This window comes from Peromyscus leucopus, chromosome 4 (genome assembly GCF_004664715.2).
Source record: "Peromyscus leucopus breed LL Stock chromosome 4, UCI_PerLeu_2.1, whole genome shotgun sequence".
Classification (NCBI taxonomy): Eukaryota; Metazoa; Chordata; class Mammalia; order Rodentia; family Cricetidae; genus Peromyscus; species Peromyscus leucopus.
The window spans coordinates 108,087,828-108,228,955 of NC_051066.1; the positions used below are offsets into that span (position 1 = coordinate 108,087,828).

Genomic DNA, 141,128 nt, shown 5'->3' on the forward strand with positions numbered 1-141,128 from the left:
GTGGGGACAGTTCTGTGATCAGTTACCCTGGAAACCAGGGTTGGATTAAACAGTCATCACCCAATGAATAGCTTGTGACTCTGTACTTTGCATTTTCTAATTTCTGGAATCTGGGTTGACTGGTTCCAGTAACTCAAGGCCTATACCTAAAATAGAGAAAGCTTAGGCCTTGTTTCTAAGATGGAGGCATTTTGGTCTCATTTTGCCCTCACAAACTGACCACATTTGCCAAGCCTAGTTTGCCTCATTTTCTTCACTTAATGAAATAAAAATAAACGACGGTGGCAAATAAGCTCTGGCCAAACCTCCGAGCATTCTCATGTTCTCCTTTGCATTCTGCCATTCAAAACAGCCAACAACAGCAAACCTGAGACACTGCCTGCTCTGCCCTGCACCCTAGAACAGCCACCCCACAGCAGAAAGAGGACCCCTGGCAGCCTTGCAATAAACCCCCCCCCCCCAGCTACACGCTGCTTTTACAATGCGTCCTTTCTCCCAGCAGTGACTGCTCAAATACTACACCACCATGACCAGCTCTGCACAGCAATAATAACCAGGCAGGCTGCCTAGCAGCCAATCCCCTTTCGTTTCTAATCCCCCATCCAAAAAGCCTTTCAGGACACTTCCTGATGGGTAGAGAGCAGCCAGTCAGTAGATAATTGATTCATTTGAAGAAAAAGCTGAGTCTTGATGTCTTCTCACCAAGTCTTTCGGAGCCCCTGGGGGAGGGGGGCGGCGCTGGTTCCTTACCTAACCTAATCTGGCCACCCCCTCCCTCTCCTCCCCTGCCCTCCTGATGGCAAGTGGAAGACCTTCAAGACATTCAAAGATGTGTTCACCCCGATCCAGAACGGGCAAGTGGGTCTCTTCACAGCGTACTCTCTGAGGCTGGAAGGCCAGGCTCTGAGAGAAGGTCAATGTGTTCATGAAGACAGACCAAATGTCAAGCGGCCTCCAGCGCTGCCTGTTTCTAACCGGCCGAAATCTAGTTTCACTGTAATTGAATCAGCTCAGCCAAAGGCTGTGTTTTCCAGTTTTCCTCAGCTGTCAAGAGCTTACACACACCACACACACACACACACACACACACACACACACACACACACACACGGAAGGGGGGGCTGACAAGGTTACTTTATAACAACTATAAGTCTTTAAGTCTCCCAGCTCCTACACTCCCTTACCTTAACTACATATATATATATATATATATATATATATATATACATATATATATATATATTATATATATATATATTATATGCTGCTTCAGGACACGTGCAGAAGGAGCTGCTAAATTTTTCCCTTTGGACAAAATAAAAGCAGAAAGTGAACAGATGAGCTAGGCATGCCTATAATCCTAGCACTCGGGAGGCTGGGGCAGGAGCGTTGCTTTGAGTTTTTGAGGTCAGCTTAAACTAATTAGTGAGCAGTCCACGCCAACTTGGGCTACAGAGTCTGTCACCAAAGACAAAGAAAAAAAGGAGGGAGAGAAAGGAAAAAGAAGAAAGGAAAGAAGGGGAAGGAAGGGAAGAACAGACAATAAACCAACAGGCAGTAGCGATGCACTTTCTAGGCCTCTGATTTTTATAGTTTATGGGAAAATGCCTACATATTGAGCTAGAAAAATCTTCCTCTTTGGCAATTTCTTGCTACTAAAGTTCCAGCGATGGCTTTCTCGCTCCGTTAGGTAACCTTTCATTCTCTCGCCTTCCCCATTATGTAACGGGAGCACTGGGTTCTGGACCAGTCTCCCATTAAAGATGATTTTTATAGTCGGTGACCGACGTCAGGGAGTGATGACACCTGGAGGTGGTTTAAACAGATACGAACGAGTCTTTAAGCCAGTCCGGAGCGGTGACTCATTTCCCCGAGGGAGAAGCGGCGCGGCCATTGGTGAGCAGGCACGCCCCGCCCCCTCCGGCCCCGCCCCCTCCTGACTCCCTGCCCCGCCCCGCTCCCCCGCGGCGTCGGAGCAGCAGACCCGGTCCGCAGGGCGCGTCGGTGACAGGTAAGCGGCTTCTGAAGCCTGGCCTAGGAAAGGAGTGCTGGAGCCAGGCCTCGGCGAGCCCTCGGCCTTCCCCGAGCCAAGCCCGGCTTGCTCCGGCTGTCGGGCCGCTGAGGCCGCGGGGCTGAGGCCGAGCCTGGCTGGGAGGTGACCGTGCGCCGCTGCTGCGCGTCCCCTGGAGGGACCGAACCTCAGGAGAGGCCCGGAGCCAGCCCTTCCTCCCGAGCCCGGTTCACTGCCCAGCATCGCTCGGGAATGGGGGGTGAGGGGTGAGGTGGCATCTTTTGACTGTCGTTTGCCGTTTTCTTCTCTCTTTGTAATAGCTACAGCGAACATAATTTGACACCACCGTGGTCTCGTCAGTCCTTAGCATCTCTCAGTCCCGTACCCAACGCCGTGCCCAACGCCGTGCCCTGCCCTGCCGCGGGATTTCACTGTCCTACCTCAGCGTTTTCATGGCTGTCTTATTTTCTTGTACTTTGAATATCGTGGTTTAATAGCAGTTGCCCGTGTGCCGAATTCCCCATTTCATTAAGAGAAACTCCTGGTAGTGTGGAATTAAAGACTTGTGCAAATCTAATTACATAACAAACAGCCAGAATTTTGGATTAAAATATCAGACATCTGGAAAAATTAACTATTCAATTAACTACTTTCCCTACACACACACACACACACACACACACACACACACACACACACACACACACACACACCTGAGAGCTTCAGAGACGGGAAGGAAGCAGAAAGCTAAGAGGTGATTTGTGTTTTATTTGTATCTGGCACAAGCTTTCCATATTATTTATAACAGGGACTAAATGATGAGTCATTTTTCTGAATAAGATGCAGAACAAGATGCAAATTAAGGCAAGTTTGTTTGCTGTGTTTACATCTACTAAATAGACAAAAACAATGTCAACAGCAACCCTGAGAGGTTGCCTGAAACCACCATTCAGGTTTGGGCACAGGTGGCTCTACTTTAAGGCTAGAAAGATGGCATTACAATCAACTTTATGACGTGACATTTCCTGAGGTTCCTTTTTTTTTTGGTCTTTTGAGACAGGGTTTCTCTGTGTAGTTTTGGTGCCTGTCCTGGATCTCGCTCTGTAGACCAGGCTGGCCTCGAACTCACAGAGCTTCACCTGGCTCTGCCTCCGAGTGCTGGGATTAAAGGCGTGCGCCACCACCGCTCAGCCCTGAGGTTCCTTTTGTTCACTTTTTTAAGACTTAAGTATTTATTTTATGTGTATGGGTGTTTTGTATCCACATATGCATGTATGTGCCTGTGCTGTGGAGGTCTGAAGAGGGTGTTGGATGCCCTGAAACTGGAGTTATGGATGGTCGTGAGCCCAGTACCACGTGGGAACTTGGAACCAAATCCAGGTCCTCTGGAAGAGCAACCAGTGCTCTGAACTGCTGAGCTAGCTCTGCAGCCTCTTTGGTTCATTCTTAGGAGAAAATGCTACCTGTGTCTGGCATTTATTGCAAAGATGAGTGGTCTGTGTAAAACTTGATGTTGAATGTATACTATTCTGTTTTCCATTCACACTTAACAGGGTATTGTAAGTCAGTAGGGGCTTTTTTTGATTGGTTCATTGGTTAGTTTGGAGTGTTTTCATCTTTCTGAGTTCATAACAGTTCATAACAGGCTCTCAATATGTAGCCCTGGCTGGCCTGGAATTTGCAGTGTGGACCAGGCAGGCCTCCCTGGTGCTTCCCTGGTGCAATCCTCCCTGGTGCTTCCCAGAATGCTGGGTTACAGGCATGAGCCCCTGTGCCCTGCAGTGGAACAATCTGGTGAGGTATTATTAGTTGTGAGCTGTGACCCAGAAACCCTTCTGGCAACTTACCTGTGATAGGACAAAGGGCTATGGGAGCCATATGCCAAGCAGAGACTTAAAATTAGAACCAACTGAGAATCAATCTAAATGTTTAACGGCCGAGCCGCTAAGAAAGCTATGGCAGGTTCGTGAAAGGAACCTTGGGGATCCTGAACACTCTTCATTTGGGATCCATGTGTGTCACTGGGGAAACTGAGAGTCAGAGTATAGGTTAGGAGACCTAGCCTCTCCTGGACTCCGTGTGAAAACCCAGGAGAGCAGGAATGAAAGAGCTCGGAAAGTGCCTCTGACCTTAACTGTATGCTTGTGGAGGACTGTTTCCTCTGCTTGTTAGGGGTGGGGGAGACAGTTCACAGACTTCTTTCTTGAAATACTAGGGATTGAGCCCAGGTATAGTTTTTTAGTTTCTAAAATGACATAGACCATGCCATGTTTACATTTTGGAATGTATTTGAGCCGAGCTGAGCTTATATTTCCGTTTTCAAATACTGCTCCATTTTATGTGACTGTATTTATTAGTGGTTTGGTAATTTGTATATTAGACTAGATTGTCTTTCGATTCATAGATTTATTTATCAATTCTAATTTTCCTTTTGTGTGTGTTTTGAAGGACTCCTGAATATATTTCAAAACCGAACAGTTTCAACTGAGCTGAAATACTCTGCCTTCCTGGTGGTACCGGTCCAGGTTAGGAGAACCGCAGCAGATTGTAAGTGCCCTGTGAATCTTGGTGGTCTCGAGGGAGGTCTGTCTGGGGTGTGGGGACCATGGAAGACTAAGCACCAGGCTTGCTCCAGAGGCTACCTAGTAATGTGGGACTTACGCCTCGATGTGCGCTGATCTCTTGTAAAGTCAGCTTGATTCCAGAGGACAAAGGCCACAGCTTTGTCTGGGACTGTGCTGGGCTAGGGAACTGCAAGCATTAAAAAAAAATAATAACAGATAGACATTTCTGTGCCAGATCTCAACTGAGTAAGAAAGGTAGAGTGAAGTTTTTTCTTTTCTTTTTTTTTTTTTTTTTTTGCAGTGGGGTGGGTTGTGGTTTTAATTTAGGTTTTTCCTTTTGTTTGTTCTTGGTTTGTTGTGGTGGTGGTGGTGGTTTGATTTTGCTTGTTTTGAGGCAGGGTTTCATATACCTGGGCTGACCTGAAGCTCCCTATATACAAACTTGCACTCCTGTTAGAAGTTCAGAGCCAAGCACCAAACACCACACCCAGCTGGGTTTTCTGAATGATGGTTTTTACTTTCCCATTCCATCCTCTCAAAGGATCTGTGAGCTACTGCATAATAAACACTTTAAAATGCATCCTGTCTAATGCAGAGATGGCTACAGTGTTACACAATAACACATAAGTGGATAGTGTGTGCACTCGCTCTTAGGCCAGGAGAGCTTCTGTCCCCATGTGTTAAGCTAATCCTTTTAGTTGGAGGATATTCTGCTCATTGCTACCTCTGTATCATGTGGTTGCTTCGAGGGAGCTGCACCCTCTTAACAGAAAGCAGAATAAGTGTAAATGTGGGGTTCCATAGCTTAGCAAGGGAAGGAGGGCAGGTGGGTGGTGGCCTTCGTGGTAGGCTTTTTCCAACCTCTCAGATTCCATCATTCAACACTTCTAGACTGTCCTGGGAGGATTTCTGATTTTTTTTTTTCAAAAGTTCTTTAAGTAGTTCTGATGATGAGCAAGCTTAGAGACCCTTTATTTACCCTTGATCCAGAGATGGGCCTTAAGATGCCAGTTAAAACCACTAAAATGTTTTCTGTCATCTTACATAGCTTGATCCAGTTCCTTTAATGATGAGAAATGAATCAATTCTACTGAGCATAAGAAAGACAGGAAATTCTCCCCAGGAATGGAGGAGGAGTGGAGCACTGGTGTGTGTGTGTGTGTGTGTGTGTGTGTGTGTGTGTGTGTGTGTGGTGTCTGTGTGTGTGTGTGTCTGTCTCTGTGTGTGCCTGTGTGTGTGTGTATTGTGTCTGTGTGTGTGTGTCTGTCTCTGTGTGTGCCTGTGTGTGTGTGTGTGTGTGTGTGTGTGTGTGTGTGTGTGTGTGTGTGATCCTCTCTGCTTCATCATTTAACTGATTAAACTTCAGGTTGTATGTGTTTTGAATCTCGGAGCACTACTTAGTGGACTGCAGAAACTGCTCAGTAATGTGGATCCCAGCAGCAGCATCTTACACCCTTGGGACCAGTTCTTAGCAGCTCTGCCCCTCAATGCCATACGTAGCATGAATAGAATAACTGGGAGAGTGTGGACCGTCTGTGCTCACTCTCCTTCTGTAGCTGGACATGTTGCTCTTACGATGTCTTTGCAGTTTTGCATTCTAAGACATGGCCGGCCAGTGTGCTCTGAATTCTCCTCCCACACGATCATTTCTTCATTTTTTAGGGCTTTTTATTTTATTTTATTTTTTCAGTGCTGGGGACCATATTCAGAGTCTTACATGTACCAGGCAAGTTCTCCAGCCTTGAGCTACATCCTTCATCCAGTCCTTTTTAGACAGGCAGGCAGAGAAGACTGAGCCTGCCCCACTCACGTAGCCCAGCCTGGCCTCCGACTCCCTGTGTGAGCAGAGCTGGTCTTGAGTTCCTGACCCCTCTGCATCTACCTTGCAGCCGCTGGGATTATGTTCGTGGGACACCATACCCTGCATCCTTTTTATGTGTCATGGCATCATGCTTCTTAAAGTCCTCTGAATTTAGATAAGAATGATGACTCTGAGTCATTTTAATGTAATTGGAATCTCTTTTATATTGATTTCTAAATTCCATTAATACATGTCTTTTTGCTTTTTCTAGTCTTTTTTTTTTAACATCTCAGCAAAATTGTATAGCTTCTCTCAGTAAGTCTGCTGTTTATTTTGAGGATGAATCCTAGATAATTTTGAGTTTCTTAATGTCATTGTGAATGGAATGTTTACCCCACTGTTGTCTTTTTTAAAATAATTTATTTAAATTTATTTTACGTACATTTATTATGAAGGTGTCAGATCCCCTGTAACTGGAGTTACAGACAGTTGTGAGCTGCCTTGCTGGGAATTGAACCTGGGTCCTCTGGAAGAGGAGCTAGTGCTCTTAACCACTGAACCATCTCTCCAGCCCCCGCCCCACTATGTCTTTAGATGCTGCAGATTTCAAAGACTGCCATTCTAGTGAACCCACTTAATCCTTACCCCCAACCCAGCCCCTGGCCAAAGGCCTTTCTAGGTGATTTTCCAAAGTTTTCACAGAGGAAATCACAACTCTGTAAGGTCCCAGAACAATCTAAGAACGGCATATATGTTGTTTTCATCACACACATTAGTGAAAATTCTTTCTCGTACTAGGATTACAGGCATATGCCACCACACCTAGCTCTACTTTTTAAAATGCATATACTAGTTACTCAATAAAGACTCGTTGAATAGATTCATTGTGGTAATTTATATATTAATGGAAAGGGTGCCTATTTCACAAAGATTTCTAATTCATAAAATAAATAGTTACTGTCCCTCTAAACCAGCAGTTCTCAACCTGTAGGTCACAACTCATTTGAAGGTCAAATGGCCCCTTCACAGGGGTCACCTAAGACCATCCTGTACATCGGATATTTACATTATGATTCATAACACTAGCAAAGATAGAGTTCTAAAGTAGCAATGAAAATAATTGGATGGTTGAGGCTCACTATGACATGAGGTGTTAAAGGGTCACAGCATTAGGAAGGTTGAGAACCACTGATCTAAAGCTTTCTCTTTCTGAGGCTATTTTCCCTTTCTCGTGTCCAGCCTACAGCCGCCATGTTTAAGGGTGGTTTTTGTTTGTTTGTTTGTTTGTTTGTTGATGCACAGCTGCACAATCTTCTAACCCAGCACCAGGAGGCAGAGACAAATGACTCTCAAGAGCTCACAGGCCGGCCAGCTTGGCTGAGTTAGTAAGCTTCCGGTGTAGCAAGAGCCCTACTCCATCAGGAAAATAATAATAATATGGAAAACAATAAAGGAAGACACCCAGCAGTCATTTCAGACCTACACATCCACATGCACACACATGCATGCTCACCTGCATGCACACATGCATATACCATGTACATACACAATAAGGGCGGTAGTAGGGCATACAGAAGCTTTTGAATTGACATAGTTACTGTACGTAGAATTGAGTTATATAAGGACATTTTCATACAAATATATAATATACTCAAACCATGCCTCCTACCTTCCCTTTTCTCTTCCTCCTGCCTCTCATTAGTCCCCTAGATAGGTTCACTCATCCTTTCATGTCAGACAGACAGACACTGTTTTATGTATCTATGTCAAATCTAGGAATTATATGTGAGAGAAAACATGCAACATTTGCCTGACTTAATTGACTTAAAATGTTAATCCCTGGTTGCATCCATTGTCCTCCAAATGGCATGATTTTGCTTTTCATTATGCTGAATGAAGTCCCATTTTCTTTATCTCATTTCTCTGACAACCAGTGATAGTGAACCTTTTTTCAGATGTCTGTTGACCATTTGTATTTTGGACTACTAATCACTTCAATGACCTGTTTATTGTTCCACTTTTTAGAGCTGGGTCTCACTCCATCGGACTGGCTGAAACTCAGCAGTGTTATCTAAGTTCCTGAGAGCTGGATTCTGGTGGGTCGCTCTCTGCCTCACTCACATTTAGGTCTTTGGTCCTATCTAGAGTCTACTTTTGCACATGGGATTAGGGATCCCATTTTTATTTTTCTTCCGTTTCTCAGAAACGTCAAAGCTTTCTTCCTTATTGGTTTGTGGTACCCATTGGTATATCAAGTCCTTGTTACAGAATGTATGCATGCGTCCATATTTGAACTTTAGACTGTTGGTCTGTTTCTGAATTTTAATGGCTTTATGGTATGTTTTTAGTGGTATGATTTAAGTCTGGTGTGCCACATTCTCCCCTCAGTTCTCTTTAAGGGTGGCTTTGTAATTAATAGACACATCTTTTTTTCCATGTGAGTTTATTAAGCTCTTCAGAAAATCAACCTGGAATTAAAGTTTAGAATTTTCTGCCAAAAAACAAAAAACAAAACAAAACAAAACAAACAAAAAAAAAAACCCTCTTTTGTTTAGTTTTGTCATTTCTAGATGTTTTATAGTTTGCTTGCTATGTGGATATCTTTTTTCCTAGTTCATTATATCTGGTATAGAAATTATGTTGGTTTCTGTATACTCACTGTGGTGATTTGAATGAAATGTTCCCATAAGTCTTAGGCGTTTGAGTGTCTGGTTCCAAGTTGATGGCTATTTGGAAGGATTACGAAGTGTGGCCTTGCTGGAGAAAATATGTCACTGCTGTGTGATTTCAAAAGACTCCTGCCATTTCAAATTCTCTCCTCCTTCGTTCTTCCCTTCCTCCCTCCCTCCCTCCCCCCCACCTCCTGCTTGGGGATCAAGATGTGAGCGCTCAGCTGCTGCTGTAGTTCCATACCTTCCTGCCTTGTGCCATGCTCCCCACCCCACCCCCATTAGTGATAGACTCCTACCCGTTGAAAATTAACGCCAAATAAAACCTTCCTTCTTTCAAGCGGCGTGTGGCACGCTTTATCCAGCACTCGGAGCAGAGCCTGGCGATTTCTGTGAGTTCGAGGCAGCTGGCTACAAGTGAGTTCCAGGAAAAGGCGCAAATCTACACAGAGAAACCCTGTCTGAAAAACCAAAAAAAAAAAAAAAAAATCTTCCTTCTTTCTATTCATCTGTAACTTGCAACCTTGCTAAATTTTTGTTTGTTTGGGCTTGGTTTGGTTTGGTTTCTGAGACAGGGTTTCTCTGTGTAGCCCTGGCTGTCCTGGAACTCAGAGAGATCCTCCTGCCTCTGCCTCCCGAGTGCTGTAACTAAAGGTGTGGAACACTCTAGCCTTATCTACTTTTGTATTTTCTGTTGGGAGCTGGTTAATTGCAAATGATGTCAGTTTGCCCTTTCCTCGTGGTTCCTGCTATTTCTTTGTCTTTACAAAGGCATTGGCAGCACCTTGAGAACAATGGAAGTTTGTTTTTTGTTTCTTTTTTCTTTCTTCCTCCCCCCACCCTTTTTTTAATCTGCTTCTGATCTTGAATGTTTTCAAAGATCATTATGTTTCCTGGTTTTATTGTAATGTTTATCAAGTTAAGGAAACTTCGATTGCTATTGTTCTGGGAGTGTTCTTCTTAGTGAAAAATAGTTTATGACCTTTATTAAGTACTTACTAAAATATCTCAGATGACATTACAACCAGCCATGGACTCGGAAACCTAATCTCTATTCCCAGCAACCTAGTGAACCAACAATCTTTTATAGTGCTGGAGCTGGAAGCCAGGCAAATGCTCTGCCACTCGCCACATCCACAGCCCAGGAACTGCTCACTTGGGTGGCCCTAGTTGTAGAATGAGGGCTTAGAATTCAATATCTAAGCTCGCCTAGGTCTTGTGTAAGGTTTGAGGCCCTCTTTAGAAATGATTCTGTAAACGAATTTCATGATTTTAAATGTTGCTTTTCTTGCTCTCAATTGATTTTGAAATGATCCTGTCTTGATATGTTTTACAGTTCTCCAGCATCATCCAATGTCAGTTTCAGTACTGGCGGGCCGTGTGCCCGTGGCTGTGATGTCCTGTTAGGTGTCTAGGGGACAACTCCCAGGCTGATGTCACGGCTTGGGGGTGGTTCCTCATCCCTGGACACTTGGAGCTCTTGGCCCACGTGTTGGTTGACAATAGTGTAGCCAGAAACAACCCCTTTTCCCACCTCCCCCCAGACTGGACACGCATTCCACGTCCTGTCCATGTGGCTGCCTAGTCCAGAAGCGGGGGTCCCACATGGCTCATTCAGTTACATCTGCCACTGCACGCCCCCCAGAGGCTGCCCACGGACTCGCGTGGCTCTCCTCCCACCTCAGCTGCCTTACCTCAGTGGCCTAAGACTCAGCCTCCCTGCTCTGTGTTCACATACATGCCTAGACATGCACGCGTGTACACACAGTCCCTGCCTCATGAATGTTCTTTCCGAAAAAGAACCCAAACTCTTCAGTGGCTCGTGATGCCTCCAGAGCCAGGTCAGGCCTTTCACAGGCCGAATCGTTAGGGCTGCCATAGAACCAGCATCCAGACCGGAGGGCAGGCTGCAAGGGCACTTCCTATTGCTGTCTCTGTAGAGCAGGGAGTCGCGAGACTAAAGGAGACAGACGTGGTAACGTTAGACCAAGAATGGCGGGTGTAGCCTGTCCCTGAGGTCCGCTCCTTTTGCGTGGATGGCCCTGTTACCTGACCCCCGCCTGCCTTTCCACTGTACTCTACAGCTCCAGGCTCAGGTGTCCTCAGATCTGCCAATGTCCCTTTAACCCCACCCTCTCTCTCTAACGCTGTCCCTCTTCTGTCCCCCCTTCTGCATCCGTTCCCCGCCCCTTGTGTCCTTATGGCTGTGTGGTGTCATTTCCCACACCCGTATCTCCCCAGATCACAGAACTGTACCTTTTCTTTGCAGCGCTGTAGACAGATACTAGGGCATGTGTAGGCAAATGCCCTTCCGCTGAGCCACACCCCGCTGGCTCCCACACAGCCTTAAAGAAGCATCGGCAGGATTCCCAGCAGCCTCCTCTGGCTCCCACCCTTCTGTATCATAGAATACTGCATCTTCAGCCAGCCCGAGCCTGCCGCAGTGGCTGGCCTGCGAAATAAATGTTTGGTTAGTTCAGTGCAGTTGTTAGCTGGCCCTTGGAGGAAAGCCATCCATTGCAAATACTTATTCCTAGTGGCTTGTTAGTTCGTTTCAGTAAAGATGTCTTTGTAGCCATCCCTTCAGCATTGACTGTGCATGTTTATGGATCAGGCACTGTGTCTGGGGACGTTGCTGTAAACAGACCCAAGACTCTGCCCTGGAGGAACCTGCCCCTGGTGGAGAAAATGGACAATAGGTCCACAAGAGCTAGTGTGTCACGTGTATTGTTTACTCTGGAAAGAAATGAAGCAGAAGTAGACAGGAAAAGGGGTGCTACACCACATGGTATGAGGAGCCTCTCCCCCACCATCTGAGAGCCACGTGAGTGGTTGGGGGGGGGCTACCTAGGCCAAGGAAGCAGCAAGTGCAAAGGCCCAGAGGCGGGACCCACTTTTGGGGTTTATGGGGAATGTTTGCTTCCTATCAAAGACAGCGAGCCAAGATTCCGTAAGTCACCCCGCACACCTTGTAAAACATCTTTACAGATCTTTGCATCTCCCCCACCCGGTGAAGCCTTTGTTTACACACAGCCCCCTACAAATGCCACATTCCCAGACCTTGATGGCCTCTGACAGCCGACCTTCCTCCCGTTCTTTCATTCCCTTTGTGCTGATTCTTTTAAAACTAGCCCGTCTGAAAAGACTGTGAGGTAGGACCCCAGCCAACGAGGAAAAGACACAATCACCACCTGCCTTAGAATAAAAGCCAAGCCAACTTCTGGCTGCCATGTGCTTGCTGGGGCTCCATTTTGGTTCTGGCATACCCTTCTTTCAAAAAGAAGTTGCTTTGTGCATATGTTTCTTTGTGTAACTCTGAGGGTATTCTTTGTTTCTAACAGGTTTGAGTAGGCTGGGGGGGGGAGGGGGGGGAGTCACGTCCCGTGTTTCCCAGCCAACGTGGCCAGGACTTTGTATTTTAAACTGGATAGAGAAGAATGCCTCTTGGGGAACCAGTACAATGTGACCACATATTACAAGGAAAACACATGATAGGAACTGGGGCAGGGCAGGGTTAGGGGACAGACAAGATTCTAGATGGACAGCTGTGGAAGGACTCACATAAGCTGTGATGGAGGCGTCCGCTAAGATAGTAGTAGCGTTGAAAGATGTAGAAAGCTGAAGGGCTTAGGATTCAGTGTAAAGATAGAACTGAAAAGAGTGGCTAGTAGAATTTTATGTGTGCTGTGACAAAGAGGAAATTCAAGAACTTATGGGTAAGCTTGTCTCAGCAGCATAAATGAAGTGCTGTACATAAAAGCCCTTTAGACTGAGAGGTTGGTTGGTTGGTTGGTTGGTTGGTTGGTTGGTTGGTTGATGAATGATTGATTGGGGTGCTGGGGATTGAACCCAGGCCTCGAACATGCCAAGCAAGTTCTCTATCACTGAGCTCCTTCCCCTACTGTTATACTGAACTTTCAATCATCCTGTCTCAGCCGTGTCCTGGGATTATAAGGCTTATCACCAAGTCCAGGATAGACTGAGGCCTAAAATGAGGGGACAGTTAGGTTCCCTGAAACATGAGCAGCATGAGACCAAAGACTGGGCCATGAGAAAATGGGACAGACCAGGGAGCAACTGAAAGACGGAGACTGGAGGTGTGGGAGTGAGTGTGTCCTGCCCTCTGACCTTCACTAGAAGAAACTTCCAGAAATCCCAGTTGGTATGGACTCAGCCCTTAAATCTGACTTGTATTTTCTAAATGTATTTTGATTTACTTATGACCCCATTTCAATAATTTTACTAGAAATATGAACAGAATGTTAGCTCATTGTTTATTGGCTTTTCTCATATACATTATGCAATTTAATTGAAAGCTAATTTTCTAATTTTTTCAGTGTAACAGGAATGTCAGTGGTGGAAGCGGGACTCACCAGAGTGTGACTGTGCGTGGCCTTTTACCGTTTTATGGCTTAGTGGCATTTCAGGGCGTGTGGTTTGGCCTAGGATGTGGCAATGCAGTTTGGTAATCTCTTGCTCTTCGGCCCCTGTTCTTGGATCCCACTGCTGCACTTGGAAACTCAGCTCGATGTCTTCCCACTCTCGGCAGCCCAGCCCATCTGTCTCTCTTGTCTGTAGAGAGAATGAGGAATTCTCAAGCGAGCCTGCTAACTCCTAGATGTTTCCTGTCTCTAATAAACTTGGGTTGAGAATTCCTTAGAGGAGATTCTTGGCTTCAGTATGCTCAGAGGATGTTAATTCCTTCACTCGACAGCTGTCTGTTATGGCCCGCTCTGTGCCAGACGCTGCCGTAGCCCAGAGAAAAGGGCAACAGACAAGGGACTCTGGGTTTGGTTTTTGAGACGTGGGCTACAAAGCCCAGACTTGTCTAGAATTCACAGTCCTCCTGTTTCAGCCTCTTCTCCCAACTGCTGGGGTCAAAGGCACGCCCTACGCCATGCCACGCCACGCCACGCCCCATGGCCCGCACCTGGCTTTTGAGAGACTGATCCCTAACCTCCACAGCTGCAGGGAGACACGGAGTCAGCCATCTTCAGTGTCTTTGCTCCTGCTACAGCCACTCAGTCTTCCTGACTGGAGCCTGACTCAGGGTTCCTCGGGACGGGTGTACTTTAGAATTATGGGAAATGAGGTCTCCATATGTGGATAGAGGTTGGCCTTGGTGTAGAGGCACGCACACACCCACAGGACCCAAGGTCCGTTATAGCTGCCTTCTGAGTACAGATGCCAGGCTCTCCACAAGATCAGACCCAGTTCTAAATTCCACTGATCTAAAGAAGCTCAAAGCCAGGGCATAACCCACCACGCAGTGCTTTCCCCCCAGACCAAATCTAGTTTACCAATTGTGGGGAGTAATTCTTGTTTCCAAGGAATAGAGACATTTGTCGTACAAGAATGAGTATGAGTTGTGTATCTTTGGTTTACGATCATTTTTCTCCTAAATGCTGTCAAGGAAACGTCCCCCCCCAGGGGGAGGCGGGGGCAGCGGCTGATGCCATGACTATCACACTTTTGTTCTGTAACAGATGTCAAGTAGCTTCAGCCTGAGTGCAGGACAATGATGCCTTGTTCTTCATTTTGCAGATCAGCCATCATGGCGAACCTTGGCTACTGGCTGCTCGCACTCTTTGTGGCTACGTGGACTGATGTTGGCCTCTGCAAGAAGCGGCCAAAGCCTGGAGGCTGGAACACCGGTGGAAGCCGATACCCTGGGCAGGGCAGCCCTGGGGGCAACCGTTACCCACCTCAGGGTGGCGGCACCTGGGGGCAGCCCCATGGTGGTGGCTGGGGGCAGCCCCATGGTGGTGGCTGGGGACAACCTCATGGTGGTGGCTGGGGTCAGCCCCATGGTGGTGGCTGGGGTCAAGGAGGCGGCACCCACAATCAGTGGAACAAGCCCAGCAAGCCAAAAACCAACATGAAGCATGTGGCAGGCGCTGCTGCGGCTGGGGCAGTGGTGGGGGGCCTTGGTGGCTACATGCTGGGGAGCGCCATGAGCAGGCCCATGATCCATTTTGGCAATGACTGGGAGGACCGCTACTACCGTGAAAACATGTACCGTTACCCTAACCAAGTGTACTATCGGCCCGTGGATCAGTACAACAATCAGAACAACTTCGTGCACGATTGCGTCAATATCACAATCAAGCAGCACACAGTCACCACCACCACCAAGGGGGAGAACTTCACCGAGACCGACGTCAAGATGATGGAGCGCGTGGTGGAGCAGATGTGTGTCACCCAGTATCAGAAGGAGTCCCAGGCCTACTATGACGGGAGGAGATCCAGCGCGGTGCTGTTCTCCTCGCCCCCTGTGATCCTCCTCCTCTCCTTCCTCATCTTCCTGATAGTGGGATGAGGGGGGCTTTCCTATTCCTCATACTCTCTCGTTCTTGTGGTCTAGGCTGGGGGAGGGGTTACCCACCTGTAGCTCTTTTAATTGAGGTGGTGTCTCATTCTTGCTTCTCTCTTTGTCCCCCATAGGCTAATGCCCTTGGCACTGGTGGGCCCTGGGAAATGTACAGTAGACCAGATGCTATTCACTCCAGAGTCTTTTGACTGAGTCCGTTGTGGGCCAATGCTAACACCAGGCCAATAAGAATATAACAACAAGTAATCGTTGCCTAGTCGGGGTTTTACCTTGGTCTAGTGAGTAAATACTGATGTGACCCTCTGACTTCTACCCCGAGTACACAGTGACAGACACACATGACTGTTAAAATAGGCAAAGGGTTCTACAACCAAAGAAGTCATTGTTTGGGCACGGTGCCCTAAGAAACATCCTCCCATTCGGGATATGTAAAGCATCCATATGTGGCATTCTTTCTTTACTAACATAAACTCTACCTGATTAAAGCAACAGAAAAAAAAATTACCCTACTAACCTTGAAAGCAATCCTTTGTTCATTTCCTAGGAACTAGAATGACTTTTTAACCTTGCTTGGATTGAACCAGGAGATTTTGACTCTGAGGAGATCCCACACTGTGAAAGCGTGGGCCTCCTGTGAAGGGAGAGAGGGTTAGGACGCAAAGTCAAAACACAGCATTTCTTCATTTCTGTCTCATAATTGTCAAAAGCCAGAATTAGGTCACCCCCTTTGTTTCTATACTTGTATTTGAATCGGACAACAAAGAGACAATCTAAACATTCTCTTGGGTTGCAGATGAGAGAAATAGGCGCCATTCAAAGTGGAAAGAGAAATTCTGTTAGCGTTGTTTAAGTAAAGCAAACTTTGTCCCTTAAATTACTCCATATTTCCCTGCGCAGACGTACACCACTCTGCAATAGCATCGGCCTGCACCGCAGGTGTTCTGTGTAGAATATATGAAGTATAACTACAAGCTTAAGCCTTCTGTTCTGATGCATCCGAAGTATGTAACACACTGACCCTTTCGTCCGGTACTAAATGCTTATTGTGTGGCCCTTAGGCTCAACATGCACTCAGTTCCGTCTATGAATCCAAAGTGGACCCCTCGCTGGTCTTTGAGATCTGCATGGACTTCACATTTTCTATATTTGTAACTTTGCATGTACTTGTTTTGTCATATAAAAAGTTTATAAATGTTTGCTATCCGACTGACATTAAATAGGAGCTATGATGAGCGCCCTGCAGGGTTCGTCTCTGTTTCCGTGCTTCTGGTCCTGGGCTTGTTGCTAGGGTGGCTTGGGGCTCATCCAAGGCAGGGAGGGATGACTAATTTCACATACCTGCCTCTGTTGGCCTCGGTTCTTACCTCTGGTCATGGACTAGTTTATTTCCACTGCCTTTTTATTTTTCCCTTATGTGACTCAATGGACTCAGCCCTGCTGAGCCACAAAGGCGCTCCTGGGGGTGGGGGTGGGGGATGGGGAGTTGGAGGTAAGGCTCATGCTGTAAAGGAGGTTTTCTTCTTGCCTGCTGGCCCACCCGTCTTCCCTCCCTCCTTCCTCCCCCCCTCCCGTGTGTCAGTGTTCTGCCTGCATGTATGTCTCTGTACACATGCACTGCCCTCAAGTCAAAAGAGGGGTCAGACCCCTGAAACGGAAGTTACAGATGTTTGTGAGCCACTATGTGGGCTCTGGGACTTAAACCCAGGTCCTCTGCAAGAACAGCCAGGGGTCTTAACCACTGAGCCACTGCTCCAGCCCCAGTGGAAGTGTTTTTCTGTCCTGAATTCAGATTCAGTTTCTCCCTTCCTCCTCCTCCTCTCCCTCCCTCCCTCTCCATTTGTTTGGTGGGCCACAATGACCTCAGACAAGAAATCTGTCCCTGAAAGTCAGCAACTTCTGTCCTTCCATATCCAACAATTCCAAGGAAGACTTAATCTAATTTTCAGAGTTTCTATGAAAGGAAGCTCACCTTTTCTGGCAGCTTCTTTTAATCTAGGAACCCAATAAAGCTTGTAGCAATCAATCACTCCATCAGTTGTCACGTTAACTCCACACTCCTTCAGGAGGAATAAAAAAGTATCTGAATTAAAGTTGCCATCTCCCTTTCTTGGTGGAGACCACCATTTTCCTCCTGTTCTAGGTTCCCACACTTTTAATTTGTCATCCCATCTGTATGTTACTCCATCCACAGTCTTCAGCCAATACCCTAGGGTCTCAAGTTTACACAATGCCCTTGGAATATCCTCAGAAGCTGAATTATTCATCATGGCCAATTTGAGTCCAGTGTATTGATACACAACATACCATGTGCTATAGTTGACCTCACATTCAGTACAGTTTATCCAAGCCTAAAAAGCTTCCCCAGGCTGCAGGTTCTTTCCCATGAACTACATAACTGCCTTAAACCAAGCCAGGGTGATCACCTCTGTATAATTTCCTGTGAAATTTACTTCACTCCTTTCCTGCATCACAGAAATCACCATTGATCTAGGAACACAAAACATGAAGATCAGATAGAAGAAAAAGACTAGCGTTACAAGAAGTATTTATATGGAGGAGGACATGGCATGTGCGCGCCATAAAGCATGACCTTGGGTCACGTAGGCATTTCTGCCTTGGCCCTCTAGAGGCATGCTAAGCAGAAGATCCGGATGGGAACACACGGAGGGTTGATGGTCCACAGTCTCGGGTCCCCTTTTCTCCAGTCTCTGCTGGCAGCACGTCATCCATCTTATGCTGTCCCCGGCAGTCCTCCTGTCCGAGTCTCTCCCAAGTGTTGGGATTACAATGGTCAACTCCCATACCTGGTTTAGAAACAGATTTCCTTTTTCTCCAGAGACAGAGTATCTCTACATAGCCCTAGCTGTCCTGCAACTAACTATATAGAACAGGCTAGCCTTGAACTCACAGAGATCTGCCTACCTCTGCCTCCTAAGTGCTGGGATTAAAAGTGTACATCACTATGCACAGCTTAGAAATAGATTCTCTTGATTAAAATGAAACTTAAGCTCCAAAGCCCATTTAAAACCCCCATAACTCAGGCTCTGCAATTTCAGGTTCAACCTTTTGGCCCCAAAGGCCACACTTGGCAATTGACTCTGTAAAGGTGTCCATTGTAAGGGAAGGCACCCAGCCAGTCATATGCTTGCTCACCTGGTGGGAATTTCCCTGGGCAGCTGTCCCGTACAAAGGCAAGAAATCATGAGAAGCCTTGATGGAAACCACAGCGATCCCCTCCCACAGGTGCCCCCCACAGGTGCCCCCGCTGTGACAGTGCCACCAGCCGGCCTTTGAGGATCACCCAGCCCTGCTGAGGGAAATCCCACTCCAAGAGGCCTGAGGAATTAAGGCACTCATGACAGTCACAGGCCATATAGGAGAGCTCTCTGGGAGCGACTCCACCAAGCAGGAGAGAAGCCTAGAGACAAAGACTTCAGCAAGTGCCTTTAACTTGAGGTCAGGGAGGAGTCCACAGGAGGTGTGGGGTGGGGCGGGGAATTTGTGGGTGTGTTTCAACGCTGATAGTCAACAGCATAAGGAGGCACCATGGACCAGAACAGGTCTTATCACACTGGCGCACTTGTTACCTTGGACAGAGTACATGCCTGTTTGTAAAATGCTGAGGCATCAGTGAAACCCGAAACTGATACCCATCGCCTGCAGTAATCAGTCAATTTTGTACCTCAGATGAAAGGATAGCACCTTGAGACATCCTTCACAAAACTAAAAACAACACAAAGTCTCAACAGCACGACTTAGCTGAAAATGCACCTCAGAGTCAAATCTTAACAGAAGTTCGCACAACCATTTCCACCCTACCTTTTGGGCATTTTTCTACTTACTTAGAAATAAACTCCATTATCTGACAATCACATTTTCTCGGCTGGCCTGCTAAACAATAAGACGAGGCCAGAGTGAGCAACTGGGGTCACCACCTGATCCCGCCTTTCATGGGCTCTGACTCCGGTTCTGCATGAAGAATTTTTATCTGAAAAGTATCACTGGGGAGACAGCTCAGACAGTATTTGCTGTGCAAATATGAGGACAGACTGAGTTCAGTGCCCAGAACACACATTAAAAAGCCAGGCATAGGCGGGCAGTGGTGGTGCACGCCTTTAATCCCAGCCCTCGGGAGGCAGAGTCAGGCAGATCTCTGTGAGTTCGAGGCCAGCCTGGTCTACAGAGCGAGATCCAGGACAGGCACCAAAACTACACCGAGAAACCCTGTCTCGGAAGAAAAAAAAAAAAAAAGCCAGGCACGATGGCGTTCACTTGTAACAGCGCTGTGGGTTAGACTTGCTGGCTAGCCAGTCTAGCCTACTCAGGAAGTTCCAGGTCAATGAGAGAACATCACAAAAGTGGATAGCTCCTAAAGAATGACACCCAGTGGTAGCAGTTAGTCTGGGATACATTTGAAATCATGATCCTCATGTGTCAGCCTTCTGAGTAGAAGTTCAAGGGTAGATGATACACCCCCAATGTTTGCTGTCTTGTCAACGTGTTTTTAAAATGTCAATATTAAAATGCTTAACAGAGGAGAATATAAGAAATATTAAATACCTCATGTGTGAAAAAAAAAAAGATACCCAAGATTGATGGCAAGCCTCTACATGCACCCAAACGTACACACCCACCCACGTAGAGACAGAGAGATAGAGTTGAAAAAAAAAAAAGACTTAAGTAAATACCCTAGGTCTACCCCGTCTCTCCCCTACAGACGGTTCTTCTAGAGAACTGCCGGATGCTGCCTTTATCCTCCCCCTCCACCCTCTTCTCCTTTAAGGACTTAAAAGTGTCCTCTGCCTCTGGAGGGAAATAGCTCTATACTGCTGTCTGCTCCAGTAGGAGCCTTAATCCAGAACCCCAGCTTTTCCAGACCTTTGGCCAGCTGACCCAAACATTTTGTGATTCATTTCCACCCAAGCCAGGTGACCTCTCTGGTTCTGCAGAACTCTACCCCACACTGGGATCTGGCTACACTAATCTATTTCCATCCTTTGCCTTCACCTATGAGTCCTACCCACATTCGCCAGGGAAACTACAGCCTAGCCCACATGTTTTCCTGGCTGCCTCTTGACCTGGAGCAGAGCTCCTTGACTTGAATGTACGCATGAATCTGCCAGCCCCAACTCCTGTTAGAACCAGTTCCTAGATGATGCTGTGCTGGACTCAGGCCGCTCTAGCACAAGACCTTAGGAGTTCCCACACTGGCAGCTGAATCTGCAACTCTTGGAAGACTCATTACACAGAGGGATAGGGTCCCACCCAGAGGGTTGCTGATTTCTGAGAATGGGGTGGGGCCTGGAAATTTACATTTTTAACAAATTCCCAGGTGGTAAGTTGTTGCTGATGCAGACATTCTGCAGAGAAATCTACTCTCTGGAAGATCAAGGAAAGGAAGGCTGCCCAGCTCTGACATACAACGACCAAGACCAGATATCTGTCTGGAAATATTCTTAGAAGGAAAGAACTGGGCAAATGACAGAAGTGGGGGAAGGGATGGCTGAGTCCCTCTGTGTGAAAGCCTTGAAGTTCAGCCCCAGTCCTGAGGTCTACCATTAGTGAGATGCTTAGCTAAATCAGGATGGGAGCCATCCTAACGATGAGCTTCTCACACATGTGCCGCAGTCACTCAAGGATAATTAAATGCAGGCCCTGAGATGACTGTAGGCAGGTGGTGGCCTCTGCAGTCCAGAGTCTGTGGAGTCTGCAAGACCAGCAGCTGAAAAACAAGGAGGCCAAGGTTGGAGTCATTCATTCTCCTCTAGCCGTGGACAGGCATTTGGTGGAATCATAGAGGGCTCAGGACATGGCAGAGGTGTCTTTGCCTTCTCTTGTTTTTTTGTTTGTTTGTTTTTGTTTGTTTCTTGTTTCTTTGTTTTGTTTGTGGGTGTGGCTTACGACAGGATCTTATATAACCCTGGTGGGCCTCTAACTGGTGGAAATTTGCCTACCTCAGCACATCCGGCTACCTTCTCTTATTTCTAAGGAGTCTCTCCTGGTCGACAGGAGTACCCTACTGGCAGTGAAGCTTGTAGCTTATTTGAGAGCTGACATTGTTGTGCCCAGACCGAGACCTCGAGAGATAGACCACCAAAGACGAGCATGCAGGAATGCAAAAGCAAGGTTTATTGAAGCAGTTCAAGCCCTGCGGCAGGAACCTTGTCAAGCCATCCAACACAGTAGAGGCCGGAGGAGGTGCCCGCCCCTCTGCAAGCTCAGGTTTTAAAGGCAAAAACCACAAGGTTACATCATTTAGGGGTGCTAGTATGGGTACAAATCTGATTGGCTCACTTCTAGGGACTTTCTAGAAATCATGGCTTAATCTTACTTCTAAGGGGGTGTGTAGCTTGAGTTTTTCTGCCTTGCCCACAGTCAGGACAAATCTCTGTCACCGCCAGTCCCACAGCCGCTCAGACCCAACCAAGTAAACACAGAGACTTATATTGCTTACAAACTGTATGGCCGTGGCAGGCTTCTTGTTAACTATTCTTATATCTTAAAGTAACACATTTCTACAAATCTATACCTCGCCACGTGGCTGGTGGCCTACCGGCATCTTCACATGCTGCTGGTCATGGCGGCATCTGGCAGTCAGTCCTTCTGCCTTCCTGTCCTTTTATTTCTCCTCTCTGTTAGTCCGCCTATCCTTCCTGCCTAGCCACAGCCGATCAGGTTTTATTTATTGATCAATCAGAACAACTTGACATACAGACCATCCCCCAGCACAGCCAAGTGCAGACCATCTCAAACACCTGCACTCAGGCCCATGGTCCTAATCATCCTCTATACGGACCTGCTGGGTAACGCCACAAAGAACCCAAGAAGGGCTCCCACAGGACATACATTAACATCCCACAGCAGGGGTGGTTGCCCATCACCATTTCTCATTGGCTGCCGTCAGGTGGGGACAGTTCTGTGATCAGTTACCCTGGAAACCAGGGTTGGAATGTTCCTTGGTTAAACAGTCATCACCCAATGAATAGCTTGTGACTCTGTACTTTGCGCTTTCTAATTTCTGGAATCTGGGTTGACTGGTTCCAGTAACTCAAGGCCTATATCTAAAATGGAGAAAGCTTAGGCCTTGTTTCTAAGATGGCGGCATTTTGTCTCATTTTGGTCTCACCACTTCATCGACTGACTTTCCTGCAGGCTCTCTAAGACTCCACTCACTTCTGCAGTCTGTTAACCCCGAGACCACACACAGTCTTTTTGAACCTTTGGAAGACTCGCTTGCTCTGTGTAGATTGCCCACAGTTCTTGCAAGGGACCAAGGAAGGTGACATTTGGGGCCATGTGGGTTCCTTAAGACGGATATAGGCCTGAGGGGTTCAAGAAGCATATGTGAAATAAATAGTCATTTTCTTTAGAATTACGGGGGTGGCTGCCTCAAAGTCAACATTCAGCAGAAAGAGGCCTCTGCCCATGAGCCCAGGACTGATTCTTCAAGCTGCTGCTTCTGGGTCCAACATCTCATGATACTTTGACAACCCAATAGGGTAGGAAATTAGACCTCAGAGGTCCATTGCTGTCCCACGTGGCCCCGGGTCACACTTCTTCTGAGACACTGGTTTCTCCAAAACAAAGTCCTCAGATCCAAGTTGTCACACACTGAGTGCTTAAAGAGTCCCCTGCAGGCCTCTCCTCCGATCTCATTGTCTTTTTCCAAAACCATATCCAGGTACCAAGGATGTTGGAAATCAAAGGTCAGGCCTCTTATATCCACCTCTCACATCAGCCTCTCATGTGTTTGTTCTCTCCTGGGTGGATTGCACCATGTGAATATTTGACTGTGTCCTATAGATAGCTGAAGTGCGGCTGTAAGGAGCGAGGAGATTGAGAGAAAGCTTGGGTCTGTGAGCCTCGAGTGTCCCAGTGTCCACATCTGTGAACTCCAGACCCTTACCCAAGGTGCATTACGGTAGAGAGAGGAGGGATGAGCACAGGCTGGGGGCCTCCCTTTAAATTCTTCCTCTCAGCCCTGCTAATACCACAGGCAACCCTGTCCCTGCCCATGGGAAAGAAAGTGAAGGATTTTTACAGTAGCATCATTACTTCTTACAAATGCCCCAAACCATGAAAATAATTTGAAGTTTTCCCTTAGGATGAACTGGTTGTGTTATGTCCACTCAAGGCACCTCTCATACCTAGAAATTTGTAGATTTTCACACTGGTAACTTCCAGCCAATTCAACCACCCTAGACAGTCACTTCTCACCTGCCCAGGGACTTTCTTGGTGACCCTCTAGAAGGTGGCTGGCGCTACAGAAGTTTCTTAGAGTATCTGCGTTAGTTAGTTACACTTCCCATCACTGTCACAATACCAGGTGACAGTTTGATGGGGGAAAAGTTTGGTTTGACTCGGTTTCTGAAGTTTCCGTTCACGGTCACTTGGCACCGTCGTCGTCGTCATGGGTGTCCCATGGCAAAGATTATGGTGGGAAGGATGTTGTGGGGCAGGCTGCTCACCTCATGGTCAGAAAGCAAAGAGAGACAGGCAGACAGGAAGGGGCCAGGAATAAGATACCCCTCCAAAGGCCTCCCCAGGGTCCTGCCTTCTCCAAGGAAGCCCTACCTCCTAAGTGCCCATTCAGTGTGAACTTAGTAATGGATTAGCCCATTGATGCGGTTGGTGTTGGCATGACCCAGGCATCTCTCAATGATGGCATCCACCAGAGAGGGACCAAGCCTCCAACACGTGAGTCTTGTGTAGTGTATAAACCATGACAACGTGTCTCAGATTGTTAGGATCCCATTGATCAGATGGCCAGAGCATACTTGGTCCCACTAGAGAATCTGATAGCGCTTGAACTCTGACCTTCAGAGCCAATTTGATTTTAACATTACAGTAAAACACAATTTAAGTTTTAAAATACCTGTACAATCTACACATGTGATAGAATGTTTCACAGCAACTAAAAACTGCTTCAAAAAACACTCGCTACTTAAGTAACTCCACAAACTAAAAGAAAAAGCGAAGAAACAGTAGGGCTGTGGGATGGTCAGTATGTCAAGTTGCTCTGATTGGTCAATAAATAAAACACTGATTGGCCAGTGGCCAGACAGGAAGTATAGGCGGGACTAACAGAGAAGAGAACTGAGAGAATTCTGGGAAGTGGAAGGCTAAGGAGGGAGACACTGCCAGCCACCACCATGACAAGCAGCATGTGAAGATGCCGGTAAGCCACGAGCCATGTGGCAAGGTATAGATTTATAGAAATGGATTAATTTAAGATATAAGAACAGTTAGCAAGAAGCCTGCCATGGCCATACAGTTTGTAAGCAATATGTGTTTACTTGGTTGGGTCTGAGCGGCTGTGGGACTGGCAGGTGACAGAGATTTGTCCTGACTGTGGGCCAGGCAGGAAAACTCTAGCTACAGGCCGCAGCTTTGGCTCCAAAGAGGGGTCCTGAGCACGGACATGGGAGGATTATGATAGTGTCAGGAGGATGGCGATGAACCTGGACCACAACACCCTGCTGAAGGTTGGATTCTCTTTGTCATTGGAGTCCACAAAGAAGCCACTGAAGAAGATGTCCATGACAAAGGCACAAGATCTAGGGAAATAAAAAACATCCACGTTTAACTTAGACTGGCACACAGGATACTTGAAAGGGAATCCTCTAGTTGAGGTTGAACACACAAAGAGACTCAGACTGCCGTGGAGGGACTCAGTGGTCAAGATTTGATGAAACAGTCAGTGTTGACTGGTTTTGTTCTGAGTCCACCAAAGGGCAAGAGGAGAGGTGGCCGAAGATGAAACAGGAGTCCAGACCAGAGATGTTGTTGATAGATCCTCTACTGACCAGGGGGTCTCTCCATGAGTCCATTTGGTTAAATGTCTTGGATAAATAGGGCTGGTGTAGAACTTGTGTTTATATTAATTTCTTACCCTATCTTCTTAGTATTGCTTTTGAGTCTAAAAGAAAAGTTCTACAAAAAAGGGAACTGTATGTAATATAATATACATTATATAGTTTTTATACTTTTTAAGTTATTTTTTTAATTTTTAACTTTTTAAATTTGTGTATTATGTTATAAAAATCAAAGTACAAATCTGTAAATATACATATATAGATGTATATGTATTTTTTTAGAAGACAGAAATGAAATACACAGGGAAAGGACTAGAAATGATGTTATCAGTGTTGGTTAATGAAGGGACTCTGGCAGCTCCAGCATGGACATGGCTCTGGCAGGTCTTGCCCGTCTCTACCATCCCCTCTGCCTTGCTAAAAGTTGTTAGATCACATTCCTAAAGCTAGCCATCAGTGTCTATTCCCTTATTGGCCACTTCCTCCTCCCGAGGCTGACTACCAAGGTCCAGCTTTCAAAGTATTGAAGTCCAGCAATCAAAAGCCCCCTTTGGCTCACCTAATTAACATGTGCAATTAAAATTAAACACCTCATCCTAACAGGGGGTTTCCCCCTTTGCCTTTATAAATTGCCATTTTTCTATGAGCCACATCTGTCTCCTCTCTAGCCAGAGGCAGTCCTTTGTCCTCCAGGACATATACCCCTGCCTCCCCCTGTTCCCTTCCCTCCCTCCCTCATCCTTATCTCATGTCTTTGTCTCTTACTCTCTGCCCTCTGTCCCTCTAGGACAGATAAATCTCCTTTGTGCTGAGAACCTGGTCTTGGGGTGTCCTGATCTGATACCAATCTTTCAGTTACTGCTAGAGGGTGATTTCTATTTCTTCAGCTAGCAGAGAACAGATCACGGGACTTCTAAGCCTCCATCATTATATGACCCAGTTCCTCATAGTGAATCTCTGTTTCTCAGGAGAGCTCTGTTTTTTTTTTTTTTTTTGTTTGTTTGTTTGCTTGTTTTGTTTTGTTTTTACAGTGAACAGACATTGCTCCTGTAGAGGGGACATTAGCAATTATTACTTCCAATCCCCTCAGAGCACATATAATCCAGGCCCACTGCCTTCAAGGGTCCTGTCTAGTCTCTGTGCCTTGCTCTTGTCAGGTATGGCCTTATCAGGTCCTCACTATGGTCTCCAATGTAAAAAGCTGACATCCAGGAACAACCATCTGTCACTTGCCCCAAGTATAAGCTCTCCCAGAAGGTTACTATGGAAACCCTTTGTCATTAGTTTACAGTGGTGCTCAGGAATCTGGTACAGAGGTCACCTTCTCCCTGCAGAAGACTTCCCTCTGTGTATGTCTGTGTCATAGTCGTCTCTCCTTATAAGGACTTGGGCTGTGTTTGGATTATGGCTCATACATATGACCTCATCCTAACTACTTAATCTCTCCTTTACGAACCCAGTCTCCAAATACAGTCACATTCTGAGGTCCTAGGAGTTAGAATCTCAACCTATATGTTCTGTGAGGACATGATTCAGTTGACACTATCTCTTTGTAAGCATCTGAGTAGTGTGCCTGTCATTTTGTGCAAGTCCTAAGACATTCTCAGAACTGTGTGGGCTTTCTGGGCTCTCTCCCAGGTCTCTACCAAAGATACTGCTACCTGGTATACTCTGTGCCCTTGCACAGATAGAGGTCACTGCTCAGCATTCACTTTAGGATTGCCAAGGGTGCCACCTGCTTGTGCCCACTGAAGGATAAACGTAAACATTTCCATTCTGTATATAGCTCAATCCCTGCACCACGATGTCTGGCACCAAGTGAAAAGTTTCATGTTCAACCAAATTAATTTAGTTTGGCTGATGTCTGTGAAGATGCAAAAACTCTAAGCCAGATAGTGTTCCTCCCACACAGATAATGTGGCAAACAGTCCTGGCATAAAGCTGGACTAATTACGAGTTAACATGAAGCAGTGAGTGTTGGCTGTAATTCAGTGGGAGCTGTGGAAAGCTGGCAAGGTCTCTGCCTTCACAATACAAAGCCCACCCTGTGGTCATACCTACCACCCTGTTCACCAACACCACTCAGGCAAGGGATGTGTCCTTACATGCTGGAGCCATCCATTCAGCTTCATAATAAAGCTCACCTTCCAAGGCCCCAGCTTCAATGTAGAAGGAAACCCACTTGGAAGATGCCTAAGCCTCCAGGCCCTCTCTGCTGTGTGGCATCTCCCCTGGCCCACTGTGGACTCAGGGACCAGAGAAATCAATGAAAGGGAAGACCACAAGCACTGGTCTTTTCTCACAATCCAGTCTGAAGACCCTTTCTCCATATACCAGCTTACTAAACCGAATAATGACCCCTTGGAGGCTTCACAGCTGAAAGCAGGGTCATGAAGAAAGTAGAAACAGGTCCTTGAACGTGCATGGACCAAATTTCATTCATAGTCCAGCTAATGTTTTTTCTGAGGTCAAGCTCTGGACCATGAAGGCATGAATGTTGTGAGTTCTGGGACTGTGGAGGTTGCTTCAGGCACCTCACAAGTCCAACACCACCTCCTCTACTCATTCTTAGTGACCCTCGTAGCGACTATCTCCTCACCTTCCTTCCACCTGGTGGAAACTTGGTGTTTTCCCCCTCCCGACTTCTCATTCTGTCCAGATGTTGCTTCCCTACCTCACAAGGAAATTATGCAGGTGAGCGAAGGCGTACCCTTATCACACTTAAGATGTTTGGCAAGCCTGGGCTATGTGAATGCCAGGTATTGCAAGAGGAGGCTTCCCTTGGGGCTCAGCTTCTCAGAAGCCCACATTGCAATCCTCCTCACTCATCCTCACCTGTCCCTCTCCTCTGGACCTTGCTGAATCTCTCAGGAATGTGTCACCCCGTCTTGAGTTGTGTCTGGGATAATGTGGCCTTTCCTGCAGTGACTTTCATTCTGGTGTTCCTCCCCATGTGTACCCTCACATCTGCTTGTCACTTCCACTGACTGGTGGTTCATATCCAGATGCAAAATCTGACATCTTCTCATGCGGCAGTTAGAGTGAAATGAGGATTTAGACAATCCTTTACATTGAGGCCGTCCATGTTGGAAGTGGGTGTCGCCATAAGGGTACACCAGGTGCCACACCAGTGGCCAGAATTCCACTCCTGAGTATTTGCCCAACAGAAATGGAAACTCTGTTTACCAAGAGACCTTACAGAAGAATTTTCATTAGCAGTAGATTCATTCACAAAAGAGGAACAGACAAGTAGATTGTGGTCTGTGTATATAACCAAATACCAGCAATGAGAATCCAAAGTTCATGTCTCTAAGATGACAATGTTGGTGAATCTCACACACATGATGTGGAGCAAAAGAAGCCAGCCATAAAGAAGAGCCTGCCATGTGATTTCATCTATATTCCATACAAAAGACAGGAGAGTCTAGCCTGACATTAGAAGTCAAGACATTAGGTACCATTGAGGACCTGAGTGCTAGGAATAATATTCTGCATACTTAGAGGGATACAGTTTGTTAAAAAAAAAAAAAAGACTAAATTTTGTATTTGTGTGTGTGCACTTTTTTGTATGCTATACTTTAGTAAGAGCACTTGAAATATTGAGTCCCTAATTTCTATTTCTTGCCAGATTTAGTCCCAAGCAGTGACAGCCTTGGCATTTTTCTGTCCAGCTCTGCAGCTTGGTAATTGCTTTCTCCACCAAAGCTAACCAGCATAGAGAGCTTTGATTTGAGACCAAGGGTTATCACAGATCCAATCTCTGGCACCCACCCCTCTTATTCTTTGCCAGTTGCTTTTCCAGCCCGAAATACTTCATTAGTGATTCTGGTAGGTCAACAATGAACATGTTAACACATGCCTGTGCATTCAAAGCAGCCATTGCAAACTTACAATGCTTTTTACTATTTCAGGGGAAGGGTGTACATGGAACTCTGCCCTCCCAAATGTATGTGCCCAACAGCGTTTGATAAGCCTTCATTGTGGCAGTCCTGAAGATAGAACTTGTGACACTTCTGCATGGATATGGGAACTGTCATTGTCAACTGTGGCCTCCCAGAGATGCCCAGAAGGCACAGCAGTGTCTGTGTAAGGCAGAGGGTTCTTCCCAGGAGGGAGCAAAGCAAATGCCCTCCTCTAAAGTGATAACAGGAGTGGCTGTAGGCAGAACTCATGGCCAGCACCTGAAGACCTTCCAGAGAGTAAAGACCACCCAGGATGATGATGGTGGCCATGAGACTCCCTCAGCATCACGAGTACCTGTTACAGAGTCCTGGTTCCTTCGGCACTTCTCACCCTGCCCCAGCCCTAAACCTCTCCAGCCCCTGACTTCGCTTCCCCCAGCTTCTCTTTCCTATATAACCCAGCCGTTTTTGCCACAAGTTCCCTTGGGCTCTTTGTTCTCATTCTCTTGGTTCTTCTCCCTTTCCTGGTCCACTCACTTGACTCCCTCTCTTTTCTTCCTCTCTGGCTCCCTCTCCCTGCCCACCATGGCCCAGTCTATCCTGCTGGCCATGTTCAGTCTTCCAGATGTCTCTGGCTGTTCTCTCCCTCGTATCTACAATAAAAACCTTCTCCTCAACCATACCTGGGGACAGTCATGTCCTCGTTTTATTCAACACAAACTACAGATCAAGTTGTCAGCCCATCACTTGAGAGGTCTGAGTCAAGAGAATCTCAAGTTCAAGGCCAGTCTCGCTTAATCATGCTTTCAAAATTCTCAGAGACGCCGGGCGGCGGTGGCGCACGCCTTTAATCCCAGCACTCGGGAGGCAGAGCCAGGCGGATCTCTGTGAGTTCGAGGCCAGCCTGGGCTACCAAGTGAGTTCCAGGAAAGGCGCAAAGCTACACAGAGAAATGCTGTCTCGAAAAATAAAAAAAATAAAAAATAAAAAAAAAAATTCTCAGAGACAATGAGAAACACAGGACAAGGAATTCTAAACTGATGGAGGAGCATGGTATTGTCTGCCCCTCCTCTAATCTTCCAACTCTCAGCTAGGAGTCTCCACCCTTTCTTGGTCCATTCATGTCTGGACAGCCCAGAGGTCGCCTTAAACACAATGCCCACTCTGGTCCTGCTTTCTAAGTCTCCACTCTTTTCCCTAGAACCAAAGTCTACCTCCCAAGCACCTGCTCCTTCCTACATGAGATGAGTAGCAGCCTTTAGTACTCCTGGCTGCATATCACAGTGCTTCTAAGACGAAGTACCAGAGTCTTTGTGGGTGGAATGTGTTAGTCACTTTATCGTCACCATGACCAAACACCTGGCACAGAGGAGGGAGGAGGGTTTATTTTCCTCATAGTTTGAGAGGATGCCATCCATGATGTCTTTATTGACCACTGTTGTGTGATTTTTCCTAAGGAGGTGTGAACAAATAGCTATTCACCCCCAAAAGGCCACAATGACAGACTAAAGAAAGTATTCCACTCAAGTCTACTTAGTGACCAGTGAATTTTCAGAGGCTGTTAGAGGAGTGTGGGAAATGGGGTTGCCTACAGGAGTGTGGCTGACTAAGGCAGCTGTATGACCCTTCTTGTGGGCTGGGCCTTAAAATCCAACTGGAAAGCAGTTGGTCACACCCTAACAGCTGTTGTACCAATGAGCAATCTTGCTTGGCGTGTGGTCATTGTAGACCTAAAGTCTACATAGCGAAGGAGGACAGTTGGTGACAGTTCTCTCCCAGCAACCCACATGGGACTTTCTGGCGCTATCAAAGCCAGCCAGCATGGAGGGAACTTTCAGTCCACCCCCATCTTGATTTTCCCATATCCTGAATCCAAAGTGTACAATGCCTTTAGCAATAGGTGCTTACCATCTAGTTCTGGCATGCAGCCAACCGCAGTGGCAACAGCTTTTATAATTTATGAGAGCTTGAGGGCCTCCCTGGCCAACAGCTCCTAAGAATCTCCCTTCCCACTCACACGTGTCTTCATTTAAACTCTTCAGCTTCTTTTTTTTTTTTTTTTTTTTTTTACTGTCCTTTCAGATGCTTTTCAAAATCTGTAAGACTGCCAGTTGTGGTGGCATGCCTTTAATGCCAGCACTCAGGAGGCAGGCCAACCTGGCCTACACAGTGAGTTCCAGGCCAGCCAAAGCTACATGATGAGACCTTAGCTCAAAAATCAAAAGAAAAAAAAATCTGTAAGACATAAAACATTTCTAATTATATAGTGTAATCTTCTTACGGAGGATGGACGAGATCTCTAAGGGCCCACTGTCATCCATTCCAATGATCTTGGGCAGCTAAGGGGATACCAAGAAAACACTGCTAGCAAATGTCCAATATAGCACGAGCTCATCATGTCTGTCAGCTGTTTTGTCTAAAGGACAATCTTGGGTACGGCAGCATGGACGGAAGCCAGCACCCTTTCTAGCTCTCCACATCAGCCACCTTGCATGAGCCACCTGACTTCTCGTTCCTTGCTCCTGCTGCTACAGCGAGGCTGGCTGCTGGCTGTCTCCTCCCTTTTGACAGTATCAGCAGAGCTCAGCCCAGCTCAGGGCCCCACATCCCTTGGCCTCACAGACCAGGCTGTGATGCTTTCAGAACTTGTTTAAAAGCCCTTCCAGTCCAAGCAGCTCAGACACTGAGCATTCCCTGATTACACACTGTTTGGTACAGGGTCATTATTAAGGTTCCACCTACATGCTGAACCATGGATATTCCCTTCCTTTGTATAAAAGGTCACTCACAAAGGGTATCTTTTATTGTCTTCACCTTGTTCTTTTCCTCCTTGTTATCAACTCTTCCCCCCAGGCTCCAAGTTTTGGACCCCAGGAAGGGCTCTTTAGCATAGATCTAATTTGTATTCTCTTGTTGCGCCCTGCTCGCTATAAGAAACAGGAAGTCAGCGTCTCCATCTCTCCACTTCTACTTTCCTTGACAAATTGGAGGTGAGTGTGTAGGCACGTCCATCTTTTCCCCATTGTAAACCTTCCCCCCTTACACAGGCGGTTCTTTCTGGGAAAACAGCTCAGACTTGTTTACATGTCTCATTACCCACAACACAAACCATGTACCTGATGCCACAGTCTGCTTTCAGTCCCATATGTGATACTATAGGGGTTACAATATATTCTCTGGTTCCCCGGAGGTTTGAGGGGAATCCCCATAGTCACATGGTAGCTAAGTCACTAAGACTCCCCGCAAAGGCATCCATTCTCTGACAGCTTAGAATTGGTTGCATGTCCTATCACTCATCTCAAGGAGCATTCGACTACCGCCATCTCAAGGAGGTGCATTATCTCATACCACATGGGCAAAGAGCCTTGGGGGACTGCCTGCTTCTTGGTGCTCCATCTCATACAGACTGGCCTTGGCTGCGTATGTCAGCACACAAAGCAGGACCGTGCAGCTGTTCCACCCCAGTGCAGGGGCCATGCAACCATCCCTCCCCAGTGCAGGGGCCATGCAGCCACCCCTCCCCAATGATGCAGGGCCATGCAGCTACTCCTTCCCAATACAGGGCTGCCTGGCTTGAGCCCCGCTTCATCCGAGCCCGGCTTCATCTGTCTGGCATGGTCAGACTAATGAGCACTAGCTCGACCCAGGGAGGTCTAGCATGGGTGGGACCAAAGGGGATCCCAAAGGACTGCCAGTAAGAACATCCGGGAGACTGGAGGGGGGCAGGGACATTTACACCCTAGGAAGAATGGCGGTAGGATTCATGTGGTGTATGTCACTGGGGCAAGAACATCGAGGGTGCTTCATCTGCATACTCAGGGGTAACAGGAGCCAGAAGGAACTTTATGAGGTCATATAGGAAGTCCAACCCATATAAATCCAGTGCTCATAAGGACTTCTTATTTGACCTGGCAACCAGTCCCTGTAGCCTGGAGACACATGAACTTATCAGTTGTTATGTGCATCGGGGCACATCAGCACTCACCAGGGAAGCCTGTCTGCTGGGGTCTGCGGGCAAGGCAGGGGCAGCCCCCCGCCACTCTCTGGATGAGAAAATCTGGGGTTTAGGCATGCTCCGACCCCTTCTTAGCTTCTTGAAGGCGCTTCTCTACTCGTCTTTGGTTCTGTCGTCCCTGTTCATGTGCCAATTGTGTTGTGTGGCTCTTCCCAAGGAGGCACAATGAATGTCTGTTCACAAAGAGAGTCACTGATGACAGACTCAAGAACAGCTCCACTCAAGCCCACTCAGTGCACCCTGAGTTTACTGACTACTAAGGAATATGATAAGACACACTGACTGGCTGAAAGCGGCTGATCACCTGAACCATCCAGACACAGGTGACAGCTGGGGCAGCTGTTCCTGATCCTGCACGTGAAAGCTGGTGGCAGGTAATGTGTCCCCTACCAGTCGCATCTCCTGGGGGGTGCTGGTGGCTCCTTTAGGTTTCAGCTTTCTGAGACTTGTAAGTTTTGATCAGTTCCCAGGTCTTCACCAGCTTCCCTCTCTCTTCCCGGGCAGGGATGCGACATTTGGAGGATTCACTGTACCACGGCTCCATCCTCACCTCACAGGAAGAGACAGGAAGAGAGAAGGGGGCCAAGCAGGAAGTGGCCAAGGCAAGGTGAAGCTCTCCAGGACTCTTCTTCCAACCAGGCCTGCCTTGTATCATCCCACCTCCGGCTATAACGTGAGTCCACCAAAGGCTGAATCCAGTCAGTAGGTCAGAGCCCTCGGGATCTGAGCAGCATCGGAAACACTCTCAGACACCCCAGAGGTGACTTCACCAACCCCTTGAGTGTTTCTCAAGCCAATCAATTTGACCATCGAAATTAAGCACAACAAAAAAGTTCTCAGTGAAGGTGACAGCAGGTAAGTGCCTGCTCCCTGGTTCGTAGTCAACCGTCTCTTGCTTGTTTCCCTTGGCGGAAGCAATGAGGGGCTTCTCAGCCTCTCTACAAGGGCACTAACTTCACACATTGGGACTCTTCCTTCATGATCTCTTAAAGTCCCCCCTCATCTTGGAGACTAGGATCTCTCTCTCTCTCCTTCCCTCTCTCCCTCCCTCCCTCCCTCCCTCCCCCTCTCTCTTTCCCTTCCTTCCTTCCTTCTTTCCTTCCTTCCTCCCTCCCTCCTCCGTCCCTCTCTCCTTCCCTCCCTCCCTCCCTTCCTTCCTGGCTGCATTAGTGATGGAGCTTGGCTAACCCATTCCTTGCACGTATGCGGGAATGATCTTCTCACACAGAAACCTTTTGGAGCAGAGTTTATTTGACATCACAGGTTGTGCCTTGATGGTCACTGTATTTGCTAAGTGTTCTCAACTAATCCAAGATCTAATCAAAATGAGGAATTTATCGAATGAAGACCCATTGGGCACACTGGAGTTTCCCCTCTTCTCTGTCACTTCTTTTCAACACACTTAAATGTCTGGTATTTGTGTAATGACAAGACATGTGCCATAGCCCCCGGGGTCCCGAACACCCACACCCCAGGGGTGGCCCATTGCACCCTGGTAGCCTGCCCATCACTGTCAGGGTGAGGAGACCTGAGGCCCTGGTCTCTCTGCTCCGGGAAAGAAGCCTCCCTCTTGCTCACTTGTTTCCCACACTTTAGAGCTGGACGGCCGTCTGTGAGGCAGGGCTGGCTGTGCGGCTCACAGCTGCCTCGCACACTTTCCCTGTCTTGTTGGCTGCTTCCAGAGTCCTCCTTCTTCTCCAGCATGTTCTGTCCTCCACACTTCTGGGTGTCTTTGAGAACAGCCCTTTGTTCACTATCAAGAGGAATCTGCAGTCTCTTCATTTGGACGTTGCCTCCTACTCTGCCAAAGCCCTGCTCAGAAAAGAAATGGAGAGCCGAGGGGGTGGGCAGCGGCGGCGGGGGCAGTACACAGACTGTGTGGAGGGGTGAGGCCCCAGGCTCCATTGCTGCCAGGCTAAGTGGCCTTGGAGCTGTGCGAGCCTGTGACCCAGCTAGTACAGAGTTTCGGTAAGACTAGAAGATTCTGGGTCCTTCTGCAGCAAACCCTAATTATGTCCTTACGTATGTATATAACCAACAAGTTTTCAGTGATAGATGTCTTCGGGTAGTAAAATATTAGAAGTGGGTTTTTTTGTTTGTTTGCTTTTTCTTTGTTGGTTTTTCGAGACAGGGTTTCTCTGTGTATCTTTCAAGCCTGTCCTGGATCTCACCCTGTAACCCAGGCTGTCCTCAAACTCACAGAGATCCGCCTGCCTCTGCCTCCCGAGCGCTGGGATTAAAGGCCTGCACCACCACCACCACCACCCGCCTGTTTGTTTTTTGCTTCTCTGTATTTTGCAAATAATCTACACAAGGACTACTGCGGGTATGTGTGTGTGTGTGTGTGTGTGTGTGTGTGTGTGTGTGTGTGTTTGTGTCGTGTGTGTTCACGTGCACAGAGTTGGTAAGTCTACAAAGAAACGCAAACATTTTTTAAAAGAAGAAATGAAACAATTTTTTAAAGTCAAACAAAGGTAAGGGGTGGGGTGGGGTGGCGCAGCTGGAAATCCTCAATCCAGCTACAGTCGTTCTGCTGCGACAGCCTAAGGTCACCGCCAGGCAGAACTCTTTGCACGCTCTTCTGGCGCCATCTGCTGGTTATTACAGGGAAGACAGCTTAATTTAGTTGGCGAAGGCGCCCAGAACTGCAGCACAGTGAACAGCAGTGGGATCACACTGAAGACTGCACTGTTCACAGGCAACCTTACCTATCCTTACCTACAGAACTCACTGTCAATTTTGCTTTTCTGTAGTGAGCACTCCAGAAAGTCCCAGTGTTTAAGGCCTTGGGACAGTCACCGCTACCTGTGAGCCTCCCGCCGTGGGCTGGAGGCATGATTTAACCCCTCCCTGTGCCTGAGCCTCTCAGGTAGTAAAGGCCCCCAGGAAATAGACTTTCAGTCATCATCTGTGCACGGTTGCTTTCGGCTCCATCTAGCTCTACCTCCCCAGTTCTCACAGGTCTGGAATCTATTGGCCTTGGGGCGAACCTTGACCCTTAAGTATCCCTAGGGACCCCAAACAGCCCAAAGTCCTGCGAAGTCCTCAAGTCTGTCTCCCTGCTCACTCAGTCCTGCTTGTCCATCTAACCAGGAGAAACCTAGCAACACTTCCACCTTGATGGACTCCAGCTACAGGCATGAGAATGCAGGCAAATGCCAGTCCTTCTTAATTGCTTCTTCCCCTAGAGGCTGCTTGAAAGAGGACCCCCCCCCCCCGCGGCCACTGGAGGCTTGTCTTAAGGGGCAGGACAACAGATGTGTCCAGCAAGGCTTCCTTAAGTCGCCTTGAATGCGGGCAAAGGAAGACGCCCAAGCTGTAGTTCTGAGTATTGTTCTCAGGTCCTTCTTAACTTCCAGATCTTCACGTGGTCTCATCAGTGAAGAGTAACGAGAAGCTCGAGTCTTCCAGGATGGAGGAGTGACCCGGGAGCCCTTGATTGGTCCTGCCGCGGAGGGAAGGGCTGCCCTGTTTGGAGGGCGGCAGAGAGGCCCCCTCCCCCCCAGCAGCGCCTATATAGCTGAGTGGTGGCCTGGAGAAAGTGTTCGGGAGCAGTGCCGGTCTCCAGGCTCCAGAGGTCACAGTAGCAGAGAACTGAGGTAGGTGGCAGGGTTTTCCCAGACCGAGCGGTGGCTTGTGACTTCCCTTCCTGCCTCGGGATCCCAGGCAGGGAAGCTATGAGCACCGCATGCCTAGCTGCGCCCCTGCATTCCTAAGTTATGATGCTACTGGGAAACGCTACTTCAGGGCTAACTGGCGGGAAATTTGCTTTTAAGCCCTTATCTGTGAAAGCTAAGTCCTTTCTCAAGACATCTGTGCTTGCATTTTTTTAAAAATATTTGACTCACTCTTAGAATTCTTCCATGATATTACTCTTAAAGATTTCTCCTACCACGATGTGGTCTGATAACATGGGGGTGCAACCCCTATCGGAAGATCAATAAATATTTACTTCATACTTGGTCCTCTTTGGGGAAAAGATGGTTTGAGTTCGTTGTGATTGGGGTGGGAGGTGCTAGAGGCTGGGTACTTTAGCCAACCAAGGGCTGAGCCCGGCAGTGCCCATGGGGATGGGGCAGTGAAGCCCCTCTGCGTCCCCCAGAAGTGACAGGATATGCTCGTAGGCTGGGATGAGCTTGGGTCTTCTTTTGTTTTTGTTTGTAAAATAAGCATCAGTGTTACCCCCAGAGTTACACAGCCTAACAGGAGCATCGGGCCTGTCTAGGGATGCTGCAGAGAGGGGGGGGGGGCAGGGGGATGCTTGCTGTGGCGCTCCAGGGACCCGCAGTCAATCTTCATCTAGGTGATAGTCCCGCCCCATTGTGCTGTAGGAATCTATGTCCCTGGTCAAGATAGACAAACAGCTTGGTGCTGGAGTACTCTGGTGCTGGCCTTCAGGGTGGATTTCCACAGTAACTAACTTCAGGAGCAAGAAGTCACAGCTGACACAGCTGGAGATGACAGGGATGAGGGAAAGTCCCCGAGATCAGCAGCTCTTTGGACCCTGGGATAATCTTGGCAGTCACCCAAGTCTTGCTAACTAACATCCCTTTCCTCTAATGCAGTGGTTCTCAACCTGCTTAACGCTGGGACCCTTTAATACAGTTCCTCGTGTTGTGGTGACCCCCAACCATACAAATTTTTTGTTGCTACTTCACAACTGTAATGTTGCTACTGTTGTGAAATGTAATGTAAATAAGTGAGACACAGTTTATCTGAAATGTGACCCCCCAAGGGGGTCTGGACCCACAGATTGAGAACCCCTGCTCTAATATCTCTTGAAATCCCTCACCAGCCCTGATTTCTGTTTGCTTTAGGGGCCATCGTGTCCCCAGCAACACAGACCATCAGCAGCACCTGCCCCTGACTTCCTCACAGGCAGTGGGGCAGTTAGTGGTGTCTGCTCTCAGAAGCAACGCTGAATTCAAACTGGCCACCTACTCCAGTGCAGCTCTGGGCAAATTACTTGATATCTCTCTGAATCCCAGAGCAACTTCTTATCAAAACTGGATAAAGTGCTTTCTCCTTGTGAAAGTTAGATATCACAGAAGGGCTTGACGTAGTGGCTAACACTTAATAAGTGTGTGACTAGAAGCTATTAGGATGAGCAGAGGGCACATTGTCCCCTGGGTGAGATTGGAGAGGTTGCCAACAGCACATTTTGATGGTGATGGAGGAGGCGGGGGCCCCTGGCTGCATGTCCATCCTCCTCTCACTGATCTCTTTAGAATCAGCAGCCATGTCTTAGAGTAGAAAGGGGACCATAATGGAACAGTGCCACCTCGGGACAACACAAAGTAAGGATACTGAAAAGACAGCCCTGATCAGGCCCTTTGGTTCCAACTCTTACCTCCCAGGGGTCGTTGCCTTGAAAGACCTGGGCAACACAAGGAAAAGCTGCCTTCATTGTGCATCTGTTTTCCTATGCATGGTCAACAGCTTTCTAATCTTCTCATCTGCCCCAAACAGCAAAGATCAGACCAAGTGGAGAAATCCCTGGGCAAAACAGAAAGCTGCTAGCAAAGGTGACCCTGGGCAGCCTGTGCATGAGATGTCATTATGAGCTGAGGCTTCCTCTAAAATCTGTCACCTCTTGGAGGGTGGGAGACTGAGGCCTGTGGGGAGGGTGACGGCCCAGCCTTTCCCTTGCAGATTCTCACACCATGACGAACCGCCTGGGCACATGGGGGCTGGCCATCTTCTGCATGCTGCTTGTCAGCCACTTCTCCACAGTCAAGGCGAGGGGCATAAAGCACAGGTTCAAGTGGAACCGGAAGGCTCTGCCCAGCAGCGGCCAGATAACCGAAGCCCGCGTGGCTGAGAACCGCCCGGGAGCCTTCATCAAGCAAGGGCGGAAGTTGGACATCGACTTCGGAGCAGAGGGCAACAGGTACTACGCGGCCAACTACTGGCAGTTCCCAGATGGGATCTACTATGAAGGCTGCTCTGACGCCAACGTGACCAAGGAGATGCTGGTGACCAGCTGCATCAACGCCACCCAGGCGGCCAACCAGGCTGAGTTCTCCCGGGAGAAGCAGGATAGCAAGCTCCACCAGCGAATCCTCTGGCGGCTGATCAAAGAGATCTGCTCCACCAAGCGCTGCGATTTCTGGCTGGAGAGGGGAGCGGCACTGCGGGTCACTGTGGACCAGCCAGCGATGGTCTGCCTGCTGGGTTTCATTTGGTTCTTTGTAAAATAAACAGCAACGAGGCTGGCAGCCACAGAGGTAAGCCAATGGGCAAAGGTGGGCCGAGGTACCCCAGTCCCTCTCTCCAGCCCCAATGTGTGATGATTCCTGGCACTTCAAAAGTCCCTCCCAAGTACTCCCCTCCCCACATGTGTTTAATAAGGTGTTTCACTGTCCCCATGCCCCACCCTTGTGGGACCCAGCTTGCTCCCACTTTTACACTAGGTGATAAACCAGCGAAAGAACACAGAAACTGTGCCGTGCACTGCATCTGATTCCCCAGCTCGTGGTCGTAGCCAGGAAACTGGGGTTTACATTGCTGAAGTCATCCTCCAGTACAGACAGGATGCAGCAGAGCTGGGGTTCCCCTGCCCTGTCTCCCCTCAGGTTTTCTGCTCTGTGTAGCCTGGAGCTGCCTCATGATCCCTTCAGGATTCAGGTCCCAGTCCAGGCCTGTGTGTGGAGAGGAAGTCCCACCCTGAAATAAGTGGGGATCCCTGGGCAACAGCTATGCACTTGACACCTGACAGTGAGACTGAAATATCACCAAGAGGTTAAACTGAAGTAGACACTACCCTAGACGAAGGGTCAGAAGTCAGATTGCAGGGGAATTTGCCACTCACCCCCAGAGAGCAACTTCAGGGTGGGATGCATTTGTAGGGCTAGATACTACTCCACAAGGATTGGTGCTGGCTGCTCTGGTCCCTGCCTGCAATGACCTGCAGGGTTAAGAAACCCCTGGTAAATGACACATTTGCATCTTTCTTTTTTTTTTCTTTCTTTGTTTTGTTTTTCTAGATGGGAATCTATGTAGCCCAAGTTGGCGTCAAACTCAGGATCTTCTGGCCTCTGCCTCCTGAATGCTGGGACTACAGACATGCGACCAAGCCCAGATTCTTGTTTACCTCTGATGTCCCCTGGTCCTGTGTGTGTGTTCTTGGGTATCTTGTGAGCATCTTCAAACATGCTCCCTTTATACAGAGCTCTCTGCAATATATATATATATGACTATTATTTAAATTTTTAAAAAATCTAACCTTTGAAGATCCTTCCACAGGCCCTCCTCCCCTTTTGGGGGGCCCCAGGAGTTGCTGAGGGTGTATTCTCTTTTGAAAGGCGCATCTGTGGGGGCTTAGTGGGAACGTTATTGTCAAAGGATTCATCTGCAGCATTTCGGGACATGAGAGCTGATAACAGTACCTCATGTGCTGAGTTCCCACTGCTTCAGTTCTTCTCAAGGACATCTCTGCGAGGCTTCACACGGTAAAGGGCCTTGAGGCGGGCAGCCCAAGGACACACAGCCTACCACGGGACCTTTGGCCACTGGTCAGACAGCGCAGAGAAACCAGCCTGCCGCTGCACTCTGGCGCCAACCCCAGACTCCTCGACTCCAGACGTCTGCTACTCCTAAACCAGAGAGCAAGGAGAAGCCCCGGACCACAGTCTCTTCTTTGCATGCCATTTTAAAGAGCAGGTAGTAAAGAAAGATGGTTCTTAGATGGTGACGTTGGTGTTTCAGCTCCCGGCTCAAGGCTTAATTACTAGGGTGGGCGCACAAAGCAGTTGGCTACCAACTTCATTCTGATGTGAAAATGTTCAGACTGGACATAGTCCATGCACCATGATTACTGTGTTCTCTCATACCACTGCTTGTCACACCCAGCGAACCTAACTGTGACAGCAAATGAATGTTCATGTGGGATTTGACTGCAAAGTTTGCCTGTTAAATGTTTAGCTGAGACATCCTTGCTCTTACAGATCAGAATGAGGATATTCGAGTCTGGCTTTGACTTGGCCAAGAGTTTACTGGCTGACCATTAAGAATAGGGCCCCAAATGGCACTTCTACATTATTCTAGTAGTGACTTGATAACATGAACAATTTCACCAGCCATTGCTTTCTTATCCCTTCTGAGCGTTACCAAGTTAGCATGTGTGTGTGTGTGTGTGTCGTGTTGGTGCTTAGGCAAGCTGGAGCAGAGTGAAAAGTGGCCACACTTTCACATCCAATTATGTCAACGCCTTCCCATTTCTCCTGACTCCCCTCTCATTCACTCACTTGCAAATGCAAACGTAGAAATTTGCAATCCTAATACAGAGCGCTGGATACCTTAAAGCTTTACTTAACTTCATTTAATGCTTTCTGTCCATTTTTTAATGACTTTTGTTTTCTTGTTTCTCCAGCCCCATCTCCCTCCTTCTACCCTGGTTTGAGACCTGCACCCCTTTACTGTATGTATTTAAATATAAAGACAAGGATTTTTATTTTGCTCCATTACAACCTTTAAAACACTGTGATCAAGTGTATAATACGTGTTTCTCTGAAGTTTGCCTTCCTGACTTAATAGAATGCCATTAAACTCTCTGGATCACTATCTAACTAGTTAACATGTCCTTCTAGATGACTGCGAAATATTCCACAGCACAGATGTGCTGGGACTGACATAATAATTTCCTTCTTGATAGAACTCCAGATTGTTCTTATCTGGCAAACAATAAACACCCTTATAGAGAGAGCCACGGTGCCTGGTGGTTTATTTCTCTAGAAAAGATTCACTCCCACAAAACCCCTGCAACAAAGCAGGTCTATAACTCAAACTTTACTTGCATCCTCTGTTGTGTGGGAACACAGCTGGTCATGCCCTCTGTCACAGCCTGAGAATGATCCCTTTGCAGTGTGTGAAGCTGATGCTCCTTCCAACACTGTTTCTGTATCCGCTGTCCTCAGCAGAGGACACACGAAAGCTTCCTGAGGACCTGGAGGACCATTCAGACAGCACAAAACCACTGGTCCTTGGCTCAAAACACGAGGAAGAGAAACCTCAAAATTTGGCAGTGAGACTGTGGGCCTTCCACTCAAAGAGCAGTGTCTGTGGGCAAGAGGGGACTCCCGGGGTTCAGTTTGACCCTGCCCTTTGGACAGACTCAGAAAAGTTGCCCATGCCAGTCCTGCATCCCAGTGAGGATGCTCCAGAGTGCAAGGCTCAATAGAACAGGATGGAGCTCGGCCACAGTAGCCACCCTCCCCTCTCAGCTTAGGCAAAAAAACCAATCAGCATCCCTCTCAAGCCCCTGTACCTGACACAGCCCAGGAGGCAGCTGCCAGCCTGCAGAATCTCCCCCTCTGGGCTTCGTGAGATGTGCCACTGGCAGTGGTCATGATCCTCCCTGCCCCAAACTCTCAGTAACTGGCTTAGGTGGTGGCACATTGTATCGGGAACCTCAAGGGCTGCTTCACTTGCAGTACGGACACACCCACACCTCTACCCAGTATTTTTCCTCCATTACTGTGTAAAGCTAGACAAGGGTGCCCTAAGGTGCCTGAGTATTCCCATACTAGCAGGGTCTGTTCTGAAACACTAACAGAAGGCCTCATGTGATGCCCAAAAGCAGACAGCCTTGTAACAGAACACACTTGCCAGAACAATCAAGATCTCCACTGATGTGCCATTGTGACCAGTTGCCACCAGAAGCTTAGACACGGGTCTTTTGGACAGTGAACCTGTTGGCAAGCCTAGCCAGGCAGCAGCCACATGCTTGTCCTTCCTGCCCCGAGGCTATGAGTCAGCCAAGCACAGGGCAGAGATCCACTTCAACTGGGCACCCACATTTCTTGTAGAAGGCAAAGGATCAGACCAGCCTACCACTGGGAATTCGGGACCCTGTCAATGGAGTAAATCAGGACTTCCTGGAACAGTGGGGGTAAGCTACTGTGCTTCGAGACATCTCTAAGCCCATCCTAAACTGTCCAAAGAAGGCCCCAAGGAAACACACTCAGCTGGTCCCTTAGCAAGTAGGAATCATTACTTAGGCTTGGAGGCTCAGTGGAAGTGTCCCCTCTGAGCAGAAATAGGCACCAAGAATGCTCAAGATCCCACCCTGTGGACCCCAAAGCCCCAAAGCTATCACACAACAAGCATTGAGCCCAGAGATGGCTGGAAGAATTGGTTTCTCCGATACTGTGTTAGAAGCTTCAGACCAGGATAAGCCACATGAGCTGACCACCCCTCACCCGTAAAGACCTTCCTGGTTGGCATCTCCCAGTCCTCAATCATCACCACCTCCCCAAGAAACCTTCCCTGTGCACTGGTCTCTGCTGGACCGACCACCAGGGGATTCCCAGATTCTATTTTGGTGCCAACCCTTTTGTGGAAGTGTAGCCTTCTTAAACAATGTAGATTGTTTTAACTCCAGATGACTCGACCAGAAAGCTGTGGAAGGAAATTATCGGGGGACAGACAGGAACTAGAGGAAGCCGGAAACAAGCAGGTCAGGGCCGGAGGTATTAATTACCACAGCTGGCCTCCCTGGAGGGAGGAGAAAGACAGTGTTGGGGAATGGTGACGGGCAGTGAAGAACGCACCCATGGGTGTCCAAGGAAGAAGTTCCCCCACTCATGTTCATTAGAAATGAAGTGAGTACTAGGACTTACCAGAGGAGGGTGTCAGCCCCAGCCACGCACACAACCCCTGCGGTCCAGTTCAGCACCTCAGAGAAGGGTCTCAAGTCCAAAGCAGAGAACAGATAGGGAAGGGCTGCATCAGTGTGTGGGTCTGGAATTTCCAAGCCTATATTTAAGCTTCCTACATTTTTAGCTGGCTCTTTTTTTTTTTCTTTCTCATTCTGTGCTACCTCACACTCAAAAACAAAAAGGAATGGGGTGTAACTTAATGGTAGAGCATTTGCCCAGCATCCATGAGGCCCTGGATTCAACCCAAAGAACAAAAGAGAGAGAAAGAGAAAGGAAAAAAAAGAGGAGGGAACAAGGAAGCTTGAATAAGCCAAAATATATCTTTGGAGTCTGAAGAGATGTCACAGCAGTTAAGAGCATTGGCTGTTCTCCAGAGGATCTGGGTTCCATTCCCAGCAACCACATGGCGGCTCCCAACTGTCTGACTCCAGCTCCCAGATCTAATGCTGTCTTCTGGCCTCCACAGGTACCACCACACACACACACACACACACACACACACACACACACACACACACACACACACACACACACACACGTTGTTCCCAAACATACACACAGGCAAAACACCCATACACATAAAATAAAACTAAATCAAAATTAAACAACAACAACAACCATGTTCTCCCCTCTGCCTTCCTTTGAACAAAAGGCAAAGGGGTAGTGGATTTTCCTTAGCCTTTGGCCCACTTAGGATGACCAAAGCCTGGAGGCCTCTCCCACCTCCCACTTCTGCGTTAGTGATGTTTTCTGAGTTTCTTTGGTTTCTGGGCAGAATCAAAGAAGTACCCCTGGTTGAATTTGGTGTTGTCTGTAGTTTCAATCCTCTTAGCTGAGAAGAGACTGGCCGGTGCAGACAAATGCTCCCAGAAATCCAGCTGTTGGGCCCCCACCGGGGCAGGCTTTGACTACCATCATTTTTCTGGAGGGCCCCCATGTCCAAATCTCAAGGCCATTGGCCCTCTGCCTTGGCAGATGGATTTTACTTAGATCAGATGGGTACCCAGCACAACTCCTCACTTAGGATCAGTGTTTCAGACGATGTCCACTTTTGCCTCACCCTGGGGTTCCACAAGCTCACCTCGTCTTCATATCCATATCCATAAATTCTGCCCACATCTGGAGCTCCTGTGATGTACTAGACCACAGTAGTGGAGGACAGAGACACCACCCCCACATATGTACCCGTGGATAACCAGAGGTGTGTTAGTATACCATTTGGGGGGTGAAGATATACTATTTGTCACTTTCTACAGTGTAAATGGCGACGTGGCCAACTTCGAGGCACTAGCTTGACATACTAAATGTAGAGTGTGAGGGAACTAATATGTGTAAAGCTCGAGAGCCAGTCTGACCAGCTCCCACACAATTTCCAATGTCAGTTTAACGTATAACCTTACACATATTAGTTAATCTCCATAAACAGTTTCTATAGCCTTCCCAAGTCAGAGCTCACAGCAGCTCAACTGGATGGATGAAAGGCTGCCCCCTCAGCCAGCTGGAGACCCAGGACTAGGTGGGCCTAGGAAGAGCTGAGCAGAGAAGAGATGTGGCACAGGCCACTGCTGGAGTTGAGGACAATTTAGCAGTGACTGTGGACTTATCTTACATGCCCAACGGCCAACCAGGCTGTTGTGATGTCACTGTGAGTGACTCTCTACCACCAGCTTCCTGTCTTCCCGGCCTGATGGAGACCTGAGAAAGTTCTAGCTAAGCCCAAACGTCCTCAGGTGTAGCTCAGTGTCAGAGGGGAGAGGAGAGGCATGGGGAGCAGGGCCCAAGATTTTCTAGGAAGCCTTGAAGGCTTCAGCAGCTGCTCTGTGGACACCTTACTCGGCGAGGATGTTGGTGTGGGAGAAGCATGGCCTTAGGAAAGTGGAGGCTGTGGCCAGGCTTGTATTTCTGGAGATGACTCCAGGCACTGTGGGCGTTGGCTGCAGCACACAGCAGAGACAAGGCAGCTGAATGTGGAACACATTGAGTTTGGGAGGTTCCACTGGGATCATGCTTCTGTCTAGCTCCTCCATTGTCTATTTCTCCTGCTAAGCGGATGCCAGAGCCCAGGGTTCCTCCAGCTCCAGGCCCCCGCTCAGGCCTCGTGCACCAGCCAGGCAGCCCCAATAGGCTTTTGCATCTCAGGGTCTCCCACCCCCACTGCACAGGGATTTTCAGAACGCCTGTCCGGGGAGTGTCTATTCAAGACCTAGCAGGGATGGCCTGTGTTTTCCACCTCATCTTTGCTGAAAGGGGCTGCTGCAGGGAAATCCCCAAAGATCTTAAGCCCATGTCCCACAGGGAGGGAGAAACAGCAGAGGCTTAAAGAGTCTGACATGTGGACCATGGGAGCTCAAGATGGGGGCTTTTAGCCGGCCCTTGAGTCATCAGAGATAAGACTTGGGCACAGTCCAACAAGAGCAAAGAATGGGACCACGAGGACAGGTTCTCCTACAGAAGAGAACATGCCCGGGGGCCTGAAGGGCCAGAAAGGAAGAACACGTTCTGTACACCCAGCACTGCTGGTGTATGTCCAGCGTAGACGGACTGGAGAACGCTGAGAAATGGACCAGACAGCAGATAGCAGGACACAGCGAGCCTCCCTTACAGACCAAAATGAACCCAGCCAAGCTGCCCACCGCTGGCCCCACCCAACTCTTGGGAATAGGGCTGACTGGGCTTTGTCTATGAGCTGGCCTGGCCCCGGACACACAGCGAGGGGTCCACTGCAGAGCATCTTCAGCAGGCCAATGGCTGGTGAGACTGGAGCAGTGACCCGGAATCTTTAGTTCCATGTGTGGTAAGGGCCTTTAACAAGTACAGGGGTTTGGGGTAATAAATAAAAGGCTTCCACCGTCTGGAGGTCAGGGAAGACCTTCCTACAGAATGATGTTTGGGGGGTGAGACTGAGGCTGAATTAGAATGAAACACCTTAAAAACTCACTCCCAACCACCTTGAGAACCTCCTTGGCAATTTCTAATAGTTAAAACATGTGGTCTGTGTAGCAGGAATCTTAAAGATTCTTAGTAATAAAATCAAACTTGAGGCCAGTTATTGGGGTGAATGCTGGAAGGTCAGAGAAACAGAACAGGCCACAGCTAACCTCACCTGGCCAACTTCTCAGCTGGTCTTGTTTCCTCAGACTGGAAGCTTCTGTGTCCTCATCCCAATGGCTCTCAGCTGAACTGCTGCTCGAAAGCCTGAAGCTTAACCAGCTAAAAGCTTCTAGTTTCTGGTCCTCACGCCTTATATATCTTTCTTCTTTCTACCACCACTCCCTGGGATTAAAGGCTCACTTTCTGGGATTAAAGGCGTGAGTCACCATGCTTGGCTGTATCCTTGAACACACGGATTTCTGCCTCTTTAATGCTAGGATTAAAGGCGTGTGCTACCACTGCCTATCCTCATGTTTAATATTGTAGCTGTTCTGTCTCTGACCCCAGATAAGTTTATTAGGGTCCACAATATTTTGGGGAACACAATACCACCACAGGTCTGAGCAATCCCAGTCCTAAGCATGTATCTAAGAGAACTGTTCACAGCAGCCTTCTGCAACAGCTGAAACCTGAATAAAACATAAATGTCCAGTAGTAGGGAGTGGATTCTCATCGTATAGTGACTCCAACAGAGCTACTCAGTGACAGAAAAGAGTGAAACTCTTCCAACTGATGAGAACCATGTGCACAAATCTCAGAGTTTATCACTGAGCAGAGACAACACTCAAAAAATACACATCGCATGACTCTGGTTTTCACGGGGTTCGAGAACAGACAAAACCAACCCATGGCAGCACAGGGCAGAATGGAGCAAAATGGCTATTTAAAAAGATGAACGACATCCCTGAGGAAGAGATTTCTGCGTTTTCATCGGCATAGTGGTTCTGCAGATGCACACACGCTGAAATTTTTTCCACCTTCCTGCTCTTACATGGGTGGTCTTTGATTAAATTATGTAACCTCTTTGTTTTGTGGTGCTGGGGAGGAACCTAAGCTCTTGCACACACTGGGCCAGTCCTCCATGCCCGAGCTGCGAGGGCAGCCAACTCTGAACTTCAGCTTCTTCGTCCACACAGCGAGTGTGGCTCACCCTCTCTGGAAGCCCTCGAGAAAGGCAAGCAAGAAGTTGCCTCAGAACTGAGGGTTCTGCCACTGTGTCAAGATAAAAGTGTAGGGTCCTAAGTGAGAAGGTAAACAAGCTTATTCTGGTCTAAAGAGGTCTCCCCTTTTCTCCCCTCCGCTCGCTGCCCTGTACTGGGGTCCCCCACAGTAGGTCCCCTGCCATGCCATTCCTGGAAAGAATGCTGTGGGCCAATACACCAGGGAAGTTCAGGGAAGGCTTTCGGTACTGGAAGTGCTTGCAAGTTCACAGTGTGCACAGCTGGGGGCCTCTGGGCTGTGAAGGACACCTGCCTCAGGGTCGTCCACCCACCAGCATCTCTCATCTTTCAAATGCTGATTGAGGACAGTTCCCAGGAGGCCTTCCTTCCACAGCCCATTGTGAGCCTGGGCCCAGAGAACCTCAGATCACACAGGTCTCATCACCTAATGATGAGAGCTGGAGTCACAGGTGCAAATAAATGGCAAAGACTTTAATCTCTGAGGAAATGATCCACCTGACCCTTGACCTTTCTGGCAGTCTATCAGTTCTTACCATGTTTCTATTTCAGGGATTTTGACAAAGGATAGGTGATTCCACAATGCCAAGTCTGGTGAGCAGGTTAACCAACCTCTGAAGTTCTGGAATACCAGTTGTTGTGGGAATTTGCTCCGTTCAGCCAATGGCTTTGAAAGGACCGAGCAGATGCCATAACAGGCTGCTCAGTCTTCTCTCAGAGATCAGGCCTCAATTTCAGTTTCCTGAGGCTTGAGCAAGCAGTTTCTGGGAGCGCCATGAACAAAAGACATAGTCCTTGCAGTAGCTCCCTTTCTGCATGTACTCTGACTGCTCAAGGTTCAGCCAGTTGTTTACTGTCTGGGACCCCTCACCAACTTAGAGCTACGTGCATGGGTCAATGTGAACGTGCAAGGCCAGCCAGCCTCCATGGCAGCTCAAGGACAGAGCCTGGGCCTCTGAGTCAGCCCCCACAGTCAGTATGTGTGAGGCCAGCCAGCCTCCATGGCAGCTCAAGGACAAAGCCTGGGACTTGTCCAGGCCTGCCCAAAAATGGTAACTATAACCCCCCCAACCAGTAAATTCAAAATTACACACCCTCACCCAATCATATGACGCAAAGGCTTGTACCACCCTGCTTGCAGTTTTTCCCTTTAAAAACCCCTCACCCTGAGAGCTCAGGGCCGTCCTCCTTCACCTGCTGTTGTCAGAGTGTTGGACAGGGACCAAGCCCGGGCTTACTTGCTATCAATAAACACCTGTGTGTTTTGCATCAGATATCGGCTCTGTGGTGGTCTTGCTTGGGGGGTCTTGAGATGAGGGCACAACAGCTTCAGGCTAACAAATCCTAGGGCACGGTCTTGTCTGCTTTGTTACCCCTTAAGAGCTGAGGGAGAGGGTCAGGTGCTCTCTCTTGAGTGGCGAGAGCCGATTATGATTGGTCCCCTGGCTTCATTAGTTACTCTTTTGGTTGCTGCAACAAAAATGTCTAACAAACAGAATAAGAAAGGAAAGGCTCATTTGGGCTCACAGTTAGCAGGCACAGACCATCATAGAAAGGATGGCGTGGGCAGCAGGAGCCTGAGTCAGGGCCACATTGCATCTTTAGTTGGGAAGCATAGAGATGAACGTGGTGTTCTATTCCTATGACAGGTTAAACGACATTGGCCCCCATAGGTCCATACGTTAGAACACTTGGTTCCCAGTCAGTAGAACTGTTTGGGAAGGATTAGAAGGTGTGGCCTTGTTAGAGGAGGTGTGTCACACCATTCTCTTTCTGCCTCCTATCTGCAGATCAAGATGTGAGCTCTCAGCTGTACCTGCCACCATGCCTTTGCTCTGCCATCATGGACTTTAACCCCTGAAACTGTAAGTCCAAATTAAACACCTTCTTTATAAGTTGCTGTGGTCATAGTGTCTTACCACAGCAATAGAAAAGTAATGAAGACAGCTCACTTTCTCCTTTTATTTAGTCTAAGACTCCAACACACTGACTGGGGCTACCCACACAGTTAAGGTGGGTCCTCTCATCTTGACTAACCTAATCTAGATCATTCCTCGCAGGTATGCCCAAAGGCTTGCCTCCTAGATGGGTCTACATCCTGTCACATTAATAATCAATATTAACAATCACACCAGGTGATCAACATGTTTTAGGCATTCATTTTTTTAACTGAAAATATGCACCATAGCTCAGCCCAAAGACCTTATACAGCATATGCTGAAAACATCTGACACAGTACTTAACTTGAAATCTAGGGCAATTGCTTTTCTTTTTTTTTAAAGGTGTCATTCTTAACATGCACCATACATGGGATTCGAGTAGTTCCAACTTCTAATTATAGAAAGATCCGCTTCTTGGCTCACCCTGAGAATGTGGAAGAAGAGAGAGCTGCACCCCAGGCTCCCACAGCCACAGCTTAGGTCTATGAGATGCACCTTGAGACAAGAAACGGGACATACCAAGGTGTGAGGGCTTGCTGGTGGGCACAGGCCAGCCAGGAAGCCCCTCCCCATGCAATCAATCCCTGAACCAGCACAAAAAAAAAAAAAAAAAAAAAAAAAAAAAAAAAAAAAAAGCCTGGCTAGCTCAGTCGGTAGAGCATGAGACTCTTAATTTCAGGGTCGTGGGTTTGTGCCCCACGTTGGGCGCCAGATATTGGTGAAATTATTAAGGCCACTCCACTTAGTTAAAAGGAAGATTTATTTAATGAGTAACTTACAAAAAGGGAAAGGTAGGTCGCAGGGTCTGGGGAAGGTGTATCGCAGTCCAGCGGTGTTCTCTGGAGCTCTGCTCTGTCCACCTCCACCATTCAGGGTCCTGGCACAGAGAGAGCACTCGCCCAACCAGCTCTCGGGTCTCCAGGCACCTCCCCTGGCTCTGCCTCATAGGCGTGACAGTTGCCAGAGTCTCAATGGGGGTTGGAACTTTCAGATCCAAGCTGGAATGGCTACCCACTACAAGACCCCACACCTAGAATTCTCCCCCACTGCTCCCTACCTGCTTCAAAACCAGCCAAGCTCATCTCTGAAGTCACAGCGTCCTTACATTTACCAGGAGGTTATGCTGCCCTGTCCTAGCCAATGGCTTTATTGCCTCTCTCAGGCAGACAGTGGGTCCTTGAGTACAAGGACTAGAATCCTGGCTCCCTTCATGTCACTACTGCACGTGACACAGAGCGAAGCACATCAGGCCTGTGAATGAATGGATGGATGGATGAGTCAGTGAGCAGATGTACTGTGGAAGCCACATTTCTTCCTTCCTGTTACTCCCACCACCACTTAGGAGACTCTGGTATGTATGTCGTTGCCATAGCAACTTATTTTTATAAGTAGCTCAATGTTATCTGGTATAAATTTCTTTCCCTTCTTACTCACACAAAAGTCCGATTACTCCAGAGCTTAACTTCACCCTAAAAAGTACACAATTGTTGAAAAGAAACATGAATATTTATGAGAACATCCTTTCATCAGAGACAACTCAAGCTATAAACATGTAAGAGTCTGCAAGGAAAACAGAATAAATTGATCTCACATCTATTCAGAATCCTTTCAGGGATCCACTATGCACAGCCCATAATTCCTTCAATAAGTACAGGATTTAACCTAAAGCCTGTCTGGCTCTCCAGGCTCACCAAAACCCAGTATGTGCCTTATGACACACTGCCCAGGTCCTCCAAGCCCTTTCCCTACCCTATACTTTATTATTTTTTAAAGATTTATTTATTATTTTCAGGTGTTTTGCCTGCAGGTATATCTGTGTGTTGTTGTCAGGTCCCCTGGAACTGGAGTTACAGACAGTTGTGGGCTCTCATGTGGGTACTGGGAATTGAACCCAGATCCTCTGGAAGAGCAGCCAGTGCTCTTAACCCCTGAACAATCTCTACACACACACACACACACACACACACACACACACACACACACACACACACACCTATACTTTATGCAGTATTAGGTCACAAAGAAACATTTCTGTCCAGGAATGAGTATGAATTTCTTTTCTTCTTGTTGGGACCAGGCAGGGTGGAGATTAGGGGGTTGAGACACAGTCTCACTGTGTAGCCCAGGCAGTGAAGGCAAACCCCCAGCCCATACTTTTAAGGAAATGAAATGGGTAAACCTGGTGCAGGGCACCTCCTGGGGAGATCTGGTCTCTAAGTGGCCACGGTCTTTATTAGACTTCCAGGCATACCTGGAGTTCAGTTTAGACTCTCCACAGACCAACTTGGGGGTTGGCCCCATCCTTGCTCAGCCACCAAGGCCTTCTCTATCATATGCATTAGTACTTTGCCCATGAAGTTGTTCCCACGAAGGCCTAGTATAACAGCCTGACACAAACCTAATGGAAATGTGTGATTAATTAAGTGGATGGTGGGTCATTTTCTCACTGCTGTAGTGGGGATTTACAGAGCAAGAGGAGGCTCCAATGATCCGTGTGGAAATTGAGTGGTGACGGAGACATCCTAACTGGGCTAGCCTAACACAGCTACAGAACATTACACATGGAAACCTGTGTGTATCTGTGTACATGCCATCAGTACATACACACACATGTCCTTGCTCCATCAGCTAAGAAGGCCTAAAAGGAATGCCATCACTGGATTCCACCTGGTTTCCATTCCCAAGAACCCTTAGAGAAATGGCAGTTTTTCTAACAGGCAGAATATACAAGGCACAAGATGCTGCTAATCCCACTGGTTGAAAATAAGACCATTACCACAATTCAAAGCCAAATTTGAAGCAAGTTTTAATTAAATATTGTCCAGGTTGATGAACTTTCTGACCAGGTCCATCTCTGGATTCCCAGAAAATGGCCGTGAGTCATGGCTTGTAGACATTTAAAAAGGCAAAACCACAGGGTCACTGAATTCCCCATCAGGTCCAATCAGGGATAAGCATATATCCTGTTATACTTCCTGCCTGTATACCTCCCACCTACACCCAATCAGGAGCAGGTGTACATGCTGACATATTTCCTGACCACATACCTACTGCTTACATGTGTTGTGGGATGGTCTTTCTGTATGCTGTGAATATATGTTGCTCTCATTCATTGATAAATAAAGCTGATTTTGACCTATAGCCAGGCAGAATAAAGCTAGGCAGGAAAGTCTAACTGAATAGAGGGAGAAAGAAGGGCGGAGTCAAGAGAGATGCAAGTCAGCCACCCAAGAAGCAAGATGCCAGCAGACTGGTAATGCCATGGCCATGTGGCAATACATAGATTAATAGAAATGAGTTAATTTAAGCTACAAAAGCTAGTTAGTAATAAGCCTGAACCATTGGCCAAACATTTATAATTAATATAAGCCTCTGAATGATTATTTAGAAATGGCTGTGGAATGGGTTGGAACAGAGAAACTCTGTTTACATACATGTGATCAAGCATATCTGGAACAGATAGGTCAACATGAGGGACAAACAGGAACTTGTTCTTAACAGCAAACATCTGGTAACCTGCAAGGTATATTTTTCCTGTTTTGGTCTCACAATGCCTGGAGCATCATACAGGGCCAGAAAATAAAAGAGGTATCATGAACAAATAGACACAGACAAATGCCTCGTGACAGCTTGGATCTCGGATGTCCCCAAAGCACCATGTGTTAAAAGCTTGGTGCCCAGTCCTGCAGACCCAAAGCTGCAGGATCTCCATGACACAGGGGAACAACAGGATGTCCTAGGCCCTGTGTCCCCAGCCCTGATTCACACAGGCCCAAGAGCAGTAGGGCTGACCTTCAAGGACTGAGAGACAAAATGAACTCTGTCTTATAAATCAATTATTTCAGTGTGTTGTTGTTGTTGTTGCATTAACAGAAAGCTAGCACACCCATACTCACAGGTCTATGTCAAAGAAACACAGAGGCTATGGAAAAGTCCCAGGTGACCAATGACCAAAGCGGGAACAACCTGAGCCACAAAGGGAAGCAGGCTGAGTTAAAGCCCCTCCCACAGTGTGTGAGCCCCTAGTGATATGAGCAAAGGGGAAGGAGAAAGAAATCTCCCAGGCAGAGGGATTTCAAACAAGTTATGCAAATGCCTCTCCATCCCGGGGGAGGGGCAGCATATGCCACCACTTAGGAAGTGTGGAGCAAGCTGAAGACAGAGGGCAGGGACAGTCAACAGGATCTCAGCAAGTGGTCAAGGTCAACAGCAAATCCTGCTAAGGTTCTCAAATGTTCTCCTGACATGGAGAATACTAGCTTTCCCTGTCACTCCTGGTCTCAGCACCAGAAAGCATAGACAGTCAAAGAGACAGTTGCGAAGCTCTTCAAACTCTCAAGCCATCCACAACAAGGAAAGTGTCAGCAGCCCAGGGGAGCCTGAGAAGACATAACAGTGAGAAACACAACCAATGTGGGGGGCCTGCGTGGGTGTATGGGAACTCTGTACTGTCTCCTTGATTTTCCTGTAAATATAAAATCATTCTAAGCAACAACAACAACAACAAAAAAAATCCTTAACACACACACACACACACACATACACACACACAAGCATTGGGAGTGGGGGAGGTGCTGGCTCAGTGGTTAAGGGCTCTTACTGCTCTTGCAGAAGATCCAAGTTCTGTTCCCAGCATTCATATCAGGTGTCCCCCAGTCACTTGTAACTCCAGCTCCCAGAGGATCTGATGCCTCCAGCCTCCACTGGCACTTGAACTCATGTGCACACACCTATACAGTGATAAACATGTATAGATGATTTAAAATAGTAAAAATACATCTTAGCAAAGCAACCACAGACGATACAGAGATGTTTGCGGAAACTGAGAGATGGCAGATTGCTGCCCAGCTTCCATAACTGGGGTGAGTGTGCAGGCTGTGTGTGAGGAAGGATGACAGTGTATTCATCCGATGCTTGTGCAATTAAATGTAAGTCAACGAGGGTGAATGTTTAAGAAAATTTGAGATAGATGAAGGCATAATTTTTGCCATAGTGTAAAAGAAAATACAAATAAAAGGTGAGGGGGAGATTTGAAACTGTAATCCTTAAGACTCAAGACGCTGAGGCAGGAGGAACTAGATGCCAGCCAGCTCCCGCAACTCAGAGGAAACCCCCGCCTCAAAAACAAACAAGAAAATAAGCAGTGGTAGGTGGATGTCCAATGGCCAGTGAACACACAGGAAGGCACTCAGTCTCACTGGAACACAAATCTACAGTGAATGCCACACTACACAGCGAAATGCTGATACCAATACAATGAGTAAGAGAGCTGAGTCATACTCATATACAGGGACCAGGGCTACAAAAGACACACCGAAATGTTCAGAGTCACTTATCCACAATAGCCACAACATAGAAGCTGCCCAAAGACCCAGAGTAGAGGAATTGCTGCAGTGATGTTGTTTTTCTGTTGGCACAGAGGCTGCACTTTAATCTACTGCTGCTTCAGACAGTAATTGTGGCTCCAAAGTTACTGGCCTGCTTCTCTGACAGCAGCCTGGCTGCTCAGGCCGAGGCCTGGAGGGAATTCTGTCCCCCAGGCACCGGCTCTGTCGCTGCTGCCAAATATAGCTTTTAATTAAATCCCTATGTTCTATTTATCAATAAGACTCAGGAGTCAAAGGCTGGGGTGAAAACCTGCTAGCTCAGAGAGGTTGAGTAGCAGCTAGCTGACCTTCTCTCTTTAAGACACATGCATACTGACCTGAAGACGCATGCATACTGACCTGAAGACGCATGCATACTGACCTGTAGACACATACATACTGACCTGAAGATGCATGCATACTAACCTGAAGACATGTGCATACTGACTTGAAGATGCATACATACTGACCTGAAAACATGTTCATACTGACCTGAAGATGCAAGCATACTGACCTGAAGACATGTGCATACTGACCTGAAAACATGTGCATACTGACCTGAAGATGCATGCATACTGACCTGAAGACATGTGCATACTGACCTGAAGATGCATGCATACTAACCTGAAAACATGTGCATACTGACCTGGTCCAGCCTTGGGGTAGCAGAGCATTAGAAGGGAGCAGGACATTGTATCAGAGAAAACAAAATGGGGTCTTCATGGGAAGGGGAAGCTATTGCAGTCCCAGGGAACCAGCCCCAGGCTGCAGCAGGGCTCTAAGAGAAAGCCACAGCATCATGAAACTAAGATAATTTTTTTCTATCTGAGGGATTTTTAGGGAATAGGGAAAAAACTCATATATACTCTAGCTGGTTACTTGTCTTTATTTTCTCACATTGGCTTTTCTCATCTCTCTGTTCTTCACAGCTATATATACCCAACAGCATCCTTCAGGCAATATAAAAGTTATATTTGAGGGCCACATTTCATTTCTTAAGTAAATGATAAGAAGCAGAGTCGTCCTGACAACATACATGTGATAAATCTCAATTTCTTAACTAGTGGGGCTGTAAAGTGCCACTGCAGCTTTAGAGAATCAGTCTTTATGTTATCTAAAGAGATAATCTTATGAAGGATTAAAATGAGTTATAAAGCTAAACTATCGAGGAGTCTAAGAAAAATAAAGAAATTGTGCATATATTCTATATTTCTAAGTGTAGTAACATTTTAAACTAACATTTTGTGATTAACAATCATAAAATGTCAGTTTCTCTTGGACTGGGAATGTTTACAGAGCTCTGTGGTAAATGCTTTGGTTGGAACTCAAGTTTACCTTAATTCTCTTAATATGAGCTCATTTTGGCACTCTCCAAGGCATAGTGACACTAAAAGTATTTTAAATCTTAAAATACATGTATATATTTTTGTCCTGGGTATAGCTTCTAATTATCTAAGAACATATACAGCCCTCATTTGGGACTACAGAGTCAAGTTATTTTCTGTAGTCTTGGATAGTCAGAATACATTTTCACAAATTGAGGTCAGGAATGGGTAGAAGGACTTAATCACTTGCCAGCTAGCAATAATTGGGCTTTTTGTATTTGCAACCTAGCCAGATAGCTCAGTATGTCCTTGTGAACTAAGACAGGGAATGTTTATCTAAAAAATCGTTATCAAGACACCTGGTCTAATCCGAAGTTACTTTGAAGCTTTAACTCAGCTAAGGGTATCAAAGCTGTCTTAGAGCTGAGGAGATACAACTATTTTCCTATGTCAGCCTGAGCTATGATATAAAACAGCTGTCAGGGACTTATAATTCCTGACTTGTGTAGCATTACTTTGTATTCAATTACTCATCAAAACTCTGTGTAAGCTAACATTATTGATATCAAATGGACAATACAGCTTAAGGAGGAGTCCTCTTCACAGATAAAGATCCCAATAGATGGGGCTGCATTCATGAGATAAACACACTACAATACAGGCAGTGGGGGATTTCCCAGAGCCAATGTGGGGGAAATTGCAATAATGCATGTGAAGTTACAGACAGAAGCAAACGATATTCTGGGGTCTGTGGCCCCACAGCCATGCTTAACAAAGTTTCCCATCAGAGAATTATTCACCTAGTGGGTTGGCATCTTGAATATTAATTGCTACCTGCTGTACTATGTCGTGGCCCTTGGCAGGAGGCTTTGCTTCAAGACCTGGAAAGGAGATTCATTAAAGCAGCAGTAGGAGAGGTGGCTGCCTGGAGGCAGGACTAGGGAAGGGAAGCCCAGGAAGACCTCGTTTGCTTTCTCTATCTAGGCCTGAGAGCCAGGGGCCCATCAGGTATCTCACCTGTCCACACTCAAGCAGCCAGGACTGAGATTCAGAGGAGCCATTCTTGGTCCTGGTGACCTAGTCATGGGACACAGAGGTCAACAGCTGAGGTCTGCTGGAGACAGGGAACAGGGTGGCATAGGGACAGAGAAGAGACCCTCTACAGGGAGTCACCCCTAAACAAATCGTGTGCATGCTGGGCCACTTCCTCCTCTGTCGGGTGTTACACAGGGACCCACAATGGCCACCCCCCACACCCCCAGTGCCCTTCAGCTCCAGACTGTATAAAGAGGGAAGGATGAAGGCCAAGGCCAAGGCACCCATCATCTGTCCAATGACTTTAAAATTAGCAACCAAAATTGTGAGGCAGCAGCAAAAGCAAGAAGGTCGCAGCAGGTTCTGCAAGCCTCCTCCAAGATCGGTGTGTCCTGTCCAGGAGTGCTATTGTAGCTGCTGAGGGCAAGGCCAGCCTCAAGCAGGCCCCAAAGTACCAAGCCACACTGCCTCATGCTAGTGTGAACTCGGGCTGGGGTGAGAGGTGACCACCTTGTCCACAAGGGAGCACAAGGACCAGAGAAATGGAAGCCTGTGTTTTGCTCAAGGTTTATCTCTGCCCCACCCCAATCCACTTTCCATGCACTTGGCTTGCTTAAAGACTGATGGTCTGAGGAGATGGCTCAGTGGGTAAAACAGTTACCATGCAAACATGAGGACCTGGGTTCAAATCCCCAGAACACATCTAAACATCCAGCATGGTAGTGTGTGTCCTTGTTCCCAGTATCTCTACATGGGATGGAAGTGGGACAGTGGTACCCCTGGGAGCTCAAAAGCCAGCTAGCCTGGTGACACAGCACAGTGGCAACCAACAGAAGAGCAAAAGAGATACTATCTGTCTGTCTGTCCGTCTGTCTGTCTCTCTCTAGAGAAACACTTTTTATAAAAACTTTGCTAAGAGAGAGTAACAATTTTATAAAAACTTTAATGTGACAAATGAAAACAAAATATTTAACAACGCAGATGTTACTGCTTTGAAAATGGCAAAGAGAGCTGCCAGGTTTATTGAGTGAATACTATGTGCCAGGGTTTCTTCTACGAGGCAAGAGGAGTTTGCTTCATTCACACAACAACCCACCAAGTGGACCCTAGTAAAATCAGCCCGTCTTACAGAAGAGGGGAGCCTGAGGCTCGGTGATCCAGGCACCACTGACCATCAGCAGGAACACAGGCTTCGAACCCACACGCACTCTTTTGTTCTTTTTTATGCTTCTATCACATTTTGTTTCCTCCTTTTAAAAGTCTTTTACATTCTAGCCAGGTGGTGGTGGCACACACCTTTAATCCCAGCACTTGGGAGGCAGAGGCAGGTGGGTCTGTATGAGTTCGAGGCCAGCCTGGACTACAGAGCTGAGTTCCAGGACAGCCAGAGCTGTTACACAGAGAAACCTTTGTCTCAGAAAAAAAAAAATTACATTCATTTATTTACTTATTTATTGTGTGTGCATATGCTTGTGTGTGTGTGTGTGTGTGTGTGTGTTGTGTGTGTGTGTGTGTGTGCGAGGTATGCACATGACACAGCATGCATGTGGAGATAAGAACTCAACTTGAGGGAGACTTGAGGGAGTCATTCCTCTCCTCTCATATTGTGGGTTCTGAAGATTCAAACTCAGATCTTCAGGATTGGTGGCAAGCACCTTTCCTTGTGGGGCCATTTTGCTTGCTGCTTGTTCTCTTTTTAGTAAACTTTATTGCTTTCTACTCCTCACCAGGAAGTCTGGAAGAGCTGCTGGAATCTCCCATCAAGGGTGTGGAGGTGGAGAGGGGGAGGAGACACCTCTACCTGTGTGCCTGCCCTCCCCCACCCAAAGCAGGACAGTGAGGATGGCGGGAGCCCTGACTGAAGGTTTGGAGATGCCAGATGAGAAGGATGCTCTCTGTCATGGTAGTGTGCCTGGTCCTCCTACTTGTTGGCCCTCTCTATCTGAGGCAGCCTCTCAGGGAAAACTCTGGGCTCCTTCTCCATCATGGAGGCCCTGCTGGTTGTGTGAGACCTGGCAGGCTAGCTGAAGAGCAGGCTGAGATGACTTCTGACCTCTGTCATAGGTCATGTCCGGATCTGAATAAAAAACGTGGCTGGGACTCCCAGGAGTCCCTCCAAATACTGTCTGTTGGGACCACACATGTCTTTATCCTTTGCTCAGTCTTAGAGGAACTCTCCATGTTGTTCAATCCATTCTTGTCATGAATAGAATCATCTTCTGTCCTTTATCACTACATTCAAAACCCAAGCTTACCAACAGTGAGGATACAAGCTGGGGTCTGCCCCACCACCAAGCCTGAGGCAGAGTTCAAATGCAAATGCTCCGGGCGGGAGCACCGGGAGGAGGGGGCATCGTGCTGCAGGAAGACCCTTGAGAGAATGCGGAACACACCTCAGGCTTTGCCCAGCCGGGAGCAAGGGAGCCTTACCCACCAACCTGGTACAAAGTAAGGTGGTTCTGGGCTGCTTCGCACAACTCCAGACAGAACAGAGATGGGCAGAGACAGGCAGAGATGATGGAGACGGGCAGAGATGGAGACGGGCAGGAACAGAGACAGGCAGAGGCTTCTGCTGTGGTCCCCGGGTGGGACTAGAGTGCTGAGGAGATCTGACAGAGCGCATGGATAGGGGATCTTAGAAAGCTGTCTACAGATACATAGAGGAAAAGCAAGGCTTGGCCGGCCTTGCCCTCTGTCCTCTTGTTTTGAAGAATGGGAAACTCCAAAATCACACAGGGAAATTCAAGTTCACAGCTTATCTCCCGGATTCTTGGCAGAGACCTTCTCCTGTGCTTGTCCTGTACCTTAGAACTGGGAAGCCTCATTCCTCCAGGCCAGAATTCCAGTGGGCGTCTCTGCCGGAGAACCGAGCGAAACCGCTTCAGTCCAAACAGGAGGTGAAGATGAAGGTGTCCGTCCTGAGGAAACAGAAGGCAGACTTTCTCAAACGCCATTGTTCTCAAGTCTCCAGCACACCAAGGCACTGTGGGGGCCAGCTGAAGGACACCCTGGCTCCGGCTTTTGTCACTGTTTCCTGATATTGGTAAGATCAGGGGCTAGCCAGAAAGGAAACCCACCGAACAAAGAGAGAGAGGAAAGTCGGAGCCCCCCGGGGAGAAGCTGCAGCTGGCCCAGCAGCTCCTCTGCTGTGCAGGGGTGATGACTCTGAACACAAGCCTTTGCCTGGGAATAGACTAGAGGTGACATCACTGCCCAACTGGGCACTGGCTCGGAAGACAGGGACTGAGCTCAGAGGAGGGGATTTTTCCATATGTGTCTAAAACCTTGAGAGACGAGCGTGGAGGCGCCCATCCCCCCGTGAGTCTCCATGCACCTCAACACTCCCAGCTCCTCTGAAAGAGTGTTTGGAGGTCAGGCCCCACGGGTAGGGTCATATGAATCTGTCAAGATGAGCCCAGATCCGATCTCATCCACGTCCTTTCGAGAGGGGGAAATTCTGTGTTTTGGTGTCCCCACACAGAAGAATAAATACTGAGGTTCTCAAAGACAAGGGGTGGTTAAGGAAGTTAGAGGTAGACAAGACAGAGCCCCTGCTGAGGACCACTTGTCCCCAGCCATCTCGAAAACGAACACCCACTCCGAAAGCATCCCTCATAGGTACTGATGCTTACTCATAAATAACAAGTCTTATTAACTTGTGTTTTTAGTGTGTGTGTGTGCGCACGTGTGCGTGTGTGTGCGTGCGCGCGCGCATGTGCATGTGCGTGCGTGCATGCGTGTGTGTGTGTGTGTGTGTGTGTGTGTGTGTGTGTGTGTGTGCATGCACGTGCTTGCTCATATATGCTACTATGAGCACGTGGAGGTCAGAGGTCAACCTCCAGTGTCTTCCTTCAGACACCACTCTCTCTCCTGTGTGAGATAGGATCTCTCACGGGCCTGGACCTCACCAACCAGGCTCAACTGACTGGCCAACGTGCCACAGAGCTCTGCCCGCCTCTGCCTCCCTGGCACTGGGATCGCAAGCATTTACCGCCAGGCCTGGCCTTTTTTCACACGGGTTTCGGTGATCGGCCTCAGGTCCTCATGCTTGCCTGGCCAACTGAGCTGTCCCCTCAGCCCGGTTTTGCAATAACTCTGGCGGCTTTCCAGAGTTTTGTGAGGATTTTAGTCTAAGTAAAACCAATAGCAACAGGGGTAGTCGCTTCCAGTGGAGGAGGCCAACACTAAGTGTCTCTACGCAGCCCCCACGGGATGAGAACAAATGCTATACCCATTAGGCTGATGAAGAAATGGAGGTGGATGGCATAGACTCACAATGAAGGGAATCAAGATTTTCAACCTGAGAATTCTGGCTCAGGAAACATCAAAAGAGCTGGGGGTGGTAGTGATGCACACACTTAACCCCAGCACTCAGGAGGCAGAGGCAGATGCTTGGTCTCTATGGTGAGTTCCAGGTCATCCAAAGTGACATAGTGAAGCCTTGTCTCAAATGTATTCACTTATTTATTCAGTCATTGGTTTTTTGAGACAGGGTTTCTCTGTGTAGCCTTGGCTGTCCTGGAACTCACTCTGTAGACCAGGCTGGCCTCAAACTCACAGAGATCTATCTGCCTATCTCTGCCTCCTAAGTGCTAGGATTAAAGGTGTGCACCATGACCACCTGGCCCTTGTCTCAAATTTAGGAAGGAAAGAAGGAAGGGAAGGAGGGAGGGAGGGAAGGAGGGAGGAAATTAATAAGGAAGGAAGGGAAAATACCAAAGTGCAAAATGCACCAGAAATGGATACAAACTGTGTCCAAAACCACTAAGTTTGGGAAAGCATAGCTCCAAGGTAGGAAGCGATCACATCTTTCCTCTTATCTTATGCAAGGTGCTATAGAACAAATGCACAAACCAAGTAAGGACATCGAGGTAGAAAATGTGGCTAACCTGGGCTACAATCAGAAGTACTAGGGTGCCAGGTGGTGGTGGTGCACGCCTTTAATCCCAACACTCAGAGGCAGAGGCAGAGGCAGAGGCAGATGAATCTCTTTAAGTTTGAGGCCAGCCTGGTCTAAAGAGTGAGTTCCCAGACAACCAGGGATACAAGGAGAAATCCTGTCTCAGGTGGAGAACAAAAAATAAAAATAAAAATACTAACACACACACACACACACACACACACACACACACACACACACACACACACACACACACACACACACACACACACACACACACACCTCTCTTCCCAACCAACTTGGCCTGCCCTGCTAAAGCTGAGGAATAGCTGTTATGGTATATCATCACCACCAGGGGGCGTCCTAACACCGCCCAACTCCAGCTGCTTTCACAGGTGATAGACTGCTGGAAAGATGCCTTCCAAGGAGTTCTCTTTTTCTTTTTCTTTCTTTCTTCCTTTCTTTCTTCCTTCCTTCCTTTCTTTCTTTCTTTTTCTTTCTTTCTTCCTTCCTTCCTTTCTTTCCTTTCTTTCTTTTCTTTTCTTTCTTTCTTTCTTTCTTTCTCTCCTTTCTTTCTTTCTTTCTGTCTGTCTGTCTTTCTGTCTCTCTCTCTCTCTCTTTTTCATTTTCATAAGCCATCAGGTCTAACCAGGTTGAAAGAGAGGCTAATCTCTCTTTAGCTCCAAATCCTTCTCAGGATAGACAATGACCTTGAAACTCTCCCAGAGCCACCAGGATAGGAAGTAAGGCTGTAGTACCCTGCCTCCACAGGTGCCCTCTGGAGATGAGTTCTTTAGACTTCCCTGGTGAATGCTGGAAGAACATCAGTTGGGAGGTCCTTCATGGTCAGAAATCGATGTGAAGGATGTCCGTAAGACACATACACTGCCTCACACATTCATCCATCACCCAAAATCCCAAAGGGAATAAGAAAGAGGGAGGTGCTCCAAGATGTCACAACTTAGCACAATGACGTCACAATACAGTGTTGTGATGGGACACTTGCGTTGGGATGTCACCGTGACACACTGGTTCACTGTCATGTTAACGTGCAGCATGGTGATGGCACACAGGGGCAATGTGATAACACAAGGCCACATTATGACGTCACAATGGAGCATTGTAACGGCACAATAGAACGCCGTGATGTCACCATTCAGCTTCGAGCTGTCAGGGTGGGATGTCGTGGTGGTGGCAGAAATGCAGCAGTGTGGCGACACAGTTCGCATTGTGAGTTCACACGGAGCATTGTGACGCCACCATAGAGCGCTGTGACACTCACTAAAGCCTCGAGGTGGTCCAGTGGAACTGGCTGGGTGGCACAGGCATGAAGGGGTGACGGGAAACAGAAGAAAGAACTCTGATAAACTCTTACCCAGGAGCCACAGGGAGAGGTCCCCCCACCAAGGCATGTGTGTACTTGAATTCCATCCCACCAAGAGAAGCCTGTTTCTAAGCCCGCAGATCCTTGGGTGAGTTCATCCAGAAATCAGGGCCATGTGAGCTCATTCCATTGGGAAAACCACTCACTCCCTCAGCATAGATAAGAAAGGTGTCTTGAACAGAGGGAATACAGCAGTGAACAAAATAGAGAAAGCTCTGTTTTCCGGGATGGATTCTCTTTCTACAGAGAAAGGAATGGATAATAAGCCAAGTTCTACAGCTGCATGGATGGAGGAACAATGTGTGGAGGATGCCTGAGAAAGGCTGGGATTTGGGCTGCAATGCTGACTGCATGGGGGTGTTTGGTTGTTCTGATTGTCTGGAATAGCCTCACAGTGCATCTTGGGCTAGCTTCAAACTCACTATGTAGCCTGGTCTTGCTATCCTCCGACCTCACATCCCGCCCGGGTGCTGGGATTACAGGTACTTGCCACGATCACGGTATATACCCAGTGAGAAGAGTTCCTGGGGATGGGAGGCATTACCTGGGCTGTCAAGATGGGCTGAGTCCTGGGAAGTGAGAACAAAGTGGAATTAGTTGGTCATGCCAAGATCTGCTATCTCCTCCTGCTGTGGGGGTGTGGGTAGATGGAGGAGCAAGATCACAGGTGTGCAAGATGTGTCAAGGATCAGCTGGGGGCCAGGATGAGATCTTGAAGACTATGTAGGAGTTCTAAATTCATCCTTGGTACAACTGGAAGCCACTGGGGGTCGAGATGAAGGGAAGGTAGAGAGACTCCTAATCTGATCAGTCCTGGGACCACGGCCAGGCAGATTAAAGAAGGGCAAGGAAGCAGCCGTAAAGGGTCCGGAAATAGGAGAGGTCTGGAAAGTAGATGGGCACCTGGGAACCAAGCAGTACCTTAGCCACAGTTAGGAAACATGAGCAGGACCAGACAGAAGCCAGGAAGGTAAGAAGCGCAGGCTCACTGGAAGCACCCAAGGTCTGGGCTGCTCAGCAAGTAGACAGCAGCGCATGCTCCCAAAGACTGCCAGCAGTACTGCTACAAAGTGAGTCAGGAGAAAAGAGACTCAGCTGCAATCCATGAGAAGGAAGGCCACTGTCAGGCTACTGGCCTGTACTCTGCTCTTAGGGCTCCACAGAATGGGCTAAGGAGGCCTGGTGAGCCAGAGCCCAGACACTGGCTTGGCCCCCACAGAACAAGGTGAAGCCAGGGCTTCAGGAAATACCTGTCAGTAGTCTGTCTAGCAGTTACCTGCAGGCTCTGAGCTCCAAGGCAACCACAAGCACCAATGGCTGGGCCCCTCCAGGCAGGAGAGCCAACCCGGGACTGGAAAGGACCTCATGGGAGGTGAGGCGGACTGGACCAAGTCACTTAGTTGAGAACAAGCAAACGGGTGATTGTGACATGTCCTTCATGCTTGCAAAGAGCAAGCCGGCCTTCTAAGTCACTGCCTGGCTCCTCCTCCGGGACACGTGTCTTTGCAGAGGTGACAATGCTGTAAATGCCCTTTTTTGTGTCCATACCCAGGACCTTAATTGTTCCTTATGTCAAATTCCGGGGTGGGGGAAAGAACCCAAGCTTTCCCAGCTGTGTGGGGAATGCCCCAGCATTTTGTGTGCTGACAATGGAAGAGAGAGCTGCCTGAGAAGGGAAGCCAGGAGCTGGGACTACAGTGCGCACCAGGATGTTTATGGTCCGATCTGCCCGTGTTGTGCAGTTTCTTGTCCACTGAACAAGGGTCAGCTGACCAAGGGCATTCTGTATGTCTAACCTCATCTTTCCCAAACAACTCTGTGTTTTCCAGAGCACAGTGATCTGGAAAACATCCCTAAAGCTATCAGGTCCAAGCCCTGGGACCTGTGAATTCTATAGGGAGACTGGCCTTGCAAGTGAGACGAAGAGGGACCAAATATCCAGAATTATTTAGGAGGACCCTAAATAAATATGTGTAGTGTCAAACCAGACGTGATGATACACGCCTTTTATTCTAGTGCTTGGAGACAGAAGCAGGCAGATCTCTGTTTTCGACGCCAGCCTGGTCTACAGAATGAGTTCCAGGACATCTGGGACTACTTAGAGAAACCCTATCTTGATGGGGGGAAAAAAGGATTTGGAATATCACCTGGAGTGGAGGTGAGTATTATTTTAGGACATCCAAGAAATTCTGAGATGAAGAAATGATGCTAAAGTAAGTTTACAGACGTGCAGAAGAGTTGAATTATTTACCTTGTATGCACTACTACTTTAAGCAGCTATAACCCATGCTGCAGACCCGGTCCACACCCACATCCCTGCTTAGGGGAAGGAGTATTAAAGTGGAGTACGACCGTCTTCATCAGGGGCATCAGGCTTGGACTATCCCATGCTACTTTAAGTGTTGGATGAAGTTTAGAGTTAACTTTAAGCTCACTAGACTGTAGGGCCTTGGGATCAGAGTCGAGCTTTGGAGCTGGGACGGCCTTGAGCATCTCTGTGGCTCTTACGTCATCAGAATTCTTTATGAGGGCAATCTGTCATTAAGAAGGCAATGTAGGTTAGGGCTCTCAGCAGGGTGTATGTGGGCTTATGAAATTTAGTTTAGTAATTAGTTCATGGTTAATTAGGCCTTAAATTTTTTGGTATTGGGGCAGGGGGAAGTTGAGGTCAATCATACATTAATCCACCATCGTTGGGAATTCAGGGTCTTCAGGGGCAATAGCTCCCTAAGCACAATTAAAGTCAAAGAATATAATCAGAGCTTTGCTTGAAGGCATGAATGTGTTCAGTCATAGGAAGTGATGATGGGCCGTTGTCAAGATGGCTACTCCATTGCATGTTGGAGCTGAGGATTCTTGAGTCATTAATGTCCAAGTCTTTGAAGTTGTTAGCTTTAGCATCCTTGAGACTGGAAAATTGGTTGTCAGTCACTATGGCAACATCCCTGAAATAAACAACCTGAAATGATGAAGTTGTTATTTGAGTTCCTGGTTTCAGAGGGCCCAATCTGTGGCTGGTTGGTTCTCCTGCTCTGAGGCCTGGAATGAGGCAGAACATCAGAACTCACCATGTGGTAGCCCGGGTCTCAACATCTGCATCAAGCAGATATTGACCTACTTGCCCCACCCCCCAAATAGTGCCACAACCCTTTAGTGTGGGGGCCTTTGGAGTGTGTTTAGGAACCAAATCAAAACAGTTGAGACTCTGGCTTCATTGAAACTGCTTGGAGTCATTTGAGGTTGAGGGTAACTTTTAAACAATTACAGTTCTGGGTGGTATGAGAATTTTAGGTGCATTTAAGATCTCTTGGGCCTTTGGGGTTTTTTTGAACTATTGGACTTTAGAGTCATTCACATAAACCTGAAACTTTATGGGCAGGTGTAGGATAAGATCTAAAAGAGTCTATAGGATCCTTAGGGTTCAAGGCTATTCCCGGTAGTTTTAAGGTCATGTGGAATAATTTTGAACTGAAAGATTTGAAGATCATCCCAGAAACCTCAGGCTTTTTTGAGTTGTCTGGGATCTTGTAGTTCAGGTTTTAGTTTTCTTAGGAATGTCTTAGCATCACTCAGGTATATTGAGCTTCCAGGCTTGCTGTTAACATGTGTTCTGTGGCCCACCAGCTACTAGCCTCCGGAAGCTTAGTAGCACAGATCTCAAGGCCCTCACCAGATGTGATGGATCTCAGTCAACATTTTAACATGATCAGTCAAGATTTGCTTTCCATATCCAAGGTATTAAAGCTCTGTGCTAGAGCAGTTTATGGGTTGGATCTTACCTGTTGCCCAAAGGTCATCTGTACAAGGCATGGCTGCCAGTCCGTCCTGTTGGAAAGCGGTAGAAACTTCAAGGATTGGGGCCTTGTTGGAGGAAGTCAGGTCACTAGGGGGTCTGTCCTTGGAAGGAATATTTGACCCTCCCTCTTTCCTTTTTCATTTCCTTCTTGTTTTTTGTGATTTACACCTCTTCAGAATCTTTAATATTGTTTAAGTCTTGGGGTTCACTTGGGGTAGTTCAGTGTCATAAAGGATTTAAGATTATTTGGAGTGATTATGGCACACTGGATAGTTTGAGATGATCTAAGGTCATTTTTTAAAAAGTTTTCGTAAGATTTTGTGGGTATCTTGTGTGGGTGTTTTTCCTGCATGCTTGTCTGCACACCACATGCATGCCTGGTGCCTGTGGAGGTCAGCAAAAATTATCAGAGCCTCTGGAACTGGAGTTGCAGATGATTGTGAGCCACTATGTGGGAGCTGGGAATCGAACCTGGGTCTTCTGCAAGAGTTCTTAACTGCTGAGCCATCTTTCCAGCTAAGATCATTTTAGAAGGGATTAAGGTTGCTAGAGAATTTGGATTGGGATGCTGGGCTTGTTAATACTGAAGCTTGAAGTTTCAAAGTCTTTGTGCTTAAGATATATCTGGAAATTCATTCCTTACACATATATCACAGTGCCTGACAAAGGCCAGGTACCACTCAAGGTATTTGGGTCGTCCTCATGGAGTCTATATTTTTAGCAGAAAGTGAACACATCAACAAATTCAGGCAGTGAACTGCTTTGAAGAAAATGAAAGCGGACAGTAACTGAGGCTGATGGCTAAACTCAGTCCAGGAATATCACCAGCCAGAGTTGCGCTCCATCAGAAAGGAGACAAGCTTGTGATGAGCGGGGAAAGATTGTTCCAGAAAGAGGGAGTGGCAAGTTCCAATCCTGGAAGCATGGGTGTTTGGCATGTTTGAGGGGCAGCAAAGTCAGAGAGAGCAGCACAGTGACCGCCCAGAAGGTGGGAAGCAACAGGACCCCTGCGGCTGGGACATTTACGTGGAGTTGGCTAGAGAATTTAGATTCTTTCTTTCTTTCTTTCTTTCTCTCTTTCTTTCTTTCTCTCTTTCTTCTTCCTTCCTTCTTTCTTTCTTTCCTCCCTCCTCTCTCTCCTCCCTTCTCCTCCTTCCTTCCTTCCTTCCTTCCTTCTTCCTTCCTTCCTTCTTTCCCTCTTTCTAAGAGTTTTGGCCACTAGGGGTCATCTAGGATCTTTTAGGATTCTTTGGGGTCATGTAGGGTTGAATAATAGGAGTCTACAGCTTAGTGTTGTTTTCGTATATCATGTCTCAGTGTTTTGCATGGGATGATGCATCATTGCTTAGGGCTGTCTGGATTTGGATTTGGAAGCTTATAGGATTGTTTGGTGACGTGGTTCTCAAGCTTAGTGCATATAGGCATACAGGCAAGAGTAAAGCTTGACAGGAATTAGATCAGAAATTGTATGAGGAATTGTATTAGAAAGCCTGCTGCAAGGACCCTGAACATCTTCCTTTGACATGGGAATAGTCATGCATCTGCACACACACACACACACACACACACACACACACACACACACACACACACACACAAACCTACATCATATACACAGACACACTCATACACTGCACACAAACCGCATACAGAACACACACACACACGCACACACACACACGCACGCACACACGCACGCACGCACGCGCGCTTTTAAAAACAAAAGAAGACCAGCCTTAGGAGCCACACACACCCCCAAATAGAATCTGAATCTCTTATATGTACTATAGCCATCGGCATTTTTAGAAACTGCCCAGGTGATGGCAATGTATGCCTCAGATTCATACAGAGTATCACAAGAGTATGCTGACCTAAACACCACCATCTCATGAGAACTCCAAGAGAGAGATGCAAATCTCCACCCACCCCTCTGCAGAATGAGGAACTGCTGTGGCCCAGCAGGCTAAGGGGCAAGTTCCTGTTGGTTCTGTTACTCACTGAGGCTCAAAAACACTAACATGAGGATTTACGTGGGTTTTTCAGGATCCTTGAGGTTTTGAGGGTGGGGAATTCTGTGGGCATTTTAAGATCAGTCAGCTGGGTAATTTTCATGTCATGTGTTATTGGTTTAGTGTATATATTCTGAGCAGGCACCAGAAAAAGCATCTGAGGCAATTATTAATTCTATCTGATAACTGTCTGAGTCAGTCCAGAAATAATCATCACTGCCATTGTCTCTCAACTCTCACCCAGTTCTTGAACTCGGAGCCCAGGTCTCTGGTACGTGTGGGATGGGGGAGCATGGAGTGGTCTATGTGCAAGATCCACAATAGCCAGAATTCCCCACAAGAGGGCTTGGTCAGTCAGTGGAACATTACTTATGCGCCTCGTTCTCTTTAATTTTTTAAAATTGTGTGTGTGTGTGTGTGTGTGTGTGTGAGAGAGAGAGAGAGAGAGAGAGAGAGAGAGAGAGAGAGAGAGAGAGAGAGAGAGAGAGATCCACATCTTTGGACTTAGTAAACAAGAAATTTTATGTAAAAGCCCACATAAAAGAAACCTAAAGAAAACATAACTCCACCACTATGCTTTTGTTTTCACGGTCATTGTTTTCATGGACTTTTACATACTGCCTGCATGTGTACTGAGCATGCTCTTTTCTCACTTTCCATGGGAACTGCTCTGGTTTCCTTCCTGCTGCCGTGACAGATACCCTGATGAAAAGCAATGCAGGGGAGAGGAGGCTTACTTCCTTGGGATACTGAGGTTACCTGAGTCTAGAGATAAATTTGGGGAGCCTGCTACGTTTCTAATCTGTGGACAAAGTCTATTTTTCCATTTTTATTTTCTCATCTTATATTAGATTCTGTACCTAGAAATACAATATATTTTATACATTCCCATTGATTTAGCAACTTTGAAAATTCATTTAATGTTTCCTCTGCTTCATCTCTAGACGATTAAACTCAGCCTATTCTTTCTGGTTTCTTTTACTGGGTCATAGATGTTGTTACTTCTAGTTTGTTTTGTTCAAGAGCTTTGGGCCAAACTATGTAATTTTGGTGTCAATTTGTGTGATTGCCAAAATCTGATTATGGAACTTTAACCAAAATTGTGTTTCTCACATATAGTCCTCATCTTTAGATCTTTACCCAGGATCATTTTGGATCAAAGCTTTTGAATGTACCAGACAGTTATTTGGTATGTGTGGGAGTTCTCAACAGTTTCTTCTCCAGATTAAACCCCAGACATCTCTGAGACATAATCACCTTCCATTAATTGGGCACACCCACGCTGTCCTGTTCCTTCTGCCCCAATCTTGGCTTCAGTTACCCTTCCAGAAGCCCGGGGTGCTCTGCCTTGGTACTGCTGACCCCAGACGGTTATGCAGGTGTGGGTTGGGGGAACCATGGCAACTCAGAGGGGCTTTAGTGACTAGCAGGGGACATTCAGGGTCAATAGTTGTGGAGTGACACTCAGGACACTAACCTCTTGTCAGATACGTGTTTTGCAAAAGTCTCCACTCGTCCCGTGGGTGTCTTTTCATTTTTCTGTGGGGAAGCTTTTCAGCTCCATGTAGTCACACAGAGTTCCAGGTGTTTGCTTTTGTTGCATGTAGCTTTTAGTGTCCCATCCAAAAGGTCAGGATAGAAGCTATCATTTAGAAGATCAACTCAGTGACTAAGAGCACTGACTGCTCTTCCAGAGGACGCGGGTTAGATTCCCAGGACACACATGGCAGCTCACGACCGTCTGTAACTCCACCTCCAGGGGACCCAAGGCTCCTTACTGACCTCTGAAGGCACCAGGCATGCACAGGGTGCATATATAGAGATGCAGATAAAATGCCCATACACATAAAATTAATTAATTGATATATTTAAAAAGATTCATCAATTCTAGAATTCAACATGGTGTTAACTGTGGTTGTTAATTGTGGAGTGTGGTTGTTAATACTGTATTGTTTACTTGAAATTTGCTGGGAAAGTAGAACCAAAGTGTCCTTACATTACAACCCCGCCCCCAAAACATTCAATGTGGCAACATTCATGATGATGGATGTGTTAATTAATGCTACTGTAGCAACCATTTCATACTGTATAGCAAATCAATTTTATTGAGTTATAATTGATAAAAGTTGTGTCCATTCAGTGATGACTAGGATGATAAGCATAGCTGCTAATTTCCCATGTGGTTCCTACCAATGTGCCTACAGTTTTAAAACGTGTAAATATAACACAATTTATAAATATGTATTAGTAATGTGTCACTTATATAGAGTGAGTGTATATGTAAACCACATGTGTTTTTGAATCATCAGTGCTGATGGTTTTGGAGGGAGATCGTTTTGGTTTGGGGTCACTTTGAAGGGAAAGTAGCGATGGCGATTTTACCCAAGTTCAGTTTTGAGTAGCGTTTGCTTATCCTTAAGCATCCCAGTAACTTACGGAGGTGCATCTCAGATCTACCAGTAGAGTCTTGAACTCAGAACCCCACTGGGTAGGAACTACAGCATGTGAGACAGACGGCACGACACCAAATCAAACCCATTCCCACAAAACACAGCAAGAGCCGCCGGTCCCTTGCAGGTTGCTGATATTTGCTGGATAATCTAGACACTGACTTTTATGAGACCTACTGTGTGCCTGGATCTTTGTGAGACCCCAAACCAACTATTTGTCTCTTGTCTATGTCACCAACATCCCTGTGACATGCAGCATAAAAATCTGCTGCATTTTGAGGAAACATCATTCAAATCCTTTTTTGGTTGTTTTCTTGTTCTAGAGATGATCCTTCCTGACCAGGTTTCCCAGGAAGACAACTGCGGATCACATGTTCAAGCTTTATAAACCAACCAACCATCCTTCCCCTCTGCATTAGTCAGGAGTCTCTAGAGAGACAGAACAAAGTGTGTGTGTGTGTGTGTGTGTGTGTGTGTGTGTGTGTGTGTGTGTGTGTGTGTGTGGTGTGTGTGTGTGTGTGTGTGTATGTGTGTGTGTGTATGTGTGTGTGTGTGTGTGTGTGTGTGTGTGTGTGTGTGTGTGTGTGTGTAGAACTCACAAGGAATTAGTGGAACAGGACACAAGCCAACCAGTGTTGAAATGAGTCCTGGCTGGCGCAGGACCGAGGAACTAGGAAACACAGGATCTGTGGCCGGCCACGCCCACGACCGCTGCATTCACTCAGACTCCATAGAGCACATGACAAACTCGTGGAATTAAAAATAAATAAATAAACGCCTACTTTCACCCACAGTTGGTTGAATCCAATGACATGGAACTGCAGATAGAGAGATCTGACTGTATCACACACACACACACACACACACACACACACACACACACACACACACGGAGAAGAGATGTGTTAAGGCGCTTGCTTATGCAGCTGAAGTTACAGTTCAAGTTGGAAGTACAGGGCAGGTTGGAAGCAGAACTACTTCTTCCTTGGAGACTTAGTCTTTTTTTTTTTTTTTTAAGGACTCCATTTGCTTTGATGAGGCCATCCTCATTGTGGAGGGTAATCGACTCCAAGTCTACTGATTTAAATGTTAAATTCACCTAAAAGACAAAAACCAACCAACGAAAGAAAAAACTCACAATAACATCTAGCATTTGCTCAAACATCTTGGACTATGGCCTAGCCAAGTGGACAGCTGCCTCCAGCCACCTGCACTCAGGGCTTCACCAGAGTGAACTCAGGTGGCAGTCTGAGAGCCACGCTCCTGGAGACCACTCAGTGGGTGCTTCCAATGAAGCAGGGTCGGTCCCCATGGCCTGGTTTGCAGAACAGAGTCATTCAGGATCCTAATGAGCCGGGATGCCCTCAGGGTGAAATCCAGCCCCACTATGCGGCAGGTCCCAGCTCTTCTACCACACTCGGTGTTCCAGTGACCTCAACTAGACTCACAGAAGAATACACATGTTTTTCTTCTGATCCAAAATAGTCAGTGGTTTGAATGTGTTCCCCAAATTCACTTTGTCCCCAGTGGCAGAACTGCTGTGAGGTGATGGGTCATCAGAACTCTGCCCTGGTGAACGGAATAATCTGCTCACGGTGTGTAGGATTGTGGGCTATTGTAGGAACGATTTTGTACTTAGCATGCACAAGGCTGAGTTCAACTCCCAACACCGACAAAACAGAACAAACCTGTAAAACGCAGCTCTCTCTACCATGTTTTTTTGGTCTTGCTATCTGATCTCACCATACATCACAAAGGCGCTGACTCCATGCTTGTAGACCTTATAGGCTCCAGAATATGAGCTATGAGTTTTCATAAGCTTCTAGTTCTCTGCTATTTTGTTATAGCAACCCAAATGGACTAAAACATTACAGCTAAGTCTGGGCACATTCAAACCACAAAGCCCGGGGGAAGGAACTCGGCTTAGGGCTGAACTGAGCCTTCACTTTATAACCAACCTCCAGATGCAGAGTTCCCCTCCCAAGACACACCCTCCACCTTACAACAGGACCTCCAGATGCAGAGTTCCCCTCCTAAGACTTACAGACGGAATCCACAGGGACTTTCTTCTAAAACAGCTTTATTTAAATAAGGTCTAAGTCAGGTGCATTAAAAAGTTTTTTGTCTTCAATAAAAGGTTACAAAACCACTGAGGCCCTATGAACATCTGTTTATTAGTTCAGAACCCATGGTTGAACCAAGTCGTGTACCATTCCTAATAGGCAAGTTATGACAAAGAAAAAAAAAGACTCCACACAACTAAGAGGAAACCTGAAGGAATACTAGAAGGAACCCCAGAAGCCAGCAGCCTGGAGATTGAGGCTTTTCCAAAAGTTCAGTTAAACACCTCAGTGCTCAGTGTAATGGGAGCAGGAGGAGGGGAGGGAGCTGTACCCCAAGACTTGGTGAACACTTTCAATTATGTCTGAAGGAAGGGATGTCACATGGGGTCTCCTCTCTCTGATGCCCTTCCATCTGGCCGAAGCCAGACTTGACAGAAAACAACCCAAGTAAAAACTTCAAAGCAGGCAGCCTGTGGGAGTGAGTTCAGTGCGGCCTTCTGCTGTGGGACACTAAGACTCCTTTGGTCACCGGCCATATTTCTTGCTTGGAAATGTATCCCTGATCCCCAAGTTCTCCATGTTACAAAGCTTCAAATAAACTATGGGTTTTGTTTTGAGGTTTTACTGTTCCTGTCATTTTCTAAGAGCTGGTATTTCTTGAGTGTGCTTGCCGTTCGGCCAGATTCCTCGTCTACCCTCCTGACACCAAATAACCCCACAAAACATAATCCCTGCCAAGCTGTTTTTGCATGGACAACAGATTTTGGAAGATGATCATATGCCACAGATAAAATGATAAAATGTCTTTATCTGGAAGTTTCTAGAAATAGTTAGGAAAGGAGAAGGGTGCAAATGTTTCTTCTCAGAACATCGTGACTCAGACCAACATCTTGGCTTGGGCTCTATGTCCTCTTGAGGCTCTCTCCCCAGCCTTAGCTGCTGTCTGTCCAGTGTTAGCAGTGTGCCCTTCACCAGCAGCCCAGGCAGGCTGGTGTGTGTGCTTTGGGCCCCTTTCCAATGAACACCCGCACCTGCTACGAGCCGTCACCTTCCCACCAGTGTGGTCGCCGAGAACGTGAGCCTGGGCTTGACTTCCCCACCCCACACAGACGGAGTCGGGTGTCCTCTTCACGTGACCACCTTGTAACATAAGCCTTTTCAGGGGAAAAAGGAGTGCAGAGGAGGCCAAATCACTTTCCACAAGTTGGATTAACTCCCCCCGCCCCCATGCATCGGTCTTTTATTCCACAGGATTTCAGGTTCATTGCACACAATTACATAAACCTACACGACTCAGTCTTGGGGTTCAAGGCCTCGAAGCCAAGTAGCACCGGTGAGAAAATCCAGTCGCCACGGTAGAGGTCTGTTGAGCTGCAGCTATTTTAAAGGTTTCCAAAGTTCATGGGGTGGGGTGGCGTTTGGTGCTGGAGTCGGAAACCAGGTCCTAACACACTAATCCCTCTATCACGGGGCCATACCCAGCTGCTTTTTTCTTGTGGTACTAGAGACGGAGGTTGGCTTCTCACATGCTAAGTAAGTGCTCTACCACCCAGCCACATCCCCAGCCAAGTTCCTAAAATTCTTGATCAGCTATATGGATGTGAGAAATGATTCTAGGGGATGGGCCAAGATGGATTAGTGGATATGTACCCCAACTTTCTTTCTGAACCCTACACTTTAAAAGTCATCACCTTGGCAGCACCTTCTTGGAGAACCTGGCAACCTGCACTCTCCAACAGTCACAAATGAACAGGGTCACAAAGAACCTTTATAAACCAGAAATCCTTTTCCAGTAAGAGTCCGTGCTCTGTGGAAAGCCCCCTAACTCCCAAAGGAGAAGTATGGGGCAGTATAGGTTCTGAAGATTCAAGATAAAAATAACTGCAGGGGAAATTATCCAAATCATTTTCTCAAATATTCGCGTCTGCAAAGCTGCTCTCCATCTGTAATAAAGGACCCCCAGCTCCCTGCGGAGTTCTGTGTTTTACTGGAGTCCACCGAAGCTTCTGATTATAAGGGAAGCTGCCTCCCCTGCCCCTAATTTTGTGCTTTGCTCATGTCCCCTGGAGTGTATGACTGAGACTAAGGCGCTCTGGGTCTCCATCACACTGCCCATAGGATGGATGGTGCTACCCCGGCCGAGGAGCTGGGTTGCTAAGCGACATCCAGCACAAACGGCCGGCCACAGAGCCATCATTTGAAAGCCCACAGTGAGACCTTCTAAGGAGGGTGGAGAACAGCAACACCCTTACACAGGAATGGGTCTGTTGCAGAGGTCCACCTTCCTTAAAAGGCACTCTGGTCAGGGGCCCTCGGCCCCTCAACTGCTCCGCTTCTAGAGCTTTCTTGAGGGCAGATGGGGAAGGGCACGTTGTGGCAGTGAGGCTCAGAGATGCCTGCGTTACACGCTGCTCATCTTGCTTGGCTGCATTTCACAGACCAGCGCCGAGCTCCTAGCATCTGTCTGTCCCACCTCAAATGGCACAAGCCACACAAGCGGCCAGCTCCCTGACAGTGTCGCTAATGGAGGGTGCACAGGGCCATCCCTCCTGCCCGTTCTGCCAATGAGGCTGATGTTTAAAAATCAGCAGCATGGCTGCTCAGAGGCTAAGTGAGCACTGTCCTCTCTGTCCACACTTCATGGGACTCCCCAAAGAACTTCCTTGATCCCTATGTTGACTCAACAACAGGACGCGTCTTCATTCTCGGAGTCCATCTCCATGTATAAGGTGGAGGAGCTTGCAAGTGTGCGGAGGCCAGAAGGAATGACGTGTTAGCTTCCAACGCAAAGCCCCAACTCCGTGCGGGGACCACTCTTACTGATGTGGTGGTGTGCTGGGCTTGAAGGCCCCTGTCATTTCAGCAGGTGGCCTCTCTCCTTCCCTTCTGCCCCACCGGTGCTTAGAAACTTCTGGATGCCATTTATCTCAGAACACATCCAGCCCTGACACATGAGCAGGTCAGAGTTGTATGCACTCCGGACACTTTTGTTTCAGAAGATGTTTCTTCAAGCCAAGGAGGACCCCAAGAATTGGAGTGGCCACTGAGAGAGCAGAAACACCCAGAAGCGTCCAAACGCCAAGAACAGAGGCAGACGCCATTTTCCCCAGGTGTCCACACAACAGAGGACATTCATGGTGCTATCTCCAACGACAACCTTTCCAGTGCAAAAACTCACTTTTCCGTTTCCCTGGACTTGCCCCAAGGGCATGGCGCTGTCACTTCACCAAATCCCAAGGGTCTCACCATCACCCATCCTTCCTGGCAAATGGGGAGACTCTCTGCTACAAACCTTCAGACATTCCAAAAGGTGAGCCTGCAGAATCCTCCATTTCAAACATGGCAGATACGGGTGACTGCCGTTGGCACTCGAAGAGGCAAAAAAAAAAAAAAAAGCCTTAGCTATTCCTCTACTCTTCCTGCCCAGGAGCAGCATGTCTGCCAGCCTCATGGCACCCGTGCTGGCTGCTTGAAATTGAATTGCATGTGAAGACATCAGAGAGGCATATGGACATAATAAGTATACATATGCATACACGTGTGTGTACACACATACACCCAGGTATGTGAGCACAAACACACATTCAGGTATGTGAGCACACACACACACAAATACTCAGGTATGTGAACACACACTGCGGGTCCTCCTAGGAATGAAAGCTCTTGAGCATGAAAGAAAGGAGAGCAGGGATCCAGAGATCGGGAGCTGTCTGCAGCTTCTGCGGCCTACTCCAGGGATCCATGCTGGCTTTTGGGGGGCGCTGCAGAGGTTCGTGTGGAAACATTTCTGTGGAAGGACAGTGCCTAGCTTCCCATGGGTCTTTTCAGGTCAGCAGCCGCCCCTGGGGTGTCTGGATTTCCCTTGTTCCTTGTGGCTCAGATAGTCTCGGGGGTCTCTGCTATCTCCTCCAGCCTCTGCCGAATCATTAGCCGGAGCACAGTGTACCTGGGGACAAGAGCAGCCTGAAGTAGATGGCAGTCTACACTCCACCTCTTGTGCCTCCCCCGCCACCCAAGCAACACCAGAGCCCAATCACCCTGCCATCTGAGCTCTCATCACTGACCACTTACACCCACTTCACACTAGAATGCCTGGGAAAGAGGTCAGTTCCAAATTAGTCTCTTTTACTATGGTTACAAAGTGCGGCAAATGGTGGCTAGGAACACGAAGACACCAACAGCGACCGAGCCAGGGCCCACTGAGTGCTTACTGTGCCGGAGACACTGTGCACAGTACTCCATATGCAGGGTATCTCCTGGACCTTACTCAAGGCTGGACCACACAAAATTACCAGTGTTCCACTTTTTTAGGGGAGCCTATCAAAATGGTAACCTCAGACGGGTCTGCCTACACCAGGCCTGCTCTTGCAGAAGAGGCCGTCAACAACTACTGAACACACAGCTTCATGGCTGGTGGGTGACTTCAGTTTCCCACAATGCTCCTGAGCTATGACACCCTGGGAGTGGGCATCATGGCACAGGGCCCAGGGGGGCCTACTCCTCGTGCTTGGAGTTTGTACTATACAGCAAAAGCTATGTTCAAGTCTAGGACAAAGTGTTCAATAAGATGTCATTAGTGAGAACAGGAAATAAACATTTGGCTTTATCCTCCAACACCAGATTAACGACCTTCTATTATATCCACAAAAAGGCAGTCTATTCTGTGACTAAAATGAAATCATCGATTCCTCCCAGAAAGAAGTTTGCTGAACTCTTCAACCCAAATGAAATTTCCAGAAGGACACAACTAAAGGGAGGAAGGATGGGGAGGATTTTAGAGCGGGCGGCTCAGGCCGTCGCTGCTCCTAAGGTTCCCAGAGTATCTGCGTCTTAGCATTCTTTGTCTGCACCTCTTTGGGACAGGCCCCAGAACCTGTGTGGACCCTCAAATGACCTCCAGACTTTGTCCTCAAATAACCTCAGACTCTGAGCCTCATCTGAGGGAATGCCAACTTCCTTCTGGGAGCCTCGTCACCCTGCTGTGACAGCACCACGCCATTGTCTGATCGTGCCTCCTCCCGAGCCTGGTCTCCACATGGTGATGTTGGGTGAGAGTCGAATTAATAAAGTCTCACAAGACTCCAGTTAGTTCTTCAAATAACAAGTTCTTATAAAAAGCTCACCCCAAGTCCCTCTCTAGCTTCCTGTCTCCTGTGTGGTTATCATTACCACACCATCTGCCATAAGTCCCTCACCAAAGCCAAGCAGATGTGGGCCGTGTGTGTCCTGTAAACCTCACACCAGAACTGTGAGCTAAATACATCTCTTTTCTTTTTAAATTACCCAGCCCCGAGTGTTTGGTTACAGAAACAGACAATAGAGTAAGACCCAAGAGAAAGGGACCTCCCTTTTCTAAATCCAGATTCCAAAGAGATTTGAAGGCAACGCATGTCTTTCCCAGAGTTCTTTCATAAAAGAAAAGGATAGTAGTGATCTCATACCCAATAAGCAGCTGACAGAAAAGTGGGAAACAGAAACCCGGCGGCGGCGGCGGTGCTCATGTCCCTGTCTGAGGTCTGGTCTGTCAGTGGGCAGCCCGCGGGCACCAGTCCCCACAAGGCAGCTTGGGGGGGTGGGGGGGTGGAGGCCCGAAACCCAGGCTCACCCCAACGCTGTGCTCACCTGCGCATCAGCTTCTCCACCTCCCGGTCCTCTTCCTCCTGGAGTTTCTGAATGAAGCTTTTAAGGACCGGCATCTCAAACTTTATGTACTGGGCCACCTGGGGAGGGCGATCAAATCCTGTTGTTATGAAAAGTTTTGCCATCGCTTTCCTCAAGGCACAAAGTCTTCAGAACTCGATTTCCCCACTAAGCCAGGATTTCCGCCTTCTACCCCAGGCTGGTCAGGTCTGCTCGAAGAAGCCTGCATCTACATGATTCCATCTTGGCACTTCTCAGTTTCCATTTCATTATTGTGAGCCACAACTCGGGTGACTTCAAACAGAAAAGTACTTTCCTTTCATATACTGACTCAGAGAAAGAGCTCCAGGGCTGGGAATGTGGCTGGGGGTGGGGGTGGGGGTGGGGGGGGGGGGGGGGGGGGTGGGGTGGGGATGGGCTCTATTCCCTCCTGGGATGGGAGTGTAGCTGGGGGTGGGGGTGGGGTGAGGGTGGGGGTGAGGGTGGGGGTGGGGATGGGCTCTCTTCCCTCCTAGGGCTGGCAGGGTGGAGGTAGGCTCTAAGTTCCATCCCCAGACTGCAACAAATCAAAGCCCAAAGAAGACCTTAGTGAACTGCTTTGTTCTCCCCAGAGGGAATGAGGAGTCATCACAGCCCAGATTCAGTCTCCAGTCTCTGGGTATCCAAATAGGCACTTGCTTCAGGCAAGTGACTGGCTCCAGAGAGTTAAAGAAACAGCTTTCCCTCCCCAGCCAAACAAACAACAACAACAACAACAAAACAGCTGGGGGGTGGTGCACGCCTTTAATCCCAGCACTGGGGAGGCAGAGGCAGGTGGATCTCTGAGTTTGAGCCCAGCCTGGGCTACAGAGTGAGTTCCAGGACAGCCAGGGCTACACAGAGAAACCCTGTCTTGAAAAAACCAAAACCAAACAACCAACCAAAACCCAAAACACAACAACCAAACCCAACCAACCAACCAAAACCAACCCTGCCCTGCTCTCTTAACTGTCCTCCAGGTATTCCTCCACCGACAAGTGCTGAGCTTGCCCGGGTCGCTTTCGGGGGCAGGGGGGGGGGCACTGGAATTCTTGTAGACTTGGCACACTCTCAATCTCAGCGGGAGCTTCAAATGAGTTTCCACGCTTTGAATGAGCTTTTTCTTTCGAAAATTTCAAAAATGTGTGTGTAACGTGCACACAAGTGCACCTGTGTGAGCACAGGTGTTCAAGTAAAGGGCCGGCACGCACATGGTGTGCAGGTCAGAGGAAAACCTCATCTCTCACCTTGTCTGAGACAGTCTCTTCGTTGTTTGCCACTGTATGTGACAAGCTAGGAGGCCCAAGAGGTCAGGAGACCCCTGGGGAGTCTCCTGCCTCCACCTCCCACCTCACTGTAGAGCACCTGCTGCCACACCTAGATATGCGTGGGGCCTGGGGATTCGAACTCAGCTCCTCACACATGCGCAGCTCTTTACCCACAGAGCCATCTCCCCAGGCCCTGTCCTAGTTTCTTATGCTCCTAATCACATACCCGTGGGGAGGAGAGCCCAGGGAGCCGCTGCCCTTCAGGGAGGTCTGAATAAGATACAAACTCACACCCCAGAGCCTAGCCCAGGGCTGCAGAATCGTGAGGAAAACGGTCAAGGTTATAAGGTACTTGGATTTGGGGGTGCCTGTTACTGTATCATCTAACACCCAAGAAAAGAAATTCCCTGCCGAGTCCTTGGTGTTGGGAGCATGCTTCCAAGTTCTCAGAACCCCAGCACCCTCGGGAGGCTCAAGAAATGCAATCCTCTAACAATCCCCACAGGGCCCACCCTCCGCAGCTATCGAAAGAACCAGCTATGAAAGCAGGGCAGCCACAGGGGACGGAGGTCTGGCTAAAAGGTCATATGCCGCTGAGCTGGCTTTCTGGAGCCCATTACCAATGGCGGGACGCCTTGCTCACCCTTGATGCAGCGGAGAGGGCTTGGACCTGCCTCAACTGAATGTACCAAGCTCTGCTGACTCCCCATGGGAGGCCTTACCCTTTTGGAGGAGGGAATGGGCAGGTTTGGGGTGGGGTTTCTGGAGGGCGGGGACGGGAAGAGGGATGAGAGGGGGAATCTGTGGTTGGAAAATAAAATAAAATAAAAAATGTAAATGTAAAATAAAAAAAAAGATCATGCTGTAACCAATAAGTCTCCTCGCCCCGCCCCCACCCCCTGCTGTTGAGGGCAGACCACCAACCACAAGGGACTCACATCATAGGTGACCTCCTCCACCTGGTCCTTCTCCATCAGGAAGACTTTGGAGACCTGTTCACACGGGCCCTGGAGGATGCGAGCGATCAGGGGGTAGTCGGAGTTCTTCAGCTTCTGCTTCTCTGAAAGCAACACCATCGAGGTCGATTGAGCTCAGCCCAAGACCTTTCTCACCAGGAATGGTGGCCAGTTCAGGGCTCCAAAGGGGACAGGCAACTTAGGAGATGCGGCCACACAAGTCAGACTGTGTTGGGATGAACTACTCACCATCTGTTGTTAAAAGTAGCCTTCTCCATACACATAATACCCCCCACACACACACTAGCTCCCCCCACACCAGCCCCCCCATACACATACACACTAGCTCCCACACACACACCAGCCCCCTTACTAGCTCCCCCATACACACTTGCTCCCCCATACACACCAGCTCCCCCCCACACTAACCCCTCCCCATATAATACATACTAGTCCCCCCGCTCCCCACCCCCACCATACACTACCATGCCTCAGACCCTCTGGAAGATGCCACTCAGGAGGAACTGGGCATCTGTCTCTAGAGAAAATCCAGTTCATTTTCTAATAGGCAGTTAAGTCTGGGGATTTAGTGTTACTGCCCACACGGCATTCTCCGGGGCACTTGTCCCGCAAGCCCACCAGGCTTGGAGACAAACAGCATTTAGAATTTTAGGAAACATCAACCATGGAACAGAGGCTTTTGTTTTGAGCTTGCTATTTTGAGTTAATTGAAGGATCTGAAGTGTACTGTGCTCTTCAGACTCACCACCGCTAGTATGGACCACGTACAGAGCAAACTCCTCTGCCGAATTCTCAATCTGAATCGAGAACAAAAAACAATTCAGTGAGACATCCCAGCCTTGAGCCGTACCCTCTGCCTCCACTCTCCAAGCCAGACTCTGGGCTTCTGCAAAGTCAGGGCCTTTTATTTACAACCCGGGAGGACACGCAACAGGCAGGGAACTGTCAATCACGCCAGTTAATAGCATCGGAGCATCTTTCACCCACGATGTTCAGGAGAAGACATGTTTCAGGTTTGGGGATTTGGGCAGGAGTTTTACCAGTTTAGCTTCCTTCTACAAAAACCTGAGACCCGAGATGACGACTGAGTCACGTCATTGCTCACAAAGGTTCTGAGGTTGGTGCATTTTAGACTTAAAGCATTTGGACCGGTTTAGTTAACACACTTTTAACGTGTGTTCGCTCATCTCATACCATGGCATCCCATCACACGTGGGCACCACCCTCCTAGAAATAAGAAAGCCGGGGCACAGAAAGGGTGAGGCAACTTGCCCCACTCAGCCACCTGGCAGGTGGTGCCAGGGGACCCAAACTCAGAGCCTTGTGTCCTAGGTTGCACTGGTTCCATGAGAAAGAAAACTCGAGCCAGTCAGACAGCTAATGGGCAAGGGTGCTCGCCACGGAAGCCTGACAACCCCAGCTTGGTCCCTGGAGCCTATAAAAAGTGGAGGGGGGGGGATGGACTCCACAGAGCTGTCGCCTGACTTCCGCAGACGCATCGTGGCACACGTCCCCCAAACACACACACCACGGCACAAGCATCCACAGATAATAAATAAAAAATTAAGAACACAGGAATACAAGGGCTGAGGGTGTTTGTGGCTCAGTGTGAGGACTTGGATTTGGGTCCTAGCAACACAAAAAAACCTAACCATATAGATAAAAATAAAATCATTGGGAAAAAAAGAAAAGAAAAAGAATACTAGCTGGGCTCATACATATAGTCCCAGCCAGTCAGGAGGCTAAAGCCATAGGCTCTCTTTAGGCCAATCTGGGCAATATAGTGAGGTCTCTTCTCAAACAAACAAACAAAAAAGTAGATGTGGTGATATTTTACTTGTGCTCTAACAAAGCAAGCTTTCCTGGAGATCAGAGGGCAGAGCTAGCCACTGGTTAACCTCAGAGGCCAAGCAGTGGTGGCACACACCTTTAATCCCAGCACTTGGAAGGAGGAAGCAGGAAGATCAGGAGTTCGAGGCCACCCTGGGTTACACAAATCTAAAAGAAAAACAGAGCCAAGTGGTGGAGGCTCACATCTTTAATCCTCAGAACACGGGAAGCTCGTGCTTTTAATCCCAGTTCTAGGGAGGTGGAGACAGGAAGTGATATGACTAGATGGAGAGAGGAATATAAGGCAGGAGGAGACAGGAGCTCAGCCCCTTTTTCAGGCTGAGGAGCTGGTGAGGTAAGAGGTGGCTGTGGCTTACTCCTTTGTCTTTCAGCATTTACCCCGATATCTGCCTCCAGGTTTTTATTATTACAAGCAATTAGGATTTGCGCTACAAGTAAATAAGCAATACTTGGTGTTTTAATTGTCATCTTGACATAATCTAGAATCACTGGAAAATGAGCCTCAAAGAGGGATGTCTAGAGTCTGTAGGTCTGTGGGAACTATCCTGATGTTAATTGAGGTGGGGGATCTGCTCACTGTGGGCGGCACCATTCCCTAGGCAATGGGTCTGGGGTTGGAGAATCGTGGGAGAACTCGGCAAGCTCCCGCCCCCCCCCCCCAACCCACCCCTGCCCCGCCCCCCCCCACCCCCGCCCCACCCTGACAGCCCTGAGGCCCACAGCCCACTGAGAAACTTGCCTTAAACTTGTTGAGCAAAAGCTTCAGGACCTGGGGGGTTGTCATGGTACTGTTGATGCGGACGTTGGTGACAGAGCCATAGGCTGGTGTGAAAACCGATGTCTGTCAACAGAGGGGTCTGGCTTAGGGGAGGAGTGGGGACAAGGCCTGAGTATCAAACCAGTGAGAAAGGGGCCCAGTGACAGGACTGGAAATGTACTTGAGGAGAGCCCCAGACACTCTGGCCAGCATCAGGCATGAACGCGGACAAAGTGGCCCTTAGAGTTTCCCCAGCTCAGACTATGCTCACCTGGGAAATTGAGCTCCAAAGAGCAGGGTTAGAGGTGAAACCAGATAAGCAAAATATTCACAGAGACCCTTCCTTTGAGAGGCCACCCTCCCACCATGCACTTGGGCATGAGGTGGTCTTCGCCCAGCCTCCCACCATGCACTTGGGCATGAGGTGGTCTTCGCCCAGCCTCCCACCATGCACTTGGGCATGAGGTGGTCTTCGCCAGCCTCCCACCATGCACTTGGCTGAGTGTCTTCGCCCAGCCTCCCACCATGCACTTGGGCATGAGGTGGTCTTCGCCCAGCCTCCCACCATGCACTTGGGCATGAGGTGGTCTTCGCCCAGCCTCCCACCATGCACTTGGGCATGAGGTGGTCTTCGCCCAGCCTCCCACCATGCACTTGGGCATGAGATAGTCTCCGACCACCCTCCCACCACGCACTTGCTTCTGGTGGGATTTAAGCAGCGGAAAGAAAGGGAGGGTTAGCTGGCTTGGGGTCCCCGAGATGGCAGTACGCTGGGCTGAACTGAGACCTGTAGCCTTGCTCAAAAACGGTCATTAGCTCAGGGGGTCAGATGGCAGCAGAGAAGAGCAAATCATTACGGCCCATTTTCAGGGGGTACATTCACAGCTTGTCAGAGAATCACAGAGAGGCAGGCGGTACCAGCACCCAGCCCTTGTCTTCTCCTGCTGGTACCAGTGCTTACTTAGTCGAACACTCTCGGTCCATCCTAGCGGTTGAAAAGCTACAGGCAGTCTACTACCCAACTGAGCCCATGGGGCAGAAAAGGAGGGAAATTCAAGTCCCAGGGTAGAAATTAGAAAGGTTTGCATCCTGAGCCAATAGGATGGGGAATTGTACCTCTCTAACGAACTCAGCCAAATGGGAACTTAAAGACTGGTTAAATGCGATTAGGAATATAAAAACCTTGTTTTGTACCAAATGGCCCTCCAGCCTGCCTACCTTTTCTCTAGGATGCTACTGACTTTGCAAAGTCATGAAATGCACTTTTTTTGTACTTTCACACTCTTGTACTTTCACTACGGGGTCTCTAGTCCTCTCATTATGAAGTGAAGATCACTGTTTCTCACATTAGGAGGAAAAGCACAGCGTGCTGGGTGCTGGGGGAGGCCAGGGGTGGGAGCAGGAATTAACTACACAGATTGACCTGCCAAGGCAAGGGAAGGGTCCATGAGACGTGCTCATGGAACTCTGAAAGCTGCGTCTGCTTCATAGGCTACTGAGATCTCCCACACCTAGTGGGGACTAGTCCTCACCCGGAAGTCCTGAATCTCTCAAGAAGCCAGCAAAAGCCTCCATCACACTCACAGCCTTTAGACTAAACCAAAACTTCTTGGCTTCCTGGGTCCCGCGCCCGCCGCCCCCGCCCACGACCACAAGGCCATAAGCACTGAAGCAGCAGATGCCCAGAAAGCAGTGATGTCCCCGAGGTTTCTCCTCTACCTTGTGGTTGTAGAAATGGCCGTTGATGGAGAAACGATGGCGTCGGATGCGCCGCTGGTCACTGGAGGTCCTCACATTGCCCCGGCGACGCACCCCAACATCGCTGCGCGTGCGCATCAACTGTGGGGTGTCCTCCTGCACAGGCTTCAGGCCCCTCGAGTCTGAGGAGGAAGAGGAGACGTGAACTGTTTGCTTGAACCCGATTCCCTTTATGAAATGATTTCCTGCCGGAGGAGACACAACACGCAGTTTACTGAGGAGTTAGCAGTGCACAGGTTCCCAGCTCAGGCCTCAGGCTCTCCAGGCTCAGCTCTCTCCCCGACCCGCTTCCCTGGCCTCTCGGGCCTCGGTTTTCTGAAGGGGCAACAAGAGTCTCTGCTTGTGGAATCACAGTGAGGGTGTAAGTTAACACGTAGAACAGGGCCGAGAACAGGGCCTGACTCAGGCGAAGCATGACCTAAGGGCGTGCAGGATGCTGCGACCAAGCTGCCACGGGGCACAGCATGGAAGAACCTTGACGGCTGGGTTGAAATTAGCCAGTCATGAAAGGGTGTGTGCTGTGTGAGTCAACTCACACGAGGTGCTCAGAGCAGACAAGGTCACAGAGACAGGAAGTCAAATGGTGGCTGCTATTGGTGAGGGGCCTGGGGGAATGGGGCTTCTGACAAAAGCTGTCACTTGTCTGGAGATAGGATGAGAAGGAGCCATGCCCACTCCAAGTGGCGGCAGCAGGCCATCTGCCTGGATTTGTATGAATTTGCACATATTTGCCTGTTCCATCAGGAAGGATGCTGCAGGTTGCTTTAAGGGAGGGAAACTAAGGGGGAGGAGGTCGGAGATTCAAAGTTCTTTCAACTTAAAAAAAAAAAAAGATACTGATCCATGTGGGTTTGATATATTTACACAAAGTCACAGGTTAAAACATGGCGTTGTCACTCAAATGGCCTCTAGCTGGAGGCTCCTCTGCTCTTCACATACCCGTGGGGCTGAGTGTCTCGCTGCTTTCAGCAGGTGCATCCACTTCTGAGATCTGAACGGTGGGCATGGTGAGGGGCTTCAGGGTGGAGCTGAAGGTAGCAAACAGGACAGACTCGTTTAGCCCCTGAGAGGTCACGTCCCAATCTCACGGCCCCCTTCCTGCAATGGGAGCAAGCTTGTGCCCATGCCATGCAGGGGGCACTAGCACCCATCTGTCAGACAAGAGGCCGGCAGGCTGCCCTGAGTGAGCATCCAGGGGGCTGGCACATTCTAATGCTGGATGGAGGCGGGGAACCCGGGAGAAAGGTGGCCATCTCCACCTGCACCAGCACAAGCTCCCAATCCATCATCAGACCCAGAACAAAGCCTGTGTGTGGCCTGCACCGAGTCTCAAAGCAACGTGTGGGGTCTACAGCTCATTTTCTCAGGACTCGATTCCAGGCTGGGTTTCTTTCTTTGGAAGAATATCTCAGGAACTATCTACGCTCGGGAGCGAGCAATGCTCTCAGGGCTGCGAGCCGGAGAAGGGACCACAACAGGTCACCTGAGCTGAGAGCCAGGTTTGACTGGGGGCCCCAAAGAGAAGTGGAGGCAGCTCAGAAAAACATACCCGAAACCAACAGGGGGTTCGCTCTGAAGGGAGAGAGCCCTGTTTGACAAGAAGGACCGAGGTGAGGAGAGTGAGGCTTTCTAAGGCCTGTGTTCCTGGGAGGATGGCGTCAAGGGAAGAAAAGGAAAGCTGAAAAGCTGCAGGAATTTCTAAGGCCGTCAAGCAAGCCTCAGTCCGCAGCCCCAGAGACTGGCAGGCGCGTGGCCCGGGTGGCACCCCTCTCTCTGCGGTCCAGAGCAGAAACTGGCCTTGGCACCTCACACACAGTCCTGTAGGCAACATTTACGTTGTGCTGGCATCTGGGACATGCTTCTGAAAGCCCTTAAACTATTTACAGGCTTCAAGAACCAGCTTGTTATCATGGGGAGTGGAGAAAAAACAAGAGTGCCTACTGAAGGACCCCTGGGCAGCTGCAGCCCAGGGCATCGGGGAAAATGGGATTTTTAAACTCGTCTTATTGAAGAACAGAATGTAACAGTCTAGAGGTCAGTGCCGGGCACGGAGGGTCCGGCCCAGAAGCACAGTAAAAGTGCTGAGAACAAGCCCAAAAGCCCTGCCCAGGCTTCCCCATGCCCAGTGGGCGGGGCAACAGCCTCCCTCCTTCCGTTCTCTTGGGAAGAGCCAAGGTTGATTGGAGGGTTTGGCTGTTGTGCAGATATTTCTCAACGAAGGAGAATGATACACTTGGCTGTGGAATGTCACATTGTTCCAGGCAGCCAGCAGAGAGGGAGGGCTCAGTTCCCCCTTTCAAGCAGAAAGCACGTCACTGTGGTTTTAGCTGAGCAGCCAACCCACCCACTCCACCCAGGCTCTGGCCCGAACGCCACCCACCTCAGCAAGTTTCAAGGGGAACAAGGCTAGTCACTTGATCCTAAAACTGAAGTCCCAGAGAGAACAAAAGATCTGCCGGGTGCTGGCAACCAGCTGTTCCTCTGGCCACAGAAGGTGGGAGATCAGATGAGGTCTGCACGGGACTTGCAGTGAGGACCGAGTGGGCGGCCTCCTAGAATGCTGCCTGTGTGCCATGACCTGTTCCAGGTGTACCGGAGACCCCTGGCTGACCTCACTTGGTTGGCTCAGACGGAACATTCCTGTGCTTTCATTAGGTTCCACTAAGATACAGAGAGCTGTGATCAGCAGGTTCAAATCCTAGATGTCCCTGGAGCAGGCCCATTCCAGCCGGGAGGGTGTGTGCGGGCTGGCGCCCTGTCAGAAGCCTGCAAGCTTGGATCAGTGATCCACTAACAAGAACCTTTCTCGAAAAACCAAAAAAAAAGCCGGGCAGTGGTGGCGCAAGCCTTTAATCCCAGCACTTGGGAGGCAGAGCCAGGCGGATCTCTGTGAGTTCGAGGCCAGCCTGGTCTACAGAGTGAGATCCAGGACAGGTACCAAAACTACACAGAGAAACCTTGTCTCGAAAAACCAAAAAAAAAAAAAAAAAAAAAAAGAGGAACCTTTGAGGGAGGACCCTCTGCCCCCCACTCCTCAGTGCCTCCCCTTGCTGAGAACCACTCCTCCTCACTCTGCATGTGGAGTCAGGTCAGAGGCCTCTACCTCCCCCTTCCAAAACCATGGCAGGTAGCAGTGGGGGTTCTAGGATCTGGACCAGGAGCCCCAGACACCCTCAAATTCATCTCCCCTCACTCACCCCTGTGCGCCCAGGTTACAGCCAGAGTGCCATGAGGAAGAGGACGGAGGGGGACGGATGCGTTCATGGTCATCCTGCATCTGGAGCCGAATGGGTCTGCGCAGCCCCCAGGAGATATTCAGCAGCCCCTCCACGATGAACTCGTCTTCTTCCTATCATGAAGCCACCGGGGTGCTGAGCCCAGAGTGGACCCACGGGATGCCCGTGGTGTGCCAATCCTAGCTCTGAGGCTCGCTCTTCGGTGAAGTCTCTAGCTCCCTGACCCTGACCTCAAAGGTCAGAAGCACAAAGGTTTCTGGGAAGGAGCTGAGCTGAGGGAAGGCTCTCGGCAGCATGTTGGGAGATTCCCCAGCAACACGCTCCCCAAATCCTGTTTCTTTGCTTGAGATCCAGATGCGCAATTCATCAAACCTTTGTAGGGTCTTATCCTGATGACTTTAAGGAAGTCAGAATACAATGGCCAGGTGTGAGAGCTCATACCTCGGGTACCAGTGCTCAGGAAGCTGAGGCAGAAGGATTGCTATCAGCTCCTTGCCAGTATGAGCTACAGAATGAGCACCTAACTAAAAAAGACATGTTTGGAGGGAGGGAGGAAGAGGGAGGGAGGGAGGAGGGAGGGAGGGAGGGAGGGAGGAGGGAGGAGGGAGGGAGGGAGGAGGGAGGGAGGAAAAAAACCAAAAATGGAAGGAAGGGAGAGGGAGAGAGGGTCAGGCCCTTAAAGTAACAGAGACTGGCCTTACTAATTAGAAGCAAGAAGAAAACCCTTGAGCTGGCTGTTTTCCTGTCTTTAGCAATCCGACCTGACTCTGGGTGACGGAGACTCAAAGCCTGCCCCAAGTTTACTTACAGAACACGCTCCTGGAGCAGAACCGTTGCCTTAAAAGGTGTCAAGTGTCTGCCAGCGGCAGTGCTGATCTGATTATTTTTTTAAAGCGAAACTCCCTTGTGCTTGTCATAATCTAACACACCGCAACACTTCCCAAGAGGTGAATAAATCCTTCCGGAATTTCTAAGTTATACCAAAAGGTTGTTGACTAACAAGATGTTCAATGTAAGACCTCCCCAAACGCAGTCCTCCAATCCTATTCAGGCTGTGAGATCTCAGAGAGCAGCTACAGGGTCTTTCTGGTTTGATTACAAGATGTTCCCACAGGCTATGGACCAAACCTTTGGCTCCTTGCTGGTGGACACCTTAGGAAGGAGCGTCTAAGTGGAGGAAGTGGGTCACTGAGGGTTATATCTGCTCTCTAGTAACTTCCCATACGTCTCTACTTCCTATCTGCCATGAGGTGAAGACATTCTCCGGCCACATGCTCCCACCACCAGCATGTTCCACTTGGACCATGAAGCCAATCAACCACTGAAACTGTGAGCGCAAATTCAGCCTCTCTCTTTTTAAGTTGTCTGCCAGGCTGTGCAGTCACAGCTGCACAAAGTAATGCAAGGACAGAAGCAGGGTCAGGCTTTTTCCCTCCCTTCTGAACCCAAGCTCTCATGAGTGCCAGAACAGGGGCCACAAACATCTGTTTAGTGATCAGCCAACTTGGGCCAAAGGATCATCCTCATGGGGAGGGTGAGACTAAACAAGACGGGTGAGGAATGTAACAGTGTCAGGGCATTTGGTGTTCTTAAGGAGGAAGGCTTTATGTAGGCGGGGCTGTTTATATGGTTTCCGGCTGGCCAGGACTGGCCTTGCTCCTTTACTTTGCTTAGTAGCAGGGTGGGATTTAACCGGCAAGAGGACTCTAAGTGAAGTGCTTTACGAGACAGGGAAAGGCCACAGTACCTTGCACTCTATGCCCCAACAGCTTGCCTTAGCAACTGACATTCACCACTTGCTCTCTCTTCCTATGAACTAAATCACTAGGGGCTGATCCCTTGAAAATGTGTTCCAGTTAGCCAAGAACAACTGAGCACAAACTATTCTAACAAGCGTCCTTATAGTTTACAGAAACAGATACAGGATGAATAAAGAGAAGGAGACCCACTGACATCCCAAATCCTAGGGTCATTTGCTATAGCAGGAGGGACAACAAAGAGACTGGGCCCTACCAGGGCAGGAGCCTCCAGGCCTCCTGTGGGGCACCTTACCTCTCGGTGTCGGAGTTGCAGGTTCTGGCCTTCATAGTACAAGTTGTAGGTCTTCAGATGTAGGAGAAGTTCATTCCTTGGGGGAGAATTACGTGGCCAGCTGAAGCCATCACAGGGCAATCATTCTCTCTCTTGCTCACCCCCCAACCAGCCTCAGCAGTCCTTTGAGAATATGAATACATGGGTGTGCACGCACGCACGCACACACACACACACACACACACACACACACACACACACACACGAAGAGCTCTGCATCAACCACCCCGTCGACACCTTTCCCCATGATCAGGGTCAAGATCAACATTAGGAAGCAGCCTGGGAACATCATGGCAGCCTGTAGACAAAGACCAGCATCTCCAGCATTGGGCCCCAGCCCACAGACAAACAGCTATCAGGACTTCCCCTGCCTCTCTTTGGCCTTTCTTCTCTCTTTCTGCTGTGAGTGAGGACAGGGTGACCGCTATCGGCTTTCACAAAGCTCTGAGACTTCTAGTCCTTTTAGAGAGTTGACAGGGATGACTTGGAGGCTCAGCTTAAGGCATTGGAGAAACCAAGACTGTCAATCACAAAAGCCTGTTTTCTTCAATGGAAGGAAATGGAAGATGCCTAGTCACCTGGAATGCCAGAGTAAAAAGTGGTCAATCACCCTGGTGATCTTTGCTATTCTATTAGGAGGCAGCCTTCACCTGAATCCTCTCAATATCCTGAGCATTGTTTAGACCATTTTCCTACAGTAAATAGACCACATCCCTATGAAAGAGGCCCCATGTACTTGGCATCCTCCACCGATAAAAATCTATCTTTATGCTGATCACAGATCCTTCTCTAGGCCCTAGCCCTGAGTTCTGTTTATCAGCCAATAGAATCCATTCTTATTGTAAAGGTCAGAGGTTACAAGTTCTACTATGTTTAAATGTGTAAGGAAAGTAAGCCATGAGGTCAGTCCCTGGAGGGCTTGACCCAGTGTCTGCAGAGACGGCACCGTCCTGAGTTTCATTCTTCACCCCTCTTACGGATCGTCCCACTGCAGACCAAGAGGCTTGCAAGGGGTGGGGAGGTGTTTGTCCCCGACATTGGCCTTCATTGACAAAGCCCTGTTAGGGTTAGCAAATGCCTACCAACAGACTAGATGAATAAAGGGAGTTATGTCACAATGGAGTAACACAGCAATGGATATACACACTACACTGATGAATCTCGTGTGTCTTACATTCAGTGGAAGAAGCCAGATCTGTTGGGGAGCAGTAAATAGAGATGGGCCAGAGGAGCCTTCGGGACTCTGGCGATCTACTCTTGATACATGTACCAGCTTGGGAGGCTGCCCATCTGGTGTGTCTGCCTGCTTCCCAGGGAAGAGGTGACAGAGCTCAGCCCTTCTAAACCCAGCAGGCCAATAGGAAGATTTCGACCCCAATGGAGAGAGTGTGGGCCCCAGTGGAAGTCAAACCCACTGGAGAGCCCTTGAAACTCAGGCAAGTCAAACCTCAGTGAAGGAGTCATTCCACACAAGCTGGACTGAGTTAGAGAAAAATGTGACTCCACAAAACCCCAATCAAAGGCTCACTGTGCTATTCAAAATTCCTGCTCACTAGAAGTCCCCGGGGAAACCCTTTGGTGAAGATTCGAGAATGTTCTGGATCTCATACAACAGGCATCACTATGTGACTAAGTGTACTGTCTAAAACAATTTAATCTCAGATGAGCTAAATAATTTTTAAAGGTGGGAAGTATCCAAGAGGTAAAGTCCCTACTGGAGGCACAGCTTAGTGTGGAGGGTTTGCCTCTCACCTATGAGGCCCTGGATTCGATCTCAAGGAGACTGGAATCAATGTCTCCTCAACCTCTGTCGTTTTAGCAACAAAGCCTGTTCCAGAGACATTAACGAACAGAAAGCCATGGACCAGTCCCTTCTCCTTTTTCCTTCCTCATAGTATGAATGAACTGGGCCTTGGGGGTGCTAGGCAAGTGTAGCCAGAGCTACACCCCAGCTCCTTCTTCTTTTTAATTTTGGGGTAAGATTTTACTAAGTTACCCTGACTGGCTTTGAACTCACCACAGCCCAGGCTAGCTTTGAACGGGCAATCCTCCACCTTCCAAGCTGCTGGGATTAAAGGTGCATATCACCACACCCCACCGACCCTGCCTCTTTTTATTCAGAGGGTACCTGTGCCTCTTTTAGTCAGAGCCATGGCAGTCCATGGCACACTATGGCAGCCTGGTCTTTCCGTAGGCAACATCCCAGGAGGAGCTGTGAGCCGTGTTTGTGTCCATTTACAGGAGCTGTGACAGAAGGCTATAGACTGAGGGGCCTGAAAACAATAGGATTTCACTTCTCAGCTAAGGCTGAGGAGTCCAGGAGGAGGCTACAGCTGATTCAGCATTCAGTAAAGGCTGGTTCCTCCCTGCTTCCTCACATGGCAGAAGGATAAGCCAACACCCTCCGGCTTTTCTAAGGCCGTTCACTACTTCAGAGATAAGGGTTCCACCCCTACAGAAGCCCACATCCCAATCCATCACCATAGGCTTTAGACTTCGGAGGGAAATGGAGGGGTGGGGTGAGGTGGGGTGGGTAGGGGGGGTGGGGGTGGGGGTAACACACATTCAGAGCCCAGCAAGCAGCCGTCAGCCAATTCCTTTTTCCGGAAGCCTCGTTTGAGTTCCCAAAGGTGCTGTGTCCTACCACCCCTTTACTGGTCAGGCTAGGTTCCCTGAGGCAGGTTTTCATCTACGGCTGCTGGTTATCTTGCCGCTGCTCTCCCTAGTCCACGTTGAGCGTCTTAGCTGCTCCCACAAGTGAGACACCTCTCCCAGTGGCCTCTGTCTACCCGCGGAGTCCCAGCATTGGCCGCGCAATACGACAAGACATCTTACTTGGACATGTATTTATCTTGTCCGCACGGGACTAGGGCAGTTTGGTGAGTGTAGTCCATCTTTCTCTTCTCTTTTCATCAGAAGAAGAGGCCTGTAATCGAAAGGAGAAACCAGGGTTTAGAGCCAGGTTGTGACCCTGGTGGAGACAGAAGGAGACAAAATCAGCTGGAATGGCTCTCCTTCCCCCAGATCCACAGCCAGAGCTGATGAGATGCCATACTGCCTCCCGCTGGCCTCACGCCCTAAAAAAAACACCCACAGGAAAGAAAGAGCATGACCTCTGCCCCAGCCAAGGAAAATAAGGAAAACAAAGTTGATCCCAAGGATGGCCAATGAGTCTTCTCTCTGAAAGGACATCTGCCACATGGAACAGAGTCTCATCTGGCAGGGACATCCCAAAGTCTACTGAAGTTGACCTAGGACAGGAAACCACCTGAAATGTCCAAATAAAGCCAAATAAAGCAGTACAGCACAGCTCCGTGAGTGCCACTGGAGTGCAGAGTGTGAAGGCAGCTTCATTACTTGGGAAAACAAGTAATGAATTAGGAAACTCGGTCTCATTCTTTAATTTCATGTCACAGTAACATATGCATATGTCTACACAGCCCACGCATATGAAAGCATATATTCAAATCTGCTACATAATATGCCAGGCTAGCAGCTAGGTGTCAGCGACACTGCTAATGACAGCACTGTGCAGCTAGACCACCTTGACATGTGCAGCTGGACTGTGCTCTGTTGTGGGTCTAGCCTTCACCCACTGACATGTGCAGCTGTTGTGGGTCTAGCCACCCACTGACATGTGCAGCTGGACTGTGCTCTGTTGTGCTAGCCTTCACCCACTGTGAGCTGTTGTGGGTCTAGCCTTTACTCACTGACATGTGCAGCTGGACTGTGCTCTGTTGTGGGTCTAGCCTTCACCCACTGACATGTACACCTGTTGTGGGTCTAGCCTTCACCCACTGACATGTGCAGCTGGACTGTGTTCTGTTGTGGATCTGCCCTCTACCCCAGAAGATGCTTGCCAGTCTCCCTGCTCCTCTTTCTGCTTCAAAATCAATAGCACAGCCCCAGGCATCACTATCACAAAGGTGTCTAACACTGAGTACGGTGGCCCAAAGCAAGAAGGGTCATGAGTTTGAGGCCAGCCCAGGCTATGCGGCAAGTTCTGGACAAACGTAGACTACAGTGAGATTATGTGCACAAAAGAAGAGCCGAGTCTCTAGATATTACTTAGTGCCCCCTGTAAATGAGTAGTGCAAAGTGTTTCTCAGTAGTGACACCACTGGCCTCCCCCCTCTCCAAATATTTTATTAAGAGAATTCCCAGGGCTAGAGAGATGTCTCAGTAGTTAAGAGCATTGGCTCTCTTCCAGAGGACCCAGATTGGATTTCCAGCACCCACATAGAAGCTCACAACTGAATAAAACCCCAGTCCCAGGGGATCCGATGCCCTCTTCTGGCCTCTGTGGATACTGCACACACTCAGTGCCCAGATACACATGTAGGTAAAATACTTCTACACATCAAATAAAAATAGATAAATGTCAAAAAAAGAAAACAAAAGGAAAAAAACATTAAAAAGTAAAAATGACAGCAGGTAAGGCTTGGCTGGTGGCTAGCCTATCCTCACCATTTTACTATACATACTTGCTTTGGCAGGTGCCTATTCTGCCTTCCTGACAGTTACCAACAACCCTGTTATTTCTGAGGCACCACAGGCACCAGGCACCTTCCCTGACACACTTCAGCTTGTCTATCATTAAACTGAATTCACTGTTTCGTGGGAACAAAAGGGGCCTGCCCTGATCATACCTTGACTTTGACTCCAAGAGAACTGAGCCAAACTTCTGACCTGCAGACCTGTCAGACAATAAATCTATGTTGTTTTAAGGCCCCAGGTCTGGGTGATTTGCTCCAGCAACTATGGGAAATGAATAAAAGGCTTCCTCAGCCAGAGTGAGAGGCATAGCCCATCTGTGTACCCAACAGTGGGACCCTTAGGACACAGTGGGGTCTGAGTTCTAAATATTTGTGTTTTCCCAAAAACCTAGCATAATCTGACTATAAAAACAAGTAAGTACGTACTGTGCAGAAAGAAGAGAAAGCAACAGGTCAGGCAGACTGTTTAAAAAGCTTTCCTTTCCTTTTTAAGTGGTTGTTACTCTTATCTAGCAAACACCCCAAAAGTCCTCTTCCTATGCGCTTGCAGGTTTCCACATTCCATTAGCATTCACTGTGTGCCTAGCTGTGCAAAGCAAACAGTTTCCCGGCTCTCAGTGTGCAGGATGGAGAGACGGAGGAGTAAAGAGTTCTGTCAAGGGAGGGCAAGACCGTGGTGGCCCACAGGAAGGACACGTCTGAGTTTAGGTTGGGTTCTGGGGGCCAACTGGATTCAGTGACACACACACACACACGCACGCACGCACGCACGCACACACGCACGCACGCACACACACCCAGGTGTCACTGGCAAGAGGATTATGACATCAGTACAGGATAGATGTGTCCAGGCAGGAGCACACCTGTTGTGGAATATTAGTTAAAGATGTGTTACATTTGTTTATGCTGTGGAACATTTGTTTAGTGAGGCAAAGATGTGTTACATTCTTTTATGTTGCATTTGCTTAACTCTGTGAAGCTGTGTTACTTTGTCTGTCTAAAACACCGATGGGTCTAATAAAGAGCCGAATGGCCAATAGCGAGGCAGGAGAAAGAATGGGTGGGGCTGGCAGAAAGAGAGAGTAAATGGGGGGAGAAATCTGGGAAGAGATGGAGGAGTGAGAAAAGGAGAGGAGGATGCAGGGGTGGGGGTGGGGGTGGAAAGGGGTGGGGCAGCCACCCAGCCACAGAACCAGACACGGAATAAGAAGGAAGGAAAAGGCCCTTCTCTGTTCTCTCCTCTGTCCAAACTATCTCTCTTTTCCTCTCTCTGCTCTCTGCACATGCTTCCCTTCAGGCCTGGTTCTTTTGTCCTCCGCCCTTCCTCCTAATAAAGCTCTGATACTGGGGGGGAGGGATAAGAAGGAAGGAAAAGGTATACAGAAATAGAGAAAGGTAAAAGCACGAAGACAAAAGATAGATGGGATAATTTAAGTTAAGAAAAACTGGCAAGAAACAAGCCAAGCTAAGGCCAGGTGTTCATAAGAAAGAGTGAGACTCCAGGTGATTCATCTGGGAGCTGGGTGGTGGGCTCCCCAAAGAGCCAAAGAGTAAAAAACAACCAACAACACACACCCTTTGTACAAGAGGGGAGTGTGAGCCTCTGAGTTAGAACAGATAACATCACAAGAATGGAGAGGGTTAGGGCAAGCTTCCAGGGAGCCCAGCCAAGAGAGTGGGCAGAGGGAGAGGAGCCCCTTGAGGACAGGGGAAACAAGAGATGTGGTGTTCTGAAAGCCTTTAGAACAGGGTGTCCAACAGGGTGATAGTGGAGCCAGGAGCTGGTGGTGAAGTCCAGGGAACAGACAGACACTTGGAGCCTGACTGGAGCTACATGGGAGTCGTAGGGGACCTTGGTCAGAGTCACTCTATAGGCAGGTTCCAGGGAAAATCAGATTAATGGTAAAGAATGAGACTGGTCACCAGCTCTTTTCTCACCTCAAACACAGAGGAAGTAATATTTTATTCTTTTCTTTGCCTAATTCTGCTCTTCTCTCCATTATTGGTTCTTCTGAAAACGCTTATCCCCTCTATCCAGTACCATTCATCCATCCTCTGATCTATTCATCCCCCCAACCACCCATCATCTCCCCACCCACCCTTCTATCCTCCTATCTGTCTCTACCTATCATCCTTCTCTATCTATCTATCTATCTATCTATACATCCTCCCATCCATCCATCCATCCATCAATTCATCCATCTTCCAAGCGTCATACTATTTTCACCCATAATTTCCATCCCTTATTTTCTTTGGAATTATTTAGCTGGTCTCTAACTCACCAAGTGTATCTTCTATAAAGCTCTCTTTGTTCATTGCCTCCATCATAACCTATAATTTAGTAATTTTGTTTTGCATCTGAAAGCAATCTACCCTGCTCTTCAGACAGTTCCCTTTTGATACCACATCCTCTTAAACCTACTGGGAATACCAATTAGAGAATAGAAGGTTTCCATGTAGTTATTAAAATCTACTTGATACTAGAGGCAAAATAGGCAGATCAACCAAACAATACACATCCAGAATTAGACCCAAATAGATCTGGAAACACAGAATGTGAGCAGCATCTTTAAATAACAGAGAAAGACACAGTAACCAAAAGTGTCATTAGAGGGCTGGCTGGCCTTTGGAGAGGGAAGAGGTGGAGATGGCCTTCCACCGAAAGATTATACATGCACAGGAATTTAAATATTAAAATCATAAAATGGTGAACGAATGATAAGTGTATGTTAAACTAGATATGAGGAGAAAAAAAAACCTTTTTCAGTCAAGACTCAAAATTCAGAAACATAATAATTAAAAAAAAAAACTATCAAGGTTTTCAACTTCCGTTTAGAAAAAAAAAATTTTTAACCCCATAGGAAGTCAAAAGGCAATAGGAGGGAATATTCACAATGCATACGACAAAGCGCTAACATCTTTAACAGACAAAGGACTTTATCAATTCAAGTTATTCATAAATCTTTGAAAATCTTCCACCCCTCTTGGGACCATTTTTACCTGCCAGATTAACAGAATCAAGTCACCTGGCAGCCCCAATTGTAGAGACTCTCCAGGGCCTCACACTCTTTCCGGCTACATGGCAAGCTCACCACGGCACAGCCAAAAATGGTCTGCTGTTCTCTCTGGGTAAGAAGTCCGCCCTTCGGACTCACGCTAGGCCACCCTGTTTCCTCTGGCCCGCCTTCTCCTCCTCACATTTCTTTTTCTTGTTTTTACGCTTCGTGGAGTGTAAAGAGAATACTTCTGCAGGCTACCATGCTGTTGCAGGACCCAGCATCTCCTTACCATGTTTCCGGGATCTGTATCTCTCTCCACAGAGTTTCCAATCATCTCTCCAGATCCCCAACTACTCCCAATCAGCTGGAAAGATAAAGCTAAGTTCACACACACACACACACACACACACACACACACACACACACACACACTGCAGGGCAAGCCCCAGAGGCATCGTAACAGTGGAATGAAGTTTAGAGTTAAGTTCCTGACAGGAGGAGGGCCAAAGGAAGATGGCTGGTGGAGTTGAAATGTGGGTTCCATTGGAGACTTCCTCCAAGGGTTACCCACAGTTTCTATGCCTTTGAAAGAGGGACATGGCAGCTCCTGTCTTCCCTGTTATTATCTAGAATTTGTAGGTTGCTGTACTCCAAATGCCTTGGAGGAATCATTTACAAGCATCATGTCCCACAATGCCTTGGGACCAAACTGGGGGTTGCCATGTCTTTGTAGAAAGACAAGAAGAAAGACAGAGGTCACATCAGCTAGGCGCATCACATCCTAGGTACAGGGCAGAAACTCCTTGACTTTGCACAGTGAGAAAAGATGGAAGAGAGGGGAAAAGAGAGAGAAGAAAAGAGAGAAAGAGGGAAGGAGAAGGGACAAGAAAGAAAGGGCAAGCAGGGTGTAGAGGCGCACGCCTTTAATCCTGGCACATGGGAGGCAGAGGCAGGAAGATCTCTGTGAGTTCAAGGCCAGCCTGGTCTATGTAGAGAGTTCAGGTCAGCCAGGACTTCATAGAGAAGCCCTGGAAAAGTGAGAGAGAGAGAGAGAGAGAGAGAGAGAGAGAGAGAGAGAGAGAGAGAGAGAAGAAGAGAAAAGAGAGAGAGAGTGAAAGAGAGAGGGGGAAGAGGGAGGGAGAGAGAGAGGAGAGGGGGGGGGGGAGAGAGAGAGAGAGAGAGAGTGAAGAGAGGGGGGGGGGGGAGGAGGAGAGAGGGGGGGGGGGGGAGAGAGAGAGAGAGAGAGAGAGAGAGAGAGAGAGAAAGAGAGAGGGAGAGGAGAGAGAGAGAGAGAACAGAATTCACCCAAACAATTACTAACATGGAGCTGCTCCTTGGCAGTCTAAACCTTTGCCTCTACTAACCCTCTGTGAACAGGGATATCACCACACAGGACTTGTAAGTCAGAAACTAAGGTAAAGACTGAATGTCCCCTAAATACAGAGCATGTCTGCTAAGATATTTGGAAATGTGACTACAGTTGGACACAGGCTGCCCAGGCGCCACACTGAACTCACCATGAGACCACCAACCAGTCAGATTTCCCTCTGGTACTGGTTTCATTTATTAGCAGACTGTTCTGGATTCTCCTTAGCACTCTCAAACTCCCATATCATGCCACCCAGTTGTCAGAGGGGCCTAGTTTGTCCCAAATGGAGAACAATCATGACTTCCTGCCTGCTTGCTTTAAAAATACATCAAGGTCACACCACACCTTCCCTCCCTAAACCCAAGAGAATGTCCCTCCAAAAGATATTTCTTTGGTCATTGACCATGATCACAGCTCAACCACAGAGAAGCTTCTGGGTCTGCTTTTCATCTTCAACTCAGACCCAGGCAAGCTCCTGTGTTCTCTAAATCCTAATCCAAATTTCCCTTACCTTCTGAGCTAACCCAGCCACCTCTGGCCAGGACTGTGCTGGAGGAACAGGCTCTCACCCTCGGCTTGCCCTTCCTTACAGTACTTAACAGCTATGATACAAAAAACCTGGTGGGCCTTCTTCACCCTCTTAGGCCAGCTGCTCCCATCCTGAGCCCTCCCTTGCCCAGATTCCCAGGAATGATCACCCCTGCAATGGAGAGCCTGGACTCAACTGCAGCCATGAAGGAGAACTTGCTCTCAGGGTGAGGGATTGATTCCCTTGGGGTTTCTTCCAGAGAAACATGTGACTGGGCTGGCAGGGGAGGAAGCTAAGGGGTGATGCTGATTCCCTTGGAGGCAAGCAGTTGCTTGCTCCCACAGGGGCCCTGGAGTGTGAAGAACAGCACGGAATTGTCCAGGGACATCAGTGCTATCGCTAGCCAAAAGCCCCGCCCCCTCCGGGGAGGAAGAGCGACCTCCCAGGCATCCCATGCATGAGCCAGTCTCAGGATTGGGACAAGCTAAGACATACGTGGGTAATACACTCAGCATGCAATATTAAAAGGGGTTGGATGGTACCAGCAATATCACCACATCCCAACAGGCACTTTTAGAAACAGCTTTGTCTAAAAGGCACGCACTCCTTGTTTGAGATCAGGAATTAGATACTGTATAAAAGCTGGCGTTTCTGCCTTCATTGTGCCTGACTTTGGGTCAAACTCACTCTAGACTCTGCACGAGCCTGCTAGCCACTCAGGAGGTCTGACCACCTAGCTCACCCCTCTTCAAGGCTGAAGGCACAGAAACAAGTCGTTGTCCGAAACCTGCAGTCACTGTGGATTCTAGGAATAGCAAAAGCCTCACAGATGGGCCACCCTGGGAGGGTAACAGCCATCTGTAGGAGATGTATCCTAAAGCAACCACTCTGAACCCCTCAAGTCATGACCACCACAAGGACCAGAACCCAGACAGTGGTCAACCTCACAACAGACTGCTTGATGATGCAGACTTTTGCCATTACTGGTCTTCTCTTTAAGTGGCGTGGTGGGATGGTGACCGAGCCCAGCCAGTCAGTCATGGCTGCAGAGCCAGGTTTTTGCCCTAAAACTCTGGTTACGACACCAACCCATGTCTGGAATTAAATATTCCTGGCTCGGCTGTGGTAAAACAGCTGTTCCCCCAAGGCAGGCCTGGTGCTCTGAGCAGCCAGGTGGGAGGTTGGGGACAGACCTGCTAGCGATGACATTATCGTTGACCTTCCAAGAAGCTTCCCTCTTCCCTTCCTCAAGCCTCGCGCACAGGCATTTCCAGCCTCTCACACCAGGCTCCACAGAATCAGTGAGGGGCTGCTCAGGCCTGAGAAACTCACAGGCCCAGCTTCCCATGAGAAGGGCAGAGGCCAGGCCTCAAGAAACCCCTGGAGCTGAGAAAGGTCACAGCTCCCTCCAAAGACAGTGAGATCCTTCTCTTCTTAGTCCTGTTTCCTTCCAATGCTGGCGCCCTTACTCCCTGCGGTCAGGGAGCCCAGAAGTCCACTATGGTTCTGTCTTGGCCCTGAGACTGTCTCTCCTATTTGTCCACTGGAAAGACCCAGGAGAAGAAAAGCAGATACAGGACAGAAAGGCAGGACCCCGGTGGGACAGCCCACAGGGAGGCAGATGGAGAGTCCCTTTGGTAGCTGTTGCTCTTTTCCTTTCCTAACCTGTCTTCCTGGATGTGTGGCAGGAACCAGGCCCCAACCTATCCCCACCTCAGCTACCATGAGGGGACAGGGTAAGGTAGCACTCAGTGCCCAGCACCTGTGGGTCAGGGAACAGGACAGTGGAGGGATTATTTCCAAAAACCATGATGTCCAGGCCACAACGAAAACTGATGATTAGCAGCGTCTTTGGGAGCCTCTCCAGGTCAGACCAGCATAGATCCGGGGAAGGGCCACTGTGAAATCTGACAAAGAGCTGTGTAGTCCCAGGACAACACCAAATGTATTTCAAACAGGAAGGAGTAGGATTGTCTGAAAGAGAACTAAGCTGGTATTTAGCATCCCTCCCTGTGACTTGTGCTTCCAAAGAGAAAGGAGATGACAGAACATCTCTAGAGATTGTGATGTTCTGATGCACAGAGCTGGTGCAAACACCTCTTCTTGCAAACCAGAAGGGAGGAAGTCTGCCCCAGGCTCCGGCCTGATGCAAAGGAAATGCTTGCTAGAGGCCCCAGCTTCCCCTTTGGGGGCTGGTCTTTACCCCTCCTGTGTACCCCCCGCCCCCCGCAGCCCTCCCTGAGAGCAACTGCACAGTGCTTCAGACCACAGAGCTAAAGACTAACTAGTCAGTCAGGTCACCCAAGAGAATACAGGCTTTATGGAGGAGCTGGAGCAGAGAGGGGACCATGCCGGACCCTCTGTACTTCGGCACCCTCACACAGGGCAGGAAGAAGGGCAGAGGGCAAACAGGAAGCCCCAGTCGCCTGGCACCACTCAAGGAAGGAGACTTGAGCTGCGGGCTGAGGCCCTGCCAAGACCTACGGATGACAAGGGATTCCTGCCACACAGCGCTTCACAACTTTGCACGAGCAAATTCAGGTTTCAACACTTCGCCTTCGCCTAAACGCCTTGACCGATGCGGGGCCCACATCCTGGCCAGGCCATGTCCTTTCTGAGACTTGCTTACTCTCCACCCTTCCTCAGCTGACCTCCATCCTTGGCAGCTGGCACCTGAGTTCCCTGGCAGCGCACGGCACCACAGGGAGGGCTGGAGCTGAGCAGTGGTAAAAGCATCCCCCACAAAGCTTTACTCTTTAAACATTCCAGAATGCACTTCATTAGGAGAGAGCCTTGAGACCTCGGCAGTCATGATTAGACCCTGAGGTGGGAGCACATTGGGAAGTACAGTACATCTTCTGGCCACATCCGGTCCTGAGGAGGAGAGCATCGGAAGCATTGTGAATGCTACGAGAGAGAGATTAAAGGGGAAAGCAGAAGAGTTAGTCACCAAGGACCGCATTGGGGGGGGGGGGTGCGCAAATGGGGGAGGTGGGAGAGAATGCGAGATTCTGACTAGGAGGAAAATGCATTAACCCTGCACACCACAAAAGAAGCATCAGAGAAGAAATGAAAGGTCACACAGAGCCCAGTGTTCCTGGTGCAGTGCCTGGCTGAGACGGTCTCAGCAAATGAGATAGTACAGGCTGGGTCTGGCACCAGCCAGCAGAGGTTGGGAGTGTTGGGATAAGGGAAGATGGAAGGAGTGGTCCAGCAAACAGGCTGTAGGAGAGGCAGACCTGTAAGAGCCAGGCCCAGGGCAGAGCATAAAGACCCTTGTCCAGGACCGTGGGCCTGGCAGTCACAGCCACCGACCCTCAACCATAGCAACTGTCAAGAGAATAAACTACTTTTCTCCATCACAGGCCCCACATTCAGTCCCTCACTCCCACCCCTGCCCTCAGAAAGAAGCCTCCACTACTAGCAAAGGCACAGCTCCTATCCAGGCCACCTCACTCCCATGGGCCCCTGGGCAGATGCAGAACTGAGCCACCGCAGGGCGCTGGGCTGGGATTCCCCTAGCAGTTGGGCTGCAAAGGCCAGCTCCTTCCACACCACCTGGGCCTCTGACTCAGGCCCTGTGCTCACAATCAGGTCTGAATTCCCCCAGCACAGCTACTGCAGGAGATCTCAGGAAGTGAAGCTGAGGCCCCAAACACCTGCTTCCTGCTCCACACCAGCAGGGCTGGCCAAGCGAGTGACTGGAGCCACCCTGAGACACCTAGACAATCAGCCTGGCCAGAAGAACAGCAGCCTGTTTATAGAGGGACATCCCTCGGGCATCCGAAGGCTTCTTGGCCTTCTCAATGGATGTTTATGGAAGGAAAACTCAAGAGGCCCTTCATCTCTTATGAGGAAACAACAGCCGTGGTGCATACTAAAAAAAAAAGACCATGAAGGAAGTAAAAACTCTGTCAGAAAAGGCTGTGTGTGAGTGGATATGAAGGCACGGGTATAGGTGTGTAAGAGAGGGTGTGTGTAAAGATAGGCACGGCAGTGTGAGTGTGTAGAGTGTTATGGGATGTGAAATGAGGGTGAGAGAGCTGAGTGTGGTGTGTATGTATGGGTGTGTGTTAATGGGGGGTCCAGGGTAACACGTCAGTGTTTTTCCTTGTCACATCCCATTCAACACAGAAGCCCTGAGATAGTGGGATTTCTCGCACCAGCAAGTGGCAATCTGTTCTGGACATCTAGTGGCCCCTAGTCCAGTTAAGTCCTGACACTGGCTATCTTGGAGGCAGCACTGGCTCTCACAGGCTGGGGACTCAATGCCCTAGACCATCCCCTCTCTTCACAAGACCCAGAACCCGTGCTTCTGACCAACTGGGTAGCTACCAATCAGGATCCCACAACCCCTCCTCCGGTTTGGCTGATTTGCTAGGCAGGCAGCTCACAGAACTCAGGGAAGGGCTTATCCTGGCAGGCTGACTGTGAAGAGGCCTATCACAGAGGTTGTAGGTGAGGAGCACAGTGTGAGGTCTGGTGCAAGGCACAATAGTGCTCTAAATCCCTTTGAGCATGGAGACCTCCCTACATAGAGATGCCTGAAGCATCACAGCTGTACTGAAACATGATTGGACGAAAAGGGTGTGATCCAGGGTTTGAGCCCTGGGTGAGGAAAGCAAACAAGGCCCCATGCATCATGGCCTCTCTGTTCAGCAGCCCCCACTCCCCGCATATGGGCAAGACCACTCTGGACTCTCCTTAGAAACTGTGTCACCCACTGTAGACGAGGTAGATGAGAGAATCCAGACTGGCTCAAGGAGAGCAGAGTCTTAGGCTGCTGGTCCTCACCCCCCATTACATACAGACCCTGGAGGGAAGAGCTTCATCACAAGCCCATGGGGCAGTCCCTCTGTCGACATGCAGCGGGGCCTGTCACAGTGCACAGTGTACGTATTTCAGCCCCCCCCCACCCCTACCCCTCTACCCCCACCCCATGAACTAAAACTCAACCATGATAGAAATTTCCTGGGATTGGTTTGTCTCGAAGTGGTTCGGGGCTACTGCGGAGACGACATTGACCCCAGTTGAGTGCCTCAGAGGAAACACTCCTGACCTGCATTTCTCAAAAGCAAAGGCTATTTTATAGGGTAATTTAAAAATCTTCCCTAGAAGGTCAATTGAACTTCCTTCTGGCCCGGTCTTTGGTCCTTCCTGCCCATGGAGCTGGCCCCCAGCTCAGCAGACCCGCCAACTGACCCGAGCAGGTAGGGGAGGGAGGGCTGCCTCTGGTTTCCTCCCATGATAGGTTTCTGTGAGGACCACACATCCTGTTTACAGCGTGGTTTCCAAGTCACTGGCCACACTGAAACTCACCTCTGACTTCACATCCCCTTCCTGAAAGGGAACCCCACGCGGCTTCCTTTTTTGGTGCTAGAAGCTGAGAATCTGAACTTTGTATACCCGAAACTTGGGGTTTTCCTCTACTTTTTACCTGGGGTCAGGGTTGAAAGTCAAAAGCCAGGATGGCCAACTCCCTTTGTTCCCAGAGCCCACAGGTTCCCTGGACTAAGGGAAGGGCCTCCAGGCAGGCAGCCACAGCAGAGTATCTAACCCACCTCTTCACAAACATAAGGACCGACCATGAACACAGGAAAATTCAGCATCATACAGCCGATCTCCCAGCACCGAAGAAACTTCACATCTGGGGTTTCCATTGCATTCCAAGGGAAATCCTCCACAGCAGCATAGTCACACCTGCTCTGCTTGCCCTGTTATCAGCTGGCTAGCCCTACAAGGAAAATCAGCACCAGGAGAAACAGAGCCTCTTCTGGGTCCTCAACGGCTACCTCTATAGAATCAGCTTCACAGTTCCCTAAGTGCCTGGGATGTAAAAGCAGCTTCCCACCAGGCAGATGAAAAGGCAGAACCAGGTCCAGAGACTTCCCAAGAGGCTTCCCAGACCTACCTTTGATCAACGCAGTGAAGGCTCATGGGCCCAACAGGACCTCCCTTAGCAAGGATCTTAAGGCTTTCCTCCTAGAAAAGCATCCTGACCCATTCGGTGACCCTGGAGTACCCGAGGCTTCCCAGTCCTCGGCACCACAGCCTCCTGACCACCTTCACCTCAATTCCAGTTCAAAGTACACACATGTTTCCTGGAACTGCCCCTATACCACAGCTGTCCCTTCACTTGGCGCAGCAGAGTGACTCTCACCCTAAATGTCCCCCTGGTCAAGGTGATCCTGCATAGAACTTCATAAACAGGGTACCTATTATCTGCAGCTATTACTTAATTCCTCAGAATACCTGAAGCTTCATGGACCCCACCAACTAAAGTCCCCCTTGTGCCCCAGACCATGTAATCAAAGCATCAGCAGGCATACCCATGGTCACCATGAGAGGCAGTCAGCAAGTCCTGGTCAGCCACAGGGTTTGGGACACACAAAAGATGCTTAACATAGAAAAGTTGAGAGTCCATATTTAATGAAGTTGGTCTCAACAACCCCATCACTGAATCTCACTCACAAGAAGACATCTACTGACCCGATTTCCCGACTCACCACCCACACAGATAATCCTGGGGTAAGACAGTTCAGCTGCAAGGGCCTGAGGTACAGCAGCTCGCAACCATCAAACCCAGCTATCTCCAGCTCCCAGCCAAGAGCTGTACACCTCAGCTCCAACCATCTACTTCTGTCCTTCTAGGCTGAGATGGAGGTGGAGCATGACACCTGTCCCAGGTCAGGGAGAATGGCCAGGGCCCTGTGGCCCTGCATGCAATGAACCACAAACACCAAATACCACACCTCTCTCCCGGGGCCTTCCTTACTATTATATAAATAATATGCACATTTTGCTTGTATTTTTTTAAAATGTAGATAAGCAGAAAGCTTAATATGGAATAATAATCATAAGGGGACAAATATCAGAAGATCCCGCTTATACAGGGCCTACCTAGAACAGGCAAATTAAATTCATAAAGACAGCATGGAGAACAGCGGTAACCAGGCACTGAGGAGAGTGGGAAGGGAGTGACTATTGAAGGTTTCTACAGTGCCTGTTTAGAGTGGCAAATGGCCTACAAGATTACAAATGGATTTGCTGACACTGAATTGTACACATAAAAACCATCCAAGGGATAATTTTTATGGTTTTCAATGGGGCATTAAAAATGCAAAGTTATTCCATCTGGAAAAAAGAAGATTGGAAATCAAATTCTCCCAAAGTTCGGCCACATAGAGAGACCTGCCATCGGCACATTGCCGTCCATTCTTGCAGACACAAATCTGAATGGATGGCATGTTTCACAAAAGTAGTACCCTGCCTGGTAGCTTCCTTCTGAGAAATATATAGTATCTGTCCATGTTTACAGATGCACATCCATAACCTTTAGTTTGGAAGCCACATGATATTCCATACCATAATTAACTAACTTGGGATTGTAGGCATTGTAAACAATGACTCAAGGGATGTCCCCAAGCACTTGTCCAATTATAGCCTTAGTCGAGTGCTCAGTCAGGGGCTCCATCAGGAAGGCTGTCCAAGCAGAGAGAGTGAGCCACTCCAAGGATGTGAAAAACTGTCTTACAAAAACTCTGCTCTCCACATGCTCTTTCTTCAACTCCTCTTGGGTTCCTAAGAAACTGCACAGTGTTCAGGAAGTTAGACTGTCCTTTCCACAGAAGCCATCCTAACCTCCCTTCCCAGGCCTTCCCTGGCCTCACATATTTCATGGGCCATGAAGGGCAGGCAGGGTTATCCTGGGTCAATGTCCACTGAACTTCTTATCCAGCAGGAGGCCCTAGCACCTCTTGAGGGTGCCCAGGGATGCACACCTGTGAGGATGGACACATGCTTTTGGAAAAGCTTTCTGTTGTTCAAGATTTCAGTCTTGAGTAGACGTTTAAACCTCTCCTTAAAATGCAATGGACCCTTCCTAAGGAAACCCAGGGCTAGAAGGGAACCACCTAGGCCCTTGCCTTTGAGATGTGGAAGAAAGGCCCAGAAAGACTCAGTGTAAATGTCTCAATGACCAACTTAGGGCCCCAGGACTGTCTCGCATGGTGATTCAACCAAGTCAGAGCAAATTTTGGACACCCAGGACAGTCATAATATCCTCCCCGTCTCAGTGCGTACAATTGAAAGTGAGATGACTGGTATATCCCAGCTCGGCTGTGGCCAAAGGGGCCACACAACTCATGTCTTGACAACTCAGTGTCCAATGATGCCATGCTGATAGCTAAGAACCAGCCATAACAGAAATATTTACACTACAGAAACAGGCGAGCACCCCAAAGCAGGGCTTCCCCACACCCCGCTTCCGAGAGCTAGCCATTACAATGCTATGGTGTATCACTGATCACAACCTAGCTATGCACCCCCGAGATGCTGACCTCCATTTTCACACCTAACAGCTTCTCTTTCTGAGCCTAATCCCCCGTGTCCCACCATTGCACACACTCTCAGGTCCATCACAGCCTCCTTCGTATTCATCAGAGAACCAGGAAATGTTTTCCCGAAGCTTGAGGTGTGCCAGGCCCTTTTCTGATGGCTGGTGACAGTTCATTGTCTTCAGAATATCACTAGGGGATAGCTATCAGAATTTCCGTCTTATGAATTTTAAACTAAATTCTAAAGTCTATTTTAGGTGGAGTTCCCCCAGAAGCAGAGACAAGAATTCAAGTTCAAGTGTAAGGAGGATGGGTATATGAGACAAGAAGGGGGACACAGTGATGGATGGCTCAGTGGTTAAGAGCACTGGCTGCTGTCTGGGCCAGGTTCAATTCCTACCCCCTACACGGCAGTTCACAACCATGTGTAGCTCCAGTTCCAGGAAATCCAATGCCCCTATCTGACCTCTTCGGACACCAAGCACTCACATGGCGCACACACATACAATGCAGGAATTCACCTATACTCAGAGAATAAAAAGTCTTCAAAAGAAAGAAAAAAGAGAAAGAGTTATTCCTGGGAGCAGTTGGAAAAGTGTCCCAGGAAGGAACTTTAGAGACAGCACAGGACATGTCCCAAAGTAATCCCATCAGAGTGGGGGGGCTGGGGTGTACTTACAAAACCCCTCCCATTGGTCACTGGTAGAAGCCCAGGACACAGAAGGAGACACTGACCAGATCTACGACATGATCCACATCCTCCAGCTAGGAAGTAAAAGCATTATACTATAGCAAGGAGTACTTAACTAACAAACACACCTGAGTGCCAACCACTGGTAAAACCACACAGGGATGGAATACTTCGCCCAACACTTTGGGTTGACAGCCAAAGAGAACACACAGTATCTTTCTGTCAGCCATTCAGTGGGGAAGGGGGGACTTGGAAATCATTAGAAAAATGTCCTTCACTCTCTGGTTCAGCCACAGTTGTCTTGAGCAAGAGTCCACAGCAGCCCCAAACTACTAACCCAAGCAACTGCATCAAGTTGTGCTTTATAGGTTCTGGTGTCTTCGTCCAGAGATGATCAGCAGTGACCCGCTCTGTGGAGTCTAAGCATGTCCATGTTTACTGTACCCACTGCTCCATCCTCTACCCACTTCCCCCGACAGCCATGTCCTCTGAGGATACACAAACTGGCAATCACAGGCTTAAGGGGTGAGCTTACTCTGCCTTAAGGTCTTTAAAAAATTCTTCTGGGAGTTAGCTGGGCAATAATGGCATGTGATTCTAGCTTTTAGTCCCAGCATTTATGAGGCAGAGGCAGGAGGATCTCTGGGAATTCAAGGCTACCCTGGTCTACACAGTGAGTTTCCTGGACAGCCAGTGCTACACAGAGAAACAAAATAAAACAAAAACCAAACAACTAAAATAAAAACTTTGAGGAGTCAGGGAGGTGTTGATATGTGAGTGTGTCTGTCACTGGGGTAAATAAATGGAGCGCACTGTGAAGGGCATCAGGAAACAGCATGAAGGACTGCTTGCTGCCTTGGCATCATGCACACAGCTGGGGCAGCTCTCCGCAGCTGAGACTGGAGATCAGAGACAGGACATTTTCAGTTCCAAGCACAGGACAAGCCCAGGTTTTCACTGGAGGAGAGGAAAGGAGGCTTGGGCAGGCCCTAAGGCTGTTCTTAGGACAACCCACTCTCTTCCCTCTCTGCCTTTCCTTAGGACTCTGGCAGCCTCGCTCTGCATGATCCACCTCCATCTCCTCCCAGGCTGGGAGGACACTTCCTGCCTAAGAATCCCAAAGAGGACTAAAAGCAGCAGTCAGCTCAGGTTCTTTTGTGATTGGACAGAGGGTCTCCTTTCTGGCAAGTCCCAGAGTCCAGCCTGAAAGAAGTAGTGGAGAGATGCCAAAGTACCGCCTGGGCATCTCTAGCCGGGATCTTTAGCCATTCCCAAAGAACTTGTGCACAGAACCAGACAAGGAGCCTGACTCTGAGGCACCAGGAAAGAAGCCAAAGTGAAACCAGCGGGCCTCTGAGATGCTGCAGACCGACCCAAACATCAGAGTGAGGAAGAAAACGGAAAACAAGGTGTGGCATCCGCTGCCCTCCCCCGAAAATACCACAAAATAGAGTCACATCGGGCACCTCTAAAGAGAAGCCACACTGAGATGGAGAGAAGTGTGCTTCCGAGGTCAGGGGCTCAGCGACATCGCCCTGGGCCAAGTGGGGATGATGCTGGCAGCAGAAACCACAGGGGCAAGTACAGAGAGAGCATGCCCTGGCCACCCGGGCCACCCCACAGGTGCTGGCATGGGGACCTCGGATACCCTAGTCTTCCAGTTGGGTTTCACGAGGCTACTTCTCCTCATTTGTGTTTGAACCCCATATTTTGTTGTGTTCCTGCAGCACGCTTCTATTTGTTAACGAGGGGATGGGTGTGGCTTCCCACGACTTCCCACCATTGCACAGGCAATCTCAAATACTACCGGTCCATACCCCCAGGTGGCCAGGCAGACCACACACTTGTACTAGCGCCAGAAACAGGTTTCTTTGCAGACTAAGGTCATCTCTCCAAGCTCAGCCATCGTTTGATGCTCCCCTCTGCCTTCCGGAGACCCGTTAGACTGCAGCAGGTCCCAAGCATCAGGCTTTTGTCCAAAGGAGAAAACTGTCCACACTCAACAGCCCCACTCTAGGCCTCTGAGCTCAAATGGGCACCGCTCAGGAAGACACCACAGTCAGTCCCCTGGGACAGAAAAGAAGAAAGGAAGGGAACAAGGAAGAGAAGGGGGGCACTCTTCTCAAACTCAGTATAGCTTAGCCACGGAGGATTAACCCTCAGACCACCTGTAGGAAAAGTTTCCGCTTAATAAATGTGGATCGAAAGTATGACAAATCAACCTCAGATTCCTCGTTCACATGCTCTTCAGAAAGGGTCCCCTGGCTGCATCTGGCAGCTGGGTTATAAGAACCGTGATTCGAATTCTTTTCTCCCACCGCCCCAGGACCAATACCGCAGAACAGAGACTGCTCTCACAAGTTGTCATTTGTCCACCGCTTCCTCACGCAGGAATCCTCCTCTTGGGGGTGCTTGCTTACCATAACCCTGGCCTCTGCCCTCAGGGAAAAGTGGCTCTAATCCCCTGGTTTCCAGACGTTTGGGACTAAAGCGCGCGCAGCGTAATGAAGCCTGGCTCTGAGCTTGCCACTGAAGCACAGGGGTGCTGTGGCCGGTCCAGATCCGTGCCTGTCAGGACACCCCCACTCTGCTGTCTCTAGGACGCTCTCGGGGTAGAGCTGGGTACAGAGTAAGCACTCTAGATGCACAAATGGCGAGGCCGCCTTTTGAAAGCACCTGCCTAGCTCGGCCTCCAGCGACCTCAGGCACCAGCTCTGGAGGGGACATGAAACCCGGGAGCGGGAAGTGAGCCTAAGCACTGCGCGCTTTGAAACTCTGAAGGCCAAGGCGGACCGGGCTGGTCCCGGCCGGTCCCGGCCGACCACACGGCCCTCGCCCTGGGAGCCAGGGGGCGCATTACAGTCCGACCCTCCCCTAAGCTACCCAGGCCTGCACCTGCTGTCCAGCTCCGCTTCAACAGGGAGTTCGGGACACCCTGCTCCGGGAAGGGGGCACTCTCCTGCCACTGCATTTGGTGTCGACCCCAGAAAAGACCTCAAGGGGTCAGAGCGGCAGGATGAACTCCAAGCCACAACTTTCTACCCGGGGAAAGCGAGTGGGCTGGGGCGCCCGTCTGCTCTGCTCCTGGGACAGACCGCATGCCTAGGACCACCTTGTGGCTCCGGGGAGGGTTGGCGAGCGGGGACAGGAGAGACTCAGTGGCCGGGCCAGGCCGACCAAGGGCCTATGTGGGAAAACTTTGGACTGGGTAGGGGGAGACAGGACCCCCGGCGCCCGCACCTTGCGTCCGCATCCCTCGCCAATACCCGGCTCCTCGCGCCCCACGCCTGGTGTCTTGCCTGCGTCCCGGGCCAGCTGCATCCGCGCGCGCCGCAGGGGTTGGAAAGTGGGGGCGCCGCTGCGGGGGTGGGGGGTGTTCCAGCGTGCTTGGCCAGCGATCCGCGAGACCCGCTCGCTCGGGCCGGGCTGGGCGGCGACAGCGCGGCTGGGGGCGGGCGCCCCGCCCTCCTGGTCCCTCCGCCCCGCCTCCCCAAGCTCTGCCTTTATCTGCCGATCCTTGACCAACCCACTCGTCACCCTTGCAGCTCTCCTCTACCCACCCCTCTTCTCTCGCCTTTCTTCCCTCCTCTCCCTCCCCTCTAGGGGGCGGGGCTTCTCCCCTCCCAGCAAGACAGACAATGCTGTGGCTTCTCGTTGCCGCCCCCCCTCCACTCCAGCTCGCGCGGGCTGCCCGCCTTTCCACCGGACCGGCTGGAGTGAATGAGGAGGGGGCGGAGGGCGTGAGTGAAGAGGATAAGGTGGCTCCTCTCACCCCACTGCGCCGGCCCTCTCCAAGCGGCATGGAGATTTGGCCCAGACTCTTAGACTCGCCTGGCACAGTGACAGTCAGTTCCAGGGAGCAGCCCGCCTAGAGAATGCAGATTTCCTAGCAGAGGATGTGCAGTTGGTGGGGTGGGGTGGTGTTTCTTTTCTAACACCCGGGCTCGTTACCAAAAGGGTTTGAGCAGCTAAAGGGCTAAGTGGGCCCCCTTCGACTTCGCAGGCCGGCAGACGTGACAGTAATGTGAAGGAAGTCAAGTTTCTTTGTCCATCCCCCGCCTCCTCCTCTTCTCCATCTTTAGACCTCAGGGGAACCTAGTGCATAGGAGGAAGCACCCAGCTGCGGATTCTGTAACCTCTCACCAAAATTCTATACATCCTCAACCTTGCAGTGGGTCCCCAACCGAAGGGGAAGGGGAAGATAACCTCGCAGTTAAAGAAAGGGTAGCCAAATCCCCAAGTGCGGACTAGCGCATCCTGGAAGCCTGGAAGCCAGATATTCTCTGCTAAACTCATTGTTTGGATCTTGGAATGTGTCTCCCATAGAAACAATGTTATAAACGGCGATCCTTTCCCAGGCCAGCCACAAATTTGCTGAACCCAAAGCGCAGCTGTGGGGTGGTGCTGGAAACGGCCCACTATACTGAACAAGAAGGCTACTGATCAGCTTTTCTACTGTGGAAAAAAAAAATAGATAAATGCATCTAGTTCCTTCCCCTTGAGCTATAAACACAAACCTGCTCCACTAATTTCTCTCCCTGGAGCCATTACTGTGTATTAGGTAAGTGCTTTCCTTTGCAGGTGTCAGGACCCCAGGAGGAATGTACCCTGAGGACATGGGCGTTTCTTGGGTTAGAACTGCTTCGAGAACTGAGTAAATCTCCAGGAAGCCTTCTCCCAGGGCTCTTCTTCTCTTCTAACCTGGCCTTCCATGACCTCAGAAACGGGACAAAGGGTACCCATGACTACTAACAGTAGGGCTCTGGCTTTGCTCTTCAAGACGATTGCGAGGCAGTGCTAGAACCCCATTGAGTCGAGTAGCCATCTTATAACCAATCATTGGGCTTCCCACCAGTTAGGGGTACACTCCTAATACCAGAAATACTGATCCTCGGCCCTGTTTAAATCCAAATCTGCCAGGCCAGGTGGCATACACCTATAATCCCAGTGCTTGGGAGGCTGAGACAGGACTATGAATTTGAGATCATCCTGTGCTACATAGTGAGACCTTTAAAAAAGCACCTCAGCTTTTTCTGAGTCACTGGAAACCCCGTTCTAATGGTCTTTTCCCGTATTGAAGCCACAGGAGAGAAGAATGGTTCCTCATCCTTCCAGAGAAGACAGAAGTGTTGCAGCTGGGCTGGAGGTACTATTTCTCAATAGGAAACATGCATTGGATTTTACCTTTCAACATTGCAGATTGTCACATGCTAAGACGGAAGGTTTACTGCCTGTGAAAGCAGCAGAGGAACATTGTCTAAAAGAAACTGCCCAATAAAAATGGTACTAAACCCGACAGTGGTGGCGCTTGCCTTTAATCCCAGCACTCAGGAGGCAGAGGCAGGTGGATCTCTGTGAGTCTGAGGCCAGCCTGGTCTACAGAGTGAGTTCCAGACAACCAGGACTGTTTCACAGAGAAACTCTGTCTCGAAAAAGCAAAAAACAAGAGAGAGAGAGAGAGAGAGAGAGAGAGAGAGAGAGAGAGAGAGAGAGAGAGGAAGGAAGGAAGGAAGGAAGGAAGAAAGGAAGAAAGGAAGAAAGGAAGGAAGGAACCAAATACTGGGGATGTAACTCAGAAGGAAATCATGTGCCTATCATGGGTAAGGCCCTGGGTTCCTCACAAGAGCCATGGTATGAGTTTAAAATTTCTAATAGCCATAAATACACAATATAAATAAATAAGTCATAAACACATAAAGAAATTATTCATGAAATATTTTACATTTGATTTTTATAGTAAGGATAAAATGAGTATGTTTACACTTCAGTACATCATAATTTAGATGCTAAATTTTCATTAAAAATTTCTCCCTGGGTGGTGGTGGCACAGGCCTTTAATTTCAGCACTCGGGAGGCAGAGGCAGACAGATCTCTGTGAGTTCGAGACCAGCCTGGTCTACAAAGTGAGTTCCAGGACAGCCAGGGTTGCACAGATAAATCCTGTCTCAAACAAACAAACAAAAATTCTCATTTGGATTTATGTATTTAGGAACATATATATATATATATATATATATATATATATATATATATATGAATTAATAAAGAGGTCATGAATTTGAAAGAGAGTAAGAAATTATATGGGAGGGTTAGTATGGAGAAAAGGGAAGGAGGAGATGATGTAACTTTATAATCTCAAAGAATAAAAGAAGAAAAAATTCTCAACCTGTAGTTATACTTTCTAAATTCTAGTTGGAAAAGTAGGCTCACAAACCTAAGTAGGTCAAATATACTTAAAACATACCTAGCAACTGCACTGAGAAGCAATATCTAAATTTTAATATATGAGTTTTGAGTAAATAAAAATTCAGTTCCTTAAGAATTTGATCAGCTGTGGCGGGTGCACACCTTTAACCCCAGCAGAGGCAAGGCGATCTGTGTTCAAGGTCAGCCTGTTCCACATAGTGAGTTCCAAGCCGGTCAAGGCTACAGTGTGAGACTCTATCTCCAAAAAGAAAAGAAAATAGAAAAAAGAAAGAAAGAAAGAGAGCATAAGCCAACTCAATAGCTACATGTGACTTTCAGAAGCCTCCACAGCAGGATGGCACAGGGCTGGTGGCTTCCATCGCGGGTGAGGAGGCCCTCTGATGTCATCAGCAAAACACAGGCAGAGATGTAGAACACCCACAGAAAGAAAATCGTTTTTCCAGTGTCCTATAGCTCTCGCTCTAGCATCTGGAGAGGTGGTGTGCCAGGAGATAGGAGGATATGCTCCCCAAGATTACGCGGGGGAGGGCCTGGGTTTAGCTTACTGGGATTACCATAAATCCCAGGGTACCGCAGACGTGCCAAAGTTGGAGCAAAGGTAGATTGTGAGGCTCAGGTTAGACCTGGGTGCAGGTCACTTACTTAGGACCCAGAAAGCAAGGATGAGGAGAGGACAGTGGGAGTATAGACAGGAGAGGAGCTGCCGGGGTGCATGAATAGACAAGTTACGATTGCCGTGGGCTTCGAGGGCTCAAGTCCTCAGGGTAAATACACCTCGGAGCTGTCCACTCGGAGGCCGGGGGACTGGGCGGTTTCTGGAAAGCTGACCATTTGAGTATTGCTTCCAGCCTAGCTTACCTCCTCAGACCTCCTGACCTGTGTGGCCTTCGCTGGCCTCAAGGGAACATCTGAGAGAGAAAAGCGGGGAGCTGCGGCTGCCGTCTCTGTGACAGGGGCAGGACAGAGAGGTGGGAAACTAAGAGGACTCGGGAGGGGGACAAAGCACCTTCCCTTGGGATCTGGCAGGGAGTCGGAAACTCTCAGCACCATTAATAAAAGCAAAACGGCCTCCAGAGCCTGGGTTTCCTTCCTGAAGACATTTCAAGTGAGAGCCGGAGCGCTTGCGGCTCGAGTCATCATCTCGGTCCACACCGCTCTCTCATGCCCAAGTCTAAACAGCACACCTCCTAAGACCACCTGGAATCTCAGTCAGGTGTTTTGTTTTTTTTTTCCTTTTGAGACAGCGTTTCTCTGTGTAGCCCTGGCTGTCCTGGAACTCACTCTGTAGACCAGACTGGAACTCCCAGAGATCCTCCTGCCTCTGCCTCCCAAGTGCTGGGATTAAAGGCGTGCGCCCCTACGCCCCTCTGCTTTTCTTAATCTTAAACCTTATTGTAAATCATATCTTCAGAGCTATGCCACCTAAGTCATAGAATCACACATACGGCCACTGCGGAGCGTCTAAGGACACACTTCTCTCTAAACACCTGTGTGAATTCTAAGCACATTCTCTCCTGTCTTAAAAACTCACTGACTTTGCTTCCTCTGACTCCTTCTGAAACTCGATTTCAAGACATAGCCAGAGGTCTCACTTTACCTGAGCAGAGGAACCAGTGTGGGCCATGTTTCCCTGTCACACCAACAGGACAAGTCACTGTGCCCGAAGGACCCAGAAGATGTGATACAGAACACACACATCATCTGCTTTAAGACCTCCCCCAGAGAGGGGTAAGTGGGCTTTAGAGACTGGTTGGGGCTGGCAGGAAGGCAGGATGGTCTCTTGGTGACCAAGAGCTAGCCAGTGATACTGAGCCCTGAAGAGGTGTGGGCACCCAGGTCATGAGTTCCACAGCCGTAGACATAAGCAGCAAATGTCAACTAACCCGTCAGGATTGGGTCTTCCATTCCTTGGCATCTGCTTTTAAGATATCTGTCAAAGCAGGACCTCTAGGAGTCTTGTGGGGATAGGGACATTCTGGTGCCTTCCACAAAAGAAAGGAAGACATACTCTCCCAGGACCCCCTTGAAGACAGCTGGAAATGAAAAGAGAACTCCAAGAGGATTTTAACCTACAGAGACCGAAAGGATTATGTAAATGACTGCATGCCTGCATTCACCTCCACCACCACCACCACCACCACCACCTCCACCATACCAACCACCACCACCACCTCCACCTCCACCACCACCACCACCACCACCTCCACCACCACCACCACCACCACCACCTCCACCACCACCACCACCTCCACCATCACCACCACCACCTCCACCTCCACCACCTCCACCACCACCACCACCACCACCTCCACCATACCAACCACCACCACCACCTCCACCTCCACCACCTCCACCACCACCACCACCTCCACCATCACCACCACCACCTCCACCACCACCACCTCCACCATCACCACCACCACCTCCACCACCATCACTACCTCCATCACCACCTCTACCACCTCCACCACCACCACCTCCACCACCTCCACCACCTCCACCATCACCACCACCTCCACCATCACCACCACCTCCACCACCACCACCACCTCCATCACCACCACACCACCTCCACCATCACCACTACCTCACCACCTCCACCACCACCACCACCACCACCACCACCACCACCACCTCCACCACCTCCACCATCACCACCACCACCTCCACCTTCACCACCACCACCTCCACCCCTTTATACTGGAAATAAAATCTACAAGGAGATACAATGAGGCACAGAGAAATAAGGAAGTCAAACAAGGTCTACCCTGAGGACCCAACCACATCTGGACGCGCCTGGAACTCTGGCAGAGGAAGCTGGCTGGAAATCTGTTTGAGAGATGAAAAGGGCCCTCTGGGAGATTATTCTCGTGCTAAGAAAAGAACAAAACAAGTTAGGCCCAGAAGCAGAGCCTTAGTTGACAGAAGGAGGTGAATGGTCTGAGCCCCATAGCCTTACTTTGTGGACTCACTGCTGAGTAACATTGAAGGGACAGCAGGCCACCATCCGGCTTGATGTTCCCAAGAAGAGGAAGGTGGACTGTACAGTGACCTCCCCCAGACAAGCTCTGAAGCTGGCTGCCGTTCTTCCAGGAGGCCCTCGCAAATAGACTCCTGTCTTTCATGGCTGAGTTCTTGTCCTCAGTGGGCCCGAACTTCACAAGCCTCTTAGAAAGGGGGGTTAGTGATTTAAAGTGCCTCGTGTGGACTCCTATTTTGAACTTTTGGTCTCCAGCTGAGGAAACTATTTTGAGGAAGTTTTAAGGTAGGGACTAGCTACAGGAAGTAGGCCATTGAGGGAGTGCTTTTGAAGGTTACAAGGACCTTGTCTGCTTTTCTATCCGCTTCCTGTCTTAGAGGAACCACAGAATTTCCTTTGTCATACACCATCGCTGCCATGTTTTCTTGCCTCAGATGGCTCCTCCCTAAGGCTGCTTGGGCCAGGTATTTGGGTCACAGTGATGAAAAGTAACTAAGACAGAGGTCAGCCTCAATCGTTTCTCGGAATGGCCTGCTTATCCTGCCACTTTTGGTCAACTGGGTGTAGCCACTGGACCTCAAACTATGAGACAAGGAAATCTTTTTTGTTTACCAATTATCCAGTCTCGGGTACTCTGTTATAGCGAACAGGAACTGGGGTGAGATGCCAACCCGGGGGCCAGGGAGATGGTTCCCCGTGTAAGTGTTGACTGTGCAAGCGCAGGGCCCAAGTTCAGATCCCCGGATTTGTTTATGAACTTGTCCAAGGGACCCGGAATTCTTCCACCCAACCTTCGCTGTGCCCCCAGAACCCCACCCACGTGACACAGTGGCGTTTTCACACGGCTCAAGTCTGAATGAGCTGGCCAAACTTAGATTAACAGCTGTTAACATGACCCCATTGGTTCTCACGAGCTGGAGAGACCCAGAGAAATCTGAGAAGTAAAGATTTTGTCAGTGAACTCTTCCAGTGTGGCTTTCACGGGGAAGGGCTATCTTAATTAAGAGTCCACTTCATCCACAGGTGTCTAAAATATTTATACGGCACGGTATCTGGCATCGTCCTTGGAGACGCAAGAGCAGAGAAGCTCAGAGCTCCTGCACATCCCCACACAACAGACTCTTCTTAACCAGACATTCCCTTCTCACTTGAAACACAAAAGGATCTGGTAAGAAGCAAAGAAGGCAAAGGATCATGGGTAGATCACCTGGAATTGTTCATGCCCCCAAAATATGTCTCTTTTCACAGGAAGTATTTGGGAGTAAGCCTCAAGACTAAACTCACAAGTCACCCTGCTAAACAACATGCTTATTATGCACACATTACCCAAACTGTCTCGAAGCAGAGAGAATACTCCATAGAATTTTTCTGGGAATCACTTCAAATTTCCTTGACCCAAGGTTACATCCCACTAAAGTTTCTCTTCTACTTGGAACAGTATTCTTTGGTGTAGTCCATACACATGGAAGGAGCACTCACAGTTGTATCAACGTTCATTGGTAAGACACCAGCAGTGTGCAGGCCACTGCATCAGGCAGGTGGAAGACAGGAAATGCTAGTGTTATCAAGTCAAGAGCCATGCTAAGGAGCAGCATGTACAATAATGATTGTGGGAACTTAGAGACTTCGAGAAATCAAGTCATCTTTCTATTTGCTTATAAAAGCAAACGGTGTGTGAGCCAGCCCAAGTGAAGAGTGATTTCCAAGAGCCAGGGTCTCTTGAGTGAAGGACATGAAACAGGTCCAGAGGACTCTTTCCCACAGGATGCTGCCTCCCTGGCCCTCCCTCACTTCCGCCCTGCTTCTTACCCTGTCTTCCTCCACTCTGCTCCAGTTTTTAAGTAATAGTAACCTTCACCCCAGTATCTATAGGATTAGAGATCCTGTATCCACGGTCAGCTCACTCAGACTCGAGGAGCCCATCAGTGTGACCAGCAGAGTGGGTGGAACACTAGACATGAGATAGGCCAGTGTTCCCACGAGGATGAGGGGTAAGCAGAAGGGAAAATAATTTTGAATCTCTGGCAAGTTTGTTTTCTGTTTAGGTTTTTTTGAAACAGGGTCTCAGGTAGCATAGGCTGGCCTCTAGGTTGCTGTGTAGCTGAGGTTGGTCTTAAATTCCTGATCCTCCTGAGTGCTGGGATTACAGGCCTGTACTACCGTGCCTGGCCTACGAGTAGCTGAGTGTGCATGGGGCTGGCTGAACTCTCGCCTGTTCGCCCTTTCTACCCAGGTTTGTGGCCAGGTTCCAGGTCCCCTTTCTACTGGCCTGGTGCCCTGACCATCCTTGAGAGATCCTGGATGATGGGTTCCTGGAATCATGCTTTCTCGTATTCCACATGTCTTCCCAGGAGTTGTCTTCTTGTATGATTCCCTTACCACTCTCTTCCACGGCATTGTCAACAGTGATCTGGGAAGGCTTTGCCTGGTGGCGTAACCCCCATAAGTGCCTCCTGTTCTTTGGCCTCTGACATCAAACATACAATCTAAGCGATTTTTATACATATGTTTCTTTAAATTTTTACTAATTTTTATTTATTTTATGTATGAGTATTTTGCCTGAATGTGTCTCTGTGTACCATATGCATGCCTAGTGGCCATGGAAGCTGAAAGAAGACATTGGATCCCCTGAAATTGGAGTTACAGATAGTTGTGAGCTTCCATGTGAGTGCTGGTAATTGAACCTGGGTCCTCTGGAAGAGCAGCCATGCTCTCAACTGTTGAGCCACCTCCTCAACTCCTACAATGACACACACAGGGACTTCTTAACCTTCCAAACCTGGCTCAAGTGCCACCCTCCGTGGGGAGTACTCCTACCACCTTTCTTCATCACTAGTGTGTTGTTAGTTGTTTTTCACTCTTTACTCTTTGCTTGTTGAAGACCCTCCACCCAGCTCCCAAGTAAACACACAGAGTCTTATTCTTTCTTATGAATGCCCAGCCTTAGCTTGCCTTATTTCTAGCCAGCTTTTCTTAGCTTAAATGATCCAATCTGCCTTTTGCCTCTGGGCTTTTACCTTTCTCTATTCTTTACTTTTCCTTACTTCTTACTCTGTGGCTAGCTGTGTAGCTGAGTGGCTGGCTCCTGGAGTTCTCCTCTCCTTTCCCCTTGCTCCTCTATCTTCTCTTCCCAGACCTCTCCTCCTATTTATTCTCTCCGCCTGCCAGCCCCACCTGTCCTTTCTCCTGCCTAGTATTGGTCCTTCAGTTCTTTATTAGACCAACCAGGTGTTTTAGGCAGGCAAAGTAACACAGCTTCATAGAGTTAAACAAATGCAACATAAAAGGTTATGCAACACCTCTTTGCCTCATTAAACAAATATTCCACAGCACAGACAAATGTAAAAATATATTCCACAACACTAGCACCACCGTTGGCCCTGCTTCCTCAGTGGCCCTACACACCATTCCCAGATGCATCTACCATGCTAAGGGAGCATCCCGCCATGCTGAAAACAAGCGCTATCTGCCTTCCTAGTCCTCATCCACCTGCCTGTCGGGGGGTACTCAGCACACATGTAACAAGGGAAGAAATGCATTTGGCAGTGTGGAACACTCACAGAGTGGAATAAGTGAGTGTTTATGAAGGCCATATGTGGGTCGCACAGCATGTGTACAGTGGCCATTCAGACCTCCAAGTGCTACAAGCAGGAGCACATTCAGTCCTCACAAAGTCTATTCCTGCCCCAAGGGGTAAGTGTCTCCTTCAAGATCCCAGGCAGGAGAATGGTCTCTCGGCACATCTGCTTTCTTCCTCCGGAGCAGCCCGGCCCAGCAGAGAGATGATGCCCGCTGACCCTCACCTAGACTCTAGCTTCCTTCGACTGACACCTGAAACCAGGTGATGAACCTGAGCTGAGGCTGAGGCTGAGGGTGGCATATGGCCCGGCGTTGGGTAGAGTCAGGTTTATCCCATCCTTGCAGCCTCCCCAACCTTGGTCTTAGGGCCTGGGTAAAGAACAATGCACAGCTATCCTAGGCCACGCTGTGAGGTTGGCAGAAGCACCCGCTCCCACGTCTTTCCCTCCAGGCTTTCACCCGATTTGAAGTTTGAGTCTGATGTGGAAGCCTCTGACACTTGCTGATTCACTCAACAAGCATGTAATTGACACCTGTCATGCCAGAATTGTCCTCAGCACTCAAGAGGTAATATCATTAAGGCGTTACAGCGTAACAAAACAGTGAGTGTGTGTTCCTGTTGAGACAAGGCGCTGAAGAATTAGCAGGTGACGTACGCACTTGAGCATCTTGGCTACAGGAAAGAGCTCTTTTGAGCCCCATATACAATGAAGCGGCCGAGAGATGAGTGCTGATTTTAAGAACTGTACCAACAGAGGACAAAGTCACAGGATGGGGGGTGGGAGATAAGTGGAGATCAGTGCTCTACAGTCTATGTTTGATGGAGAAAAGCCCAAACATCCCACCTACCACACACATGCCCCCTTCTACATGCGTATACTCCCCACACATACACACACCCCCTACACCCACACCATACACACCACACACACACACACACACACACACACACACACACCCCACACCCATACCATACACACCATATACACACACCCCACACATACACACACACCTGATTATTCAGCACTTCCCTACACACCATTGAGAGACCTCTTGCTAGCACTTGAGAATAACTTGGTCAGCCAGGCGGTGGTGCACGCCTTTAATCCCAGCACTCAGGAGGCAGAGGCAGTCAGACCTCTGTGAATTCAAGGCCACTCTGGTCTATAAAGTGAGTTCTAGGACAGCCAGAGCTATACAGAGAAACCCTGTCTCAAAAACAAAAAACAAAAACAAAAACGGAAAGAAAGAAAGGAAATAACTTGGTCTTGAGTGGAAAAAATGGTGACTAAAGATTTTTTTTATTAATTAAATAATATAACAAAAAAAACCCCACCATAGCCAATAATTCAAATAAAAGTTACATGTACACAGAACATATAAACAACGAGATACCGTGTATGTATAAATACAGGGAAAGAGGGGAGCTGTAAGCTGCCAGCATTCATGGGGAAGTGTGGGGAGAAACAGAACCTTTAAGGAGCCGATGAAAGAACGAAGCCTCAGCGACGGTCCAGTGAGGCCCATGAGCAGCGAGCCTCAGAGCACCAACTGTGAGCAACAGGCTCAGGACACTGAATGTGGCCACCAAGAACAACATGGCCGCCAAAGACAAGAGGGAGGATCAAAACACAGGGGAAAAAACCCAGCAAACGCATCCCTGGCATCCAACAGCAAGTCAGAACTTTCCTAAGGCAAAAGTTGCTTTCGAGATTAAAGTTACATACTCTGTCCTGAGGAAGCAGATGTGGGGTTTCTGCTCAGTTTCTTGCATATCATACGTTGTGGGAGGCATGATATCTGCTGGTTTCGGTCCCAGTGACAGCCACGGGAGACAAGCGGGTTATAAGAAGCTCTCTTGGCTGCAGCTTCAGAGGATCCACTTGGCCCCTTGGCGTTGAGTTTGTGGTCAGGTAGCTCCTCACGGCAGGGAGCGCACGGAGGAACAGGCTGTTCACACCATGATAGCCACAAATCACCAGGAACAAGAGGAACATGGAGGGCACCATTCCTCTGAGGGCCCAGCGACCATGACCTAGCTTCCTCCCCGGTGGCCTCACCCCTGTAACATTCCACCGCCTCCCAGTAGTGTCTTTAACATGGTGGCCCTTGGGATACACTACAGATCCAAACTATAGCAAATGATGACAGTGATCTTGGTCCTTTTGAATTTTCCCCTTACGTCCTCAAGAAACAAGAGGTGACAGAGCTGTTGCAGGATCGGGTCAACTCAAAGCAGCCGGCCCTGTTCTGTTACGCTACTTTAGGAACAAAAATTCTTTGGTTGCCCAGGACAGAGGTCAACATGTCCAGTTGTTAAAGTCAGCCTGGTGAGATAGCGGAGAACAGTGTGATTCTCCTGTTCCTTCACAGCTCCCATGATGCCTTGGGGCAAGAAAACAACACTCAAAGGCCCAGCTGGCTAAGGAGATGAAGGAGCCAGCCAGAGCCCACAGTGAGCACGGCTGAACTTCTGTTAAACAGCTCTTAGATTTATAGTTACAAGAACCAAGCATGGATGTTACCGACGAGCCAAAATGCCAAGGAGGCATTTGGCATAAGAAGGGAGTAAAAAGGTCTGTGCAGAGAGACTGGCCCCGCTCCTAGAGCTAGCATTGGGTTTAAGGGAACACAAGAGACGGCTAGGGAGCTTCAGCCAGGGCAGCAGCACTTCTCTGTGGCTAAGGGCTTCAACGGAGCTGTGCTGGATGAAAGGAAAACAGAAAACAGCGCTGTGCTAAGATGCCTCGGACAACGATTCATCTCATATGCGGCTCTCACACTGTCCTTACAGGGAAACAAAGTGACAGGATGAGTAATAGCAACAGCCAACCACAAGTACTTGAAGAGGAGAAAAAAGAGAGAGAGGAAGTGGAAGCAAACTGGTTTGGTCATTGCACCATGGAGTGAAGCATGCTGGGATCCTGAGGATCCTAAGAAGGCAGCCAGCAACCTTCTCTAGAGGGTCGTTTCTGAAGGGGGCCTGTGGACAATAAGATCCTCGTATTTAGTCCAGTGAGGATTTCAATGGCAAGACTTCTCCTGTAGCGTGGAGCTTCCTTGGGCATCCTCAGTCATGGTAGAGCCAGACAGCCTCTGAAGCTTCAGGAAGTTCTTGAGGGGCAGGCATACTTACTCCATAGATAAGCCTAGAAGAGAAAGCCGGGGAACCCACAAGTATCCTACAATCTGGATGAGAGAATCACAGAAAGATGATATCTGAGCCATTCTGGAGATCACATGGAAACTTAGACATCCTGGTAGGGACTGCGGGGAAGGATGCTGTGTCTAGAATAAGCATGCCATTCACTCAAGACCAGGAGCTCCTTCTGCCCCCATGGCCAAAATGTGACGTAAGCTCACCACTGCCATGAAAACAGAGATGGGACCTTGGTGTGTGGCAAACAGATGCACTACAGAACTAACTTAAATGGCCAGGTTTACCCGAATTCCATCGCCATGGTTTTGGTTACTAGCTGCACGGGGTTTCAAAGGAGAGAACAAATGGTGATTTTTAAGCTTTGTGTGCAGCACACCAGAATATTTAGCGTGGAAATTCAAGTAATAGAGCAACATAAATGTTTTAACTCTTTCCTGATTAGTCTGTGGACAGGTAGCAGCCATCCCCTGGGCATTGTGATGAACTCAGAACCAGGTTGGCCATATGCCTAAAATCCCAGCACTTATAAGGCTGAGGCTGAAGATCAGGAGTTCAAAATCAGCCTCAGCTACATAGTAAGTTAAAGGCCAGCCTAACTACGTGGGACTCTCTCACAAACAAACAAGAAACAAAAAAACCCAGAACCAGGCTTCAGCTTCTGTTGAAGTATCTATCATAAGATGAACAGGTATTCCTCAGGTTGAAGATGATGATCTCTACGATTTTAGTGCCAGGTACGACATGGAAGTGTCTAGAAGAACAACAAGGTGTATAAGGGGCAACCTTGTGGAACTGCTAACATCTGGTTCCAGGCATAAGGGTTGGCAGGAGTTCCTGAGATGGGGAGAAACATTCTAGGCTGAGGCAAGAGTAGCAAGTTCAAAGCCATGAAGATGCTAGCTCATTGGGAAAGCAGCGTGTGGCCCTGTGTGCCCGGAGCAAAGGGTGGGAATGAGAGATGTTTTATGTTTCACTTACACGGCCAGGAGTCGGAACCCGAGCTGAGCTGAGCTGCCTGTTTCCCATGGCGTTTCAGCAACCCCGAATGTCTTTCCCTGTGTGTAAATGTGCTTCAGACTACGGGCTGGCCAGGGAGCCGACGACGACACCACCTCCCTCTCTTGTGGGGTTATAGAGAGGAGCCAGCTGGGGGGAGTTGCTTGGAGGAAAGGCATGCTTTGTGGGCCAGGAAACCTTGGGAAGAAGCCAAACAGGGGCGGACAGGGCAGCGCAGCCAGCAGGATAGTCCATGGGCCCCTTCCAGCCGGCCCTGGGATGCTGATCCTCTGCCAGAACGGGCCCGCTCCCTGCAGTGGTGAACGCCAGCTCTCAAGGTTTCAGCACTGTGAGACCTTGCTTGCTTTCCTCCTCGTGCTGGCCCTCCACCCTCCTCAGTACACAGAGATGAACTATCAGCGTGTTCTCTCCCACGCTCAACCTCCTGGACCTAATCGCTTCGTTATGGAGACCTCCCCAAGCCTTCCTACTGTGCCCTGATTGAGAACAGGCCTGAGCTGTCCAGCCCTTCCAACAAGCTTAACCAATTCCTCCCCAGGCCCCTGTTGCCAGGGACAGAGGCTTCTAAAGCAGATAAGGGACTCTGCACAGAAAATGCAATTGCCACTGTCCAATCTGTTGGCCATGTTCTGCAGGAACGATAAGCTAGGATCCAGGTGTGCAGGAAGAGGGTCAGAGGAAGACACAGGGGGAGGAGGAGGAGGAGGAGGAGGAGGAGGAGGAGGAGGAGGAGGAGGAGGGGGAGGAAGTCAGATCACTCTTGTGTTGTGGGTCGTGGTGAGGAGTTTGGGATTGCCTTCATAATGAATGGGATGCTCTTTGAATTTACTTGAAGCAGAAGCTGATGTGGTAGCATCCTTTGCGTGCGTACAAGTTATATGATGTGGATAGATGTGTGTGTCTAGATACACATACCTACATATGTGTATACACATATGTATACACACACATGGATACACAGCCGTGCACCTGGGCATATGCTTCATTCACTTTCAATCTAGTTTTTTGAGGTAAGGTCTCTCTCCAAACCTGGAGCTCATTGCTTCAGCTAGACTGCTTAGCCATCAAGTCCCAGGGTGCTTCTCCAGCATTGAGATTTCAGGTATGTGCTGCAGCGCCCAGCTCTTCATATGGGTATTGGGGATCCGAACTCAGGTCTTTATGCTTGTGTGCCAAGTACTTCATCATCTAAGCCATATCCCCAGCCCCCAGGGAACATCTTAAGAAGACCAATGAGAGCTCAGGAAAACTGCAGGGAATTGAGGAAGAACTCTGGACGGAAGTCTGCTGCCTCTGTGTGCAGCAGTAAATCAGGGCAGCTAGAGCTACACGTTTGGACCCAAAGAGAGGAAAATAAGGACAAACATGAACACAGGGAGACACCTCAGGAGACACGGGCACCCGTTTCTTCTTTCCACACATCAAGGGGTGACCTGCAGAAGACAGCAGAGCCCAGATCTCGGAGCTACATAGACCCAGGGGGAGGAGGGTGAGCTGCACAGACCCCAGGGGAGGAGGGTGAGCTGCACAGACCCCGGGGGAGGAGGGTGAGCTGCACAGACCCGGGGGAGGAGGGTGAGCTGCACAGACCCCAGGGGAGGAGGGTGAGCTGCACAGACCCAGGAGGAGGAGGAGGGTGAGCTGCACAGACCCCGGGGGAGGAGGGTGAGCTGCACAGACCCGGGAGAGGAGGGTGAGCTGCACAGACCCCAGGGGAGGAGGGTGAGCTGCACAGACCCGGGGGAGGAGGGTGAGCTGCAGCCTGGCTGCACACCGACAACGCTGTGCCGCAGGTTAGGATGCGGCCGCCCATCTCCCAAACAGAACTGCAGCGGCTGCCATCTTGTGCTTCTCTCTAGAACATGCACACATTTCTCTCATGGCCAACCCAGACCCGAGTGTGTGTAGGGAAGAGAATTCTGGGAAATGTGTAGCTTACTTTGGTTGATGCAGTAGGAGCTCCCACAGAGTAGGAAGCGGAGGACTGAGTGTAGCGTAAGCTGAGCACGTTCTCGGATTCTGGTTGTGTTTACCATAACGAAGGCTCCTAGATCAGCCTCCCAGTGTTTCTGAGGAATGGTAGCAGAGGGCTTCGCTTCCATTCCCTTTCACTCACTCTTTTACATAATAAGTGTATTTGCCTTCTATTTTTCACGAACAGATCTACATACTTAAATCCTTTAATGCTTGAATCATTAAAATACTGGGAATATTACAGGGGAGTAACCAACCGCTTCCTGTTGGATTTAAGACCAACTTCACAGGAGGAAGCTCAAGCCTGGCACTGGAGGTCTGCCAAAGAGCCCATGTCTGGGGAGCTCATGGGCCCCAGTGGTGAATCGGCCACTATTCTTTTGCAACATGACATAGCATCGAACTGCCTTCAAAATACATATCTCTGTACCCATAGATCAGTGCAGCTCTCAGTCCTCATCAGAGAACTGCTTTTGTGCAGCAGACAGTGGTTAACAGATAATAAGAGATTCACCACCAAAGTGCAGGCAGAGAGTGGTCATGGAGTGTTTAGACACAGGCTGAGCCTCAAGGCTTCAGAGAACATTAAAGAAGAGTGGGTGGAGAGATTGTAAGAGGCAGAAGTCAAGAAGGGCTGTAGCTAAGTAATGTCTTCTGGACGCGGCAAAGACCACTGCACTCATGAACGAAGAGCCGCTCTGACCGCCTGCACAAAACCTGCACAAGAGCAAGCCAGTTAACATTCCAGCCTGGGCCTCTGGGGCCTGGGGAATCCCCTCTGCAGAAACCATAATGATTGATACTGATTTTAGATCATAGGTAAGTAATTAAAAGCTTCCTAATGGGTTTTTGAAGCTGCACTAATTTGAATGCTCACATTGAATACAGAAAGTGAAACCGGAAGATTATAGACAGCTGCATTTAGGAACACAACTGTAGAAGTCCTTAATGAGTGTTAGCAATAGACACAGTCATGCCCTAAGACCAGGACACTGATGTGTTTGCTGTACTTTAGTGATAAAAATCTGGTTTGAGCCGGGTGGTGGTGGCACACAGCTTTAACCCCAGCACTCAGGAGGCAGAGGCAGGCTTTCTGTGTGTTCAAGGCCAGCCTGGTCTATAAAGTGAGTTCCAAGACAGCCAGGGCTACACATAGAAATCCTGTCTCAAGAAAAAAAAATCTGGTTTAAAACCAGAAACTATCTTAGGTAACTTAATTCACTACAATAAGTTAAAACGCAAAACCATACAATAAAAACATGTAGTGCTGAAAGAACATCTGAACAAATATCAGTAACTACTGTTAATTAAAGTGCTGAATATAGGGACTAGAGAGATGGCTCAGCAGTTAAGAACACTGGATGCTCTTGCAGAGGACCCGGGTTCAATTTCCAGACACACAGGGCAGCTCACAACCACCTGTAATTCCCGTTCCAGCAGATCTGACTCCCTCTTCTAGGCACCAGCACATATATGGCACACTTACATATATGCATGTATATGTATATATGTATACATGAAACAAAACTACAATATATTTTTTAAAGATGTATTTATTTATTATATATACAGTGTTCTGCCTATATGTATCCCTGCAGGCCAGAAGAGGGCACCAGATCTCATTACAGATGGTTGTGAGCCACCATGTGGTTGCTAGAAATTGAACTCAGGACCACTGGGAGAACAGGCAGTACTCTTAACCCCTGAACCATCTCTCCAGCCCATACAATATTTTTTAAATGAATAAATAATAAAAATCAAGAATGAAATTCTAGACTACCTAAGTGAGAGTGCAATATTTGTTGAATACACAAGTATCTCTTACACTCTAAGAGACTGGCCTCACAGCCAGAGTTAATATTATACTGTCAGGTCACTTAAGAAATAAGACTGCGGGTTGGAGAGATGGCTCAGGGGTTAAGAGCACTGACTGCTCTTCCAGAGGTCCTGAGTTCAATTCCCAGCAACCACATGGTGGCTCATAACCATCCGTAATGAGATCTGGTGCTCTCTTCTGGCCTGCAGGGATATATGCAGGCAGAATACTGTATATATATTAAATAAATCAATCTTTAAAAAAAAGAAGTAAGACTGCTATCTTACTGTGTGCTCAGCCTATTTGTTCAACCTGCCTTTAAGAGAATAATGTGACAATAACCTTACTTGCCTTGGATTTCCCATGTGATCAACTTTTACAACCTAAACTAAGGCATAGCTGAAATTTTAAGTTATGTACTCTAACATGTCCTTGACCCCAGAGTAATGCATGCATGTGCATGTGTGTGTATGTTATGGTAATAAATGCTGGAAACAGCAAATAGGCTGAAAGTAACCTTACAAAATGAATATCTGCCAGGAATATTGAAGACAGTATATGGATATTGCTTGATAGTGTGTGCTTGTTATCTGGATCAGTTAGAGTCCATGACTTAATCCCTCATTCCTTTCCTATGATGCTTTCTGTGCTGTTCAAAAGCTACAGAGCAAAAGCCCTTTGTTAGGGACACACACACATAGAACAGATAGACACAGACACAGGGATCGAGTCACAAGACAGCATTCAGGCAGGCCCAGATGCAGACTCACACAACAGACAGACAGACGGAAATGACAGGAGATATAGAGAACAGAGAATTCGAATCTGGGCTTGCTGTTGGTTCAATGACACTAAGGGGAAGTGCTTTCCAATTTCTTTTCCTTAATTCAACACCGATATGTAGCAGGAATCTTAAAAGTTCTTATTAATAAAATCAAACCTGAGGCCAGTTATTGGGGTCCATGCTGGTAGATCAGAGAGACAGAACAAGCCACAGCTATCTCACCTTGTCAATTCCTCAGCTGGTCCTGTTTCCTCAGACTGGAAGCTTCTGTGTCCTCATCCCAATGGCTCTCACCTGAACTGCTGCTTAAAAGCCTGAATGCTTAACCAGCCAAATGCTTAACCAGCCAAATGCTTAACCAGCCAATTGCTTAACCAGCCAAATGCTTAACCAGCCAAATGCTGCTAGTTTCTGGTCCTCACGCCTTATATATCTTTCTGCTTTCTACCACCACTCTCTGGGATTAAAGGCTGGCTTTCTGGATTAAAGGCGTGTGTTACCATGCTTGGCTTTTTCTAATGTGACCTTGAACTCACAGAGATCCAGAGGGATTTCTATCTCTGGAATGCTAGGATTAAAGGCGTGTGCTATCACTGCCTAACTAGTGGCTTTTCTGTTCTCTGACCCCAGATAAGTTTATTAAGGTACACGATATTTTGGGGAACACAATATCACCACACCGATATATTTTAGGTGCCTTGAGGTGATTGTTTGACATGTATGTCCCCATCCAACCTGGGGGGTGGACATATGGTCTTTACTAAAATAGGAACCTCACTTGCTGTGGACACAGCAGCATCATTAGCTATGTGAGTGTTTAAAAGAATTCTATGGGGGCTGGAGAGATGGCTCAGAGGTTAAGAGCACTGACTGCTCTTCCAGAGGTTCTGAGTTCAATTCCCAGCAACCACATGGTGGCTCACAACCATCTGCAATGAGATCTGGTGCCCTCTTCTGGCCTGCAGTCAAACATGCTGTATACATATTAAATAAATAAATCTTTAAAAAAAAAAAAAATTTCTATGGATCAAGAGTATTTAACTCTCTCTCTTGCAAACATTTTCCAGAAACTTATTTACTTTGTTGGTCATTTCTTGGCAAGAAATAGCAATAGATTCATAACTGGGGGTGGGGGGATTGAAATACAGAGTAACTTAAATATATACAGTTTCTAAGAGATCTCTCACAAAATGAAAGATAGTATAAAAAAAATGCTGGTGGAGCCGGGCAGTGGTGGCACACGCCTTTAATCCTAGAACTCGGGAGGCAGAGCCAGGTGGATCTCTGTGAGTTTGAGGTCAGCCTGGTCTACAGAGTGAGATCCAGGACAGGCACCAAACTACACAGAGAAACACTGTCTTGGGGAAAACAAAACAAAACAAAAAAACAAAACAAAACAAAAAATACAAACAAACAAAACGCTGGGGGAAATATATGAGTGGAGGAGACTGGAGAGAGGATTGCTCAGTGGTTAAAAGCCCGGACTCCTCTTGATGATGGACTGAATGTAAAGTAAACCCTTTCCTCCCCAGGTTGCTTTTTGTCCTAGCGTTTATCACAGCAACAGAAGAGAGCAAACTCAGACAGGAGGGTGGGAGCAAAACCTGGACACCCTTGCTGTAGGTAGGCCTTAGACGTTATCTGATGACGTTCTTAGCCCTGTGGGTTAGTGAAAGCTAGGAATCAGTATATACCAAAAGGAATGACCTAACAGTCACAAGGATGCTCCACCACACACAATAACGGGCTATTTAGGGGCTAAGACAGTGCAAGAAAATTTGGATCTGGATCCAAAATGTCCCAGCTCTCCACATACAGTCAATTGGCCTTGTAGGATGTTTAATATAGATGCAGCCTTTTTTTGTTTTTATTTTTCTAAGATCTTAAATTCACAACAACCATCACCACAACCCAAAGCAACCGTTCAATCTCTCTCTCCCTGCCCATGACATTTATTTATTTATTTATTTATTTATTTATTTATTTATTTATTTATTTATTTATTTATTTACTTGGGGGTGGTGACAGGTCAGAGAACAGCTTACAGGAGTTAATTCTCTCCTCCTACCATGTGGGATCTGAAGATCAATCTCGAATTACTAGGTTTGGTAGCAAACGCCTTCACCCGCTGAGCCTTTCTGTCCACCTGTGGTCTGTCTTTTTGTCTCTGCATCTCCATTTTCTGCAGTGCTGGAAAGAAATGTATGAATGATACAAAGAAGGTTGTTAACATAAATTACTTGGCAATCAGAACTCAGGGCAGAGAGGGAGGGAGGGAGGGAGAGAGAGAGAGAGAGAGAGAGAGAGAGAGAGAGAGAGAGAGAGAAGCTGGGAAGGCTGGGAGGGCCTGGCACACGCTAGGCAAGAGTGCTAAGAGGAGCTCTCCCCAATCTCTTCTATTGCTATTATTTATTCTGAGACAGGGTTTCCCCGGGCAGGACTTGAGTTTTCTATCCTCCTGCCTCAGCCTCTGGAGTAGCTAGGACTGCAGGCCAGGGCTCCCAGGCCCTGCTTCTACAAACATTTTTCATTGCTACTTACATTCGAGGTACCTACCCAGTGCTGGAGCTTTTATGCCCGCCCAGCAGGAAAGCGGGCCGGTCGTAATTCAGCTGTAAGAGTCACAGAGCGAGCGAAAGTGAGAGCAAAGCTAGTGAAGGGGGTGGGGGTGGGGGGTCGTTCTCACCTGCACTCAGGGGTTCCAGGTTCTTGCTGCCCTAGGACCAAAAGTTCAGAGATGAAGTAAGGAAGTAGGGCAAAGTTTCATTACAGACCAAAGTCCACACTCAGGGGAGGGAGCAGGTTTCTCGGTCACCCTTCCCAGGCTTTTTCGTAAACCTGTGACGCAGTACAAGGTCCCGTAGATTGGGTTCAGTACAAGGCCCCGTAGGTTGGGTTTAACTGAGGTTACTGTGTTAGTCACTGGTCTCTCTGATGTAGTAAAATACCCTGGTGAACGCAGCGGAAAGAAGGAAGGATTTGTTTTGGCCCAGAGTTCCGGGGTACAGCCCATCAGGATGAGGACCGTGGTGGCAAGAGCTAGAGGCAGCTGGTAACATTGTATCCACAGGCAGGCATCAGAAGGGAGCTGGGTGTATGTCACAAGTCTTTAATCCCAGTCAAGGTGACAATCAATATGATCCACCCCACATCCCATCAACTTGACAGGGAATATTTTATTTCTTTGTCATTTTATTTCTGTGTCAAGATGTAGATTAGAAGCCAGGCATGGTGGTACACACCTGTGATCCCGGGACTGGGGATGGAGAGACAGGAGAATTGCTGCAAGTTCGAGGCCAGCCTGGCTACATAGAGAGTTCAAAGACAGCCTAGCTACATAGTGAATTGGAGGGCAACAGATTAAAACTTTACTTTAAGAAAAAAAAAAAAAGCAATCTAGCAACATAACTTAAAATTTAAAATCCCCATACTTGTCAGCCCAGCAGCCCCATTCCTGGGAATGTATTTCAGCACTTGTTTAAATCTCTTTTCAACAGTGTTTATTGTGGTTTTCTGTTATGACGAAGACCAAATACAAATATCATACAACTTTGAATAAAGAACAGTGAATCCATAGCAAAGAATATTGTAAAACCACCATGAAAAAAGTGAATTTAAGTGATACCAACTCCACTGTTGGGGTTTCCACAAGACATTGCTGAAAAGATCATGTAAAAAGTGACTAGTCATGAGTGGCTGTATGAGCACAGTGTATGTGTGTGTAGACAAGACACAGAGCTAGCAAGATGTTTACTAGTTATAGGAACGTGGAGAAATGTATGAATGATACAAAGAAGGTTGTTAACATAAATTACTTGGCAATCAGAACTCAGGGCAGAGAGAGGGAGAGGGAGAGGGGAGGGGGAGGGGGAGGGGGAGGGGGAGAGGGAGAGGGAGAAGCAGGGAAGCACACAGAGAAAATGTGGCGGAAAGGCTGCATTGAGAAGAAATCGTTACATCTTGGATGAGGGCAACACACCTGGAACCTACTTCTAGGGAGGTGGAGGCAGAGTGAGCGGAAATTGCTACATATCAAGTTCCAGGCCAGCCTGGGCTACACGTGACCCTGTTTCAAAACAAAACAAGGGCCTGGAGAGATGGTTCAATGCTTAAGAGCACTGGCTGCTCTTCCAAAGGACCCAGGTCCAATTCCTAGAACCCACATGACAGCTCACAACTGTCTATAATGCCAGTTCCAGGGGATCCAACACCCCCTCTTTTGGCCTATGGGCAGGAGGCATGCACATGGTACACAGACAGAGACATGCAGGCTATGTACCCATGCACATAAAATACATAAATTAAAACACGCCAAACAAACCCCAGCAAATCAAGTCAACGTCAGTAACATCTTGTTTGCATTGTGCCTCAATGCACACACACAAATGTCTTTAACTTCCCATTGGAGCGGTGCCTGTGCTATACCGTAATGAGAGAAAGGGCAAGTTGCTGGATACATGTTCACAAGCATAACCCTTGCGTATTTCTGAACATATTCTGTACATTGCTGTGTGAGCACGGTCAAAGGTCACACCAGGCGGAAGCAGTGGGTCCCTGCCTGGTACAGTGGGATATTTTTCACTCTTTGTGTCTTTATACCGATGCATTCATCACAGCCAGCACGTGTGGCATGGAATGTCTCAAGACACCAGTAAGAAAAGCTCCTGAAATAGCAGCTTTCCTTCTCTCTCTTTGTTCCTCTGGGTGAGTCTGGAACTGAGAGTGGCCCCACCTGACCCCCTGGGGCTCGTCCACGTGTGCAGACATCTGAGTCTCACCTGGGGAGGAGGTTGTAGTTACATCCCACAGATAGCCCAAGTGCCGGTCAAATTCTGGGTGTCTGTCTCACAGTTCTGGCCACTTGATAAAGGATTTGGTTGGTCTAGAAAATGCAGATGAAGTAGAAATGGCCCCTACCATTTTAGACCGGTATACCCAGATATGAGTTCTGCCTGCCGGATTCATTTAAAACACATACATAGCAATTGTGGCTCTATAAAAATACCTGTGTGTGCCTCCAGACCTGGAAAAGAACTGAAGACTAACATAATCTAGCAATCTTTTTTAAAAATTTTATTTATTTTTATGTGTATGAATGTTTTGCCTACAGGTCTATCTGTGTACCACATGCCTGCCTGGTGCCCAAGGAGGCCAGAAGAGGGCTTCAGCTCCCCTGGGAGTGGAGTTACAGATGATCAGGAGCTGCCATGTGAGAGCTGGGAACAAACCCTGTCCTCTGGAGAGCGGCCGAGCCACCTCTCCAGGCCGGAATCTAGTCGGTCTTAAGCCCTCAAATCCTTCCTGCAGCGAGGTGTTGCTGTGAAGCACGTGGTGAACTAGCATGCAAGCTGACCTGAGCAGAGCATCTAGCGGGTCAACTGTTCCGTCAGACCCTAGGAGCTGCCAGTGTAGTTTGTAGATGCTTCCTCATTCAGAAATTCCCTGTATTTAGAGCACAGCTTTAGCAGCTCTAACAGTTACTGCTAAGGCTTCTAAGATTTCTCTTTCATGCCAAGACCGTGAGAAACATCAGACCAGGGTCTTCCGTGTCCTGTCTCTCTGGGGATGGCGCTCTCTGCATGGGCTCCCCTGGTTGGCTACCACCCCTGCTTCTCATCAATGGGGCAAAGACAAAGATCGGGGTAAGACCAGAAGCTGCATCTCTAAGCTTCCTTCGACTTCATGTCCAGAGCGCAGACACATACCACAGCCACAAGCAAGGCTGGGGAGTCCTTGCATCCTGAAACTCCAGGACCACGGAGGAACAGGGAAAAGGATCCAGGGACACTGGCTGGCCGTCCTCCGGGAAAAGGGCGTTCTGGGTGTCTAGCCTTGGAGGTCACAGTCTACAGGCATCTTTCTCACCATTTCCTCATAGGTAAAGCGAATCAGGAGTTTGAGGTTCGCTGTCCTGGGGCGTGGGGGCTGAAGTTTGGGCTTTGATAGGAGAGCTTTCTTGCTCTGCCTAGGAGGATGTCCTCAGACATTAAGGCAAGGCCCATCTTGGAATATGTGTGTGTGTGGTTGGGGGGGGCACGCAAGGGTGGTCACTATATACTTCTGGACAAGCTTGGGACTGATGACCAAATTCAGCCACCAGAGTCATTCTTCCAGTTTGAGTCTGCTTATTCCCTCATGAGGACGGCATATTTCCGAAGACTGCAACCATTAAGCAAGGCCAGTTATAGGCAAAGGTGGGGTGTTGGGCTCTGAGTGTGTAACACCCTCTGTGGGCTTGTGTTTGGGAAAGTTGTGGAACCTTTTAGGAGATGCAGTCTTGCTGAAGAAGTGGGTCACTGGGGTGGGCCTTGAGGTGTTATGGTGGAAGGGATCCCTTGTAACCTGAGCCAAAATACGCCCCTACATGGCTTCCTACCAGATGTTCTCTCTCTCTCTCTCTCTCTCTCTCTCTCTCTCTCCTCTCTCTCTCCTCTCTCTCTCCTCCTCTCTCTCTCTCTCCCTCTCTCTTTTCGGTTTTTCAAGACAGGGTTTCTCTATAGTTTTGGTACCTGTCCTGGAACTCACAGAGATCCGCCTGGCTCTGCCTCCCAAGTGCTGGAATTAAAGGCGTGTGCCACCACCGCCCGGCCAGATGTTTTCTCATAGCAATGAGAAGTAACTGATAGAGGAACATGCCGGTAGCCATGTCAGAGGAAAGGAGGTGGCAATTGACTCCAGGGGATCCGTTCACCAGGAAGCAAAGCTCTGATGGGTGAACCTCTCGGTAGGCAAGGTCCCGTGGGAGCCTCGGCTCCAGAATGTCTCTTGCTGCGCCTCTGACATGGCCACCCACAGAAACAAGTGCAGATGAGGGTAGCCTTGGGTTGTTTTCTGTACAATATTTGGGATTTTAAACCCAGGCCTTCCTCCTAGGCAAGCACTCCATCACACAGCTGCATCCCCAGGCCTTTTTGTACTATTTGTTTTGGGACAGGGTCTCATTAAGCTGGCCTCCAAGTGGCTCTGAAGCACAGGTTGGCTTTGAACTTCTGATCCTCCTGATTCAGCCTGCTGTATGGTTGGAATTGCATGCCCGCACCACTAAGACCTGTGACTTTGGCTGAGAAAGATTTTGGCTACAAACTGTCATTTTAATGTCAAGTACAACTGGAGGACGTGTAAGAGTTCTGTTAGTAATGTGCAAGGCATGTGGGGGCTTTCCCCTTAACCCGTGTTATTACCAAATAGTTGTGATTTTATACTTTCTATTGCTTTGCTGTATTACTCAGAAAAGCAAAGCAAAGTTGATATCCAGCTCGTGAGATGAGCTTGGGAGAAAAATTACCAACCAAACTTACTGCAAATCCTGCCACTAACCAAGCTCAGACCTCCAATACACGCAGTCAAAAAGAAACCCTCAAGAAATGCTTCAGCTGCCAGAAGAAAGGTGTGGTGGCCCTGGCGGTCTCTCCCTTTGGGGACAGCTTTGATGAGATGGCAGGTGACTGGTAATTGCCCAGGGTGATTTTCACAACTCTTTCCTTGTAATTTTGCATATCCTTTTGTAAATCAACACCATAGTATAAGCAGCTTCTCAGTGTATCTATGGTAGACGTCATTTAAGCTTGGTCAATCCCCCTCCAATCGCCTAACCTATGCAGCCCGACTTTTATAAAGAAAATAACAAAATTAAATGTATTTAAGACATAAGCCCAGTTGTTTTTAGATTCAACAAAGATGGTTAATTTTTTTTCTTTATATTGATTGCTAAGACACTATCAGTTTCAGAATACAACGCTGGGGCCTCCAACAATCGCAGCCCATGTTTCTGAACACCAGTGCTGCGCAGCATGTGCTGGGATGTTTGACTGGCAATTTGGGTCATTTGTAACTACTAGTCCATTTAGGCCTGTGTCTTCCTCTCAGCCTTCTTTTCCCCACCACGATGATACGTGTGACCTTAATTTGGTATCACTGTGGACATTTTCCCCTCCTTTGGACTGTTTGCTTTCTATGGGGAGACTCACTGAGCTTATCGCTGACCTACCCCAGTTATCATACACGGTGCTTGAGGTTGTTTCTCTTGGGTGTAAGAATTTATCCAAGGGGCCGGAGAGATGGCTTGGTGGTTAAGAGCACTGACTGCTCCTCCAGAAGACCTGGGTTCAATTCCCAGCTCCCACATGGCAGCTCACAACTGTGTAATTCCAGCTCCAGGCAATCTGACACCAATGGCAAAACACCAATGCACACTAAAGGAATAAATAAATAAAACCTCTACACTGGTATTTAAGGGGGGGGGGAGTACTTCTCCAAAGCATTTAAATGTGAGCCTTTGGTAGCTCAGTTCAGATCTCTTCCTGCCCCACACAGCGGTACACACTTGTCATCCTCACACTTGGGAGATGGAGCCAAGGATTTTAAGTTCGAAACCACTCTGAATTGCACAGAGACATCTCTAAAACGTGAGGGAGGGAAGAAAGGAAGGGGAAGGGAGGGGGGGGGATGGGATAAGGATAGGGATGGGGAGGGCAAGTGGAGAGACTTCACCAAGAATACTCATGTCCATTGGGTCCTAGCTACTTGGGTTTTAGACCAGCTAATTCTTTCTGGAAGCATCTAGATTGTTTTTATGGATTCTGTGTGTTCTCAGAGGCAGAGGACAACCTCCTATCACTCCTTGGACACTAAGAATGAACGCAGCAGCAGAATGTATGGCCCGCAGAGCAGCTATAATGTCACTATGTCCTAAGCTGCCAGGGACGAATCAAGGATGGAGATTGGGTCATTCTGTTTGCTCCAACTTGAAAAATATACCAGCTCCTCAGTGTCCACCCCTGTCCCCTCCCCAGCTCCTCAGTGTCCCCCCTTCCCCTCCCCAGCTCCTCAGTGTCCACCCCTGTCCCCTCCCCAGCTCCTCAGTGTCCACCCCGTCCCCTCCCAGCTCCCAGTGTTCAGTCCCCTCCCCAGCTCCTCAGTGTCCACCCTTGGCCTTCCTAGCACACCACTACCGAATGGGGCCTGGCCACACAAGTAGCTGACCTTGGCCTTTTTTGCCATCCACACTGTGACCTCTTGGGGTGGATACTGTTTATAATGGGCTTGAAATCCACCCCAAACTGCCACCAAATCCAGCATGATTGCTTGTCTCTGACACCTGAGGCCTGCCACCCCAAATCCTCCCAAGGCTCCTGCCTCTCTCACTGATTCAGGGTCCCCACACCCCCACCCACTTGCTGACATGGGCTCCTGGGAAGCTGTTGAACTTACCTCCTTACTAGTCTGTTTAGGTGACAGGACTGTGGCTTTAATGTTACCTTATCACAGACTAGATTCACCTGAGCAGAGGCCTCACCTGAAGAACTGTCTTCATTGCCCTGATTGGACCTTCTCGACATAGCCCATATTTTTTAAAAAGGGGGGCATGAAGATTTCAAAGAAGGAAGGTTGCTGGCCTCTTGCTTGCTTGGCTGGGCCTTCTCTAGATTCACCTGCTGCTACCGCCAATTCCT

The 141,128-nt window shown here is 48.6% G+C and overlaps 3 protein-coding genes across 5 annotated transcripts; 2 read left to right on the forward strand and 1 right to left on the reverse strand.

Annotated features, from left to right (window-relative positions):
- The first annotated feature begins 1,910 nt into the window (after nt 1-1,910).
- On the forward strand, nt 1,911-16,618 carry LOC114699521 (prion protein). The gene is made up of 3 exons (XM_028878611.2): nt 1,911-2,011; nt 4,460-4,558; nt 14,590-16,618. The coding sequence occupies exon 3, from the start codon at nt 14,600-14,602 to the stop codon at nt 15,362-15,364; it is 765 nt and encodes a 254-aa protein (XP_028734444.1). The 5' UTR covers nt 1,911-2,011; nt 4,460-4,558; nt 14,590-14,599; the 3' UTR covers nt 15,365-16,618.
- Nucleotides 16,619-36,431: 19,813 nt separating this feature from the next.
- Prnd (prion like protein doppel) lies at nt 36,432-41,811 on the forward strand. Its single transcript, XM_028878612.2, has 3 exons — nt 36,432-36,707; nt 38,761-39,335; nt 40,095-41,811. Exon 2 carries the CDS (start codon nt 38,772-38,774, stop codon nt 39,306-39,308), a length of 537 nt encoding a protein of 178 aa, XP_028734445.1. The 5' UTR covers nt 36,432-36,707; nt 38,761-38,771; the 3' UTR covers nt 39,309-39,335; nt 40,095-41,811.
- Nucleotides 41,812-62,683: 20,872 nt separating this feature from the next.
- On the reverse strand, nt 62,684-113,642 carry Rassf2 (Ras association domain family member 2). 3 transcript variants are annotated; one of them, XR_005091409.1, is made up of 12 exons: nt 113,459-113,642; nt 94,575-94,665; nt 91,701-91,776; nt 89,610-89,761; nt 87,352-87,440; nt 86,374-86,534; nt 84,637-84,738; nt 82,792-82,843; nt 82,008-82,129; nt 79,766-79,863; nt 77,744-78,089; nt 62,684-62,723 (listed from the first exon to the last, which is right to left on the reverse strand). XR_005091409.1 is itself a non-coding variant. In XM_028878613.2 (11 exons), the coding sequence occupies exons 2-11, from the start codon at nt 94,631-94,633 to the stop codon at nt 78,020-78,022; spliced, it is 981 nt and encodes a 326-aa protein (XP_028734446.1). In that variant the 5' UTR covers nt 94,634-94,665; nt 113,400-113,642; the 3' UTR covers nt 74,144-78,019. The 3 variants fall into 3 exon arrangements, 1 of the variants encoding a protein (XP_028734446.1); XR_005091408.1 differs by having other exon boundaries at nt 113,400-113,642; XM_028878613.2 differs by lacking the exon at nt 62,684-62,723 and having other exon boundaries at nt 74,144-78,089; nt 113,400-113,642.
- Nucleotides 113,643-141,128: the final 27,486 nt, after the last annotated feature.

Excerpts from the sequence above, each read along its gene's own strand:
- LOC114699521 (XM_028878611.2), top strand. The coding sequence starts at position 14,600 with ATGGCGAACCTTGGCTACTGGCTGCTCGCACTCTTTGTGGCTACGTGG.
- Prnd (XM_028878612.2), top strand. The coding sequence starts at position 38,772 with ATGACGAACCGCCTGGGCACATGGGGGCTGGCCATCTTCTGCATGCTG.
- Rassf2 (XM_028878613.2), bottom strand. The coding sequence starts at position 94,633 with ATGGACTACACTCACCAAACTGCCCTAGTCCCGTGCGGACAAGATAAA. Across the intron at positions 89,762-91,700 it reads TGCAACTCCGACACCGAGAG|GAAGAAGACGAGTTCATCGT; the intron begins GTAAGGTGCCCC and ends GCTTCATGATAG. Across the intron at positions 82,844-84,636 it reads TTTTGCTCAACAAGTTTAAG|ATTGAGAATTCGGCAGAGGA; the intron begins GCAAGTTTCTCA and ends TTCTCGATTCAG.